This window comes from Phyllobates terribilis, unplaced genomic scaffold (genome assembly GCF_046119375.1).
Source record: "Phyllobates terribilis strain yellow unplaced genomic scaffold, ASM4611937v1 Scaffold_11__3_contigs__length_659146591, whole genome shotgun sequence".
NCBI classification, from domain to species: Eukaryota; Metazoa; Chordata; class Amphibia; order Anura; family Dendrobatidae; genus Phyllobates; species Phyllobates terribilis.
Window position 1 is genome coordinate 162,784,611 of NW_027362771.1, and position 144,179 is coordinate 162,928,789.

A 144,179-nucleotide genomic window follows, 5' to 3' on the forward strand; every position below is an offset into this window, starting at 1 on the left:
TGACAGGTAGATCCCGATTCACTCCCTCCCGAATCTCACCGTGTGGCCAAACAGTACTGTACAGTCACATATGGAGTATTGCCTTGTTCACGAGAAATTGTGTAACAAATTATGTGGTCATTTTTACCTATTTCTCCTTGTGAAAATGTAAAATCTGAGGCAAAAACAACATAATAGAGGTAAAGATGTATTTTTTTTTCTTCACCGCTCAATGGTATAAAATTTAGTGAAATACATGTGGTGTTAATATGATCACTGTAAACAAAAGAGAAAATCAGGCAACATTCAAACTTGCATACCTCTGTGTCGAGAATGGAACTTTTTGCAGCTTGCCAGCACCGGGATCGACGGGCTCTACACCCAGAAGAGTAATCTTCACAGAATTACAGGAAGGTTGAAAAGGTGGCACTCTCTGTCCTGAAAAAAACGTCTTTATTTAAGCAGATTTAAACATGGATGCAGGAGAGCGGGTCACATGAAGGATGACGGCCGATTCGCATCTGACGCTTCAATAGGTCTAGGTATCTGTTTGTAACGTTTACAGCAATAGCGAATCTCATGCAGTATGCAGTTGAATCGTGTACGTATATTGGCTACACAGCGTATTTGTGTACCTCTACATTAATTTAATACTAGAGGTGTGTGGGCCCTATTTTTTTCTATTATACAGTACAGACCAAAAGTTTGGACACACCTTCTCATTTAAAGACTTTTCTGTACTTTCATGACTATTGTGAGGCAGTGACCGGGATCGTATATGAGGGACGTTATATATCCCCCAGAATGTGTACAGAGACCTATTAAATCCATTGGAGTGCATTGCAGTCACACACACAGCTGCGGCTGCAATGCAGGAATGAAGGTGAGCAATGACCTGGTCAGACTACCTGGCTAAGTCAGATTAAGTAAAACCCGGCAGGGCCTTCATTTCTTGGAGGAGGTCACAGGAGGCAGTGGGGCGGCCTCCTCCCTCCAACCCGGGTTTTCCAGTGGCTCTTGCCACAGGTCCTTTAAAACTCCTGCACTAACTATTAGTGTTGTTCTATGTTGCAACCTGCTAGGAGCACAGCAGGTTAGCTCAGCAGGATTGAGTGTGGCTGAACCACCGCCTAGGAAGGCTCTGCACCTGTCAGGCTCTGAGAGGCCCGGCGTGGCCGTTGTCCCCGGCAACCATTGTGTATGGACTTTCTGGTAACCCGGCTGCGTACCGGAGGACTTTCTGTTAACCCGTGAGTTGCTGAAATAAAAGCTGTTTATGTTGGACTTGCTTGGGTCACTGCCTCAGTTACTGCATGGTGTGAACACCGCCGCCTTACAGCTTGGTGGAGAATGCGGGCATAGTGACTGAGGCATACCCCACCGGCCGCTGCATGACCACAATCCGGCCTGCCACCTTTCAGTTCCACTCCATGGACAAAATGGAGGAGCTATTAAAGCAGCTCGCACTCGCCCAGCAGCAGCTGCTGCAGTCTCAGCGGCAACAGCAGGAGCAGCACCTGCAGTCTCAGTGGGAACAGCAGCACAATCAGCAGCAGCAACTACTGTACCAGCAGCAGCAAAAAAACAAATGAACTGATGATGCAACAGATTGCTGCCCTGCGGGAGACGCCGACGGCATCAGCCCCGGAACGTCGAGACGCCCGGGACAAGGTTCGCTCAGCGTTGAGGAAGATGGGACCGGAGGACGACATGGAAGCCTTCCTTACCATCTACGAACGCACAGCAGAGCGGGAAAACCTGCCAGCCGACCAGTGGGCGGAAGTGGTGGCTCTGTTTTTGGTTGGCGATGCCCAGAAGGCCTGTTTCGACCTCAGTCAGGAGGACGCCCGGGACTACCAGAGGCTCAAAGGTGAGATCCTTGCCCGGCTGGGGGTCAATACATACGTGAGGGCTCAGCGTGTGTTTCGTGGGCCTATGTGGAGACCCGACCTGCCCGGTCTCAGGCTTATGACCTCCTGCAGCTGGTAAAGAGGTGGCTCCAACCTGAGACTTTGTCCCCAGCCCAGATAGTGGAGAGGGTGGTGGTTGACCGGCTGGTGAGGACTCTGCCAGTTGCTATCCAACGTTGGGTGGGGCAAGGGGACCCCGGCACCCTCGACCAGGTGGTTAGTTTGGTCGAGCGCTACTCGGCTACTCAGGACTTCATTCGAGACTCCGCCCACTCTCGGCTGTCACGCCGATCCCTGCCAACCCAGGAGTCGGGAAAGGGGTCACGTCCCTCTGCTGGGGACAGTCAGCACCGTACCCGTGCTGAAGGGGAACCCCGGAGTGAGAGTGGCAGGAGACCGGTTCCCTCCCAAACTGTCATAAGACCTAACAGTACCACCACCCTTAGATGCTGGCGGTGTCAGGGGCTGGGACATGTGATTGCTAATTGTCCCCTGACTAAAGAACCCATGGACTGCGGATATAGCCGCCGGGTCTCAATGTACGCCCAGACCGTCTGCACAGCGAGCGCCGAATCCCGGGACAGTGAACTCCAACTATGCCAGGTACTGGTTAATGGGTACCCCACGGAGGCCCTCCTGGACTCAGGGAGCCTTGTGACTTTGGTACATGGGTCGTTGGTGGCAGGAGACAACCCCGGTGAACGGCCCGTTGGGGTTGTGTGTATCCATGGGGACCTCCGAGAGTACCCAACTGAGGAGGTAGTCCTGTCCACGCCGTGTGGAGAAATAAAACATGTGGTAGGGGTGGTAAAAACTCTTCCCTATGGGACTGTGTTGGGAAGAGACTTGCCCCTGTTCTGGACTCTGTGGAAAAACAAAATCCACTCTCCCCCGGTAAAATGTATTACAGGCATTGTACCCGACGAAACAGAGTCAGGGGAACCTGCCGTAGGGGTGTCCAACCTAGGGACAGAGTGTGACCCCGATAGGTTTCCCTTAGAGGTGCTGGCAGGAGAGGTTGAGGAGATCCCATCGATCTCCGTGCTGGAAGTGTCCCGGGCCATGTTTGGGACGGCTCAGCTACAGGATCCCACCCTGGCTCAGGCGCGGGAAAGGGTGTTAGAGGTAAATGGCGTAGCTCAACAGCCCGGTGCCGATACTGTATTTCCACGCATGGTAATCAACAGTGAGTTGCTCTATAGGATAGATAAGATCAGGGACGAGGTTGTGGATCAGTTAGTGGCACCTCAGTCGTACCAACGGGCTAGTAGAACGGTTCAATAAAACCCTCAAGTCCATGTTAAAAAAGGTGGTTTCTAAGGATGGAAGGGATTGGGACATGTTGTTACCTTATTTGATGTTCGCCGTCCATGAGGTACCCCAGGCTTCCACAGGGTTCTCTCCCTTTGAGTTATTGTACGGCAGACACCCTAGGGGTCTGTTGGACGTAGCCAACGAGACATGAGAACAAGAGCCAACTCTGCATAGGAGTATAATTGAACACGTGGCTAGTATGCAGGACCGGATCGCGGCGGTCATGCCCATCGTGAAAGAGCATCTGTTAGATGCCCAGGCAGCTCAAAGGCGCACATATAATAAAAGAGCCAGAGTCAGAAATTTTAACAAGGGTGATCGGGTGTTAGTACTGGTACCCACAGCCGAGAGTAAGTTCATGGCCAAGTGGCAAGGACCATATGAGATTCGAGAAAAAGTGGGGGAGGTAAATTACCGGGTGCATCAGCCCGGAAGGAGGAAACATGAGCAGCTTTACCATGTAAACCTGCTAAAGCCTTGGAAAGATCGAGAGTGTTTAGTTACAGACGTCACCCCGGGCATAACACCAGAGAATTCTCCACCTTCAGCCAGGGAAGCATCCGAGGGGGAGGTCAGGATAAGTGATGTCCTCACTAAACAGCAGCGACGGTAGGCTCGCTCGCTGGTGCAGCACAATACCGACGTGTTCTCAGAGCTACCAGGTAGGACTACGGTTATCCAACATGACATTGTCACCGAACCTGGGGTACGGGTACGAATAAAACCGTACCGGGTACCCGAGGCCCGGAGGCAAGCCATCACGGCTGAGGTAAAACAAATGCTTCAGTTAGGCGTCATAGAGGAATCACGGAGTGAGTGGGCTAGCCCCATCGTACTGATTCCAAAACCAGACGGATCATTACGCTTCTGTAACGATTTCCGGAAATTGAATGAAGTGTCAAAGTTCGACCTTTATCCAATGCCCCGGGTGGACGAGCTGATTGAGAGACTGGGGCAGGCCCAGTACTTTACCAAGCTCGATCTCACCACGGGTTACTGGCAGGTACCTCTCACAGATTCGGCGAAGGAAAAGACCGCCTTCGTAACTCCAGAGGGTCCATACCACTATGTGGTCTTACCTTTTGGGTTACATGGGGCCCCGGCTACATTTCAGAGGTTGATGGACATAGTGCTCAAGCCTCATCAGGAGTACGCATCCGCGTATCTAGATGATATTATCATCTTTAGTACCAACTGGCATACGCACCTATCACAGGTACAGGCAGTGCTGGATTCTCTCAGAGCCGCAGGGTTAACGGCAAACCCAAAAAAATGTGCGATAGGGCTAGAGGAAGCCCGATATTTGGGGTATGTGATAGGCCGAGGAGCTATCAAGCCCCAAATCAATAAAGTTGAGGCTATAAAAAACTGGCCTAAACCGTCAAGTACAAAACAGGTGAGGGCGTTCCTTGGCATCCTTGGGTATTACCGCCGGTTTATACCTCATTTTGCTGGGCGAACGGCGGCCCTGACCGATCTCTTGAAGGGAAAAAAATCGGTAATGGTTCGGTGGAACCCTCAGGCAGAAGAAGCTTTTCAGTCCATGAAGTTGGCCCTGTGTGGACAGCCGGTCCTCATCAGCCCCAACTTCAAGGAAACCTTCATTGTACAGACAGATGCCTCGGAGGTAGGCCTAGGGGCGGTATTGTCACAAAAAGTGAATGGTGAAGAGCACCCGGTCACCTACTTGAGTAGAAAACTTGTCTCGGCAGAGAAAAACTATAGCGTGGTAGAGAAGGAGTGCTTGGCTATTAAGTGGGTCTTGGAATCACTACGTTATTATTTACTCGGGCGTCAGTTCCGCTTGGTGACGGACCACTCACCCTTGGTATGGATGAGGAATGCCAAGGAGAGGAATGCGTGAGTCACCAGGTGGTTCCTGTCTCTGCAAAATTTCAGTTTCTCTGTAGAACATCGCCCTGGGAAGTTGCAAGCAAACGCGGATGCCCTGTCCCGGGCACCCTGTATGGTGGCAAATGTTCAACCCCACAAGTTTGAACAGAGGGGGGGGATATGTGAGGCAGTGACCGGGATCGTATACGAGGGACGTTATATATCCCCCAGAATGTGTACAGAGACCTATTAAATCCATTGGAGTGCATTGCAGTCACACACACAGCTGCGGCTGCAATGGAGGAATGAAGGTGAGCAATGACCTGGTCAGACTACCTGACTAAGGCAGATTAAGTAAAACCCGGCAGGGCCTTCATTTCTTGGAGGAGGTCACAGGAGGCAGTGGGGCGGCCTCTTCCCTCCAACCCGGGTTTTCCAGTGGCTCTTGCCACAGGTCCTTTAAAACTCCTGCACTAACTATTAGTGTTGTTCTATGTTGCAACCTGCTAGGAGCACAGCAGGTTAGCTCAGCAGGACTGAGTGTGGCTGAACCACCGCCTAGGAAGGCTCTGCACCTGTCAGGCTCTGAGAGGCCCGGCGTGGCCATTGTCCCCGGCAACCATTGTGTATGGACTTTCTGGTAACCCGGCTGCGTACCGGAGGACTTTCTGTTAACCCGTGAGTTGCTGAAATAAAAGCTGTTTATGTTGGACTTGCTTGGGTCACTGCCTCAGTTACTGCATGGTGTGAACACCGCCGCCTTACACTATGAAAATTGTACATTCACACTGAAGGCATCAAAACTATGAATTAACACATGTGGAATTATATACTTAACAAAAAAGTGTGAAACAACTGAAAATATGTCTTATATTATAGGTTCTTCAAAGTAGCCACCTTTTGCTTTGATGACTGCTTTGCACACTCTTGGCATTCTCTTGCGGTCCAGCTCACCCCTAACCATCTCGATTGGGTTCAGGTCTGGTGACTGTGAAGGCCAGGTCATCTGGCGTAGCACCCCATCACTCTCCTTCTTGGTCAAATAGCCCTTACACAGCCTGAAGGTGTGTTTGGGGTCATTGTCCTGTTGAAAAATAAATGATGGTCCAACTAAACGCAAACCGGATGGAATAGCATGCCGCTGCAAGATGCTGTGGTAGCCATGCTGGTTCAGTATGCCTTCAATTTTGAATAAATCCCCAACAGTGTCACCAGCAAAGCACCCCCCACACCATCACACCTCCTCCTCCATGCTTCACGGTGGGAACCAAGCATGTAGAGTCCATCTGTTCACCTTTTCTGCGTCGCACAAAAACACGGTGGTTGGAACCAAAGATCTCAAATTTGGACTCATCAGACCAAAGCACAGATTTCCACTGGTCTAATGTCCATTCCTTGTGTTCTTTAGCCCAAACAAGTCTCTTCTGCTTGTTGCCTGTCCTTAGCAGTGGTTTCCTAGCAGCTATTTTACCATGAAGGCCTACTGCACAAAGTCTCCTCTTAACAGTTGTTGTAGAGATGTGTCTGCTGCTAGAACTCTGTGTGGCATTAACCTGGTCTCTAATCTGAGCTGCTGTTAACCTACGATTTCTGAGGCTGGTGACTCGGATAAACTTATCCTCAGAAGCAGAGGTGACTCTTGGTCTTCCTTTCCTGGGGCAGTCCTCATGTGAGCCAGTTTTTTTGTAGCGCTTGATGGTTTTTGCAACTGCACTTGGGGACACTTTCAAAGTTTTCCCAATTTTTCGGACTGACTGACCTTCATTTCTTAAAGTAATGATGGCCACAAATTCTAACAGTATATTCAGTAGGACTATCAGCTGTGTATCCACCAGACTACTGCACAACACAACTGATGGTCCCAACCCCATTTATAAGGCAAGAAATCCCACTTATTAAACCTGACAGGGCACACCTGTGAAGTGAAAACGATTTCCGGTGACTACCTCTTGAAGCTCATGAAGAGAATGCCATGAGTGTGCAAAGCAGTCATCAAAGCAAAAGGTGACTACTTTGAAGAACCTAGAATATAAGACATATTTTCAGTTGTTTCACACTTTTTTGTTAATTATATAATTCCACATGTGTTAATTCATAGTTTTGATGCCTTCAGTGTGAATGTACAATTTTCATAGTCATGAAAATACAGAAAAATCTTTAAATGAGAAGGTGTGTCCAAACTTTTGATCTGTACTGTATATTAGGTGTTATGGCCCCCTCCAGGGCTCTGCACCCTTATCTACACATTGTTACGCACGCAGCTGGCGCAAGAGGTTTGTGGACCCACTGGGGCTGGGCTTGCCTAGGAGGGGCTTAGCGAAGTGGCTACCTGGTGTTCACTGGAGCTACTGATGGTGGATTCAGGCTTGAGCTGCAGGTAGCCGCCAGGTACTATTCCTAGGCAGTCCTGGGAACTGCAGCTGCTGACCCCAAGTGTCAGGTACACAGACACGGAAAGGACTCGGGCTCAGAATACTATTTTCTGAATCCTCTGCAGAACAGTTACTGACATGGAGTCTCAGAAAGGGCTGATTCGGAGACTGATAGGACAGTCCTGATACACGGAATACTCGAATAGACACAAGTTCAGACACACAGCTCTTGGATACTGATTCAGGTACTGCCAGAGCAGCTTCAGGGTTCTGGCACTGGCCCCGCAAGAATGAGGGACTTCCAGTTCAGGACTGACCGTGCAAGGACCAGCGATTTCAGGTTCAGGACTGGCCACGCAAGGACCAGGGTACCTAACAACTCACTAGTTGCACCACTAACACACTAATGAAACATGTTGCTTCAGCACCTCACTATTGGGGAGGGTGCCTTTTAAACAAGATGCCTCCCATCTATTGGCTGGGAGCCATCTTGCAGGTGCGCTTGCTGGCCCTTTAAGAACAGGGCAGCGTGTGTACACTAGGCGCGCCGTCAAGAACCAGGAAGCAGGTAGAACTCTGAGGGACACACCACGAGGCCGGGACGGTGAGTATTTCAGAGTCCCTGCATATAGGGGGAAGGGAAGCCAGGCGGGGATGCCGATAGCGGCGTTACAGTACTCCCCTCCTTTACGCCCCCTCTTCAAGCTCAAGAGGACTCTCTGCAGAGAAGTTGGAGACGGACTCCCATGACTTCTCTTCAGTCCACTAGAACTTCTCCTGTCTACTAGAAGAAAATTGACAGCTATCACATATTGATGATTAGGATGCTTCTCTCTTTCAAGCAATCCTCAGAATATGATGAAGTGGGCGTAGTACCAGTAACTGGGCATTGGGAAGTCTCTCTCCATCCAGTGAGATCAGCTACCACTCTGGAGGATTCAAGGACCAACTGGACTTCCTCTGCCTGATTGGTGGATAGCAGAGATTTGGAAGATGCTACCACCTTGACATTCTCTTCAACCGACTACCTACATACTGAAGATACCTTCTCTGGATCCACTTCAGTCTGGTCTACAAGATGACACCTCTACGAGGAGGGGCAGTTCCTGGGGGCAGATCATTGGAACAATTGTCGGTACTGTGTGGGGATGCCACCCCCGATTCCCTTACTTTGGAAACATCAGCACACAGGGAGTCGGCGACTAGCAGACCTGGTGGAGAAGATGGTGACACTGGTGACTGAACTGGATGTACAGGGACAAGACATCTCTTGTGACTCGACTCGAAGCACTTCTCGGTAACTCCATACTAGAAAGGGCACTCGAGTTCTCAGCTCCGGATGACCAAGCAGAAGTGGATGAAATGAACTAGACAGCACTTGGAAGGCGATCTTCTCCATATGTAATGCTTCTATCTGGAGCTCAAGTTATTCAGAAATTACTTGACAGTTTTTTGGTAAGGCTCGTCCTTCACCTGACAACACCCTCACCGGATTCTGAAGCTTGTGGATGGGAATCTGACACTGAATCTTCACGGCCTGCAGCAACAACTTTGCCACTGAACCAAAACCTCCACTTGCCACTGATACAGTCACAGTCATCGGTGGAGAGGGAATACTCCTGCCAAGGACAGCCTCTCCTACTGGCCCAAGGCTTTGGAATTTTTTAGACTTCCCAGAACAAAGACCGTCAAGATGTTCCACACAACTGCAGCGATACCGCAATCCCTTCTCAACTCTGAGTTCTGACTTCTGCTTAGCCAAACACTGTCGACTTCATGGATTCTGAACAGGTAGCTGTCTCAACAGGCTGGGGAACGGGTGGTCTTTGAAAGAACAGTGCCAGACGTGACGGACTCCACACAAGCGTCACCTCTCTGGGCTGTTCCTGGAAGTTGGGAAGGGAAGATGTCACAGAAGATACAAAACTTGGCTCATCGAAGACCTTCCTTTAAGAAAAGGGCAGAACATGCGCGCGCACTAGTTGCGCCGCCAAGAGCCAGGAAGCAGGGAGAATGCCAAGGGACACGCAGCACGGCTGTGGCGGTATGTCAGCGTCCCTGCATGGGTGGGGAAGAGGAGCCATGCGGGGACATTGTGAGCGGCGTTACACACATCCTTCCCAGAGGGAGGTTTTAATTGTGGCCAATGCCTGGTTTCTTTTCACTACCCCAGTTCAGATGAGACCTGGTTTGGCACATGGAGAAGTATGACATTAGTGACAGCATCCATATTTAGGTACACCTTGGCATGGTTGGATGGCTTTTGCACTTTTTGATCAAAAAATGTTAACTGTAAGGGCCCAGTGCTATCTGATGTTTTATCGGATAGCACTTGGCCCAATGTTCTGACTAATGTTATACTCCATCTTCTCCGTACCTGTGCTGCAATTAACTCATGCCAGAGAGCACAGTAAACTGACACCCTGACAAAGTTTGAGAGGAGTGTCATTAGTATAATTAGCCCGATTCTCTTGCATGACCACAGCCTTACACAGATTATATTGATATCTTTGGTGAAGAAATCAGCTTTGTGGTTCTTCTTTAATCACCATTTGAAGTTTTCTGCTAATTTGATTTCGGTGCACAGGAGCCAGACTGTGCATTGGGTCTTCTCCCCTCTGTCTGTGATTCCACTGCCCCTCTGCTGTCTCCGGTCTATGAATGATCGGCCTCCTCTGTTTGAAATCTCAGCAATGACCTGTCATTCACAGACCGGAGGCAGCAGAGGGGTCGGGGAATCACAGACAGGGAGAAGAAGACCTAATTAGTAGAAAACTTCAAATGCTGATTGCAGAAGAACAACAAAATGGATTTCTTCACCAAAGGTATCAATGTAATCAGTATTACAGCACCATTACTGCCATCTCTTTAATGCACAGTACAAAATCGTTCTGACAGGTTCTCTTTAATCCCTTTCTGATGTGGGATGTAATAATACATACCTGCGCCCTGGGCCGTAATAATACATACCTGCGCCCTGGGCCTTATTGACCAGGTACGTATTATAACGCCTGTTATAATGTGGTATGAAGAATGAGGGTATGCGTGCGCAATCACAGCCAGGTGTCAGCTGATTTTGACAGCTAATACTCGGTACTATGTGCCAGGAACGGTCCCACACTGCCCCCGGCACATTAACCCCCGAAATGCTGCTATTGAAGTCGATTGCAGCATTGCGGGAGCAGGCAGAGGTAAGAGCGCCCCTCTTACCTTGGATCGGAGACCCTGTGCTGTGTGCGTGGGTTCCCGATCGTTGCCATGGTGACCCGATGTCTTTATGACGACATCCGGGTCACCAGGCATCATCAAGTTAGATAGATCATGCGCAGTGCACGATCTATCTAACTTGTGCCAGTGCAGACCTGACAGCCTGCATAGCATAAGGATTCTGCTGCATCCCTATGCTATACAAGCGATCAGCTTGCAAAAAATAAAAGTCCCATAGTGGGACAAAGTATAAAAGTGAAAGAAAGTGTCAGAAAATAAACTAAAAATAAAAAAAATTGTAAAAATATTTTTTGAAAAAATAAGACAAAAAAAATAAAACTATATTGTACCCATAAATAAATATTATTATGAAAAAACTATAAAAGTACATATTTTTAGTATTGCCGCGTCCGGAACGACTTGACCTATAAAACTGTCACACTAGTTAACCCCTTTAGTGAATACGGTAAAAAATAAAATAAAAAACAAAGCAAAAAACGATGTGTTATTGTTACGGGTCCGGGGGGGTGGAACCTCTGTGCTACGGTGCAAGGAGGGACCCAGAGGGGCGTAACTAAGTATCAACCCGGACCGACCCTGGTCGTACGGCGGCTAACGACTCTGTGACCAGGGAGGGACCGAGCCGAGGGACCAGGTGCTACTCTGGGGACGACCTTGTAAGGGAGCAGGTGACTCCCACGGTACAGATGGCAGGGACTGACCGGAATAGCAGGTAGGCACAGCAGGCAGGCTGGCGAGCGGAAGCCTCCAGGTAGGCTATCAGGTAGACACGGCAAATGACGGCAGGAGTCTCTAGGTGGGCTGGCAGGTGGTCACGGCAAGTGACGGCAGGAGTCTCTAGGTGGTCACGGCAAGTGCTCCCAGGTGAGCGGGCTGGCAGGCACGGCAGGTAACAGGCAAGTGCTCCCAGGTGAGCGAACTGGCAGGCACGGCAGGTAACAGGCAAGTGCTCCCAGGTGAGCGGGCTGGCAGGCACGGCAGGTAACAGGCAGGTAACAGGCAGGTAACAGGCTGGCGGGCAAGACTGGTAGTCAGGCTAGCAGCGGGACCTGAGGGCTGAAGCAGAGGTCAGAAACACTGTGCAACAACTTTTGCTCGGGCACCTCCATTTTGGAGGAGGTGCCATATATATGGGAGGACCCTCGGCTATTGGCCGGGGACTCCTTAGGACGGCGCGCGCGGCCCCTTTAAGAGGGAGGTAGCGTGCGCGCCCTAAGCACAGTGCCCGGGGAGCTGCGCGTGCCGGCAGCAGGAAAAGGAGCGCTGGTGAACGCAGAGCGGGGAGCGCGGGGAGCGAGGAGGTGAGTGGGATGGCGTCTCTGCCTGGCAGGGGGCAGAGACGCCGATGCTACAGTTATCATCATACCGCCAAACAAAAAAATGGAATAAAACGCGATCAAAAACACGAATGTAAATAAAAATGGTACCGCTGAAAACGACATCTTACAGCTCTATCAGACAAAAAATAAAAAAGTTATAGCTCTCAGAATTTTTTCTATAAAATAGTTTTTATTGTGTAAAAGCGCCAAAACATAAAAAACTATATAAATGTAGTATCGCTGTAAATGTACTGACCCGAAGAATAAAGCTGCCTTATCAATTTTACCACATGCGGAACGTGGTTTTTGTTTATTCTGTCTCCCAAAAATCGGAATAGAAAGCGATCAAAAAATTTAAATTTGCCTGTATTTGGTACCAATAAAAACATCAACTGGTCCCGCAAAAAACAAGCCTTTACATGACTCTGTCAGCCGAAATATGGAAAAATTATTGCAAAAACTAGTCTTTGCAAAAAAAAAAAAAGCGTCTTTTAGTGTGTGACAGCTGCCAAACATAAGAACCCGATATGAATCTGGTATCTCTGTAATCACACCGACCCGAAGAATAAAGTTGTCTAATCACTTATACCGCACGAGGAACGGCGTAAAAAATAAACTCTAGGGTTAGAGTTACGGTTAGGATTAGGGTGTTGCTAGGGTTAGGATTGTGTGAGGGTTGTGCTAGGCAGGGCTACCACCAGGAATTTCAGGGCCCCATACTGACAACATTTTTGGACCCCCTTGAGACTCCGCCTCCACCCCAGCTCTGCCTCCATCCCTCAAACCTTCCACAGTCACACTGCCCACTCTTGGAAAAACTCCACTTCTGCACCACGTCCTCACCAATCACACAATAACAGTTCCTATCGAACACCATATATAGCCAGCAGCTTTTGTTTTGGCCAAAAGATTTTTTAAGCCACCACCACGACAAGGTAGACACTTCTGATCGGGCCTTGATCTACTCTAACCTATTAAACATTTCTTATAATACCCAATACTCTTTTTAGGTATATTTTTATTTATTTTTCTTTAAGGAATTGTGTCACATAAATGTTTTAAAATGACCAATAATATCACATTCAATAGACAAATACCATCACACAAATGACCAGACCACATATTACCATCATATAGTGACCGAATAAAAACACATACAAGGAATACCGCCAAACCATGACTAGACCACATATTACCACCACATAGTGAGCAAACAATACCACATACAAGGAACAAATACCGCCACACCATGGCCAGACCACCTATTGCCACCACATAGTGACCGAATAATACCACATACAAGGAACAAATACCGCCACACCATGACCAGACCACATATTACCACCACAGTGACAGAATACTACAATACTGATCATTAATGAAAAAAACACAATACTAATATTACCATACAGTAAGTGCCATTATACACGGGAGCTCTGTATATAGTATACAGTGTCAATGAACAGATAACACGCTGACTTACCAGTGACGTCTCTAGTTGAAGTCCTTCATCTTCGCTTTTCTCCTTCACCAAACAGTGGTTTTCCCCCACATATGGGGTACCGGCTTACTCAGGAGAAATAGCACAGCAAATGGTATGGTGCAATTTCTCCTGTTATCCTTATGAAAATGCAAAATTGGGGACAGAAAAACATTTTTGTGGGAAAAATTTGAAAATTTTATTTTTACTGCTCAATGTTATAAACTTCTGTGAAGCACCTGTGGGTTAAAGGTGCTCACCGCATCTAGATAAGTTCCCTCAGGGGTCTAGTTTCCAAAATGGTGTCACTTGTGGGGGATTTCCACTGTTTAGACGCATCAGGTGCTCTCCAAACGCAACATGGCGTCTGCTAATTATTCAAGAAAATTTTACAATCAAAAAGTCAAATGGCGCTCCTTCCCTTCCGAGCCCTGCCGTGTGCCCAAACAGTGGTTTTCTCCACATATGGGTTATCGATGTGCTCAGGAGAAATTGCACAACAAATATTGTGGTCCATTTTCTCCTGTTACCCTTGCGCAAATAAAAAAATTTGGGACTAAAGAAACATTTTTGTGAATAAAAAAGTTAAATGTTCTTCCACATTCCAAAAATTCCTGTGAAGCACCTGAAGGGTTAATAAACTTATTGAATGTGGTTTTGAGCACCTTGGGGGGTTCAGTTTTTAGAATGGTGTCACTTTTCGGTATTTTCTGTCATAAAGGCCCCTCAAAGTCACTTCAAATGTGACGTGGTCCCTAAAAAAAATGGTTTTGTAAATTTTGTTGGAAAAATGAGAAATCGCTGGTCAAATATTAACCCTTAAAAATTTTGGTTACAAAATTGTGCTGATGTAAAGTAGACATGTGGGAAATATTATTTATTAACTACACTGCTCAAAAAAATAAAGGGAACACTCAAATAACACATCCTAGATCTGAATGCATGAAATATTCTCATTGAATACTTTGTTCTGTACAAAGTTGAATGTGCTGACAACAAAATCACACAAAAATCATCAATGGAAATCAAATTTATTAACCAATGGAGGCCTGGATTTGGAGTCACCCCCAAAATTAAAGTGGAAAAACACACTACAGGCTGATCCAACTTTGATGTAATGTCCTTAAAACAAGTCAAAATGAGGCTCAGTATTGTGTGTGACCTCCACGTGCCTGTATGATCTCCCTACAACACCTGGGCATGCTCCTGATGAGGTTGCGGATGGTCTCCTGTGGGATCTCCTTCCAGACCTGGACTAAAGCATCCGCCAACTCCTGGACAGTCTGTGGTGCAACGTGACGTTGGTGGATGGAGCGAGACATGATGTTCCAGATGTGCTCAATCAGATTCAGGTCTGGGGAACGGGCGGGCCAGTCCATAGCTTTAATGCCTTCATCTTGCAGGAACTGCTGACACACTCCAGCCACATGTTGTCTGGCATTGTCCTGCATTAGGAGGAACCCAGGGCCAACCGCACCAGCATATGGTCTCACAAGGGGTCTGAGGATCTCATCTCGGTACCTAATGGCAGTCAGGGTACCTCTGGCGAGCACATGGAGGGCTGTGCAGCCCTCCAAAGAAATGCCACCCCGCACCATTACTTACCCACTGCCAAACCGGTCATGCTGAAGGATGTTGCAGGCAGCAGATGGCTCTCCACGGCGTTTCCAGACTCTGTCCTGTCTGTCACATGTGCTCAGTGTGAACCTGCTTTCATCTGTGAAGAGCACAGGGCGCCAGTGGCGACTTTGCCAGTCCTGGTGTTCTGTGGCAAATACCAAGCGTCCTGCATGGTGTTGGGCTGTGAGCACAACCCCCATCTGTGGGCGTCGGGCCCTCAAACCACCCTCATGGAATCGGTTTCAAACCGTTTTGTGGCCTGCTGGAGGTCATTTTGCAGGACTCTGGCAGTGCTCCTCCTGTTCCTCCTTGCACAAAGGAGGAGGTAACGGTCCTGCTGCTGGGTTGTTGCCCTCCTATGGCTCCCTCCACATGTCCTGGTATCTGCTCCATGCTCTGGACACTGTGCTGACAGACACAGCTACCCTTCTTGCCACAGCTTGCACTGATGTGCCATCCTGGATGAACTGCACTACCTGAGCAACTTCTGTGGGTTGTACTGTAGACACCGCCTCATGCTACTGTACCTCTAGGGGTTAGAGCAATGGCAAAATGAAAAAGTGACCAAAACAACAGCCAAAAAGGATGAGAAGATAGAAATGGTCTGTGGTCACCACCTGCAGAACCACTCCTTTTTAGGGGGTATCTTGCTAATTGCCTATCATTTCTACCAGTTGTCTGTTCCATTTGCACAACAGCAGGAGAAATTGATTCACAATCAGTGTTGCTTCATAACTGAACAGGTAGATTTCACAGAAGTGTTATTGACTTGGAGTTACATTGTGTTGTTTAAGTGTTCCCTTTATTCTTTTGAGCAGTGTATTTGGTGTGACATATCTCTCAGATTTGAGCGACGACTGTAACCACACGCTGGCACTGACTGCAACACGCCTTAGGAGTGCATTAGTACAGAGGCGGCAGTCAGTCAGGCTGTGTGCCCACTATGCGTTTTTTAAGCGTTTCCGCAGCGGCAATTCTGCTGCAGAAACGCTTAAAAAATGCTTGGTAGAAGGTCTGCCATGTTCCCCAATGATAATCCGCATGTGCTGTGCACATGCTGCGGAAATTTCTGCTGCGGATTATCATTGCGGAATAAGACGCAGCACTACCAATTATTTTGCGTAAACGTGGCGTTTTCGTCACCATTGACTTGCTTTGGAACGGATGTAATCCCAATCACTGGATCTGTACATGCGGATTCCATGCGTTTCAATGTGCAGAGATGGTACCCGGGTTTGGAGAAGAGAAGACTCTCCTCCTGACCCGGGTACCATAGTACCAGTAAAAAAAAGAATAAAATAAAAAATAAATATTATATTTACCTTGTGATGGCCCCCGGTGTCTTTGTCTTGGCTTGCCGGCGGCTCGCGGTGGACTCCACGACCTGCGGTGACGTCATTTAGTCATGTGACGGGTCACGCGACCGCTGACATCGGCAGGTCCTTAAATCTACCGCGAGCTGCTGGCAAGCCGAGACAAGGACTCCGGGGGCCATCAGAAGGTAAGTATATATTTATTTTTTACCATTCTTTAAGGTCACAGTATATAAATCCATACCGTTTGCATGGATTTATATGGTGTGACCAAGTTGTCAAGCACTTTCCAAGTGATGCTAAAATCACTTGGAAAGCGCTTGACAACCCGCATGCGGAAATGCATGTGAAGAACGCTTCACATCCGCACGTCCCTGGCAGGAAAAACGCATGTACAATCCGCATGTACAATCTGCATGTACAATCCGCATGTACAATCTGCTGCGTTTTTTCTGCCAGGGAGCTGCAGAAACGCTCAGGAAAAATCCGGAGCATTTCTACATCGTGGGCACATAGCCTCAGTGCGGGGGTATAATTACAGCCGGTGCTCACTATGTATTGAGACGTGATTGAAGCCGCGCTGGCTGTGCCTCTATGACAAAAAGCCGGAGGCTGCCAGGAGAAATAAAGTGCATGTCCTCCCAGCAGCAGGGCTTTCAGTGAAGCAGCCGGGCAACTTTGGAAAGCTATTAACCTGCCGATTAACCTCATATCTGCAGGTTAATAGCATTTTGGACTATGACAGGTTCCCTTTAAAGGATTATTTTGTCGTTATGTACTTCGTCATAGTTGCCACTCACCTCCCGATGCAGAAGTGACTGGCCCCAGAATAAGCCTTTATGGTGGTTGCACGTCTGAACACCAGACGGAGGAAGCGTCATGTGATAGATTTTGCTAGGACGTCAAGAAGCGAAGATGCCCTGGCATCGCAGGCTGGTCCCTAAGTAAACTAGTGATACAGCTTTGTCAGGCACTAATGGATGCACATCTGTTAAAAGGTGATGTCCAACACTGGACATCCCATTCTAAAATTCTAAAGTACCTCAGATAAAGTAAAATGACTCCTACTCGGCTCCTGAATCGGAATCGGTCCAGTAACATTGTAATATCAGATGAGCGGTGCAGCCCAACAGCGGCCGCCGATAGGCTGCAGCCTTCACATTTCTGTCAGATGGAACAGTTCCACTTAAGGACTTGCACACACAATTCCCCAGTATTTCCAGTGTGAGAGGGCTGTCACATGGCCGCACAGATGTGATTTACACGCTTGCACTCACATGCCAGTAAGGCCACGTGCACACATTGAGTATTTGGTGAGTGAAACTAGAAGTGGGTGATAAATGCAGAAGTGGTGACGTGTTTCTATTATACTTTTCCTCTGATTGTTCCACTCCTGGTTTTGGCTTACACATTCTGATGTAAAATACTGAACGTATGAACGTGGCCTTAGAAACATTCGGCTTCTCTCCATAAAAGTGAATTGAGAGAAGCTGAACTGTGTAGTCAGCAAGTAACCGCAAGTACACAAATTGCATACACATAGCTCCCAACTGTCCCGTGTTCGGTGAGACTGTCCCGCTTTGAGGGCTCAGTCCCGTGTCCCGGCTCAGCTGTTCTCCCAGCTGTGGAGGGTGGTGGGGATGCAGCGGTGGAGCAACGGGCACAGGTAGAAGCTGGCAGCTGCAGCTACCACGTGTGCCCGCTGCTAAAGAAAATTAATATTCACTCTTCTCCACGCCCATGGGAGTGGAGAGGAGTGAATATTCATTCTCCTTAAAACACTGTCAATAGCAGTCACCGGCTTCCTGCTGCGGTTCCGCGATCCTGTGTGCCCGCTAATAGAGAGAATGAATATTCACTCTTCTCCACTCCCATGGGTGTCGAGAAGAGTGAATATTCATTCTCTTTAGCAGCTAGCATAGAGTATAGCTGAGCCTCAGCGGGAGCTGTGGCCATGCTGACAGCGCGCGCTATTAAGGGGAATTACTATTCACTCCTCCCCACGCCCATAGTCCCGGCGTGTAGAGGAGTAATATACTCGCAGCTCACCTTGGTGCCTGAGGGCGCAAGGCAGTGATGTCATGCGCTGTTCATATGCTGAGATCAACTACTGACAGACAGGACGCAGCACTGGAGCAGGGGGTAGGAAGGAAGGTGAGGAGAAGTGTTTATTTTTTTCATGTGTGCAGTGATGGGGGGCCTTCTATACCAGGATAGGGGGCCATGCATATCAGGATTGGGGATGAGGGGGCCATGCATATCAGGATTGAGGATGAGGAGGAAATGCATACCAGGATTGGGGATGAGGAGGAAATGCATACCAGGATTGGGGATGAGGGGGCCATGCATAGCAGGATTGGGACTGAGGGGGCCATGCATACCAGGAATGGGGATGAGGGGGCCATGCATACCAGGAATGGGGATGAGGGGGCCATGCATACCAGGAATGGGGATGAGGGGGCCATACATACCAGGAATGGGGATGAGGGGGCCATGCATACCAGGATTGGGGATGAGGGGGCCATGCATACCAGGATTGGGACTGAAGGGGCCATGCATACCAGGATTGGGTCTGAGGGGGCCATGCATACCAGGATTGGGGATGAGGAGGCCATGCATACCAGGATTGGGTCTGAGGGGGCCATGCATACTAGGATTGGGGATGAGGGAGCCATGCATACCAGGATTGGGGATGATGGGAGCCATGCATACCTGGATTGGGGATGAGGGGGCCATGCATACCAGGAATGGGAATAAGGGCCATCTGCTGAATGCCCTTCATTACCAGCGCCCCTCTGACAACTCCTCCTGTCAGGGGAGAAAGCAATGGTAAATGGGCGTGGATTAGAGTGTGGCATGGCCAAAATTTGCCACGCGCATAATCTGTCCCTTTTCCTCTTCTTCAAAAGTTGGGAGGCATGCATACAAGGTGGCATGACTACCCGCTCATACTGGGAAACTGTGAGTGTGCGCATCGCGTGCTGTCGCCATTCAGGAGTCTACATAGTGACTGCAGACTATTGCCCCCAGCCTTGACAACACATTTAAACAGAAATGTCCGTGGTTGAGGCCATTATTGGTGTTTATACAGCAGGCTCACAGTTACAAAACAACATGGTGCAAATGCTCTCATTTTCACTATTGGTGATGAAGGGGGGGGGGGTGGCACATATATTCCAGTCTTTTATGTAGATACACAGCTCCGGAACATTACATGCGCTGTGGTAATGTACACATGGATTATGCCCTTGATACAGCTGACAGACAGACACAGCCTCTGCAGCTGCTGACAGACATACAGACACAGCCTCTGCAGCTGCTGACGGACAGACACAGCCTCTGCAGCTGCTGCCGGACAGACAGACACAGCCTCTGCAGCTGCTGCCGGACAGACAGACACAGCCTCTGCAGCCGGACAGACAGACACAGCCTCTGCAGCCGGACAGACAGACACAGCCTCTGCAGCTGCTGCCGGACAGACAGACACAGCCTCTGCAGCTGCTGCCGGACAGACAGACACAGCCTCTGCAGCTGCTCACAGACAGACAGACAGATACAGCCTCTGCAGCTGCTCACAGACAGACAGACACAGCCTTTGCAGCTGCTGATAGACAGACACAGCCTCTGCAGCTGGTCACAGACAGACACATCCTCTGCAGCTGCTCACAGACAGAGAGACACATCCTCTGCAGCTGCTCACAGACAGACAGACACAGCCTCTGCAGCTGCTGACGGACAGACAGATACAGCCTCTGCGGGCTGCACAGTCCTGGCACGCTCCCTTCACAAACATGGCTTCTAGTGTCGTCAGCCCGGATGTTGGGCGCATGGCTGGTGACATTTTCCGGAGGTCTGCGCTTCTCACTGGTTGTTAGTGAGGAGGTTGTCAGCAGCTGCCGAGCGGGAAGTCTGCGCTTGTGTGTGGACATCATGGAAAGGTAAAACAGGGCGCGGGCGGCCAATACAGCGATACTATGGAGCAGACATGGCAGGGGCACATGGTGTGAATGCGGGCGGGCGCCTGTGCGGCTGTCATGTCAGTGGCTGGGATGTGCGGTGACCTAATGCTATACGGAGAATTATCATGTAGTCATGGTTGTATCTATCCTGAAATCGTGTGGGGAAACCTCAGGTGACACATTAGTCCTCTGGACATGGCTACCATGTCACCATCACTAGTGGCCATCTCACTCTGCGACATTGCGATTGCCATAAAGTCGGACTGGCCACCAATCACTGGCCTTCACTCACCTTGTCTAAGCTTAGGAACCATTTACTCACTACAAATGCAGCATAAACAGGTTTTCTGAGGTTGTCAGGATGTTTTTTTTTTATCCAAAAAGCAACATATATATGAACACATTGGAAATCATCAGGAGCCATAATGCTGTTGCTCAGTATACAGGTATTTTATCACTGAAGCATCATTTCTTTCTTTTTATGGAAAGTGGGGAAAAAATACAAAAGCCCTATTTCTATGGACTATGAAGGTATTTCTGGACAATGGCAGCTGTGATCAGACTACCTGTAGTACAAGGCGCTCATAAGGACCAGCCGTTCTGCCTAGGTGAACCAGAAAGGGCACACGGTGCTGGTTCTGGAAAGAGATTTCCAACTCATATGTTGATCATGCCTCGGTTGTCAATTTCGATGTATGCTCAGTAGGTTATGCACAGTGACAGTGCGCTCCCTCGGTGGCTCTGATGAGTGACAAGCCAGCAAGAGAATGCACTGTCTGCGCATTGTAAGGAGACAGCCCAGGGAGCAGAGACCAATCCTGCCCCCACAAATGATGTCACTTTCGGGGGCAGGGCAGGTCTCTGTTTGCTGGGTAATACCAATTATGTTGTTTGTTTATTTTTTAACTTCATAAGGGGAGGGAATGGTCACTCCGGCACCCCAGAAATGATATACCTCTATTTTGCATTAAATGGTTAAATATGATGTGTCAGCAGATCAAAAGTGGCAGTTTCTCGCTGCTCCCGTGAGGATTTAATTTATTTATTTTTTACCCCCGTCCCCTATATGGTCCCAGAGATATGGGGCTTTTTACTTGGTACTGAATTGTATAGCCTTTACAAAGGGGGCGATTCACAGGATACTTTGGGAACATGTCTTCAGGCCAGGGCTGTGGAGTCGGTGTCCATTTTGCTGTAGTCGGAGTCGGTATAAAATGGACCGACTTCTAAAATATATAATAAATTGGGTGCAGTATTTGAATGCAGTTTGTGGGGAATATTTTTTCATAAGAATTTGGGAAAGTTCTGAAATGTCCTATAAATGTCTGTCCTATTCCTGATCTAAGGGTCTAGACTTTTAGCTGAGATGAATCTGTGCTACAGTAAACTTATCACTTAAACATGAGCCATGTATGAGGGAGTCGTGGAGTTGGAGGTTTGGCTTACCGACTCCACAGCCCTGCTTCAGGCAGCCCTGCATTATTACCCTGTAAGCCATGCCTCCTTGGTAAAGACCCCCGCTCCTGCTGATTCTGGTGGTTTACCGCAATCTAATGTGCTGTACCCAGACCTCATCACTACAGCTAATCACTGGATGCTTGCCGTGCATGCTGAAATGACTTGCATAAAGTTTTTTTCTCGTAGATTACCCATGGTTCAATTTCCGGCTTCTTCAAGAGTTTTGCTTGACTTTTGTACTTTTCTTAATTATATACTGAAACGACCATTGATAACTAAATGTTATCTAACTCTTCTTTTACAGGAGGTCACATGGGGATGTGTCCCCAGTTATTCGGGAGGCTGAAATCTCCAGGACAGCTCGACGCCAAGGTTCTCATCCAAGATTACCCTGTATCCCTTTATTAGTGTATTTATAGAAATGTTTTTTCTTCTAGGTTGTTCTCCCACTCTTTTTGCTTGTTTGAATTTTCTTTTTTAAGTTCAAAGTAGGAAAGCGTTTCATAAGGAATGATCTCCTTGTTTCAGGACTTTTTCCTACCTTAAGGGGTATTCTGTTAAAATTCAATATTATATATCCACTGGATATCTGGAAACTGCTAGATAGATGCAGCTCAAACCTATGGGACATCACCTATCTATAGATTGGGGGTCCTGTGCGCCCCTCTTGTATGGAGTGGCAGTTGCACTTCTTCTCTATTCTAAGTGTTCTATCGAGTGCTTCTCTGTGCTTTGTCAGTCCAGTAGAAGGAGAATGCACCTTCCGCTCCGGTGATATAGAGGACATGTGGAATCCTTGTTTTGGTAATTGTGTAGGTGCTTCATATTGAATATCATGTGTTTAATTATTGCATCATTTAAAGGGGTTTCCAGTTTTAACATTTCATCATCCCTAGTCTAGAAGAGGGTTAAAACAATAAGCTGAGACGATAGTCGCTTAACTACATGTATGGCTCGTGCAACATTTTCTCTCATACCAATTTTTATTTCTGTAAAGGCTGATGATGCCATTCATTATACTGTGGTATGTTTGTGACTGTTCGAGCCAAAGTCAAAAGTTTGGCTTGCTGACTCCACAACCCTTATTCTCGGTTCTTAGCAAAACGCCTGCATTAGTTGAACCTACTTTGTTGTTGTTGACCCTAAGGGAAAGGGACAGAGAGCGGAAAGACAAAAACTGCACCAACATGCTTTTTGACATGGTTATTAATAGTTAAATGGGTTATTCCTACCCCTCTCAGGTTGGGTTCAAACAGTGGCTCAGTCGGGGCTTCCACCTGAAATACATGAGTTATGCATAACCGCCAATGGGGTTAGTGTCTTTAAGCAAACAATCACTTTGTACTCTCTCTGACCTCTTTTTCGGTAGTGACTCCATCTGCTTCATTAAACTCAATGGCCATGTCGGCTGATACACCTAAATTTCATTTTTCAGAGTTTCGGACAGAAACCCTGACAGAGCCACTGACGTGTGGGTAAACCCGACCTCTCTACTGCATCAAGTTATGAGCGGCCCTGATAACGTCACACTTACAGATATCTGCTGGGACGCATGTGTAAGTGCCATTCACCTGTCCTATTCCCATGCACGATACCTGCTAACTGAACGTGGCCGGTACTATATAAACTAGAATGCCATTGGCGCTGCTCACCTACCAATGCAGAAGTGAACACTGCTGTTTGAATAATTTTTCATTTAATCATTATGGGTCTGTTAATGGGTTCACAATAGTAGAATTGAACATGGATGGCCATAAACAATACATTTCCAAACTGTGCTACAGTCCATATGGTCCAACCCTTAGGAGTGAAGCCACTTCCCCCAAGTGCTAAGTGTCAGTTAAGTATTTTTCCTTGACGGCTAGACACAGCTAATGACAACTGGAGTGTATCTATACCAGCAAGAACCTCCATTGCTTCTAGGACTCCTGTGTCTCTTCTCCGACAAAGCAGTAAGTTACTATATCTATCTATCATATATATTGATCATCATATAGAACTATATAGTCTATTAATGGTCATACAAATGTCACAGTTTTCTCATCATTCTCAATGTTTTTGTAAGTGCTGACATATAGAATTACTGTACTCATTTGACTACTATAGAAACGCTTGTTCGTCTTTAGTATGTAATGTATGGATACTATAATGGTTAAGGATGTCTCGCCTTAGACATAATTACTGCAGAGTCTTACCCATTAGTTAGCTTATCTCACAGAAATCTGGCATTTGAATTTTCAGGAAATTGCCTTTAACATTTTGGTATCCAACTTTTATCTGCTTCCTTCCAAAATTGAACATTTTCAATGAGGCCGCCACATTCATGAAACATAAGTTCACAATTTTCTGCCTTATTTCACGCTAAGGATTTCTCATTTACAGTGACTCCACAATCCTGGAGTACAGCAAGGCCACCAGACGTATCTGCAATTATGGGTTCAGCCGGCAGATCCCCACGTTTAGTCCAAACACCCGGGCACTTACTAGACATTTCTGCGGTGGGTGAACTTGTTCCCATTTTATGTTTGCATCTGAAAATATAGAATGGACAATTACCTGTTAGTTTCACTTCTCCCCCTTTTGTGACATGTTTTATTTCCCTTTCATTTTAGCTGCCTAATCTGGATGATAGTGCATACACATCCTCATTTTCCCCTCAGCGAACTGGTGTTTTTCCATCATTTGAGGGTCCGAGCTTTAATGAAGACATCACACTCAGTGCCATCATGATGCGAGAAGAAGATCCAGGAGAAGCTGGTAAGAGGCAAAACTTTTCTAGGCCACAGATACAGTGAGTATTTAGCATCTGTAGTTTTATGGCAAACTTAAATGTGAACTAAAGAAAAAGATATATATCCTTCAATAAAGATTTAAGTTTAAGGTCTATTGCATCAGTGCTCCAGTTGAAACGTATGAAAATTAATCTTTAATTTTAAAAAATATATCTGTAATGCATGTGAAAATGAATGAAACTGACTCTGCTCACCTTTGACGTTTTTTTTTTATTTTTGTTTAATTAGCAACAATGAGTCTGTATCAGGAATTCCTGAAGTCATTTCAGAAGCTTCCTTCCAGTGCAGTTTTTGACCTCGTGGAAGAGTATGAAAATATGTGCAGTGACCAAGTAGGTATAGATTAGTACTTTTGTGTCTTGTTCTGATGTATGGCCTATTTAGTGCCATTTCAGATGCTTATGTACAGCCTCATACTCAGTAGTTATAAAATGTGACTTTAACTACCACTATATATAAATTGAATTAGCTGCCTGGTATAAGTAAGCAGTACCAACGTCTGATCCATATTTCATGTTTAACACCTTAGCTCTGTATGTTGTATATATCTGTCGTGAGTAAATGTCGCTGTGTTCACCATGACACATATGTACCATGTTTATCAGACTATAAGATGCACTTTTAATTGAGAGAAATTTTTCTAAAAAGTGTCTGCGACTTTTAGTCCAGAGGCAGCTGCCTGTGATGGAGGAGAATGGCAGACGCCACATCCTTCCCGATAACTGAGAGAACTGCTTTCTCCTCCTGCCCCACACTGATCTATATGATCAGTGCACAGCAGTCGATGAAGCTTACCGGGACCTGAACAGAGGCTGCACAAGATGAGCAGCTGGGGGACCTTACACTCGATTAACTCAAGGACCTTTCAGGTTATGGGACTGATCACATTAATCGGGTGCAAGTTCCTTCAGCTACCCTGCTTGTGCAGCCTCTGTCCAGGTCCCGGTCAAGAACTGCAAGAAGTGGTAATATATTGTGTAAGTAAATGTGCATGTAGCAGATGTGTGTATGTGTCTGTGTGCCTATAAGAGAGAGAGCGCTCCATATCAAGGTCTACAATAAAAATCGTGGCTAGGGGAGTTGGCCGCACTCGCCTCTGGGAGTTGTGCAGATTAGACACAACACTGACCCCCTCAACATGGTTCTCCTGAATCATTGCTGCACATTCCGCCGGCCCCAGTCTCCTAGTGCTAGAACCGTAACATGAAAGAAATGAAGCGAGGTAAAAGGGCGGATACCGTCAGGGCGCTGCGAGATAGGATACCAGCCAAATCGGATGAAGTCAAGCTATTTAATCAACACTGCGCGTTTCAGGGACGATCCGTCCGCTTCATCAGGTACTCGCCTGATGAAGGGGACTGACCATCCCTGAAAATCGTAGTGTTGATTAAATAGTTTTTCATCTGGTTTGGCTGGTCTCCTATCTCACAGCGTCCTGATGGTATCCGCCCTTTTACCTCGCTTCACGTCTCTATGTGCGTGTAGCAGAGCTGTGTGTTTCTATATGTGCATACAGTACAGACCAAAAGTTTGGACACTTCTTCTCATTTAAAGATTTTTCTGTATTTTAATGACTTTGAAAATAGTGAATTCACACTGAAGGCATCAAAACTATGAATTAACACATGTGGAATTATATACTTGACAAAAAAGTGTGAAACAACTGAAAATATGTCTTATATTCTAGGTTCTTCAAAGTAGCCACCTTTTGCTTTGATGACTGCTTTGCAGACTCTTGGCATTCTCTTGATGAGCTTCAAGAGGTAGTCACCGGAAATGGTTTTCACTTCACAGGTGTGCCCTGTCAGGTTTAATAAGTGGGATTTCTTGCCTTATAAATGGGGTTGGGACCATCAGTTGTGTTGTGCAGAAGTCTGGTGGATACACAGCTGATAGTCCTACTGAATAGACTGTTTGCTGCTTTTTTCTTACCATAATACAAATTCTAAGTAAAGAAAAACGAGTGGCCATCATTACTTTAAGAAATGAAGGTCAGTCAGTCTGAAAAATTGGGCAAACTTTGAATGTGTCCCCAAGTGCAGTTGCAAAAACCATCAAGTGCTACAAAGAAACTGGCTCGCATGAGGACCGCCCCAGGAAAGGAAGACCAAGAGTTACCTCTGCTTCTGAGGATAAGTTTATCCGAGTCACCAGCCTCAGAAATCGCAGGTTAACAGCAGCTCAGATTAGAGACCAGGTCAATGCCACACAGAGTTCTAAGCAGCAGACACATCTCTTCAATTGTTAAGGGGAGACTTTGTGCAGCAGGCCTTCATGATAAAATAGCTGCTAGGAAACCACTGCTAAGGACAGGCAACAAGCAGAAGAGACTTGTTTGGGCTAAAGAACACAAGGAATGGACATTAGACCAGTGGAAATCTGTGCTTTGGTCTGATGAGTCCAAATTTGAGATCTTTGGTTCCAACCACCGTGTCTTTGTGCGACACAGAAAAGGTGAACGGATGGACTCTACATGCCTGGTTCCCACCGTGAAGCATGGAGGAGGAGGTGTGATGGTGTGTGGGTGCTTTGCTTGTGACACTGTTGGGGAGTTATTCAAAATTGAAGGCATACTGAACCAGCATGGCTACCACAGCATCTTGCAGCGGCATGCTATTCCATCCGGTTTGTGTTTAGTTGGGCCATCATTTATTTTTCAACAGGACAATGACCCCAAACACACCTCCAGGCTGTGTAAGGGCTATTTGACCAAGAGGGAGAGTGATGGGGTGCTACGCCAGATGACCTGGCCTCCACAGTCACCAGACCTGAACCCAATCGAGATGGTTTGGGGTGAGCTGGACCGCAGAGTGAAGGCAAAAGGGCCAACAAGTGCTAAGCATCTCTGGGAACTCCTTCAAGATTGTTGGAAGACCATTTCCGGTGACTACCTCTTGAAGCTCATCAAGAGAATGCCAAGAGTGTGCAAAGCAGTCATCAAAGCAAAAGGTGGCTACTTTGAAGAACCTAGAATATAAGACATATTTTCAGTTGTTTCACACTTTTTTGTTAACTCTATAATTCCACATGTGTTAATTCATAGTTTTGATGCCTTCAGTGTGAATGTACAATTTTCAAAGTCATGAAAATACAGAATAATCTTTAAATGAGAAGGTGTGTCCAAACTTTTAGTCTGTACTGTATGTAGCAGAGCTGTATGTGTATAATACACACTGCAGAGAAACACTAACAATAGATTTATTACTTCCCTATTGTACCCTAGTGCATAATGACCCCTTCCCTATACATCACCAGGGATTTAATTAAGAGAAAAAATGTTTTTCCTACTTTCTGCTATCTAAACCTGGTGTGTGTCTTATGGTAATATGCGTCTTATGGTCCAAAAAATACGGTAGATCATGCTGATAATACGGTAAAGCTATTGTACCAGTGTGGTATACATATAGATACATAGCTGGGCTCATGGTGTTACAGTAATGACAGAGGAACATGATGAGTTTGACACAGGCTTCCAGTTCCCAGAGCACTTTCCCTAACAGTGACCTCTGTGTCTGTCATATACCTCAGACCTATCAGGGTCTGATAGTTTTTGACTGACAGGTAGCCTGACAGAAAAATGAAAAAGTTACAGATATCATAAAATGGCGGTATAAACAATTTTTTTTTCTGACTCACAATATTTTTTCACCACTAAAATCAAAAAAATTGACCAGTTTGACATCGTCATAATCAAACAGACCTGGATGCAAAACAAAATACACAAGTCATCATATGGGTTTTGTGGATGGAAAAAAATATATATATTATTGCTTTTGTACGAAGGTGAGGGAAAACCAAAAATGCAAAAATGAAAATTGGCTGCAGAGGAAAGGGGTTAAATATGTTTAAAAAAAGTTTATAATATTTATAATGTTGCAATTTTCACAATGGCCAGAATGCTTAATTTTAGATTGCCTTTCTGACTGACCAAAATTTTTTCAGCCGTTTCTTTATCATCACAGACAGGATTACAATGACCATATCAGTAGGGTCAAAGTCTGTTTATTGATGCTAATTTCCTTGTGCGCAACAGTAAGTAGGAGGATTAGGCTTACTGGCAAGTGTGAAAATTGCAACATATTTATTTATTTTGTATAGTGGTTAGTGTTGAGCATTCCGATACTGAAATATCGGGTATCGGCCGATATTCGTGGTATCGGAATTCCGATACTTAATTCCGATACTTTTACAATATCGAATACCGGAATCGGAAGTTCCCATAATGCCTGCGCTCTGCAGTGTCTCTGAAGGATGACAAGCTGGATGGCGCTGACATGAACCCCAACCCTATTACCCCCTGCCACCGCACCAGGGCAGCGTGGAAGAGCGAGGCTAAGTGCCAGAATTGGCGCATCCTTTTCTGGGGCGGCTGACGGCTGGTGTTTCTAGCCTGGGAGGGGGCTAATATTCATGGCTCCCTTCCTGGGCTATTAATATCAGCCCCCAGCTGTCTGCCTAGCCTTTGCTAGCTATTAAAATAGGGGGGACCCCACGTCATTTTTTTTGGGGAGTCCCCCATTTTAATAGCTAGTAAAGGCTAGGTATTCAGCTGGGGGCTGATATTAGTAGTCTGGGAAGCTCCGTGGGTATTACCCCCTTCCCAGGCTTCAAACATCTGCCCCAGCCGTCTGCTTAACCTCCGCTAGAGACTAAAATTAGGGGGAACCCCACGCCAATTTTTTTTTTAATAAATCCTTTATTTTAGCACTAAACGACAAGTACAGTAATCAACACTATCACTGTACTTCTTATATATGTGACTGACATGTTTCTATCTATCTAATCTATGTGTGAAGCTCTATTCTTTCTGTTATAAATTGTCGGGTACCGGTGTATGCCGCTGCTGAATTGCCGGCTTTTCATGTTTCACTGTGAGCACTGTTCCCATCGATTTGGGCAACCACCTCCCCCAATACATTCTACATTATTGTTAGTTGTTTTCCTTCATGTAGAATTAACCTACAAGGAAAGAAAGGGTTTATTTTCATTCCGATATTTCTGTCCCATTGACTTGCATTGGTTTCCGGTTTCGGAATCGGCGATATTCGATACTTTTTGAGTATCGGCCCGATCCAATCCGATCCGATATTTCCTGATATCTGAAGGTATCGCTCAACACTAATAGTGGTATAAAAAAATGTAAACAAATTATATTTAAAATAAAAACTTTAATTTAACAGTCATTTTCTCATGACACGTGCTTTTTGATGGGATTTGAAAAAGACAGTTGCAACATGGAAACCCCAATTTACAATGCAATGGGGGTTGAATAATTTTATTTGCAACTGTAGTCCTGCTAAGGCCACGGCCCCGCTATCAGTATTCGATAAGTATTTTTTCTCAGGAGTGGGTGATAAATACAGAATTGGTGACTTGTTTCTATTAGACCTTTTCTCTGATTGTTCCTCGCCTGGTTTTGGCTCCCACGCCTGAGAAAAAATACTGACCAAATGCTGATAGTGGGGCCGTAGCCTAAGTGTCTGTCGTTGCTGTTATGTGCTGCTGTAGGTAAAATATGAAATATGATATTTATTGGTAAAATAAAAAATATATATTTATTTTATTAACTTTTAGGTTATTTTACTGAAAAAGATTGCCAATCGTGTCACTCCAGGGCAGCAGAAGTTTTCTAAAACTGCCAGTATCTTATGGCTACTTCAGCAAGAAATGGTAACTTGGAGGTTAATTGCATCTCTATACAGGTTTGTCATCTCTCTCCTCTTTTGTGAAGATTTGCTGATATATCACACATTCTGTATTGCTGATTTAGAGAACTTAAATGCACTTTTCTTTACAGCATCAATCTTACCACAGGGCAGATATGATATACACACTTCTTGTTTCTGGCTCACTGTCAGTGTTACAGATCCTTTCAAAGTTATTTTATGCGATTCAGATCAGGGCTATATATGAAATGGTTTTACTGAATTTGTTTGTTTTTTTTACCTCTGTTCAAAGCATCTTTTAAGTATATTCTGCTACTGTCATCTAGAGTGGTATGTCAACTGCAAATTGGCTTATAAACATTTGAAGTGCAGCTGCAACTTTTAAGTTCTTATAAACCATATGTATATAAAATAGTCCATTGTATGTGACGTGTTGTTCAGCAATCCTACAGTGGTTTATTTTCATCTGGAGAAGTGTTCTCCTTTTGTTTCTACAGTAGCGCAATGCTCCTTTGCATCCCAGCATCTTGGCTGTACGGGGTCGCGCGCTGCTGAGGATTAACAGTTTTGACCAGCAGCATGGTAGCACCACTGGTCCCACCTGAGCACTTTCCCAGGCAGATAATAGGCTGCTTTTCCTCTACAAAAATGAAAAATGCGCAGAGGCTGAATCCCGAAATCTTCAGAGCAGTGCTTGCAGGTTCTAAAGTATAGTCTATTAGCGGCTCTTACTCCTTACCTTAGTAACTGGTCACTCTGAGACTCCATTGTGGCCGGTAATCTAGGTAACGAGTTGTAAGCTATAGAATTGACCCCTTCCTGACATTGAAAGTACTGGCTCATCCAATGTTGGGTACCTGCTTTGGTATTCAGCCTGCATCATTCCCAGCAGTTGGTGTCTATGTTACACAGCCAGCCTCTGCTTCTAACAGCAGGGAATGTCTTCTACTGTTAACCCCTTATATGCCACTGTCAATCTGATTGCGGGGTTCCAAATGTAGACATGGCAGTTGGGGGCCTGTTGTGGGCCCCTATACCTGCAATGTCAATACTATTGTGAATTATTATTTATCTATTTTTTTTTTTTTTTTACTATATACTGCAATATTATAAGATTTCAGTATATAGTGTGAGGATGTAAAAGAAAGAAAATTCTAATATAAAAATATATATATTCAAAATTATTCACTTTCTCCCTCCATAAATACCCATGGTTCAGTGAACACATATGGATTTACCTGCGTTCAATTGAACGCAGCGTTTTGGACGCAGCAAAAATATGCGTCCAAAGCGCTGCTAAGTCTGAATCATGGGCACAGAGCCTAACATTTTTAAAAAATATGACGTGGGCTCCCGCGTCATTTTTATAACCAGCAGAGGGAAAGCCGACCGCTGGGGGCTGATATTAGTAGCCAGGTAAGGGGCCATTAGCCAAAAATGTTCCCTGGCTATTAATATCAGCCCACAGCTGTTTGTTTAGCCTTTACTGGCTAGATTACAGGGGGACCCAAGAAAAAAATTGATGTGTGGTCCCCCTATAAAATCTAACCAGAACAGGCTCAACTAGACAACTGCAGGCTGATATTAATAGCCAGGGAAGGGGCCATGAATACTAGCACCCTCCGTGGCTATTAATAGCACCCCTCAGCAGTCCCAGAAATGGCGCATCCATAAGATGCGCCAAATCTGGCGCTTAGCCTCCGCTCTTCCCTCTGCCCTGTAGCGGTGGCGAGTGGGGCAATGGGGTTGGGGTTCACGTCAGCCTTGTATTGTTGGCTGACGTGAAGCCCAGGTTAGTAATGGAGGGCGTCTATAAGACACCCCCATTACTAACCGCGTAGTAAAGTTATTGCCGCTTTTTCAATAAATACACGGCCAGAATAGTATTTTAATGAAATAAAAAATCTGTTTTTAAAATTTTTTTATTGTAATGGGTCTACGAAGCCCTCGATCTTCTGAAAAAAAAAAGTAAACAACCAACCATATCCCTCACCTGTCCGCTGTCAACGACACAGTCCACTTACCGCCAGGTACTGTCCCATGGCGATCCGGGTCACTTCTACAGCAGTGACATCAGCAATCACTGATGTCACTGTTGTAGAAGACAGCAATGTAGACTGACAGGTGTATGAAATCACTCCTATCAGTATACATTGCTGCAGGAGGTCACTGGGGTTCATCAGCTGATCAGCCCCGGTGAGCTCTCACCACCATCACCCTGGGAACATTCTGTTCCCAGGGTGAGGTCACGTGAGCAATCAGCTTGATCGCTCACTTGACCGCAGGTCCTGGAAGCACAGTATACCGCCGGGGAGAGCATCGCCGGGGGGCGCAAGACAGGTGAGTATAAGGTTTTTTTGTTTTGTTTTTTTACTTTATTTTTTACACTGCGTGGTAGCCGACTTGGCTGGGAAGACTACTGATCCTCCCAGCTGCGCCGCTCTCGCTGTTATCAGCAGAAGCGGCAGTCGGATGAGAGGAGTAGTACTCCTCTCCCGACCCGGGTACCACCCGCAGCGTGTTTCCACTGCAAATTCGCGGCCATTGGCTTTGATTGAAACACATCAAATCTGAAGGTATAAATATTATACCTGCGAATTCACAGCGGAAACACCCGCACAATGGTCATGCTGCGGTTTTGACCGCAATGGTAATCCTGAGTGGAAACTTCCGCATCATGTGCACAGCACATAAGGATCACCATTGCAATACCTGGCAGATCTATTAACAAGCATTTTTGCAGCATTTCCACGGCGGAAAAACCACAGCGAAAACGCATCAAAATCGATTTGTGTGCACATAGCCTTAAAGCCCATATATTCTTAAGAATAGAGGATTTGTGATGCAGAGTAAATTACAATGTTGCATGTTTTACAAGCACTTTGCAATTTTAAATATTAAAAACATCAGACAACCCCTTTTTCTTCCCTATCCTTTAGAGACCGGATACAGTCTGCATTAGAAGATGAAAATATGTTTGATGTTGTGGTAAGCTTTCTTTTTATGGAGCATTGTCTTGCTAACAAAAGTTTCTCTAATTTCTTTATAAGAATCACAGTTGCATTCTCTGCATAACCTTTTCTTGCTTTCCTAAAGCCATAGGGTTGAATAATAAAATGATTTGCCTTCAGCTTCTACCATGTAATCCATGAGCAGTAAGAATTCTAGCATTTTTAACCTGTTAGTGATCAGACCTGACTGGGCCTTCATGACCGGCTACATTTTTTTTTTGCCTTTCCTCTGTTAAGTAGCCATAATTTTTAATTGTTTTTCATTGATATGGCTATATGAAACTTTATTTTATGCAGAACATATTGTAATTATTTTTTTAGTACTGTTTTGGTTTGCATATAAATAACTTTGTAATGTTCTATATCTTTTTACTGTTTGTGTGATACAAACAGAAGCAGTAATACACCACTTCAGTCGTCTTCCGCAGTTGTCTGACAGCCGTAGACCTGGTCTGCTCCTGCTAGGTTGCAAGTGCTTTAAAGCGAACCTGTCACCAGGTCAAGTCCTTGCTATTATATTATTCCTGTTGCTCCCATGAGTATTGCGGGTTTTGGCACCCGATTCATCAAGACAGGTGTGAAAAATTGTCATGAAAACGCCCAAAGTTGCAAAAAATTTTTGCACAACTCCAAGTTATGGCAAAATGTTGTGAAGTATGAATTTAACCACTTATTGGCTGCTGGCTAGCTATTGTTTTCTGGTTTATTTTGAAGAATTTGGCTTTAAAAAAGTCAACAAATACCACAAGACAAAAAAAGGACTGTAAAAAAAAAATAAAAAAATGCAAGTGATGAACTGGGGCTTTTACATAAAGCTGTAGATAGAATTGCAGTTACAATATGCCTGACAAAATATTTAATAATTTTTTGGCGTTTCACAGGGAAGCCAACCTACAGAGTACTCAACAGCAGGCAGAATATTATGTGAATGCTCGCTTGGAAGAGGCGAGATAGTCTGATGACAGATCTGCTTTAATTTGTTGTAATAAGTGTATTTTTTATAAATTTCTCTTCGTCAGGCACCAAATGCCAGTGAAAAAAATATTATGGACAAATTATTTGAGCGGGATTCACTTGTAAGACAGAGCCAGGTATGTTGTTGTCCTCCAAGGGAACAATTGAGATGGCCAGTAAAATGCTGATATTTATGAAGTAAATAATTTTGTCCCTCCAGTAGTATACCTGTTAAATGGTAAGTAAAGTAGACTTTTAGGAATTTTTTTTACATGTTTGAGGCCCTATAATTTTGATCAGATAGGTGAGGGTCGGGTCAAAGCCATAGACTTTCTACTGCATCTCTACATCTGAGAGCACATCTACTGTTGTGTGTGTGCTCTCGGCAGGAGCTGTGCGCTCTTGAGCAGCGCACTTGTAAGAAATCTTTTGAACGATCGGTGGGGATCTCAGGACCCAGACACTCACTGATCTGCTCAGAATTAAAGGGCCAAAAAAATGTCCCCAAACTTTACTTACTGTTTAAAACGTTGTACCCACAATTGTGGATTTAGTATGAGGTTTATCAAGGGGGTTTATGATGTGTAATAAACTTAGTAATTAATGTGAAGTTGGGTACAAGATTATAATCACATGGCCACACAGAAATTTTGGGTGTGTTCCCATGTTGCAGTCCTAAATGAAAATCACAACAAGCGCCATAATTGTGGTTTTATTACTATTTTCCAAAAAACAGAGGCAAAGACTAAATATCTATTTATTATATAGTATTTCCCGTTGTGCTATAAATTAAATGGACCACTATTTATATGAACTAACCGCAAATTAATCATGAAGTTATAGGGTCAGCATAGCCCGATAGAAATCATGTAAATATTTGGAGAATTCTCCAAAATATGTATTTTCTACAAACATAGTCATTAAACCCACATATGTAAGTAAAAAATATTTTATTTAATATGGTAAATCCAAAAGTACATAGAGTAAAAAATAAGGTCCACAGTGTCGACTCAAAAGACAATGAGGAAAAGCTGCAGATGTCTATAATGACTCCATATGTTTATAAATGAGATGGGTTGGACTTCACTATTACACTTCAGACTATGGGTTGGATTTCTCTCTAGATTCTAGTTAGCAAACTTAATAATATACATTTATGCTCTTCCCTTTTTAGCTGGTAGTAGATTGGCTTGAAAGTATTGCCAAGGATGATGTCGGTGATTTCTCTGAGAATATTGAGTTTTATGCTAAAGCAGTATACTGGTATGTAAACTATAAAAATGGACGACATCACTGTGTTATTAACCCCTACTTACTGAGTCCATTTTGACCTTTGTGACCAAGCTCCAGTTTTCAATTCTGACATGTCACTTTGTGATAATCACCGGAATGCTTCTATATAGCCCAGTAATTCTGAGTCTCTTTTCGTGACACATTTTACTTTGTCTGTGGCAAATTTAGGTCGTGTTTTGTTTTTCTATTTTTTTCCATGAAAATTTAGAAAAAAAAATAGCAGTTTTCAATCTTTTAATATTTTGAACCTTAAGTTGGTTATGACACACAGAAAAGTTATAAAAGGTCTACTTTAGGGCAGCATCATTTTTCAAATGCTCTTTTATTTTGCTAGAATGTTAGCAATTTTTTTTCCCCTTTCTAACATTTTTCCAAGTAAATTTACAAAATCTGTTTTATAATTCAGTTAAATAGCAGAAATAACATTCACAACTGCCCCCCTCAGATTATTCAAAGCTGCTGTTGGGATGTTTAATTCTTCAGGGTGCATCATAAAAATTTGCTCAAAGTGGAATGAAATTTTTTTTTCACTAAAATATTAATTTACCATAATTTTTTTATGTTCACAAGGGGTAGGTAATAGAAGAAAATTAACCCCACAATATATTATTCAATTTCCCCCATGTGTGGCAATATTCCATGTATGGTTGAAAACTTCTGTTTGGGCACACAGCACAGCTCAGAAGTGAAGATGCGCTATTTGATTTCTTTCTTAGCGCAATTTTGGCTGGAATAGATTGCACACACCATGTTGCATTTGCAGAGTCCCATAAAAGCAGAACCCCTCTCCTCCACAATTAACCTTATTTTGGAAACTAAACCCCTCAAGAAATTCATATGAGGGTAACATTATTTTTTTCTAAATCACATTTCTTAGCAAAAGTTGACTTTTACTAATGAATTTTACTTACACCTCATTCAGATATGTGTTTGCTCGTGTATGCATAAAAATGGAACCAGTGTCATCAGTTTTTTGCATCAAAGTTTCATCAGTGTTTGGTCAGCTTTTACCATCAGTGTGTCATCAGTGATTTTCACATATGGATAAATAAATTACAAATCTTCTCCTATCCATTGCAGTGTTGATCACGGACAGCACACAGAAAGGCACACCGCCATCCTTGTATTGGTGCTTTTAATCTGTGATGCCGGTAAAAAATTGACATGTCTATGTGATCTTTGTTCAGACACATGGTCTGCAAAAAAAAAGTGGACATATGAACAGCCCAGACGACTATAATATGTTTGTGTTCTATCTGTGAAAGTCACTGATGGAACACGTATGTGAAAAACAGACGTCTGAATGAGACTTTAGAAAAGTGCGATACTGCTTACACCTTAAATGGAAAGGGCAACCCCTAACTAGTGTTGGGTACTTTTTAAAGAGAACCTGTCGCTGGGTCAAAAATAGTCCTGCGTATTCAACTTTTTTCCTTTTTTAAACCCACCGTAAGGTTCCAGAAATATGGGCCTTTTTATTCAGTGCTAATTTTTATGGTCTTGACGAAGGGGCGTTACTTGCAGAGCAGCCTAGACACATGCCCCCAAAGAATATTAGCCACGCCCCCTTGTTAAAGTTTATAAAAATCAGCTGTAAATAAAAAGTCCCACATCTATGGAATGCTATGGCAGATTTTATTATAGAAAAAAGCTGAATATGCCATGAATGGAGTAATGTCAGCTCCTGAGCCCACTCCCTACACTTCCAATGTCTGCTGTATATAAAAGGGGTTACTAAATCCTTTTGAGGCTGTAATCGTCTATTGACGTTTGTGCGACTGTTGAGATCTTTTAGAGCTGCCATACAGCGCACCCATCCTGCATCGCTGGCCATACAGACAAGAGTGCACGGGCACTGCTATGGTTGGGGATACGCTTTAGTCACTTTTGCCATTTATAACCCACTTTTCCTGATAAATATGATGTTTAACCACCGGTATCCCCGCTTTGGAATTTCATTTGTTTTGTCTATAGGGAAAATACGCTACACACACTAAAACAGAAAAGCTTTTCAGTACTGGGGAGCAAGCGACCATTGGTCACAGAACTGGTACGTATAAACCAAACGACAAGTTTTAACATATGGAATATGTGACTTAACTTGTTTTAGAGATCATTTTTATTGGGGGACAAGCGCGTATGCAGTCATACCACTATTACAAATGTAAAAATGTTCTGACAGGTTAACCTTAAAACATTAATGCATAAATGAAATGTGAGTAACTTTCTAATGTGTTGTTCTAATTCTTCATCCTTTTCAAGATGATATTTTGCTGTGAACAAGTAACTTTTTTTCTCACACTCAGGGACTGGAAACTTGCACATAAGTGGTACTGCTCTCAACTGAAAAGTGGATATTGTATCCAGTCTAGGCAATGCACTGCAGTGTTAGATGTAGCTCTTCGCATGTTTCATTTTGCAGTACAGACTATTTTGCATCCAGTCTAGGTAACCTGTGAGCCATTGTATTCACTTCTCAGCAGAGAGCTAACAGCCATCTGTTCCCATTCAAGCACAGCAAACAAGTGTCTTGAAAATTACAAACTTTGTAGATGAAAAACTCTTGAAACTTGTACAATTTTGAAACTCTTTTTCATATACTCTATGGTTTCCTTTAAACTTGCCATAGGATCCTGACGCTCCCATAAGGCAAAAACTTCCCTTGGATGATCTTGATCGTGAGGATGACATCAGGCTTCTGAAGTATCTATTCACCTTGATCAGAGCTGGCATGACTGATGAGGTAAATCTGTAAAATTGAGTTGCATAAACTAATCCCATAATGTTAGACTTGGGGTAGAGCAACATGTTTCTCACAAGTCAGCTTGGCTTTCAGATTAACCCCTTCATGACCGGAGCAGTTTCCGTTTTTGCCTTTTCGTTTTTTGCTTTCCTCTCTTACTAGAGCCAGAACTTTTTAATTTTTCATTCAATATGGCCATGTGAGGGCTTATTTTTTTGCAGGACGAGTTGTACGTTTAAACTCCATCACTGGTTTTACCATATCGTGTACTGGAAAACGGGAAAAAAAATTCCAAGTGTGGTGAAATTGCAAAAAAAATGCAATTCCACAGTTGTTTTGTTTTTTAACACGTTCACTGAATTCTAAAACTGACCTGTCATTCTTATTATCCAGGTCATTACGAGTTCGTAGACACTAAATATGTATAGGTCCTTTTTTATTTAAGTGGTGAAAAAAAATCCAAAGTTTGCTTTAAAAAATGGCGCCATTTTTCGTGATCTGGGGCCAGGTGAGGGCTTATTTTTTGCTCGCCAAGCTGATGTTTTTATTGATACCATTTTGGGATAAATCTGATGTTTTGATCACCCGTTATTGCATTTTACTGCAATGTTGCAGCGACCAAAAAAACTTAATTCTGGCGTTTGGATTTTTGTTATCGCTACGCCGTTTACCGACCGGATTAATTCTTTTTCTATGTAGATAAATCGGTCGATTCTGAATGCGGCGATACCAAATATGTGTATGTGGGTTGTTTTTTTTTATTATTTTATTTTGAATGGGGCAAAAGGGGGGTGATTTAAACTTTTTTTATATTTTTTTTTTACATTTTCTGCATGCTTCAATGCTTCAATAGTCTCCAATAGGCGACTAGAAGCAGCAGCAGTCCGATCGCCTATGCTACATACAGGCGATGATGCAGCAGAAATGCTCGTGCTATGAGCGCCGACCACTCGGTGGCGCTCATAGCAATCTTTACATGACAACCACAGGGGTCTGCTGCAGACCCCGGGTTGCCATGCCCCACCCATGAGTGACCTGCGATCACATGACGGGGTCACCGATGGGCGGGGTAAGTGACGCGCTTCCGGCGCGGCGCTGTTAAATGCCGTTGTCAGTTAACTGGTTAACAGCCGTGGATGGATCGCGATTCCACCCGCGGCTGTTGCGGGCACATATCAGCTGACGTGCCCAGTTCAGTGCGGACTCAGCGCAGAAGCCCCCCGCTGAACCGGCCTATTACTGACCACGTCGGAAAGCGGTAAATATTGGTGCAGTTCTACAGGTGAATCTGCTGTTTACACGCAGAATCTTACCATCATTATTAGTCAGTTTGGTAAACCTTGTTGATTTTGTGGTAAACGTGTAATCAGGTTGCTGCCTATAAATTGAATGGAAATATACTAAGGTTTACAGAACAGAAGGACTTGGGTATTGCTATTCTGGTTACAAGTAAGCTGAGCAGCAGTACTCAATGTCAAGCTGCAGCTGCAAAAGCAAACAAGATTTTAGGGTGTATGAAAAGAGATGAAAGTCCTGCTGTGTGTAGCACAGGTGATCGAATGATCGCAATTTCAAGTTTCTTATGGAGACTATTGAAGTATGTGTAAAGTGAAAAAGTGTTTTTAAAGCGCACCTGTCAGCAGGATTGTGCTCAGTAAATTACAGGCATTGTCAGGTGGGCGACATTACACTGATTAAAATGATACCTTTGTTGATGAAATCCGTCCTGTGATTCTTGTGTAATCTTTACTTTCAGTTTGGAGATAATGATATGCTCGTGCTTAGAGCGCACCCCACAGTCCCGCCTCGATCTGGTGCTCTGCTTACATTTTCATCTGTATGCTCTTATGACAGCTCACTGATCCTTCACTGACCTGCCTCCTATTTTACATAATGCATCTAGTAGTGCAGGGCTAGGTAAAACAGGAGGCAGGTCAGTGAAGGATCAGTGAGCTGTCATAAGAGCATACAGATGAACATGTAAGCAGAGCACCAGATAGAGCGCACCCCACAGTCCCGCCTCGAAGCACGAGCATATCATCTCCAAACTGAAAGTAAAGATTGCACAAGAACCACAGGACGGTTTTCATCAACCAAGGTATCATATTAATCAGTGTAACGGCACCCACCTGACAGTGTATGTAGTTTACTGAGCACAATCCTGCTGACAGGTGCGCTTTAAAAATATTTAAACTAATTAAAAATATAAAAGTTTAAATCATCCCCCTTTCGCCCCATTCAAAATAAAATAATAAAAAAAAAATCAAATATACACATAATCGGTATCGACGCGCTCAGAATCGCATGATCTATCAATATAAGAATAAATCCGATCGGTAAACGGCGTAACGAAAAAAAAAATCAAAACGCCAGAATTACGTTTTTTCGGTCGCCTCAACATTGCAATAAAATGCAGTAACAGGCGATCAAAACATCAGATCTACCCCAAAATGGTATCAATAAAAACATCAGCTCGGCGCAAAAAGTAAGCTCTCACCCGGCCGCAGATAACAAAAAACACCACTTAAATAAAAAAGAACGTAGTGACCAGGAGAATCATAATGGCAGGTCAGTTTAGCATTTAGTAAATATGGGGGGGGGGGGGATTTGTGGAATTGCACTTTTTTTGCAATTTCACCGCACTTGAAATTTTTTTCCCTTTTTCGAATGCATGATATGGTAAAACCTATGGTGTCGTTCAAAAGTACAACTCGTCCCACAAAAAATAAACCCTCACACGGTCATATTGATGTAAAAATAAAGAAGTTATGGCTCTGGAAAGAAGGGGAGCAAATAGTGAAAATGCAAAAGCTTAAAAACCCAAGGTCGTGAAGGGGTTAAAGGAAACCCGTCACCAGTTTTGTCATATAACAACTATAACTATGACCTTATTCAGCGCCTGTTCTGCATTCCATAAATGCTTATATAACCCCCTGCATAGCCCCAAAAAAAGCCTTTTTAAGTTCTCCCGCGCTGTATGGAAATCGGGTTAGTCCGGTCCGATAGGCGTGCTTTCGGGCCTTTCCATCAGACCGGACTAACCTGATTTCCATACAGCGCGGGAGAACTTAAAAATTTTTTTTGGGGCTATGCAGGGGGTTATATAAGCATTTATGGAGTGCAGAACAGGCGCTGAATAAGGTCATAGTTTTAGTTGTTATGACAAAACTGGTGACAGGTTCCCCTTAAGTCCATCATCTCCTGTTTGGGACAGCATTGGGGGTAGGATCCTGCTGCAGCCAGTTATTTTGTACTTTATGGGATTTTCAGTTTGAAAAAAATGTGTCATATTGTGGCTGTATTAGCTGAATGTGCGTGAATTTCTGAAAACCGCATTCATGTGTATGGAAAAGCCTTAGCTGTCTTAGAAATCTCTGCAACAAAGGCGGATCACCCGCGGACATCCCATGTCCACTATGCGTCTCTGTGCACCTGCGGATCACCTGCAGACATCCCATGTCCACTGAGTCTCTGTGCACCTGCGGATCACCCGCGGACATCCCATGTCCACTATACGTCTCTGTGCACCTGCGGATCACCCGTGGACATCCCATGTCCACTATACGTCTCTGTGCACCTGCGGATCACCAGCGGACACAGACGTGCGGCGCGAGTTTCCAGACCGCAGCGTGTCAATTTCTCTTGTGGAGTCGTAGTCTCTGCAAAAGAAATCTGATCAGTACAATGTATTGAATTGCGGTGAATCCGCATGATTCAGTGAAGCTGTATCCAAAGCACTGCCTGTACGGATCTTGTGCACATATCCTTCGTGATCCCACAAACATGGACACAGGATGTAATAGGGGCTGCAGAGAGCAATATATATTTTTTTATTTCTTTGTTGCGTTATCAGATAGCTATTCATTCAAGAAGTACACACACCCAGTGAAACACCCACTTGGCGTAACTAATGTTAACTCATTAGGTGCCAATTACTTTGATTGCTAGTATCTCCGCAACAGAGGCAAAATTAAATACCGTTTTATTTCTCCTCTGCAGCCATTATTACGTGGTGTAAATTTTACATGTAAAATTTGGTGAAAGCTCCACTCAGTTGATTTATGACCACAGACCATATCAAAGTTGAATGTGCATGGAAATAAAAAAATAATGTAGCAGTGTTTGGCTTTTATGAGCTCTTTATGAAACCCAACTGCGCAAAATGATTTTTAAACCCTTAATGCATGCATTTAAGTGTAAAAGAAAAATAAATGGTTCGCAAAGTTGATCAGCCCATCTAATGAATGCTGTCCAGGAATGTACTTCTTTCATTTGCTCAATGAATAAAGGAAAACATTCTTTCTCTGGTGAAGATATGTAGTTATAGTCTACATAAAGGCCCCGTCGCACATAACGACATCGCTAGCGAGATCGTTAGTGCGTCACGGTTTTGGGATCGCTGGAGAGTCGTTTCGTGATCGCTGGGGAGCTGTCAAACATGCAGAACTTTCCAACTATTTCGGACTCCCAGCGATCTAACTAACGATCTCGGCGGTCGTTGGGACGCTTTCACACAGCAGCTATTTCAACGATCCACACCTTGATAGGGACTGTACTGTGTCACAAAGGCGTGCATAAAATCACTTTTCCGCGCCACCTCATCTCCGATTGGTGGACGCTACTGCGTTCTGATTGGGCGGCCTTGGTTTAACATCGCTACTGCGTCTCTGGTCAGACGGGGACACTGGTGTGTGCATTGTTCTTGTACAGATATATGGATGTCCATATATTTATATGAATATATATAGAGATGTAAATGGCCATTTATGTGTATGCATATCTGTATGTTTGAGAGTATGTATGTGTATATATAGTTATCTGTATACGTATGTACATGGATGAATCTGTTTACATACTAGTACACGAACTTATATGCGTGTATGTATGTGTATACGCATGTGTATGTGTGTGTATATGTATGTATATATATGTATATGTATATGTATATATATATATATATATATATATATATATATATATATATATATATATGGACTGCTTACTGCGGTGACTACTGCTACTACTGAAAGAATGAGAAACAAAGCTTTTGCATAGTAGAACACACAGTTTATTAGACACATCAGTACAGAAATGTCAGTAGTGTAGAAACATGAGTAGTTGCCCACTATAGGTTCTGATGCTGCCAAGGAACAGCACCAGGACCGTTAAAATACTGGCAGTAGTTGTCGCGGCAGGTCTTCGCATCATGGGTGTTTCTGCCATGTCCCACTGGTTGAAGGCCTGCAATTGCAGGATCGTTTGCACGCCATTCACCCAGCTCCACTTCCCCATTGGCTAGGTCCACAGAGTCCACGAAGCCAGGCGGACAGTACGTAATTGCATCACGTCGACGAAGAAAGTTGTGAAGCGTGCAACAGGCCAAAACAACAGAGTCTATTGATTTAAGCTTCATGTTAATTGGCGTGTGAAAAACTCTGAAGTGGTTGGCCAGGACAGCATGTCAGAAAACGTGCTGTGTGGGTGTGTGTGCACGAGACCCCTAAAATATCTGCCCATGCAAAAGCATATATATATACAGATTGAAGCCAAGCCCTCCCTCCCTGAAGAGCAATGATAGCAGATAATTAGTAGATGTTCTATAAATGAATTAAAAATGGAAACTCATTTGAGACCCCAAACAATACCTACCTCACTAAAGATGTCTGATTTCTTCAAAGTGGAGTCACAGCCGGAGAACGCTGGTGGGATCCGAAAAACAAGGACGCAGTAGCGACCACCAATCGGGGACGAGGGGCGCGGAAAAGTCCAATTTATGCATGCCTACGTGTCTCAGTTCTGAATTGCTAATGAGGTTGTTGATAAGGTGTCAAATACAGCGATGCACACTGCCCAGCGGGAGCACAACGACCCAGGAATGGTCCAGGAAGCTTTGTAACGATCAGCGATCTCACAGCAGGGGCCTGATCGTTGCTACCTTTCAGACATAACGAGATCGCTAGCAAGATCGCTATTGCGTCACGAAAACCGTGACGCATCAACGATCTCGCTAGCGATCTCGTTATGTGTGACGGGGCCTTTACACTTGTGTTGTGTAATTACACAACCTGAAGGAACTGGTTTGAAAAATTCTGCCTCCACCTATCTCTGTCAGTACTGGAAGACTAGATAACAAAGTGCGCATAGAGCTATACCAATCTGGAGTTTGCTTAAAGGGTTTGTCTGACCGTTAAATAATATTTTTTTTTAGGTATGGATTGATTAAAAAAATAAACTGAGATATTCTGTTCCAGCGCAGGCCGCCCCGTAGGTTTTTACTTGCTCTGAAGGCCGTGTCGCCCCGTCCAGAAGTCACAGCACCCCTGCTGCCATTTATGAGTGCTGTGACTTCCGAAAGCAGCAGACACCACTTCCGAAGCCAGTGCTGAACTCCAGAGCATCTTCGCTGGATTCGGAGTATGCCTTAGTTATTTAAAAAAAATTTACAGCTAGACGATCCCCTTTAATTGGTTTCCTATATGGCTGAATTGAGCTTGCTTAGGATGGCTGCTTTTAACCAATCAATATTATCTTTCTCCTTTCTTCAGGCACAGCGCTTGTGTAAAAGATGTGGTCAAGCCTGGAGAGCAGCAACATTGGAGGGGTGGAAACTTTATCACGACCCCAACATAACTAAAGGTAGTGTTCACTGTGTACCATTACAGTTGTGAAATTTACATTTTCTGGGTATTTGTTTCCATGCCACCAGTACAAACGATCTACGCTTTCTAATATTGTATTGGGCTGCATGATCAGTCTGGAAGATGGCGTGGGTGAGCAGGAAGATTGGAAAGGACTGAAAGACTATTGCTTTATTTTTGTGCATTTCATGTAGGTGGAGAATTGCAGCAAGTGGAAGGCAATCCATATCGCTGTGTATGGAAAGCTTGTTGTTGGCGGATGGCCGATGATGTAAGTAGTTGCAATATATCATTTATCAGTGTTGAGCAGGAGACTCTACTTTAAATTTCTTATTTGTGATCTAGAACACGCAAACAAAAGCTGTTACTTTGCTGGATTTGGCCCATTTAATCCATTTTTCCTATCACCCATGACTGCACCACAACGAGAGAGGGGATCCGCCCTTCCAGGACAGGAAACCTACAGAATAAAAGGGTGGCACCTCTCCACCACCTCAGTTGGTTTCCTGTCCTTGAGGGGGAATTTTGTTAAAACGGCAGCAGAAGAGAGAATAGAAGATTATTCCCAGACCTGGGCCGGCCGGTTTCCAACAGGGCACAGTATCTGCTGCGGCCGGCGCCAGGGACCTGGAAGCGCCATGGTGGGTCCAAGGGGGCCTCTTCTTTCGGACAGGCGCGAGCAGCAGCTGCACAATTACCTTATGGTGGCCTGGCAGCCGCGCACCCTGTTGGCGCAGGCCGCTATCCAGGTAATCGTGCCCTAAGACGCACGCCGGTGAAAAAAAAAAGTAGCGGAGACCCATGTCTTCTAACATGTTTCTGGCTACTGTTTTGTACCAGCCTGCGGCCCTGATGACGAGTGTATCGGAGGGTCCTTGGTGGGATAACCTGACACAGGCTTACCTATTGAAGATCCGGATATGACTGAGCGGCGCCCTTGCCTGGGGTCGGCAGCTCCAGCTTCTGCACGTCAGTGAGAGAGCAGCTGTGGAACTGCGCCTCTGTCTTGGGTCGGCTGCTCCAGCTCTGCACATCAACGGAAGCACCTGTGGAACTGCGCCCATGCCTGGGGTCAGCTGCTCCAGCTTTGATCGGCACACTATTGGAGGCGCCCCTGCCTGGGGTTGGCCACCCCAGTATTGCTCAGGCACAGCTGGATGGAGAGGAACAGGCCTGTGATTTGATCCAGCCTCCGAATCCGTACAGCTGGTGGTGAGTGATCTTTGTGAATGTTTACCTTGTTTATGGGGCCCTTTCCTTGTTATGGTTACTAGGAAAGGCTGAAGGATGTTTGCGCAAAACTCAAAAATGTGTGTGTGTGTGCACTCTGTAAAGACCCCATCTGGGCCAAAGGCCTCATGCTTTAAATTTGGCTTCAGAACGGAAGCTGGACCTTAGACCTCTAGGCTAAAGTTAGCCACATGTGTGGACCGCACAGAGCCTCATGATTGGGCTTCAGAATTTACCACAAAAATGAGCCTCAATTTGCTCAGTAAATGTTAAATGAACACTCAGAGGTTTTTACTGTTGTCCTCCAGTCTGTTTACTCCATCCATAGGGACGGCACATGGTGTTAATAGAGCACATGGTCTCTGTGAAAGTCTGCTGTCCAGCTGCGTCTCATCAGTTGGCTCCTTCGGGTGGGGCTTGTCTGACAATTGAGATTTACCACCCAAAGGAACGGTTTATCCTTCATTCAAATGGATTACTCTTTTAAATATCTGAGCGCAGTGCCTCATGAAGCCTCTTTGCGCTTCACAAAGAGCACATCATAGTGCTTTATAGCACATCATAGTGCCTCATGGCACATCATAGTGCCTCATGGCACATCATAGTGCTTCATAGCATAGCGCTTTATAGCACATCATAGTGCCTCATGGCTCATCATAGTGCGTCATAGCATAGCGCTTCATAGCACACCATAGTTCCTCATAGCACAGCATAGCGCCTCGTGGCACAGCATAGCATAGCGCCTCGTGGCACAGCATAGCATAGCGCCTCGTGGCACAGCATAGCATAGCGCCTCGTGGCACAGCATAGCATAGCGCCTCGTGGCTCTTCATAGCGCCTCATGGCATAACATATCATGGTGCCTTATGCTGCATTCATAGTGCCGTATAGCGCCTGTTAGTACCTCATAGTGCCTCATAGCGCTTCACAGTGCCTGTTAGTACCTCATGGGGCCTCAGTGTCTCTCGGTCAGGGTGGCTCTGTGCCTTGTAGTGCTTTATAGGGTGTCTGTGCCTTGTAACCCCCGCAGTGCCTCATAGTCCCTCTTTGTAAAGGTACTGGTTGCACAACTAAGTTTATGTCTGACAAAACCAAGTTCAGCGACTGTAAACTGTGCATGGCAAGCTTACCGAATTCAGGGGGAAAAATATCCTAGCCTCTATTTTGAGACAGAGGATGGCAGTATTCCTGACTGGTGCTCAGCTGGCTTGGTGGAATGCCGGTTGGAGGCAGGTGACAATAAGAGCGCTTCCTTAGTTTTGCTGGTTAATAATAAACCTTGTAGAGTTTCACTCTTAAAGGTAGGAGGCATCATGTAGTGCTCATACAGCCATTGTGGGTTTGGTCCAATGAAGCGCAGTTTTATTGCTTCTTTCTGCTTGTACAGAAGTCATAAACATTAATATTTCTGGTCTTGTCCAAGCGCTGACTAAATAGGACAGGTTGAGGCATAAAAAACATTATTTTATTCAATAAAGGTTACATAACAAAGTATACAAAAGATCACATCACAAGATGGGGGATATAAAGTGCAAGGTGTCAGGCATAATAGGGACACACGGGTAATGGGCCAAGATATGAGTAAATGTATAGCTCCGTATGAATATTACTGGTGGGTGTGGGAACATGTATCGTGGGAATCACCAATTCATAATAGGCTGCTTAATGCTAGTGGAGCCCTAATGGGCCAAGGTATATAGGTAATCCCATCTCACATGCCACAAATCCCTCTAACCTGATTACATCACAGGCAACACTCACCCGGAGATTCAAGATATGAGGCCCTCAGACCACTGTGACCATTATGCAATCGTGGTGATGAAAACAACGCGCCCCAACCCGCGTTCCCCCTATCTTTCTAAAGAGGCGCATGTCATTAAGCGCCAGAAGGACCTGCTATATATACGCCCATGGATGGTCATGTGACCATAGAATAAGGGACAACCTATTGGAGGCAAGCGGCGCGTGCGCCCGGAGCCCAGGCCGTCATGCCCCAGGCGCGCGCCCGCGAGCGTGTCATATGACGCGCCCCCAAGAGCGCGCCAGGGACATTGAGACGTCCGGGCACAGGGGAGCGGAGGACCGCAGCGCATGCGCACAACCCCAAGGTGGGCGGCATTGGCAGCAGCCACCGCACATCCCAGCACCACAAGGGGAGGAGAGGGATCGCACAAAAGGGGGGGCAGGGCCGCCCCCACAATGGTATATAAGGGCACTTATAAATAAAAAGTGCCTGATGCTGATGGGCGTGTGCACGTGCACTGGAACACGAGCACACGCGCATCAGCACCATATCCAATGAGTGGTGAAAACAATAAGAGGCCCCCACAAAAAATTAAAGACATGCACAAATTCGACACAAGAACACAGTAAAGATGAATCCATAACGCTGAGGTCAGCAGTATCCAGTAATAGTCAGGCGTGTCAGAGAGGAGGCATCTCCAGATCATCCTCCAACGCAGTCAGGTCGTATCCCCAATTCAATCTCAAGACTGAGGTCAGATACTATAGAGCTTGTTGGAAGAGTAGCATTAATTATGAAAAGTAAGAGAACAAGATCCGTCTCCTCCCCTTGTGGTGCTGGGATGTGCGGTGGCTGCTGCCAATGCCGCCCACCTTGGGGGTGTGCGCATGCGCCGCAGTCCTCCGCTCGCCTGGGCCCGGCCGTCTCAATGTTCCTGGCATGCTCCTGGGGGCGCGCGCCTGGGGCATGACAGCCTGGGGGCGGGGTTCCGGGCGCACACGCCGCTTGCCTCCAATAGGTCATCCCTTATTCTATGTTCACATGACCATCCATGGGCGTATATATAGCAGGTCCTTCTGGCGCTTAATGACATGCGCCTCTTGAGAAAGATAGGCGAAACGCGCGTTATCATCACCACAGTGGACTGAGGGCATCATATCTTGAATCTCTGGGTGAGTGTTGCCTGTGATGTAATCAGGTTATGGGGATTTGTGGCATGTGAGATGGGATTACCTATATACCTTGGCCCATTAGGGCTCCACTAGCATTAAGCAGCCTATTATGAATTGGTGATTCCCACGATACATGTTCCCACACTCACCAGTAATATTCATACGGAGCTATACATTTACTCATACCTTGGCCCATTACCCGTGTGTCCCTATTATGCCTGGCACCTTGCACTTTATATCCCCCATCTTGTGATGTGATCTTTTGTATACTTTATTATGGAACCTTTATTGAATAAAATAATGTTTTTTTATGCCTTTTATACTCATGTTTTCTCCTTTTTCAACATGTTTATTATTTGAGTAGGCAACAACCGGTCCATGGTCTGGCACTTGCGACCAGGTACCATGGTCTGTTTAGCAAATATAAGGTGGGCCATTGTTTGTTGACTACTCATATACAGCTGGCTAACCCAGCTTGATCAAACAAAACAATATTTATCCAGGGCAACCACTGATACTTGCAGACTCAGCTCAGGTGGAGTCTGGCCTGTGTCTCTGATTAGCTCCAAGACACATACCGTCTGCTCTGCTTTCCAGCAGTCTGACTAAGGTGAATGCCTAGCCTGCTCTGGTGCTTAGCTCTCCAGGTGCCCTAATTAAGACCTGTAAAACTATTATTTAACCCAGGCCGACCTGGGTTTGCTTCAGCCCGAAGGGGCTGTAAAGATTCCTTATAGTTAGATCATTGGAAATGGACTATATAAGATCTGCTAGTAAATCTGCAGTTCCAGATTGCTATATAGCAGTATAGGTGTTTAAGGAGGTATACAATCAGGTTCCAATTCACATGAAACATCAAATTTCCTGAGAATAGTTCTTGGCATAAAATGAGGATTTAGGCTTTCAGTTTGTGTCATTCCCTTCAGATGTTAATGAGCCTTAAGGCTTTATGGAGAAAAATAGTAGTTAGGACAACTCTCATATCGAAGGAAGAGGCATTGACAATAGTTTACCTCAACTATTTCGGGATTATGGGCAGATCCATCGAGCGCTGCAGAACTCACTGGGCAGTGAGTAAGAGTTGTGGTCTCCCAAGGTAGAATAAGGAGTCCTGCTATATGTCAAAATTAATAAGCAGTCTGGGCACAACTCTGAACAAGGCAATATTGCTGTTAATAACTCTACTCTCCTACATTCCAGTAGTAGCATGGTCACAGGTACACACCCGTGGGCTGCCTCTAAAGATCTAGTTCCTCTAACCTAAAGAAGCTTTAGGCAGTATATAAGAAAGCTCCATTCAGCTATACATGGTCACCATATAAAGGTCTTGTCATACAACAGAGTAGCTTTAGCTTACGTGAACCATTATGGAGGAACTCGGCCAGGATCCCTAATGACACTTATGTCTAATCAGTTCAGATGGCGAAGTCTCACCTTTTTTCTTTAACAGCACCTCATATATAGAGGAAGAGAATTGCAAGTGGACCTTTTTAGCCGACTACTGGAACAGTGTCCGACCTGCATTGAATAAGCAAGGAATGTGAAAGTGAGCTTTGGATCTAGGCCCATTTCCAGTCCAAAGATTGCACCCTGGGAATCCAGTGCTTACGTCTCTAACAAGCCTTCGCTTGAACCCATTGATTCAGGGTCCTCACATTAAAGACTGGCCCTGACTTGAGCATGGTAAGTTAGTGACATTCAAGCTTTGTCGGTTAATCCTTTTTTTATACAGATCCTAGAAGATGGGCCGGTTTCGGAGCTACCCTATCTTCCGAAGATGGCTTCCAATTTCCATAGATGTCAGGAAATTGTGCACCCTACTTTCTGTACTAATCCGGGGAATCCATGGCAGAACAATAAGAAAGCGGATGTCCCCATCAAGCATTTTGTAAGGTTGCGATTCATTCTTCACCTTGCACTTTCTATAGACACTATAGGCTTGATCTGGGATCTTCTGCTGTCCTTTCCTTTAGGAAAACTGTTCTACAGGCTGTGGTCCCACCCTAACTTTAAAGTTTTCTCTGTAAATCTCTCGTGGTGCTGTCATGGGTGATAGGAAAACACTAAATTACTTACCGGTAATGTGTTTTTCCTGAGCCCATGACAGCACCCTTATATTCCTTCCCGTCACTGGTAGAAGTTGATCACTTCATGTCCTTCGTGGTGTTTGATTCACGTGGTGTGTAGAAGGAAAAATCATGGGATATATAACTATTAAGTAGTGTCCTCTCATGCTCTGTAAACAACTGAGGTGGTGGAGAGGCGCCGCCCTTTTATTCTCTAGGTTTCCTGTCCTGGAAGGGCGGATCCCCTCTCTCATTGTGGTGCTGTCATGGGCTCAGGAAAATCACATTACTGGTAAGTAATTTAGTGTATTTCAATGGCTGCCTTGTCAAGCTAAAATTTATTTGCAGTGGACAAGACCAGAACAAATGAACATCAGGGATTTGTGAAGTTGAATCCATGGTATGAATCTGTTGATCATCCAACTGGTTTTGATTTGAGTCTGTCCACTTTAGCCATCCCCCCTTTTTTTAAAAAACACTATTGTGTTTAATAGTTTGTGAATTAAATGTCTATGGCCTGTGTAAAAAAAAAAAAAAAAAAAAAAAAATGATTCCATTTTCTAATTGATTTGATACTGTACATGGAGAGATGCAGGGTGCATTCTAGACTGTACATTAATATGACCTATGGATGAGATTCTTCAGACATCACAAGTAGAAATGAGCGAACCCGAACTTTAAAGTTCAAGGTTCATACCGGTGCTGAGCGCTGAACACAGACTTCTCCTGAAAGTCCGTTTTAATGTTCTGGGGAAAGTTCAGGAGGAGAGTAAAGGGTAAAGTTCTGGTACCCGTACCGAACTTTGGACATAAATTTCGGTCGGGTACCAGAACCTGAGCTTCCACCGGTCCACTCATCCCTAATCACAAGGTTGCCCTGCATCTCTAGACATCCAATGTGAGATCAGGCAGGAATGTAACTGCAGTTACTTTTAAATCCTTCTTGGATTATTCAGTCTCTGCATCTTTTCTGCAGTAGTGCATTCATGTAAACTAAGAATTTCATTACACTGATTGTCTTCAGTTGATAGCACTATATTGATGGATAAATCGGAACAAAACGGAGAGTCCATCAGTCCCCAGCCTTCTCAAAGACCGAATGGCACAGTGTGTTACACTTTTATAACTATTCAGGAGCATGATCAGTGACACAAATTGCCATGAAGTGCAGCCACAAAGCCTTGCTTTATTAATCTGTATTATTTTCTGTATATGCTGACGGAAAGGTTTTTATCTTTTTTGTGTTTCAGGAGCAGTTCAGTAGATATGAAAGAGCGATTTATGCCACACTAAGTGGAAACCTAAAGCAGGTATGATTTTTACTGTGGATACAAGCATACATACATGCTGTTATGTTATACTGCTAATGATGATACAATCATTTATATACAGTGCTGTTAGGTTGTTTCCCAGTAGTATATTAAACATTTCTTTTAAAATGTAATTTTGCTACTATTGTAATATTACTGGAATAGAAACATACCATTAGCTGTAGTTATACAACATTTGTAATTGCATAATCAATTTTCATTTCCAATTATGTGTAATATCCAATCTGTACCTAAACACTATTGAATTTCTACAAGATGATTTTACTTTGATATGCAGCTCCTTCCGGTTTGTGAAACCTGGGAAGACACCGTTTGGGCACATTTCCGAGTAATGGTGGACAGTCTAGTTGAGCAAGAGATTCGAGCATCTTTTATCTCCTCCACAGAAGAAGATGAATTGCCCAGAGAGTACTTGGAAGCAAAGTAAGGGGCGTTCTATTGCCAACACCTCCAAGCTATACAGTGTGCCTATGCTTCTCATGCTGACATGACTTTGTTTTGTAGCTGGACATTAGAGAGGGTTTTTGAGGAACTACAAGCTACTGATAAAAAGGTAAGCCATTTAGTTTAATTGGGGTATTTCTTATGGTACATTAAGTTGGCCATGCGCATGCACTACTTCTAGCCATATGGTTGTTCGGCTGTCAGCTGTGTCAATGGACTCCACCCTTAATAGTCCATTTTCCCCATTTCCTGACCAGACACATTTTTGGTGTTTTATTACACATTTAACAGCTCTAAAAAAAATATTTTTCTATTGGATTTTCCAATAATTTTAGCCTGTTTCTTCTATGGGGACTTGATTCTTGTGTGTGAGAGTATGTTATTTTTTTGTGGCTATCGGGGGGAGGGAGGGAGGGGGGGGGGGGATGGAAAGAAAATTAGAAAATACATGTGTTTTTTTTTTTCATGTTTAAAATGTTTTTTTCCGGCCACAAAGGATCGCTCAAAAGCATCTTAAATTATGCTCCCCTTTCCATAGATTTTTTTTACTTTACAGGGACAGGACTATAAACTGCAATTTGAATTCCCCATTTTTATATTTTTTTCTGATCTTCTTTTACATACTGTCCCAACAATACAGTCCTAAAAGACCCTTTGAGGTGCATTTAAACATATTAATATGTTATTTTTCTTGCTGATTTCCCCTGTAACTGGTATATTAGCGCCAGTTACAGGGGAAATTCATTTATACCTTTATCAAGGCTACCATACTCCATAATCAGAAATCTACTCCACTTTCAGGCTTAAATTATAACTAATCTGTTGGGCTGCACTTGACTGCGCCAACTTTCTAAAAAACTAGGGAGGCTGATGCAAAAAGAGCCAAGCCACAAACTTTGCGTACAATTGCTCGTTGTGCAAAAAATGTAATTTTTTTTTTTATGCACCACAAAGCTGACTTAAAATACATGATGCAGTCCTCATTTATGGTGTAAAGCAAGAAGATCAAACTGTTTTGTTTTCTTTCCAGAGGGTGTTAGAAGAAAATAAAGAGCATTACCATATCATTCAGAAGTATGTAATTCTGGGAGATGTGGATGGTAAGTGCCATAAATATTTCTTTATTTGTGTGGAATTTTAATATAACTGTATGCTATATATTACTCCACAGTAAAATTAAATACAAGTTTATTACGTGTACCTATTTAAAGGAAACCTGTCACCAGAAAAAAAAACGCTATTAACCTGCAGATTTGGGGTTAATCTGCAGGCTAATAGCATTATTAACATGCCCGGCGCCTGCACTTAGCCAAATGCTGCGTGGAGAAAATAAACTTTATTCTCCCTGGCAGCATTCGGTTTTGGTCACTGCTCTGAGTTGTGTTGTAACCGCTCCCCCGGCCCTGACTGACAGCAAGTCCTAATCAGGGCCGGTGGCGTGGTTACAGCAGCTGAGCAGTGACTGAACTGGTGCTGCCCCCGTAACTGAAACCACAGTTAATTTTCTCCAATAACCCCACGACAGCACCAAAGAAGGAGGATGTCACCCCAGGAAACACAAAGAGGTTAAATAGCCCCTCCCACATCCTCCCTCCAGTGTTTTTTCCTGTCCCTATTGGGATGAAGAGGTCATCCAGGGTGCTCTGTGCCGGCGGCAGACACCTGACATACCTGTTTAAGTCGGGCACCTGGGACCGGGCAGTTTTCTCCCCCTTCCCTGATGCTGCTCTCGTCTCCTCTGGACTCGGGACTTCTGTCCCCACCGTGTCCGCACCTGCGGGTAAGGTCCGGTGGGTGTCTTGCTGGAGGCCTCCTCGAGCTCTCCAGCCCTGCTCCCCTCCCCCCTCTAAGCGGCCTCCGGCGGTCTCCGTAGCGGAGCGCCACGTGTGGGATCCCGGAAGTGACACGGACCGCCGGGAGACGTCACTTCCGGTATGCGTTCCACCCTGGAACGCAAAAAACAGGAAGCGGCCGGAAAGTTGCGTGGGACACTGGAAATGGGTCCCTGACGTCACTTCCGGTCTGTACAAAAAAAAAAAAAAAAGAGGTGAATAACCCCGCAGGTGTTCCTGCTTTACCAAATTGGACCCAGGGGGATGAGCTACACCACCCCCCTCCCCAGGGAAGGGGAGGAGCACTGAGTCCAGTCGCCTATGTAACAGCCCTGGACTGAAGACAGCTAAGGTAGGACCTAATCCATTTGTTTGATACATTGGATGTCAAAAGTCTATCTTTGCCATGTCTGCTGAGCCCAGCGCGATTCCAGTCCCAGTAAGTCTGGCACTGGGGGTCCTTTCCTAGGTGCAGGTTAGAATTAATATTTAATTACCCTTCTCCCTCTTTTTTTAGGGGGACAAGAATCCTGCACCAGGAAATAAATCTAGCCGGAAGTGTGCGATATGTTCAAAAAAACTGTCTTCTTCCAGCAAAAAATATTTATGCCAGAAATGCACAGAAAAGATTATGAGGGAAGAGCAGCCGTCCCTTATGGACGAAATCAAAGGAATAGTCCGGCAGGAGATTCAATCTTCATTGGCCTCCTTTTCCCGATCCACTTCTGATTCGCCTCCAAAGGCAAAAAAGAGGAAAATTTCCCTGGAAGAAAGAGGAGACTCGGACTCCCAGGATGAGACATTCCTTCCAGAAGACCCTACAGAGGAAGGTGAACTTAGTTCAGCAGAGGAAGGTCCGGAAAATAAAAAATATTATTTTTCAATGGAATTTATGGAAGACCTCCTCTCAGCAGTAAGAAGAACGATGGAAGTGGAAGAAGAGAAGCCCACTAGATCAGTCCAGGAAGAGATGTTCGGTGGTCTCCGTTCAAAGAAAAGGATGGTGTTCCCGATACATAAAAACATTCAGGATCTAATCCTGGACGAATGGGGAAACCCTGAAAGACGGCTGAATACACCAGCGGAAATGAAAAATAGGTTTCCCGTAGATGAAGAAACCGCAAAATGTTGGACCGAGATACCTAAGGTCGACATTCAAGTGGCAAGAGTAGCTAAAAAACAGTATTGCCATTCGAAGATTCCTCCCAACTAAAAGATCCTCTGGACCGTAAGATGGACAGCCTTCTCAAGAAATCCTGGGAGACATCAGCAGTCCTTATGAACACAAATATAGTCTCCACATGCGTTGCACGGTCCATGTCAAGATGGCTCAACCAGCTTGAAGAACACCTGGCTATGGGCACATCCAGAGAGGAGATACAAGCTTCCCTACTTTTACTGCAGAAAGCCACCGACTTCCTGGCGGATGCTTCAGCAGAATCCGTGAGGGTAACCGCCAGGGCAGCAGCCCTGTCAAACTCCACAAGGCGAGCACTATGGCTGAAATCGTGGAGCGGTGATGTGGCCTCTAAAATAAAACTTTGTTCTATTCCCTTCAAGGGAGAATATATGTTTGGCCAGGCCCTTGACGACCTTCTGGAAAAGGCGGCTGACAAAAATAAATCCTTGCCTGAACTCAGACACTATAAGAAGACCCCCTTTCGCCCCCCTCGGGAACAGACTCCCCAATACAGGGGGAAGGGCAAATCCGGTCGATGGAGCTACCCCAAAGGGGGTAAAGATAGGAATATTTTTTCCCCAAAAGGACAACGACAACAGAAGCGGTGACGCCAGTGCGGTGGGGGGACGAATCATGAAATACTTTCCCCAATGGCAAAAGATCTGCTCCAGTCAATGGGTCTTAAATGTAATTCAAGAAGGGGTAAAGATCGAATTCTCCTCATATCCTCCCAAAAGAGTAAGGATAACTCATCTAACCTCTCCAAGATTAAAAACCGTTCTGATGTCCGGCCTAAAAGACCTACTATCCTTGGGGGCTATTTCACCAGTTCCAAAAACAGAAAGATACACAGGCCACTATTCACGCCTGTTTTTGATAAAGAAACCAAACGGCACATACAGAATAATAATAAATCTAAAACCCTTAAACCAGTACATGGTCTACCGAAGATTCAAGATGGAGTCCATCAAATCAGCAGTTCCCTTAATAGGGCAGGGGTATATGATGGCAACCATAGACTTACAGGACGCATACTATCACGTCCCTATACATCCAACATACCGGAAATTTCTAAGGTTTGCAGTGGTTCAAGAGGATCAGACGTTACACTTCCAATTCAACGTATTGCCGTTCGGGATATCTTCAGCACCAAGAATATTCACCAAAATTATGTCAGAAGTAGTGGCTTCAATCAGGAAAGAGAAAATCTACATCATTCCCTACCTCGACGACTTCTTACTAGTAGGTCCCTCGGTAGAATGACTCCAGGAAGATCTGCAAAGAACAATCCAGATCCTGACCACCCTAGGGTGGTTGATAAATCATCAAAAGTCAGACCTGGTCCCTGCCACACAAAAAAAACGTTCCTGGGGGTTCTACTAGATTCCGCCAGACAAACCTCCTTCCTACCAAAGGACAAACAGATACTCTTGAGGTCCAAGATATCGAATCTAAAGACCCTGAACAGAGTGTCCCTAAGGTCTGCCATGTCGACCCTCGGCTCCATGACAGCCGGCATTCAATCTGTAGCCTGGGCTCAGGCTCACACCAGAGTTTTGCAGACTCACATTCTTGTACAGTGGGACGGATCCCCAAACTCACTAGACGGGAAGATCAGGATCCCTCATTATGTGAATACATCCCTATCATGGTGGCTCAACCCAAGGAACCTAAGAATAGGGGTTCCATGGTCTCAATTCCCTCTGGTAACAGTCACGGTAGATGCCAGCAAAGCAGGATGGGGAGCCGTTGTTGCTCAAACCCCCTTCCAGGGGGTCTGGACAAAAGAAACCAGCAAGAAATCCTCCAACTTCCGCGAATTAAAGGCAGTGGAGGAAGCACTCAAGATATCGGCTCCAATCATTACGGGCAAACACGTAAAAGTCTACTCTGACAACATGACTACCGTAGCTCATCTATCTCATCAAGGGAGCACAAGGTGCGAGAATCTAAAGAGTATCTCGGCAAGAATATTCTTCTGGGCAGAAGGACATCTTCGTTCCTTATCAGGGTTGCACATAAAAGGCTCAGACAACACCCAAGCCGACTTTCTGAGCAGAAGGAATATCCATCCGGGAGAATGGGAGCTGGACTCAGACATTTTCCACATGCTGACCAAACGATGGGGTCGTCCGGAGGTGGACCTCTTTGCAAAACGCCAGAACACCAAGGCAGAAAAATACTTCTCCCTAGATCCAGACAACGCATGCCTGGGGATAGATGCATTCGCTCACCCATGGCGTTTCCATCTGGCTTACGCCTTTCCCCCAATTCCATTGCTACCCAGAACCTTACAGAAAGTAAGGACCGAGGAGGTCAAGATAATCTTGATAGCCCCGCTTTGGCCCAAAAGAAGTTGGTTCTGTGCACTAAACAATTTAAGCATAGAGGGACCCCTCATTCTACCAGCAATCAGAAACCTTCTCCATCAGAGTCCAATACTCCATCCAGATCCAGAGAACCTCCATCTAGCAGCCTGGCTTCTGAATTCACAATCCTGAAGGCTAGAGGGCTCTCAGACCGAGTAATTCATACCCTACAAAAAAGTAGGAAACAAATCACAAACTCTATATACAGCAAGATATGGAAGACCTTCCTAGCATGGTATAAACCAAATGTACCAGATCTTCGGCATCCTGACATGACCCAGATCTTGGATTTTCTACAAGAAGGGCTGGAGAAGGGTCTTAGACCCAGCACCCTCAAAGTTCAGATTGCGGCACTGAGTATCTACTTCGACCAGAGCCTTGCTGAACACCGATGGGTAAAAAGGTTCATGACAGCAGCTACTCGTCTGCGTCCCAGAATAATTAACCACGTTCCCTCCTGGGATCTTAATATTGTCCTTAAAGGTCTAACACTACCACCATTTGAACCTTTGGCCTCAATAGAGCTGGATAAATTAGCTTGGAAAACAACATTTCTAATAGCAATTACCACTGCTAGAAGAGTAGGAGAAATCCAAGCCTTCTCAGAGAATCCTGGATGATAGGATTATTCTACAATTGGACCCATCTTTCTTACCAAAGGTAGTCTCAGACTTTCATAGGTCTCAGGAGATAATTCTGCCTTCCTTCTGTCAAGACTCAAAAAATAAAAGAGAGTCCTGGAGAAAAGATCAGAACCTCTTTATTCAGCCATTTGGTCAGAACAGGGGGAAAAAGGTCTCAAAAGTTACCATCGCTACTTGGATCAAGAAAGCAATCGTGGAATCATATCAGATCCAAAATCTCTCACCACCAGAGAAACTGAAAGCACACTCTACTAGAGCCATGTCCGTCTCCTGGGCAGAAAAGGCTAGTGCTTCCCTCGAGCAGATATGCAAAGCAGCTACATGGTCTTCGGTCCATACCTTCACCAAGCATTACAAACTAAACTTAATGTCCATTAAAGACTTGGCCTTTGGGCAGAAAGTGCTTCAGGCCATTGTCCCTCCTTAAACATGAGTCTTTGGTACTCCTCCTTTGGTGCTGTCGTGGGGTTATTGGAGAAAATAGAATTAGACTTACCGGTAATTCGATTTCTAATAACCACCACGACAGCACTGGTAATTCCCTCCCAGGCTTGGTTAGCCAATCATTTAATTTGAATAAATATAATTTGAAGCATCCATACTTGTGTGGTCCTTTATAAAACACTGGAAGGAGGATGTGGGAGGGGCTATTTAACCTCTTTGTGTTTCCTGTCCCTATTAGGGTGGGGTGACATCCTCCTTCTTTGGTGCTGTCGTGGTGGTTATTAGAAATCGAATTACCGGTAAGTCTAATTCTATTTTCTCCCCGCAGAGTTCGGATAAGTGCTGGAGCCGGGCAGGTTAATAACTCTGCATATCTGCAGGTTAATAGCGTTTTTCTGGTGACAGGTTCCCTTTAATGTCTTACAGGTCCATACTGAGAGGGAATCTGTCACCCCCTGGGACCTATCAGACCTCCACTATGGGCATACAGGTGATAGAAATGTAAATCTATACTTACCTGTATGGCCCATGTTAGAGGTCTGCTTGCTTTGAAATATCTTTTTATAAAATCCGTTTTCCTACGCTTGGCATCCGGTGGACGCAAAGAAATCCCCACCTACCTACTTAATTTAAATATTCCCCACTCCCCTGCGCATCACAGGGCCCTGTGACGTGCAGTCTAGGTCCGCATATCCCGCGCTTGCGCAATGCGCCTATAATGTAAGGCTCGTTTTTCTTTCTCTCTGCACTATTTTACACTGCTGAGCTCTAGTGCACAGGTGCTGGAAGTCGCTGTGACTTCCAATCCAGTGACCTCCGGCGTGCGCAACAATAAGGTTTGGTCCCCACTTCCTCCCTGAGGAACTATATTGTATATATGTATACACGTGTACACTGACATGTATACATATGTGTATACATATGTGTATACATATATATAATATAGTTCCTAACTATCAGGATGCCAGGAGGAAGTGGGGACCAAGCATAGGAAAACAGATTTTATAAAAAGATATTTCAAAGCAAGCAGACCTCTAATATGGGCCATACAGGTAGGTATAGATTTACATTTCTATCGCCTGTATGCCCATATTGGAGGTCTGATAGGTCCCAGGGGTGACAGATTCCCTTCAACCAATACTTGGTATTGTACATTGAGATTTTTCTTCAATAGTACAAATTGTAATTGCCACATCTGTATGCCTGTACAAGCCCAACATCGCTTAGCTCAGCATCAGCTGCAAGTAGTCATATTACAGATTATGATGAGTATGAATATATATCACATTTGTAAACTATTTCATTTTTGGATAATATTTACATTTAAATTGTAGGGTTAATGGACGAGTTCAGTGAATGGCTGTCAAAAGGAAAAAATCAGCTCCTTGGTCACCTTCTGCGTTTTATGACACATCTCATATTATTCTTCCGAACACTCGGGTTGCAAACTAAGGTAGTATTTAGGGTCGAAATATGTTCTAGAAGAACTAGATTCAGCAATTTGTAATAGTCCTGTGCATTGTTTAGCATAGAGATGTTAGAGGATGTTTCACCAGTTATAAGCATGTTAAACTGGCTACATCATGGAATAGTTTCTGCAGAGTTGAGTAAACCCTCTTTTTAATATCTATCTATCTATCCCATTGTGGCAATTCTAGCTTGTAAAGTTTAGATTCTATTTTATGATCAGCCATTAGCAGAGATTTGTACTGATGGCTTTTATTTTTTCCCCTGCATGACGTTGACAAATCATAAGCAGAATATGTCATGTAGGGAGAAAAAAATGCCCCAGGAAAGCTTAGAATCCACTTTTTCTCTGTGAGACAAGTGGGCCATTTATATGGATACACCTAAATTAAATGGGAATGGTTGATGATATCAACTTCCTGTTTGTGGCACATTAGTATTTGGGAGGGGGAAAACTTTTCCAGATGGGTGGTGACCATGGCGGCCATTTTGAAGTCGGCCATTTTGGATCCAACTTTATTTTTTCAATATGAAGAGGGTCATGTGACACATCAAGCTTATTGAGAATTTCATAAGAAAAATAATGGTGTGCTTGGTTTTAACATAACTTTATTCTTTCAGGAGTTATTTACAAGTTTATGACCACTTATAAAATGTGTTCAAAGTGCTGCCCATTGTGTTGGATTGTCAATGCAACCCTCCTCTCCCACTCTTGACACACTGACAGCAACACCGCAGAAGAAATGCTAGCACAGGCTTCTAGTATCCGTTGTTTCAGATGCTGCACATCTCGTATCTTCACAGCATAGACAATTGCCTTCAGATGATCCCAAAGATAAGTGTAAGGGGGTCAGATCGGGAGACCTTGGTGGCTATTCAACTGGCCCACGACGAGCAATCCACTTTCCAAGAAACTTTTCTTGTAGGAATGCTCGGACCTGACACCTGTTAGGATCATTCAGCCATGGAGGGTCCTTGTTGGAGTCGGGGTATCCCCGTAACAAGAAATACACAGACACGTAGTGTATAATCAAGTACTGGGAAGCCCCTGAGCGCGTCTGCCTCTATAGGTGCAGTCCCTTTATTTATATTAATAATCATTTCATTTTTTTTTTTTTTTTTTTTGTCAGACATGCGCAGTAAAATGCCTTTGTTTCACAAGCAGTGAAGTGATGATTCATAACAGTGGAATGTTGATAAGAAAGTTTCATAAACAGAAAAGTGATAATTAGTAGAAGGTTGCTGAGACAGCTAAAAACAAGTTACAATCTAGTTTCTGGGCGTCAGTCCAAATGTCCAGATAAGGGAAGAATAACTTCATCTGTGTCTTACATCGTAGTCTTGCGTGAAGTACAACTCCCATCATCCTCTCAGTCCCCCCTTTGATTCTTCCTTATGGACTTTTGGTAGAAGACCTGGTCCGGGAGTTCTTTTCTTTCATATTCTTGAGTCCATATTACAAAGCTTATTTATGCATATTAAAATAATTTTTAATCCTATTTTAAACACTACATATATGACTACTATAACTAGCACAATCTGTAATATACCTTGCAGAATTCCAGCCACCCAACCTCCAATACCCTTAAACCAGTTCTTTGGGTTGAGAAAGGAGAAGGTGTCTGACCACCAGCTATCTTTATTTTGGTCATTGTGTCTGTCATATTCATCCCACATCTGCATCAACATTGGATACACAAAGAAAGTGCTGAATATTTTATTAGGAATTCCCATTTGGACCACATGTGGCCTACCTGAAGGTCTAGGCGAGTTGTCGGCTGCTCTTTTGTATAGTGTGTGTTTAGGTACTGCTTGCATATCTACCTGCTGATTCTGAACTATAAATGTGGCCGGTGTTAAGCGTCCTAGAGTACATGCACCTTTTATTCCTACTGGGAGCCATTTGTATGCTCCATTTCCACAAATCCAGAAGGTTCCTTCAGGCAGATCCCATATTGCAGAGTGTTGGAGCACCAACCTATGTACCAAATCTAAAAATTTAGATACATTCTGAAGTATACACCAAGGGGGTTTTTGACCTAATGGACTACAGTATCCTGCATCTGGATTTTCACAAGTCGGTGTACCTGGGTCATATGCACTTGACTCATTACATAATATATTACCTGGTATCTTTGAACATGTATCATTGTTTCCATCGGGGAATAATTGTGAATATTTCCAACCATTATTGTGTATGTATTTTTCTACTATATCAGGTTTAAAAGGTTGAGAAGAAGATACTGTGCTACTAAAACTGAGTTGTATATTTTCTGTAGGAATTAACCCTAAGTCTGTTAGTCCCGTCTTATTTCTAGGAACCCATACACCTCCTTTAAACGCTAAATATTGTAAGTTGTTTATTTTTCCGGTCATATTACCTTGCCACCAGGGAAATCCCACCCACCCCACAACTGGGATGGCAACAGTGGTGTTCCATAATCTAGAATTAACGGTTTGGTTATTTGCTAATTTGTCTGAGCAATTAGTCCATGTAAACACTTCCAATTTTACTGCAGTTGGAGTTGTCAATAACACCTGATATGGACCCTCAAATCTGGGTTCTAGCGTTCTTCTGTTATGTCTTTTTACGTAAACTTCGTCTCCTGGTTGCAGCTTGTGCGTTCCCTCAATGGAATCAGGATCTGGAATGGAAGAGAACACTAAAGAGTGTATTTTAGACACATGCTTACATAAATTTTGTACATAAGCAGTTAAGCTTTCAGTTTCTAACATTAAAGTCTGTGGGAAATACAATCCTGTATTGGCAACTCTACCAAACAATATTTCATGGGGGGTGAGTTTGCTCTTTCCCTGGGGGGTGTTTCTGACTGAATACAATGCTATTGGGAGACACTCAGTCCATGGTTTCTGTGTTTCTGCCATGGCTTTCTGTATTTTTAACTTAAGTGTTCCATTCATTCTCTCAACCTTACCAGAACTCTGTGGGTGGTAAGGGGTGTGTAGTTCACTTTTTATACACAACATTTTCATTACATTCTGAAAGATCTCTCCAGTAAAATGTGTACCTCTATCTGACTCGATCACTTCTGGGATACCATAACGGGGTACCAGTTCATGTGCTATTTTTACTGCAGTGACTTTAGCCGTGGCTGTATGAACTGGATAAGCCTCTGGCCACCCCGAAAACATGTCCACACATACCAGTACATACTCATAGTGTCCATGCTTAGGCATCTGGATGTAATCGATCTGAAGTCTCTGGAACGGATATAGTGGTCTTACATGGTGCTTCTGGGGGGTCTTAACAGTCTGTCCTGGATTGTGGGCTAAACAGATTTCACAAGAACCACATTTTGCTCGAGCTACCTGGCCGAACCCTGGGGCTAACCACTTCTGTCTGACCCTCTGTATCATACCGTTTGCAGACACATGTGTAGGTCCGTGGGCTTCACTGACCACAACAGGGTACCACGCTCGGGGGAGACAAAGCTCATCTCCTTTTCTCCATAGTCCTTCTTTTTCTTCTGCCCCCTGTTTCTGCCACTCTTCTTTTTCTTCTCTACTCACCTGCTGGTGGGCTTCTTTGAGCCGTGTAATTAAGTCAAATTCTGATACTGCACTAATAGTGTGGTCAGTTGTCAGAGGTTTTACTGCAGCTCGCTTAGCAGCCTTGTCGGCTCGGTCATTACCCCTAGCTATCTCGGTGTCGAGTCTTACATGTGCAGGTACTTTTATTACTGCTACTTGTTTGGTTGAGGCAGCTGATTCTAGGATTTGTCTAATCATTTGTCCATGTTTTACTGGTTGACCTGAAGCTGTCATGTAACCTCTAGCTCTCCATATACATCCAAAATCATGTACAATACCATATGCATATCAGTAAAAAATATTAGCGTTTTTTTCTTTTGCTAACTGTAATGCTCGTATTAGAGCTAATAGTTCAGCTTCCTGGGCTGAACAGCTGGCCTGCATTGGCTCAGCTTCAATAACATCATGATCTGATACAATGGCATAACCTGTGTGAAAGTTACCAGTTTCATCTGCATACCTACTACCATCTATATACATATGTAGGTCTAGATTGTCAAGAGGGGTGTCCTGTACATTAGGTAGCCCTTGTGTTTCTTGTTCTATACACTGTAAGCAATCATGTATTATATTGTCTTGTTCGTGGTATTGTAAAAAATTTTCATCTTCGTCTTCCTGACCTCCTTCCACTCCCCCCTTTGTCTCTAGTGGTAACAGAGTGGCTAAATTTAGAGACAATATGCGGCGAAAAGTGAGGTTTGGTGGCATTAGTAAGGAGCATTGTAATCTAAGATGTCTAGCCATTGAAATGTGTTTTGGCAATACCTGATTCAGTATGCCATGTACATCATGTGTAGTTTGTACTATTAGGGCATGGTCTAGTACTATTTCTGAGGCTTTTTCTACCAAAAAAGAGACAGCTGCTACTACTCTGACACATGATGGTGCAGCTTTGGTAACATTATCTAATTGAGCAGAATAGTATGCGACAGGTCTTTGTTTATTTTCATGTTTCTGTGTTAGTACTCCTGTAGCATGATTAGACATTTCCGCAGCCATTAATTGGAATGGTTTGGCGTAGTCTGGGATTCCCAAGGCCGGGGCTGACATGAGACCTTTCTTGAGGTCTTGAAAGGCTATGAGCGCTGATTCAGTTAACTGAAAAGGCTCGATTTTTAAACAATCATATAGAGGTTGCATAAGCTGACTAGCATGTATAACCCATTGTCTGCAGTGTGATACTATTCCCAAAAATGCTCTTAATGTTTTGTAGTTCTTGGGAGGAACAAGATCTCTAATGATTTTTAGTCTGTCGGCGGTGAGGTGCCGAATACCTTGTGAAATGCAGTGTCCTAGAAATACTACCGTAGTCATACAAAGTTGTACTTTTTTCTTGTTAACTTTACAGCCCATGTCTACTAGAAATATTAACAACCTTATTGTGTTGCTGTTTGCGGACTCTTGAGCAGGGGCACATAACAATAGGTCATCAACATATTGGAGAATTACAACCTCATCCGTAGGTTTGAAATTTTGAAGAACTGATCTCATAGCTTCTGAGTACAAGGTAGGTGAATGTATCATACCCTGTGGTAATCTTGTCCATGCTAATTGTCTATTCTTAAATGTAAATGCAAACAGTTTGTAACAGTCTGGGTGTAATGGTACTGAAAAAAAAAATGCATTTGATAAGTCTATGACAGAAAATACTCGTGCTGTTGCTGGGATCTGTGATAGCAACGTGTGTGGATTTGGCACAACAGGAGTAATAGGTTCCAAAATGTTATTTATCTCTCTTAAATCATGTACCATCCGGTATCTAGCAGCTGACCCCTCAGTAGATTTCTTTTTTACGGGGTACAACGGTGTATTGGCTGGTGACTTTACTTCTATCAGTACTCCAGTTTTTAGATAATCTTTTATCTGTTCTCCTATGGCGTGTTCTTGTTGGGCACTAATAGGATACTGTCTCAATTGGGGTAGTGTCACACCTGGAACAGGAGTGACTTTTACAGGAGCTATTGGCATTAGTCCTACATCGGTGTCATGTTGTGCCCATAATTTTTCTGGTACCTCAGAAAGATCTAAAATAATTTGGGTAGGGGCAGGATCTTTCTCATCCTCTAAGGCTTGGACTTTTACAATGTTTTCTAGAGACTCTTGGTCATCAGGCACCAAAATTTGGACTCTACCATCCTTTGTCTCTTACCACTCCTGCTTTTCTAGCCCGAATGTCCTCCCATAGTTTCCTGTTAAACCTGTCATGCCTTGCTACCTGAAAAGTTTTGCAAACTTTCCCTAAATTCTTAGTTGCTTCTACACCACACCTTTCTTTCACGATTGTATAGACATCTTGTTCATCATTTGTGGTCTTAGTCTGTTTGTTGCCCATTTTTCCTGACTATTCTTACCTTAGGAGGCTTTTTGGGTTAGATAAAATATATTCTATATTTTACCTTTCCTCGTTACCTATTCTGTCCTAAGGAGCCAGTATCTTGTTGCCCATTTTTCCTGACTATTCCTACCTTAGGAGGCTTTTTGGGTTAGATAAAATATATTCTATATTCTACCTTTCCTCGTTACCTATTCTGTCCTAAGGAGCCAGTATCTGAAACGGTTTCTCTGGACCGTTTTGTCTGAAGTGTAGAGTAATTCTAACACACATATATATGGCAACAAGGGCAAGACCAACAATACATAAAATGAACCATACAGTCTCCATTATATATCGTGTCCCTGGAGTATTATCATTACTTCCATGGGCTCATTCTGTCAATCTCTTATCCGTCAAAAAGGAGGACAAAGGTTCGGGAGTTAAGCGTGAGCGAAGGTTTCCCCGAAAGGACACAACCTTATGACTCAGTTAGGCAATCTCCGTAATACTTATGTCATCTACCTTAGTGCGGCTTATGAGGCTATTCCCGACATCCACATCTCTTTCATACCATCCGTTCCATAACCTTCTCTGACCTCTCCTTCGGCAGATCCTACAGTATATACATGAATGACCCGAGCTATAGGTATCCTTCTCTACTAGTTCCTCAATCCCAACACAAGATATGCATGAAATTTACGGACTATCGCAGAGCAGATGTAAGAGAACTAACAGTGTCTCTTACCTGGCCAGGTTTGTCATCTGCTGTTCCGATGTCCCAATCTCAGCGGTTACTCGTGCCGGTCGATGAACTTGAAGGAATACGCAGACCTCGGGTCCCTGTTTCGGGCGCCAGGAATTGTTAGGATCATTCAGCCATGGAGGGTCCTTGTTGGAGTCGGGGTATCCCCGTAACAAGAAATACACAGACACGTAGTGTATAATCAAGTACTGGGAAGCCCCTGAGCGCGTCTGCCTCTATAGGTGCAGTCCCTTTATTTATATTAATAATCATTTCATTTTTTTTTTTTTTTTTTTTGTCAGACATGCGCAGTAAAATGCCTTTGTTTCACAAGCAGTGAAGTGATGATTCATAACAGTGGAATGTTGATAAGAAAGTTTCATAAACAGAAAAGTGATAATTAGTAGAAGGTTGCTGAGACAGCTAAAAACAAGTTACAATCTAGTTTCTGGGCGTCAGTCCAAATGTCCAGATAAGGGAAGAATAACTTCATCTGTGTCTTACATCGTAGTCTTGCGTGAAGTACAACTCCCATCATCCTCTCACACCCATAATGTGGTGGTGCAACATCTTGTTGGAAAAACTCAGGGAACGTGCCATCTTCAGTGCATAAAGAGGGCAACACATCATCATGTAGCAATTTCAGATATACAGTGTCATTGAGGTTTCCATTAATGAAGAATGGCCCCCACTATCTTTGTACCCCATATACCACACCATACCATCAATTTTTGTGTTCCAACAGTCTTGGAGGGATCTATCCACTGTGGGCTAGTGTCAGACCAATAGCGGTGGTTTTGTTTGTTAACTTCACCATTCACAAAAAAGTTTGCCTCAACACTGAACATAATGTTCTGTGTAAACTGAGGGTCCTGTTCCAATTTTTGTTTTGCCCATTCTGCAAATTCAGTGCGCCGATCTGGGTCATCCCCGTTGAGATGCTGCAGCAGCTGGATTTTGTAAGGGTGCCATTTGTGAGTAGCTAATATCCGCCGAAAGGATGTTTGACTGATGCCACTCTCCAGTGACATGCGGTGAGTGCTACGCTGTGGGCTCTTGCTGAATGAAGCTAGGACAGCCACTGATGTTTCTTCATTAGTGACCGTTTTCTTGCGTCCACATTTTGGCAAATCCAACACTGAACCTGTTTCACGAAATTTGGTAAGCAGTTTGCTAACTGTAGCATGGGAGATGGGTGGTCTCGTAGGGTGTCTTGCATTGAAATCTGCTGCAATGACCCGGGTACTGCGGTCACCAGACATCAACACAATTTCTGTCCGCTCCTCACGTGTTAACCTCTGCGACATGTCAATGGCTGTAAACAAAGAGAAACTTGTAAAAAACTCATGAAAGAATAAAGTTATGTTAAAACCAAGCACACCATTGTTTTTCTTATGAAATTCTCAATAAGTTTGATGTGTTACATGACCCTCTTCCCATTGAAAAAAATAAATTTGGATCCAAAATGGCCGCCATGGTCACCATCCATCTATAAAAGTTTTCCCCCTCCCATATACTAATGTGGCACAAACAGGAAGTTGATATCACCAACCATTCCCATTTTATTTAGGTGTATCCATATAAATTGCCCACCCTGTAGTGATCTCAGCATCACCTGTGTAGAGTCCTGTGCTATTACTAACACCTCTAGCAGCTTCCATCTTAGGGCAGTCAGTTTGGAGGAGTGGCATAGAGCAGACAGTGCCCTGAGATGGAAGCTGCAGGAGGTGTTAGTAATAGCACAGGACTCTACACAGGTGATGCAGACATCAAGGAGGAAAGCCAGGTCTGACATTCTCTGGGGGAGGGTTTTCTTCTGCATGATTCCTCCTGATTATGCTTTGTCAGCTATGTAGCCAATTTAAAGAAAAAACACACATGAAACACTTTCTTATTAAATTCAGTGTATTCTCAAATTCTTAATTTCCATTAAATAAATGCATAAATCACATCAAGTCCATGAGCAACATATTCACCGTTCTGTAAAAAAACATTAGTCCTTCACCTGCTTTGAATTCCTATTATTTTTAATCCATGAAGACCTGCTGAGACCCTTCATGTTGGAGGTGGAAGGAGAGGGAAGTGTTCTGCACACCAGTGCGACGTTTCAGGGGCGTTCCCGCCTTGGTATTAGAATAAATTGGCATATTAACTTCTTAAGCTAAAATCTCCACAACGGAAAATGTTTTATTCCGCACTGCAGCCACTATTCTAAGATGTGGCAACTTGCTAAAACTGGTGAAAGGTCCCCTTTAAATGTGATTTAAGATATTGGCTTGGACGACACGCAATAAAAACAATCATGTGCTTCATTCTTCAAGTGCCTTTTAATAAGAACTGCATTGTGGTAGCTCTCCTTTTCTAGTACACATTCTGGACTTTTACGTGTACTTTTTAATTATTCTAAATGTTATGCCATGCTTCCCATTTGAACATATTTTTCCGTATTCAATTTTGACTCAGTTCAGTTGTGTGTATTACTAATCCCGTTAAATTACTTTGTTTTTTAGTTCTACAATTTCAGTAATGTATTTGCCAACTTATTTTTAGGAGGAAGTTTCAGTGGAGGTGCTGAAGACTTACATACAGGTACTAATTATTATTGTTAGTATTTAAAAATGACCTGTCACCAAGTTAAGAGTGACTTTTTTTATTTTATTCATCCCTGCTGCTCCTCTGAGTATTTATTTTTTTACTCTGTTCCAGAGGTATGGGCCTTTTTTATTTAGCCCTGATTTTTGATATTTACAAGGGGGCATGGCTGACAGAATTCTCAGGGGACGTGTCTTTAGGCTTCTCTGCATTGTTACCCTGTGAGCAACACCCCCTTGGTATAGACCATAAAACTTAGTACTGGATTAAAAAAAATCTGTCTGGAGCCATATGGTTGATTTAAACAAACTACAACTGAATAGAACGGGAATAAAATAAAAGCAAAAACTGGTCAGTTTTGACTTAGAGACAGGTCCTAAGTGTTTTTGTTTATTTGCATATGTCTACCTACAGATATTTTGTCAAATATGTATGTTCTCATTTAACTAACGCAGACGTATTTTTGCACTAGTAGAATACAGTGAATATTATAAAAGAAATAGTCTATGCAGTTGAAGGTGGACATTTAATATTCCAAAAAAGATCTTCTAGTTTGTCCTAAACCAGAACAGTATAACAAACTGCACAGTGAAAACAGGAGAAGTATGTTCTCTTTTCTGCATTTGCCTGTCAAATGACATCTTTACTGCCACCGTAAGCAATGCATTTGGTCGCCTAATGAATCTAAAGGTAGCCATACACATTCGATGGTTGTTGGCCAAATGATGTTCGTCCAAGTGCTTATGTTCTCAACGAGAGCCATTATTAGACATGTCTGGCGGCTGCTTTTCTCCGAGAGACAATATGAGCAGCAGTCCAAAATTGGACATGCTGGACCGATATTTTCACCAATATTAAACTGTCCGTGGCTCCCATACACATTAGACTGTCGACCAAAATCATCGTTATCCGTGGGCTCGGCCAACATTAGTTTAATGTATATGGTCTGCATTAATTCTGTATATCTAGTGTGTATGGGACAATAATTTACATAGCAGCCTAAGCCCAAGACAGTGAAGATCCACTCTAGAAGGCAGAAGTCATTACAGGAGATGATTCCAAGTTTTGGACTAAGTTAGAAGGGGACATGCTTTACTGGAGAAAGCCAACAGTCCGTACTTTACACAGCGTTCCAAATTATTATGCAAATTATGCTATTTTACTCTAATTTTCCCAAATGGTAGATGCAAATGAGTCAGTATAATATTCAAATCCTGAACTGTTAGCATATAAATCACATTTTATTGGACAAACCTCCCAATGATAACAGTATTTACTCTGTCGCCTCATTGGGGGACACAGGACCTCGGGTGTTATGCTGCTGTCCACTAGGAGGCGACACTATGCTTATCTGAGAAAGATTATGTGGCTCCTCCCCTGCAGTATACACCCCTAGACGGCGTCAGCCATCTTCAGTTTTTGCTTAGTGTCGCAAGGAGGCACACCTCAGACCTTCACTCGTCCCTCGCTTCAGCACGGGATTACAGATGAAGAAAAGAGGGTCTCTTAAGAGACCCCCGGCATGGATCCTTCCTCTGCCCCCTACTATGGGGTGCACAGTTGAAGTTGAGATGGCATAGCCACCATGCTGCTCCTTCTCCGGCCCCTCGGGTCAGGCTCGAAGTTGAGAACTCCCCTCGGTCTTGGTCCGAAGTTGAGGCGAGGACAAAGCCCCCTGACTGTGACCGCGGCACCCTCCCTAATTCCCCCTGGGGGTATTAGGTTGAGACTCCATCAGGTAGGACCTGGACGGCAGCATCTGCAGCTCTCACCAGCCAGCACACTGCAGCCGAGGACCAGCAGCAATACAGGAGCCCCAGTCTTCTGTGGGATCCTGTAGGAGCCGGGGGGAGTGCAGGCAGCCATGGCACATACAGGCACAGGCCTTCACAGGCTCTGCACCTGCGGCAGCTTTCTCCCTAAAAGCGCCTAAGGGGAGCTCTCTTCAGAGCCCCCTTCCATTTATGCACCCACCGCCATTCTGCCTTTCAATCCGGGGGGTTCCGGTTCTGATCCGGCCCCCCCCGGACTACCGCGCCGGCCTGGAGCCCTTTTGGGCATAGAAAATAAATTTAGACCGCGGCTTCGGCCTAGCCGAAGCTACCGCCCATTCTCCACCCCCCCCCCCGGCCCGCCCCCCAGATGACGATTTTGACACTCTGTGGTGTCACACAGGGGGCAGATCTAGGCTGCAGGGCGCGCATCTCCATAGAAACTGCCACCCTTGCAGCGCTCCACCCCCCTTCTCCTTCATCTCAGGATACAGGAGAAGAGTTACGGCGGCCATTACTGCTGCAGGACATTCACAGGCCAGCCAGGTCTCCGGGGAGGCACAGGACCAGGCTTTTTCAGCGCTGCTCACAGGGGCACATTGGTGGGGTAAGTTCTCAGCTTGAGTTACCCCTCAGCTGTGAATTTTCTAATACTCTGTACCCTCCTCTGCACAGTTAGCCCCCCTGCATAGCCACTCCTGGTGCACTAATGCCGGGCTCAAAGTCTAAGAAAGCCAGGCAGAACTGCTTTTCCAGAGTGGTGAGAAGCCTGCAGTAATGCTCTTCCCAGCGGCATATCCGCATTGCGAGGATTGTACGCAGACTACTGTGCCAGAGTCCCAAGCAGCCCCTACTACCCTTCAGTGGAATGGGCCACTCAAATGTCACAATCTATGACACAGTTCATAGATAACATGACCGACAATTGATTCAGGCTCTGCAAAGCCATACCTCCGCTAGACTACCCAGCAAAGGGAAAGTCTGACTCAGCCACATACTGACCCAGGCACATCCAGGTCAGGGTCAGGACGCAAGCGCACCCATAGGTCACGCTCATCTGCGTCATCACACAGCACACAGTCATCCCTGTCTACGGACAGCTACCGTAGTCCCAGGTCATCTAGACAGTCCCCTACCAGGGACAGGGATTATATTTCTCCGCACCATTCCCCGTCCAGAGAAATAGTCCATTCTGATTCACCTAGGAGACACCTTTGTGACACACAGGAGTCAGAAGATTCCGACTCAGACAAAGAAACTGATGGATCCCTAACTCTAAGCCCACCTAGCAATACAGCGCTAGTTGAGGACATAATCTCGTCCATACATCGGGTGCTGGATATCTCTGATCCGACCCCGGACGCACCACAAGATAACATTTCATTTGAAGGAGCCCTGAAGCCGCCTAAGTTTTTCTTGAATCATTCAGAATTTAAAATCTATCCTCCAAAGAATGGACAGACCCACCAGCAGTGGACCCCCCAGTCTCCAGGCTGGCAGCACAGACACTTCTTTCACTGCCAGATAGCTCAACCCTCAGGGATGCAGCAGACCGGCAGGTAGAAAGTATGGCTCGTTCAGTTTGCGAAATCACAGGAGGCCTCCCTAGCTCCCGCGCTCGCTTCAGTCTGGGCAGCCAAGACCATACTGGCTTGGGCAAAAATTTACAAACTGGCCTTCAAGCTTCTGCCCCTGAACAGTCGGAACAAGCAGTTCAAATACCAGTTGTGGCAGACTACTTACTTCATGCAGCTCTGGATTCTGCAAGAGGTGCAGCGGGGGCAATATCACACGCCATCACTATTCGGCGTATCCTTTGGCTGCGTGAATGGAAAGCAGACGCAGCCTCTAAGAAGTCCCTCACGCAGCTTCCATACCTCAGCGGTCGGCTTTTCGGTGAAAGGTTGGACACCATGAAATCCAACGCCACCGGGGGTAAGAGAAGCTCTCTTCCCCAACCGAAACCCAAACGCAATTAGAACAAGCGTAACCAAGCTAGATTCCGATCCTTTCGGAACTCTTCCGGCTGGTCCGTCTCTCGGCCAGCACAAAATAACAGCCGCTTCACATGCAGGGAAGACTCGAGATTGACACAAAAGTCGGACAAGACCTGGCAGTCAAATGCAGGCCAATCAAAAAGAGGGAAATCCAAAAAATTTCTTCTCATCCTGACTCACGGACTCAAAAAGACACTCCACCTGTAAGTAGCCGACTTTTACTCTTTCATCAAGTCTGGCTACCTATTACAGAAGACAGGTGGGTCAGGGAACTAGTATCTTCAGGATACAAAATAAAATTTACTTCCAACCCACCAAACAGATTCCTTATATCTGTTCCCCCAAAACCGCCAGAAAAAGCTTTTCACCAAGCAGTCTCCTCGCTCCTTCAAGCACGTGTCATAATACGTGTCCCAACAGCCGAGTTCTTCCAGGGTTCTGCTCCAATCTATTCGTAGTCCCCAAGAAAGGAGGTTGGGCACGGCCCATACTAGATCTAAAACAGCTCAACAAATATGTAAGAGTACGTCACTTCAGTATGGAGTCTCTTCGTTCCACCATCGCATCCATGGAAAAATGAGAATAAAGACATACAAGATGCATACCTGCATATACCGATTGCACCTGCCCATCAGAGATTTCTCAGGTTCGCAATCGACCAGGACCACTACCAGTTCGTGGCTCTCCCGTTCGGACTCTCCACGACCCCCAGAGTGTTTACCAAAGTCATGGCAGCCACCATGTACGTCCTACACTCTAGAGGCATAGTGGTCATTCCATATCTAGACGATCTCCTCGTCAAGGCTCCCACTTTCAAGGACTGCGAGCTCCGTGTCTCAATCACGATCGACACTCTGAGTCGCCTGGGCTGGTTAGTCAACCTACAAAAGTCGTCACCAGCCCCAAACCAGTCTCTGACATTCCTGGGAATGCTAAATACCTCCAGGGGTCTAATACTCCTTCCCAAGGACAAGGCACTGCCTCTCCGTTTAGGAGTTCGCACCCTTCTCAGCAAACCCCCTCGATCTCTCCGGTTTGCCATGAGAGTCCTTGGCAGGATGGTGGCGGCAATAGAAGCAATTCCATTTGCCCACAAGTCATGGGACAGGAACCCTTCTTCCCTCGACAGGAAGTTCCAGCTGACGTTGTCAACCAGGAAGTCCCTTCACTGGTGGCTCAACCGGACCTCTCTAACAAAAGGGAAATGCTTTCTCCCAGGTCAATGGAAGGTCCTGACCACAGACGCAAGCCTGACTGGTTGGGGTGCAGTACACCTACACCACAGAGCACCGGGCAAGTGGTCCCCAGCGGAAGCAACCTTGCCCATCAACATCCTGGAGATTCGTGCCATCCTCCTGGCGTTGAGAGCCTTCCATCACTTACTGGCAGCCTCTCACATCAGAGTACAATCGGACAATGCCACGGTCGTGGCATATGTCAATCACCAAGGGGGAACCCGCAGTGCCAGAGCGATGCAAGAAGTGACACGCATCCTTCACTGGGCGGAGAAAACGAGCTCCATTATCTCTGCGGTCCACATTCCGGGTGTAGACAACTGGGAAGCAGACTTCCTCAGCCGGCAAGGAATAAACTCGGGAGAGTGGGCTCTCCATCCCGAAATCTTTCAACAGATCTGCCATCGTTGGGGTACTTCGGACGTGGACCTAATGGCGTCTCAGCTCAATGCCAAAGTCTCCAACTTCATGGCCAGATCACGCGACCCGCGAGCGCTAGCGTAGGACGCCCTGGTTCAGGACTGGACTCAGTTCCAGCTCCTGTACATTTTTCCACCTCTCCCCATGATTTCCAGAGTGGTGAGAAAGATCAAACAGGAAGGAGTACCAACCATCCTAATTGCACCGGACTGGCCCAGGCGTACATGGTACGCCGACATCGTACGACTCACAGCAGATGTACCCTGGCGTCTCCCCGACCGCCCGGATCTTCTATCACAAGGCCCGTTCTACCACCAGAACTTAGAGGCCCTCAATTTGACGGTGTGGCCATTGAGACCTGGATTCTAACCCAGGCAGGTTTTTCGCCAGATATCAATGGAACCATGATCAGAGCATGAAAACCAACCTCTGCCAAGATTTACTACCGTACCTGGAAAGCCTTCTTTACCTGGTGCGAATCTCGTAACCAAACCCCACTAAACTATTCCCTACCTAGGGTACTCGGTTTTCTCCAATCGGGCCTGGAAGCCAGACTATCCCTGGCCTCCCTTAAGAGCCAGGTGTCAGCCCTTTCAGTGCTTTTTTCAAAAGTGCATTGCTTACAAACCGCAAGAGTAAGAACATTCTTCAGGGGGTTTCCCGATTGGTTCCCCCCTACAGACGACCACTAGAAACGTGGGACCTCAACCTGGTGCTGACTGCATTGCAGGAATCACCCTTTGAATCCCTTAGGGAAGTCCCACTCCGTCTTCTATCACAGAAGGTGTTTTTTTTCCTCGTGGCAATCACCTCGCTACGCAGGGTGTCTGAACTCACAGCACTCTTCTGCACACAGCCCTTCCTGAATTTTTTCCAGGACAAGGTAGTCCTCCGTACGGTTCAATCCTTCCTTCTGAAGGTTGTGTCCAACTTCCATCTCAATGAAGAAATTTCGCTACCATCTCTCTGTCCGGTTCCGGTTCATAGAGTGGAAAAGGCTTTCCATACGCTTGACCTTGTCAGGGCATTGCGTATCTATGCGCCCTTCCGGAAATCTGATTCTCTTTTTCTCCTTCTGGAAGGTGGCCTCAAGGGTCTGCCAGCTTCTAAGTTACCCTTGCCAGGTGGATCAGATCCACCATACAAGAGGCCTACCGCCTCAAAAATTCTCCTCTTCCAGTAGGTATTACGGCACATTCGACACGTGCGGTAGGGGCCTCCTGGGCCATTCGGCACCAGGCTTCGGCACAACAAGTGGGTAAGGCAGCCACCTGGACCAGCTTACACACGTCTACCAATCACTATAGCGTTCATACCCAGTCCTCAGTAGATGCGAGCCTGGGCAGACGTGTTCTGCAGGCGGCAGTACCCTAATTATAGGGACCCCTCTACACAATATTCGTCCATTGCTTCCCACCCAGGGACTGCTTTGGGACGTCCCAAGGTCCTGTGTCCCCCAATGAGGCGACAGAGTAAAGGAGATTTTTGTGTAGTCACCGTAAAATCTCTTTCTCTTAGCCTCTAATTGGGGGACACAGCTCCCACCCTGTTGCCCTTCCGGGCCGTTAAGTTGAGTTCTCATATTGGTTTTCCTATGAGTTCTTATATAGTTGCCTTTTTCATAGGCATGACTATGTTATCTATGTTATTTTCCTCCTACTGCTTTTGCACAAAACTGAAGATGGCTGACGCCGTCTAGGGGTGTATACTGCAGGGGAGGAGCCACAGTTAATCTTTTTCAGATTATGCATAGTGTCGCCTCCTAGTGGACAGCAGCATAACACCCGAGGTCCTGTGTCCCCCAATTAGAGGCTAAGAGAAAGAGATTTTACGGTGAGTACACAAAAATCTCCTTTTTTCAAAACTAAAAAAAACTCAATGCACAAATTATGCACAACAGAGTTTCCAAACATTTTATAAGTTGTAAAGAACTGAATATTGTGATTTGTTTACTTTTCAACATTAAGAGGTCACATTTACTGAAACAAAAGTTTATTTAATCAAAAACCTCTTAACAGGCCAAGTTACATGTTAACATAGGACCCTTCCTTGCATCCAATGAGCTTGTGAGTTTTTGGATAGTTTCTGCTTGAATTTCTTTGCAGGATGTCAGAATAGCCTCCCAGAGCTGCTATTTTGATGTGAACTACCTCCCTTCCTCATAGATCTTTTGCCTTAAGAAACTCCATGGGTTCTCAGTAGGGTTGAGGTCAGGGGAGAATGGTGGCCACATCATGAGTTTCTCTCCTATTTTATGCCCATAGTAGCCGATGACTCAGAAGTATTCTTTGTAGCATGAGATGTTGCATTGTCATGCATGAAGATGATTTTGCTACAGATGGCATAATTCTTTTTTCTTGTACCGTGGAAGAAAGTGGTCAGTCAGAAACTCTATATACTTTCCAAAGGTTATTTTCACACTTTCATGGACCCTAAAGGGGCCTACCAGCTCTTTCCCCATGATTCCGGCCCAAAACATTACACTGCCACCCCCTTGCTGACGTCGCAGTTTTGTTCGGACATGGTGACTATCCACCAACCATCCACTACTCCATCCCTCTGGACCATCCAGAGTTGCATGGTACTCATCAGTAAACGACTGTTTTAAAATTAGTTTTCATGGATGCTTGGGCCCACTGTAACAGTTTCTGCTTGTGAGCACTGTTTTTGGGTGGCCGAATAGTAGGTTTATGCACAACTGCAAGCATCTGGAGGATCCTACACCATGAGGTTCGCAGGACTCCAAAGCCACAGAAGCTTGTCTTGCAGAAACCTTCTTCATTATGCCTTTATCTGCACTTATCCATCTGTGCTCCGTTTCAGCCACAAATCTCTTCACATTATGATGATCTAATGTTTTCACGCCTAGTGCAATGCCTTGGACAATTTAATACTTTTCGGCAGCAGAGATATCTTTTTTTCTTTCCCATAGTGCTTGGAACCTTAATGTGGAAGATCCTTATCAAGTGTTTTTTCTTTAATTTGGATCACCGGGCATCACGGGTGTTTGAGATTGATTTCAGTGGCTAAAGAGGCCCAAGACATAGTACAATCCATGAGTTTATTTGAATAACGAAAAATTATATCGCTATGACACTTAAATCCAATTTGCATAATAATTTGGAACACGGTCTGAAGAGTTAGCAACAGGCCGGATAAAATCTGCATTTGATCATCATATTCCTAAAAGGCAATAGCATTGCTTCTGTGGATCTGATTACTAACCAAACATTTAGGCACACCTTCTTGGCCACATACATGTAATAAACTGCACTCACATATTAGATCAGGAAGGAGATTGTATGTATTTTATGTTGAGGTTGCGACTTTTTCCTTTTGCACATTTTGACAACATATTGTTTTCAAGGCAGTGTACATTGTACTGTAGACAAATATATCCCAAAACTACCGGTATTTCTTTAGTGTTATTTTGTTGAGAAACTTTGGTTTATTAAATATGAATTAAGATTTACTCTCGCTCCTTGATTTTATTCATTTTGGTTTTGTTTTTTATACTTTAGAAACTTGTGAATGAGAAACAAGTTAGTTTAATTGCCTTTTACGTCAGCCACCTTCCACAAGACCTGGGCATCTGTCAATATGCAGCATTTCTGGAAAATGTGACCGAGCTGGAACAGCGCCATCAGTGTCTGGAGCTTGCAAAGGAAGCAGGTTATTGTACAAATATTTAATGTTTCCCCTAAAAAATCTGGGGAATTGGGGACAAGTGGGAATCGCAAATTGTGCAGAAAACTTGAATTTGTTCTCTTTTGTGGCCAATATGTCACTTGTTCATTTACAGGTTTGGATGTTGCAACAATTACAAAGAGAGTGGTCGAAAACATACGAAGAAAAAATGGAGGTGAATTTGCTCATCATGATTTTACACCAGCTCTGGATACAGGCACAAGCGAGGTAAAATTATAATCCAATCTACTATGATGATCTTGAAGAAACTGCCACTTAAGCCAGGGGCGGGGATCCTTTTTTTTTCTGTCACCCATGACTGCACAACGAGAGAGGGGATCCGCCCTTCAAGGACCGGAAACCTTCAAGATAAAAAGGGCGGTGCCTCTCTCCGCATCAGTGGTTTCCTGTCCTTGATGGGGGGACCTTCCTTCTCGTCGGCGGCGACAGCAGCAAGTAATCTTACCAGGGCCGGTCGGTGGTGGCCGGGCACAGTCTCTGCTGCGGCTGGTCCCGTGGTTCCTGGAAGCACCGCGGGGGGCGCCGACATGTGGTCTCCCCGCGTGCGGGCGGGGGTTTGCGGCACCTACACATCATGGTAGCCGGCAAACCCCGCGTCCCGGATGTGATGTCACGGGGCGCGCCCGGAAGTGACAAAACCGGAAGCGGGACCTCTGACCCCCTGATGTAATTTTCGGGGGAGGTACCAGAAGCTGCGGGGACGCCGGCCGGTGATCTCCCTGGCACAATAAGGGTAGATCACCGGCCAGGCAGGGGCGCAGTGAAAATGGCTTCACAACAGCCCTCCCCACCACATCAGCAGCAAGAGCAGCAGTCCATGCTGCTGCAGCCTGAGGAGATGGAGCAGGCTCGGCGCCAGAAGCGCACCCAGGAGCAGCGTCCACCACAGAGCAAGAGCAGTGGGTGTTCTGGGACTCGCAGCACCAGGAATTCAAGATCCAGTCGGCATAGCTCCTGCAGGATTGATGATTCCGCGGTCTCCCGAGGAGAAGTATTGGATACTGTTCTGCCTCCCGTTCCGGTACCCTGTTTTTATCTACTGGGTGGTGAGTGAGCGACATGAAAGTCGACAAATTAATGTAGACTTTTTTCTGTTTGTCTCTCTCTCTCCCTCTCCTTCCTCCCTTATATGGTCAGGATGTCCCTAAAAAATGTACGGAGAAATCCAAGTACAGAGTATGTGCCCTGTGTGAACGGGGTCTGACTAAAGACTGGCCCAAAAGATTATGCCAGCCATGTATTGAAGAAACCATTTCGGAGGGAAACCCGGATTTTTCTTCAAATCTAAAAGCCCTTATTAGGTCTGAGGTAGAAAAATCATTTAAGTCATTTTCCCAAGCATCCCAGGCCCATAGGGCAAAAACCCCACCCACCCTTTCAGACTCTGAATCCGACGAGGGAATGCTGGATGACTCCACTGACTCTTCCTCTTCGGATAGTGAGGCAGGCACAGGTCATTGTTTTCCCCTGGAAAGTGTGGATAGCTTAGTAAAAGCCGTCAGGTCCACAATGGGGTTAGTTGACCAGAAGTCAAAAAAATCGGTACAGGATATTATGTTCGGCACCTTGGATCGGAAAAAACATAGTTTTCCCGATTAATGATAAGGTGCAGGGACTTATCAAGAAGGAGTGGGTGGGATAGGCCGGAGAAAAAGGGTCCCCTTCCATCCTCCTTCAAAAGGAAATATCTCTTTAGTGAGGAAGATACCGCATCCTGGATAAAAGCCCTGAAGCTGGATGCTGCGGTATCCAAAGCTTCTAGAAAATTTTCTCTCTTTTGAAGATACAGGCATGCTGAAGGACCCACTGGACCGAAAGGTAGATACCTTCCTTAAGGGTACTTGGGAGTCATCGGCAGGGGCATGGAAACCAGCCATAGCAGCAACCTGTACCGCAAGATCCCTTATGTTTGTTAGACAGGTTAGAAGACCAGGTTAAGAACAACGAGTCACAGGACTCCATTCTGGCGAAATTTGGCCGCAGAAGGACATCCACAGAACAATCTAGATGGGAGGATCGTTCCAGGAAAGGAAAAGGGTTTTTGTTCGGCGGGCCCTCCCAGGATATTCGCAAACTGCCAAAATGACACTATATCCCAGGTGGCAGAGAGGCTCTCTCTCTTCCTCCCAGCCTGGGAAAGGATCTCTTCCAGCAAGTGGATCCTCAATTTAGTAAAATCAGGCTTAAAACTGGAATTTCTGAGGAACCCACCAGAGAAATTGATCCCGACTGCCTTAAGATCCTTTCTACCAGAACAGCGGGCACTGGAGGAAGAGATTTCAGGTCTCCTGCAAAAGAACATCTTGCTGGAGGTATCACCACAAGAAGAATGAATAGGGTTCTATTCCCCCTTGTTCCTTATAAAGAAGCTGGACAATTCATACAGAGTCATCCTCAACTTGAAAGGCCTAGACAAATTCCTGAACATTCCATCATTCAAGATGGAAACGATAAAATCAACGATAAGCCTTCTGTTCCCCGGCTGCTACATGGCAGTGTTGGACCTAAAGGATGCTTATTACCATGTGCCAATCCATCACGACTTTCAAAAATACCTCAGAGTAGCTGTAACTGTACAGGGACTCGTCAAGCACTTCCAGTACAGAGCTCTTCCCTTCGGCCTAGCAGTAGCGCCCCGCATATTCACAAAACTTATAGCGGAGGTTACGGCTCATCTCAGGGAGGAGAACAGATTGATCATTCCGTACCTGGACGACTTCCTAATAGTGGGCAAAACTTACGATCACTGCCTGGCCCAAGTGGATCAGGTGTGCACCATCTTAAGAAACTTAGGATGGTGTTTAAACCTAGAAAAATCAAAACTGATCCCGCATACAACTCAAATCTTTTTAGGCCTTACTCTGGATTCGGTTTGACAGGAATGCCGCCTGCCCGAGCAGAAAAGAGAAAAAATAAAAAATTTAGTCTCGACAGCCATAACAGACCCAGTAATGACTCTCAGGGGGGCCATGTCTCTGTTGGGACCCCTCACCTCCTGCATCCCAGTGGTATGCTGGGCCCAATTTCATTCAAGAGAGTTGCAGTGGGACGTCCCAAAGAACTAAATCATCCTCAGGGGACATCTGGAGGGCAGGTTAACACTCCCAGAAAATGTAATTCAGTCTCTGTACTGGTGGTTAGAGACAAACACATTCCAGACAGGCGTCCCCTGGGTTCCCCAATTTACCAGAGTGATTACTACGGACGCCAGTCCCAGGGGGTGGGGGGCGCACCTAGACAACCACCCGATACAGGGACTTGGTCAGAGGAGGAGAGTCTGGAGTCTTCCAACATGTGGGAATTACGAGCAGTAGAGAAGGCACTAATCCGCTTCTTACCCCTTCTACGAGGACATCACATAAAAATTCTGTCCGACAACCAGGTCACGGTGGCATATGTGAATCACCAGGAGGGAACTCACTCAAAATCACTAATGCAGATTGCGGGGAGGATATTTTCTCTAGTGGACGGAAAAGTACTCTCTTTAAAGGCCCTTCATACCAAAGGAGAGGACAACACGAAGGCAGACTTTCTAAGTCGCAGGCCATTATTGCAGGGAGAATGGACTCTAAATCACTCAGTCTTCCGTCAGCTAGTTTCCATGTGGGGGGTCTCCAGAGGTCGACCTGTTTGCGACCCGTCAGAACAGCAAGTTAAAAAAGTTCTGCTCCCTGAATCCCACGGAAAACCCTTTGGTAGTAGACGTCTTCCAGTGCAGATGGGATTTCAGTCAGTCCTATGCCTTTCCCCCAACGTGCCTAATTCCAGCAGTGTTGAGGAAGATCCGGGAGGATCAGGCTCGAGTGGTCCTCATAGCCCCCTTCTGGCCCAAGAGACCATGGTTCTTTTGGCTAAGGAGCATGTCAGTCATGAACCCCTGGATTCTTCCAGAGATTCCCGACCTTCTTGCTCAAGGTCCTATATTCCATCCTCAGGTGAAAGGATTGCAGTTAGCGGCCTGGAACTTGAGAGGTCGTTGCTAGAGGCTAGTTACTACTCTTCTAGGTAGTAGGAAACCAATCACTACTAAAATCTACAGTAGAGTCTGGAAGAAAGAAGCTCTTTTCATCTCAGGGATTCTCCCTGAGGGGGGGGTAGGTTGCCCATAATGGCCATTTTGAAATTTCTTCAAAAAGGACTGGAGAAAGGCCTAGCGGTTAGCACCTTAAAAGTCCAAATCTCTGCCTTAGGGGCCTTGTATAATTATAATCTGGCCGGTAACAAATGGATTTCCAGATTCGTGAGGGCATGCAGTAGAGCCAATCCAGCCCCTATAACAAGGGTCCCTTCTTGGGATTTAAACTTAGTGCTAAACGCGTTAACAGGTTCTCCCTTTGAGCCCCTTAGCTCAGGGTCCATAAAATCACTCACCCTAAAAACAATACTTCTGGTGGCCTTAACATCAGCACGGAGGGTTAGTGAGTTACAGGCTTTGTCTGCAGATCCACCTTTTACCTTAGTGCTAGACGATAGGGTAGTTTTGAGACCACACCCTGCTTTCCTTCCTAAAATTGTTTTTAAATTTCATATGTCCCAGGAGATAGCCTTACCTTCCTTCTGTCTTGAACCAAAAAATAGCAAGGAGGAAAGATTTCATACCTTGGATGTCAGGAGATGCCTTATACATTATTTAGCATCCACAAGCTCATGTAGGAAGGATAGGGCTTTTTGTCTCCTTTCAGGGCTCCCGAAAGGGATCAAAGGTCTCAAAAGGCACTCTTATCAAGGTGGATCCGGGAAGCCATCACGATGGCCTATACGGGATCAGGCAGAGATCCTCCTAACAATCTGAAGGCCCACTCTACGCGGGGCATGGCTGCTTCCTGGGCAGAAAGAGCGGACATGCCCATTGAGCAAATATGTAAGGCAGCCACGTGGTAATCTCCGTCCACTTTCTATAATCACTATAGGCTTGACCTTTCTGCCTCCTCTGATCTCACATTCGGGAGAAGGGTTCTGCCGGCCAAGGTCCCTCCCTTACATACTTAGTTCTCTGGAATTCTCTCGTTGTGCTGTCATGGGTGACAGAAAAACACGTATATTACTTACCGGTAATGTGTTTTTTCGGAACCCATGACGGCACCTTTACATTCCCTCCCTATCACTATGGTGTTCACCTTCCGGTTGGTGGGTGTTTAGTATTCACATGGGTGAAGTTCATTTATGGTTAATAAAATTATGTGCTCTAACCGGAGAGTCCTCTCATGCTCTGTAATCCACTGAGGCGGAGAGAGGTGCCGCCCTTTTTATCTTGAAGGTTTCCTGTCCTTGAAGGGCGGATCTCCTCTCTCGTTGTGCCGTCATGGGTTCCGAAAAAACACATTACTGGTAAGTAATATACGTGTTTCTGACAAGGGCCATTTTGATATTTATACCATCCTTCGGGGGCCGTACAAATCGTGCGCTAACTCTGCCCACAAAGTAGGTCCTGACGCTGGCACTGGTATCAGGACGTAATCTTCCATTGCACGCGCCTCAGCTTTCAGTAGTGAATGCTGTGTGTGTGCTCACAAAAGAAGAAGAAATTAATGGTCTGGTGGCTGTCAAAATGCAACTGCCGGTCCAAGCACTGCGGTCCCCTTGAATCTGCCCTGGGGCCGGATAAAAGGTCATCACGGGCCTTAAACGGCCCCAGGGCCTGAGGTTTCCCACCCTTGACTTAAGCCCTTCATTCCCGTGCGATTTTTCGTTTTTATGTTTTTAATTTTTCCTCCCCTTCTTCCAAGAGCCATAACTGTTTTCATTTTTCTGTCAATATGGCCGTATGAGGGCTTACTTTTTGCGGGACAAGTTGTACTTTTGAATGACACCATTGATTCTACCACATAGTGTATTGGAAAAGGGGAAAAAAATCTAAGTGTGGTGACATTGCAAAAAAAGTGCACTTCCACAATTTTTGTTTTTTATTTACCATGCTCACTATATGGTTAACCTGTTCTGGCAATATGATTCTCCAGGTCAGTACGAGTTCACAGATGCAAAACATAAATAGTTTGTTTTGTTTGTTTGTTTGTTTTTTTTACTTGAGTAGTGGGAAAAAAATCATAAATTTGTAAGAAAAATTTTTTGTATTCGTCATTTTCAAAGACCTGTAACATTTTCATTTTTCAGGATCTGGGGCTGTGTGAAGGCTTATATTTTGCACACTGAGCTGACTCTTTTATTGATACCATTTTGGGGTACATATGATGTTTTGATCGCTTCTTATTGCATTTTATTGTAATGTGGCGGCCAAAAATATGTAATTCTGGCACTATTTTTTTTTTTTTTTTTATTACGTCATTTACAGATTGGATCAATTTATTTAATATTTTGATTGGACATTTCTGAACGCATCAGTATTTTTTACCGTATTTAATAGTCCCCTTAGAGGAGGGACTGTGATCAGGGCTTCAGCTCTATGTTTAGCGAAAAGCACGATCTCCTATGAACGGCATCTACAGGCCTCGCGCTGATGGGAGCGAGGAGTGATGTGCTTCCTGACGCTGCGTGTTAGATCCCGCTGTCAGCTTGACATGTAGTTTTCTTTTTTTTTTTTTTAAACCAATTATTTTTATTTAGGTTTCAAAAATTTTAACAGCAAACAGTTATCAATATACATATAACAATTCACATAACGTGTAATAATACAGTCAAAACCCTCTCCCCCCTCCCCCCTCCCGCCAATACTCCTTATGCCGGGCATATCTGGGAACATTGACAATCATATTACCGCCATCCATGCGGACCATATTTTCCCAAAAGTTCTCTCTCCATGCCTCCGCCTATAAATGCTTTCCTCTAAATGCATCACCGTACGTGTCTGAGCAATAAATTCCCTCCTAGTGGGGGGTTCCGAATCTGTCCATTTTCATGCTATTCGTTTGCGTGCCACATATAGCAATCGCGCTATCGCCACTTTGTAATGTTCTGAGACAGGTATTCCATCCACCTCCCCCAAAACACACAGCACCGGGTTTCTGTCAATTGTACATGTATAAGCCCTCTCAATTTTGCTGACAACGAACAACCAATAAGCCACCAACCGTGGGCATGACCATAGCATGTGTAGCAGTCCGGCCTGGTCCGTGCCACATCTAGGGCAATTGGAATCTCCCCTCAAGCCCGCCTTGTACAAGCGCAGCGGTGTTTTGTATGTCCTATGTATTATGTATAATTGGGAAATCCGTGCCTGCTCGCTTAAAGAGATCTTCGGGACATATTCTAGAATCGCCTCCCATTGTTCTGTTGTGAGGGTACCCACCTCCCTTTCCCATTTACTCTTTGCAATGAGGTGATTCCCCCCCAGATAGGAGTGCAGTAGGTCATGATATAAGCTCGATATGACTCCCCTCGTCCCTCCCTTCATACACACAAAGTCTAGTACAGTGTCACCCTGAACCGTCATGTCTCCCAATCCACACTGTGCCCTCCAAGCATGTCGAAGCCTATAGTATTGAAATCCCCATACCAAAGGCAAATCAAATTCTTCTCTCAATTTCTCAAAGGTCTTCAGGTCCGTTCCACTCTGCAGCTGGCACACATATCTCACTCCTTGCGCCTTCCAATTGCCCATTTGACACAGCTTATTAAGTTCCGGCAGATGTTCATTGCCCAACACCGGTGAGTACTTAGTCAGCCCGTCCACCCCCCTGATCTTTTTAATAGTGTCCCATACCTTCTGAGTCAAGCCTAAGGTAGGATATATTGCTCCCAATTTCTTAAAGGTACCATCCTCTAACGCCTGGACCAGTGGGCGTCTCCCCGACACATGTACCAGCACCCAGCAAGCTGCCCCTCCACAATCGGGCTCTCTCCATCCCCTGACATGCTGGCCTTGTACTGCCAAGAAATAGACCCAGGGATTGGGAGCGGCCAATCCTCCCTCCTCCTTCCCATTTTGCAGCGTTCCCAATTTAATCCTTGCCTGCCTCTTGCCCCATATCAAGGATCTGAAGATAGAATCAATACCCTGAAACCGTTTTTTTGGTAGCCATATCGGTGAGTTGTGCAAAACGTACATTAGTTGTGGCATAAGGACCATCTTAATCAGGTTAGTTCTACCCGTCACCGTCAAAGCCAATTGGCACCATGCGCCTATTTTCTTTTTAAATTTCTCTAGCAGAGGAACTAAATTCAGATCCGTGAATCGTGTCAATGGAAGCGCCACCCATATCCCAAGGTATTTAAATTGTGAAACCAGCTGGAGCTGCTTCCCCCTCTCATCTATCTCCTCCACTTTTATTGGTCTATCTACAGCCATGACATAAGACTTGTGCCAGTTTATCTCCAGTCCCGAAATGCTCCCAAATTGTTTAATTACATCCATCGTGCACCCCAATGTCTCTCCTGCATTTTCCAGAAATAACAGGATGTCATCGGCATACAGTGATATTTTTTCTTCCAGCCTCCCAAATTTAAATCCGACCACTCCTCTCTCAGCTCTTATTTTGGCCGCCAGGGGCTCCACAGCCACCGCAAACAATAGCGGGGACAGCGGGCACCCCTGCCTTGTGCCCCTATGTAAGTCAAACATCCCGGACCGTTCACCATTCACCTTAACTACCGCCCTTGGGGATGAGTACAATAACTTCACCCAGGCCATGAATGCGGGGCCAAATCCCATTATTTCCATGATTTTCCATAAATATTCCCATTCCACGCTATCGAATGCTTTCCTAGCGTCCAACGACATCACTATTCTCCCGCCACCATTATCAGCAGGCAGCTGCATATTAAGAAATAATCTTCTCAAGTTAACAGCCGTGGAGCGGTTGGGCATAAAGCCCGACTGGTCCTCGTGAATAACAGTATGCGCAACCCCGGTGAGCCGGGTGGCCAGGATCTTAGCGAGTATTTTGACATCCGTTGTCAACAACGATATGGGCCTATACGACTCCGCATCCATGGGGTCTTTCCCCTCCTTTGGCAGAACCACTATCACCGCTTCCTCCATTGATCTCGGTAACGCCCCCTTCTCCAAAGCCTCTTCAAACACAGATTTCAATTTTGGGGCTAGCAGTTCCACCAGCTCCCTGTACACCTCCCCAGGTAGACCATCAGCACCCGGTGATTTGTTATTGGGCATAGACAGAATTGCACATTCCACCTCCTCCACACTCACAGGTTCATCCAACCTTAACCTATCTTCCTCAGACAATTTAGACAGTGAGATGCCCTCCAAGAATTCCTCTACGGCCCCCTCTGTGTCCCGTACTCTTGAATTGTACAGTGCCATGTAATATTCCTTAAAGACCTCCAATATGTCCTTTGTGTCTGTCAGAGTCGTCCCCGCTTGGTCTCTCAACCTGTACACCCTGGAAGACTCCCTCTGTGCCGCAGATATCACCGCCAACAAGCGACCCACTCTCTCTCCTTCCTCAAAGAATTGGGCTTGCTGAAATGCCCTTTTCCTCTCGGCTTGCATCATGTGCAGTTTATTAACTGCCTCCTGTGCTAATTTTAGTCTATTGTGAGCTACACTCGTTGGCGCCAAAATCATGTCTGCCTCTGCCCTTGTCAAGTCATCCTTTATTTGTTGATCTGCCAATTTAGTTTTGGTCTTACACCGTGAGATCTCACTTATAAAGAGTCCCCTCGTAAATGCCTTCATAGCCTCCCACACCACTGTAGCCTCAGCACTCCCTTCATTAACTTGGAAGAAGTGCTCTAGTTCTTTGGTTATGCCAACCATATCCACCACTTTAAGCCACGTCGGGTGAAGACGCCAACCTCCCCTCTGACCCTGAGCAGATCCCACTAGAAGCAGGACAACCATAGGACTATGATCCGATAGAGTCCTCTGTAGGTATTCCACCTCCCCCACCATCCCATCCATAGCAGTATCCCCAAAAGCCAGGTCTATCCTTGACAGTGTTCCGTGTGTAGCCGAGTGACACGAGAAGGTCCTCTTACCCTCATTTCGTACTCTCCACAGATCCACCAGCCCCAGCTCCCCCACGTAGGTGCCAAATGCAGTCATTCCGTCCCGTCCAGCTTCCATACCTGCCGGACGTACTTTATCCCAGTGATCATTCATGGTGTTGTTAACATCTCCCATAATCAACATCGGAGCCTCCCCCCATCTGGCCGTCAAGTCCATTACTGCTTGAAGTTCCTTTTTAGAATAAGGTGGAGGGATATATAAAGCCACTAAAATCATTTTGTGTCCATACAATCTGCACGCAATCCATACATACTGCCCTTCACTGTCTACTTGCACTGCCAGCTCTTCATAATGAGCGTTTTTGTGTATTAGGACTGACACCCCCCTGGAGTACGAGGAATAAGTAGAATGATATGTCTTTAACATCCACCCTCTCGATAGCCAGTGCCTAGTATCTCTAGTGAGATGGGTCTCCTGTAAGCACGCAATCATAGGATCACAAGATCTGATGTGATTCAGAACTGCTGCCCTCTTAATCCTGTCAGATATACCACGTACATTCCAACTTAAAATCCGAACCGTACGGTTACTCATTGTGCATTAGAAAAAACAATCCACCATCATCAAGTAACATCTTTCCATTTTGTTCCCCAGCATACCAGGTCAAACAGCATAAGCAACCCCATTTTCCCGCAAATCCAACCCATCCACCTCCCCCCCTCCCCCCACCCTTCTCTTGTCACTCTCTTCCCAACGTGAGAGTGGGAGCTCAAAGAACCTGAGCAACATCATAGTATACCGCATATCAACATGCGCCGTGTCCTCCTCCAGCATTGGCAGTCTCTGCACCACATAATCAATAGTATGCATAGTCCCGAACCATTGACATGTAGTTTTCTTACATGTGGAATAAATGAACTGATCGAATACACCTTCTTGTTGTATATATTATTTGTCTAAGATCAAAATGCCTGAGTCAACCCTTTCTTAAACAGGAGGATAGAGAAAAAATTGATGTGATTGACTGGCTGGTTTTCGATCCTGCCCAAAGGGCTGAAGCTCTAAAGCAAAGCAATGCCATCATGCGGACATTTCTGGGTAAGCTTTTTCTTCCACAGATAGTGTGATTTTTGCTTCCAGCTGTTACAAAAATATACGTTTACAATGGCACAACAAATATGTAAAGGTTTTGGTAAAATAAATTGTAATGTACTTCAATTTTCCTGGTACTCCTAGTTTATTAAGAATTATCATGTTCACTAGAAGTATTTGACTAGGGCGGGATGTATTCTTTCTTGTATGATATTAAGAATGAAATTAGGAAAAAGGTAAAGAAAGCAAGTAGAACAGGAATGATTTATTTCTGAAAGCCAATCAAGTGACCAGAGCTTCTAGGGATGCACAAAAATCATCCCTGGCAACCAGAGTTTTCTCCCAATTTGGTCATTGATGGCTTTCACCTTGTGTCAAATGCAGAAGCAATGAACCCTGCAGAAGCAATGAATGCGTGCTCATAATAACATTGATTTGTGCTCCTTTTCTCTTGGTTTCTGGTTTAAAAGACTGATGCCGGAAGCTATACATTGACAGCCTATTATAGGGCCATCTCTGCAGTATGTTGATGCTTGGTTCTAAGTTTTGGGGCTGACTCGTATAGGTTTCACCCTTTCAACTTTCTTCAGCCCACAGGACTGCAGATGTGGAAAATTACAAGTACAGCAATACTCACCCTCCCCTCCTCTAGCAATGCCTCTCTGCTGGTATTGACAGGCTGCAGAGGTGACATTGCGACTACAGTACACAGACCACTGCAGCCAATCACTGAGCTCAGCAGCTTATATTAATTACATATTTATGCTTTTTCAGCATGAATGTTTTCAATGGAGAGCGGAAAATAAGACCTTGCATTTGGGAAAGATTGCTTATCTCCCTTGAGAACAATTGAGAAGGCATCGGTAATTTTTCTTTTTGTCTCTTGGCACCTGTCGAGCTAACACCAGCCAACATCTGATACACATTAGATGGTCTGCTGGTCCCCTTGAAATGGGTTTTCACTGACATCCAAATGGGTATGGCCCCATTGACTAAACCAATAAGGAGTCCTGCACTACCCAGAAATAGTGTATATGGTGTAGAAGAGTAACTACTTTTTTTGTGAATAAGAAAACCATTCTTAATGTAGAGAATGAAAACCTGATATACATTTTTTTAATAATTTTTAGGTGTCAACTACAGTTTGGTAAGATATTGTTTTTAGTTTCTGAATTAGTCCCGGTTTCAGAGCTACATGTTTTTTTCTCCCAACATATTTTAGCTTCCAAGAAGCATGAAGCTGCAAAAGCGGTATTTGGTAAAATTTCCCAGGATTCAATAGCAGAGATTTACTCTCAGTGGGAGGAGCAGGGGATGGACAGTGCGCTGCCAGCAGAGGATGACAATGCTATCCGGGAGCATTTGTGTATAAGAGCCTACTTGGTGAGACAATGACTTTTCTTATGATTGGGTATTATTTGTGTACTAATAAAGTTGGTTTACTTTTATGTTATCCAAGATATCGCCCAATCCCTCAACTCTGTGTCAGCCAGTAGCTGCAAAACTAAATTTGGATGCTCCAAGTGTGTTCATACATTGCTCCTTAAATTAGTTTTTGCTGCCATTCTTGTAAAACTGAATAATTTTTTCCACAATTTCATCAAAACTGAAGCAGTAACCATGATTTAACTGCAATGTGTGAATACACCCTAAAGCCGTAGTTTGACTGTGATTGTTTAGGCATTGGTGGGGTTTTGTTTTTTAAAGCTTCAAGTGAAAAAAGCTGATGGGTAATCTTAACTTGTAGAAATATGTACAATATCCGTACAATGAATCATGTGTGTTTGATATTTTAAATTGCATTTTGTTCTGACATAGGAAATGTTATTCCTGCGTTAATGCTAGCAGCTAATTCTGAGCGATTAGACGTGATGGGGGTGTAATACAAGTAAAGCTACGTAAAAACTGCGTTCAGCAGTTGTTTAATGGCTTCTGTCTGAATCCCATAAAGGGAATCTGTTACCAGGTTGCTACCTCATCTGAGAGCAGCATAATATAGGGACAGAGACCCTGATTCCAGTGATGTATCACTTACTGTACTGGATGCTGCAGATTTGATTAAAAGCTGTTTCATCTGTTGCAGATCTATCAGTTCTCCAAATGCTGAGTTCTGTATAACTCCACCTACACCGCTGATTGCAGCTTTCTGTGTACACTGTGCATAGGCAGAAAGCTGCCAATCTGTTGGGTTGTGGTTATACAGAGCTCATGAATATGGAAGACTGCATGATAGCAGGTTTACTAGTCTTCTAGTTATAATCAAACAGTGATTTTATCAAAACTATTATTATTATAATAATAACTATAGGCGGCAGCCTAGTAAGTGATACATTTCTGGAATCAGGGTCTCTGCCCCTCCATTATGCTACTCTCAGATTGGGTTGCAGAAACCTGGTGACAGATTCCTTTTAAAAACAGGATTCAGAAGAATTTCTAACTTACTTATTCATTACAATGAGAAACTGAGTTCAATGGATTCCATTTGTGCTCCTTTGTGGCAGTGTCCAACCTGTCAGACGCTCAAAATTGTAGTCAACCTATGTTCTTGTGCCCCATTGAAAAAGACTTGACACTACCATTTGAGCAACATTTGTCTCCTGATGATAATTGACCATCAGAGGCACATCTTAATCCCTTTTATCAGGGAATCAGACAGACGCCATCAAATCACTGCTGAGCGCAGTAGGTACGTGGTCTAACTGTTTATTTTCTACAGGAGGCACATGAAGCATTTAATGAGTGGTTCAAGCATATGAATTGTCCGCCTCAGAAACCAGGACTAGCTGAACATGCTTCCTTCACAGAGAAAGTGGCTTATGAGCACAAGGAAAAGAAGTATGAGGCAAGTATTTAGGTGAAATGTGTCATGTAGGGGACACATAGGATGGATGCGGAGAATGCATATTCACAATACAGATTGAACATCCTTATCAGTCATATTAGCAATAATCTATAGCGACCTTTTATATTTCTTTCTAGATGGAGTATAGTACTTGGAAGAATTATATAGATGTCTTAACACTGGATGTTAAAGAAAAAATGTACAATGTTTTGCTGTTTGTCGATGGAGGCTGGATGGTGGATGTAAGAGATGTGAGTCAACTTTCTTGGACAAAATATGAGCACATCTAATATTTAGGAATAAAGTAGCATATGAAAATTAGTTGTTGAAAAAAAACAGAGTAATAAAATAGCTTTGTGTTCCTGGGATTCGTCTTGTGGGGGGGGTATTTTCTCCTGATTGACTTTGCACAGAGGCACTGAAGCTGGACAGATCTATAGCAAAAACCTTGTAAGAACTTTTAATAAGTAGAATTCAAATTTATATAATTTTTTACAAGCACATTGCAATTTAACCCACTTATCATTAAAATAATTATGTAAGAATAATTAGAATAACCCTTTAAGAAAGAAATAAAATCATTAGAATAACCCTGTAGGAAATAAAAGCTCAGCTTCATTGGGTGCTATGTACAGAAAAGATAAATATTACCTAGTTAATCCTGGAAAAGTCTGATAAATGATCAGTGCTTTGACCACAGAATTGGTGATTTAAAGAATAGATACACTATATATCAAAGTGTATAGATATTTAATACACAGTAGGGAGTATGAGCATTAATTTAAAAAAATCTGATTGCGTTTAATAAAATGTTCTAATCCAACCTAGGATGCAGAAGAAGATCCTGAGCGTAAGCAACAGATGCATCTGCTACGGAGTCTTTGTTTGCCCATGATGTGTTTCTTGCTGCACACAGTGCTACATAATACTGAACAATACCAGGAATGCCTCCGCCTGGCTGATGTCATCTCATCAGAAACTCAGAAGCTGTATAAGGTAAGTTGTCCATCATGAACTATGTGTTAATATGTGCAAAACTTCTAGAGTCCGTCGGTTACAGACTTATTTAGAAAATATTTATATGGATGCCTGTATATATCTTTTCTATGTGTCTACAGGTGTTCTCCAAGCCAGAACTTAAGAAACTCCTGCAGAAGTTAAGAGAATCATCTCTAATGTTGTTGGACTTACAGCTTGATCCTTTGGGTTATGAAAATCAACCCTAAAGTTACTAGATAAACTGGTTATCTGGGTCTCGTAAACGTCTGTATTTTTTGTATTAAATAATAAAGATAATTTGGTATTTGTATTTGGTAGCACTATTTATTACTCCATACAGATTTCTCAATAGTTGTGGTCTACCGGTACGTACCTAAAGAGAACCTGGCAGCATGTATCAGGTACTGGCTGTATGTTTTCAGCCATGTATGTTAGTCTCGGAAATGATAAAAACATACTTTAATAGCTGGCCGAGGATCGAGCCACATGGGAGACTAGTCAGACAGGTGGGTCCCCAGTGGCTTCTCACAGCTCTCTGCCCTGGAGTGACAGGTCTCTCGCTGATTGCAGAAGGAGATGTTGCCAGGGGCCTGCCTGTGCAACTAGTCTCTCGTGCGGCTTGGTCCTCGGCAGCTATTAAAAAATGTTTCTCTCTGAAATGCTGCAGCGTTTCAGAGTCCAGCATACCTGGATGAAATCATGCAGTCAGTGCTTGAAGTATGCTGTACCTGTATTGGGCATCATGTGTCAGCTGTCAGGTTCCCTTTAAAGGTTCTTTCCTGCTCTGAGAATAGATTTCATTCCTTGCTTGCAAACTTTCCCCTCCATCAGAACAGATATCCACATCAGATAAAACGAATATAAAAACTTTACAAATATGTGATATATCAGCAGTCTGTGTAAACCAGTATGCCTACATCCACCAGATCCACAATGCGGATTGTGGTGTTAGGAGAAAAAAAACAGAAAAGTTACAGCTATAAGATTGGCCAAAATAGAATATATCTATGTGAGCTAGGTGTATGGACCATATACGCACACACAAAAATGCATATACACTGCCCATGTACAGGTATTGGAAATAAGAAAAACATCTTGTCCAGCATACCTCTTCTTTGAGTAGGTAGTTTCACATGCAGGGATTGCCTAACAAACAGGCAATCCCTGCATGTGCCACAGCTGTCTAACAGCTGCAACACATGCAGCCGTGGCACCTCAAACAGAGATGCCGAGCATACTGAAACTACTCGAAGAGTACCCAACTGCTCGTTTAAAGGGTTAAACGAGCACGCTTGCTCAACACTACTGCTTGCTCTTCACATAAATGTCAGCAGCACTGAGCACAACCAGGATCAGTCAGTGTCTGGGCACAGACCAACAGACAGCTGCGTACTTTCCTCGATGCTATGCATCATGGGAGAGTGATGTCAGCAGAGCAGGGGAAAGTGGGGATTACCCTGGTGGCGAATTCAGCTTAAATCCGCTCATCTGACTGAGAGGCGTGCCAAGAGGAGGAGTATTTAATGCCTTATTTATAATTTTTTTGTCAAATCATTAATATTATTACCTCTGCTTTTAAGTTAAATCATAAAAAATGTAGTGATAGGTCCTTTTAAGGAGAAATGTTACCCATTGGAATCCCGGTCAGACGCCTCTTACCCAGCCAAACCAGATCTCACACCTTGCACTGACGATGGGCAATACCCCGAAACAGTGTCCGCAAATTTAGATTTTGGTTTGGCTTTTATCCTAAGTCATGTGGCAAAGGCTTGTTAAAGGATCGATAATGACTTTTAGGATTGTTACTTCCAATAGGTGGCTCTAGAGTTCAAGTCCTCTTCCTCTCTGAAGAGACAATTTGCAAATTAAATTCTGAGGTAAAATCCGTGTTCAGTGAAGACAGACTTTCCCATTACTGAGATAGGAAATGCGTTGCTACAACAAGTACTTCTCACTAAATTAAAATATCATCAAAAAGTAAATTTATTTCAGTTTTTCAATACAAAAAGTGAAACTCGTATATTATGTAGAGTCATTACAAACAGTGATCTATTTCAAGTGTTTATTTCTGTTAATGTTGATGATTATGGCTTACAGCCAATGAAAACACAAAAGTCATTATCTCAGTAAATTAGAATAATTAAAAACCACCTGCAAAGGCTTCCTAAACGTTTAAAAAGTTATTTTAGTCTGTTTCAGTAGGCTCCACAATCATGGGGAAGACTGCTGACTTGACAGATGTCCAGAAGGCAGTCATTGACACACTCCACAAGGAGGGTAAGCCACAAAAGGTCATTGCTAAAGAAGCTGGCTGTTCACAGAATAATTTATCGAAGCATATTAATGGAAAGTTGAGTGGAAGGAAAAAGTGTGATAGAAAAAGGTGCAAAAGCAACCGGGATAACCGTAGCCTTGAAAGGATTGTTAAAAAAAAAAAAAAAGGCCATTCAAAAATTTGGGGGAGATTCACAAGGAGTGGACTGCTGCTGGAGTCATTGCTTCAAGAGCCGCCACACACAGACATATCCAGGACATGGGCTACAAGTGTCGCATTCCATGTGTCAAGCCAATCATGACCAATAGACAACGCCAGAAGCGTCTTACCTGGACCAAGGAGAAAAAGACCTGGTCTGTTGCTCAGTGCTCCAAGGTGTTTTCAGATGAAAGTAAATTTTGCATTTCATTTGGAAATCAAGGTCCCAGAGTCTGGAGGAAGAGTGGAGAGGCCACAATCCAAGCTGCTTGAGGTCTAGTGTGAAGTTTCCACAATCAGTGATGGTTTGGGGAGCCATGTCATCTGCTGGTGTAGGTCCTCTGTGTTTTATCAAGACCAAAGTCAGCGCAGCCATCTACCAGGAAATTTTACAGCACTTCATGCTTCCCTCTGCCGACAAGCTTTTTGGAGATGGACATTTCATTCTCCAGCAGGACTTGGCACCTGTCCACACTGCCAAAAGTACCAATACCTAGTTTACACACAACAGTATTACTGTGCTTGATTGGCCAGCAAACTCGCCTGACCTTAATCCCATAGAGAATCTATGGGGTATTGTCAAGAGGAAGATGAGAGACACCAGACCCAACAATGCAGACGAGCTGAAGGCTGCTATCAAAGCAACCTGGGCTTCCATAACACCTCAGCAGTGCCACAGGCTGATCGCCTCCATGCCGCGCCGCATTGATGCAGTAATTCATGCAGAAGGAGCCCCAACCAAGTATTGAGTACATTTACTGAACATACTTTTCAGTAGGCCAATATTTCGGATTTTAAAAACATTTTTCAAGCTGTTATTATATAGTATTCTAATTTACTGAGATAATAACTTTTGTGCTTTCATTGGCTATAAACTATAATCATCAACATTAACAGAAATAAACACTTGAAATAGATCACTCTGTTTGTAATGACTCTATATAATAGATGAGTTTCACTTTTTGTATTGAAAAACTGAAATAAATTAACTGTTTGATATTCTAATTTAGTGAGAAGCACTTGTAATACAATTCTATGTAGATGGGGAGGAGCTATATGCAGAGCTCCTCACTCCTCAACTCTATCTTGATAGAATCTTATCATTAGCAGCTGCCATCTCCTATCCCAATGGGAAAGTCTGTCTTCACGGATTACAGATTTTACCTCAGAATTAAGAACTTTATAAATGAATGAAAAGTTCTGCCAGAGAAACAAGCAGATTTCTATGCTAAGATATATTACAAAGTTGCTGATTTTGAAGTGTACAATTGATTTATTAAATTAATCATAATTTTATGTTCTAACCGCTTACTGACACTGTCAGTAATAGTACGTCCCTTTGCCCTGGGCCTCGTGGATCAGGGATGTACTATTACGCACAATGTAATCGCGCCCGCACAGAAGCTGAGCGGGGCGATTGCCGCCACGTGTCAGCTGATTCTCACAGCCGACACCCTGTACTATGTGCCAGGAGCGGTCCCGCACAGCTCCCAGCACATTAACCCCCGAAATGCTGCGATCGAAGTTGATCGCAGCATTTCCGGGGCAGGCAGCGGTAAGAGCACCCCTGTTACCTTGTATCTGGGGTCCTGCGCTGGGTCACCAGCATCCGGGTCACCAGGCATCAGCAAGTTAGGTAGATCGTGCTCAGTGCACGAGTATCGCGGGTGCTCAAGTGACATGCTCGAGTCTCCGCACCATATGTTTCGCGGCTGTTTATACACACAAAAAAAACTCGTAGGGATTGCCTGCTATGCATGAGCGATCCCCGCATGTTTTTCTTTGGGTGTCTAACAACCATGAAACATGCAGGGCGGGGACTCGAGCATGTCACTCAAGCATTCGGAATACATGGTGCATACCCGAGTACCCGATGCAAACTGAAGTAGCGAGCACTTGCGCTCAAGACTAATAACATTAGGTCATCATATTGAATAAGTTATCAAATTCTGTGTCGTACGTCTGGATTCAAAATGTTCACTATACCCCTTGATAAAATCCTTGAGGAGTCTAGTTTCCAAAATGGGGTCACTTGTGGGGGATTTCCACTGTTTAGGTGCATCAGGGGCTCTCCAAACGCAACATGGCGTCCGCTCTCTATTCCAGCCAATTTTGCATTCAAAAAGTCACACAGTGCTCCTTCCCTTCTGAACCCTGCCGTGCGCCCAAACTGTGTATTTTCCCCAAATATAGGGTATCGGCGTACTCAGGAGAAATTACACAACAGTTTTTGGGGTCCATTTTCTCCTCTTACCCTTGTGAAAATAAAAAATTTGGGGCTAATTTTTGTTGACAAAGTTTGATTTTGTTTTCACGGCTCTACGTTATAAACTTCTGTGAAGCACCTGGGGGTCCAGCATGCTCACCACACATCTAGAGAAGTTTCTTGAGGGGTCTAGTTTCCAAAATGGGGTCAGTTGTGGGGGGTTTCAACTGTTTAGACACATCAGGGGCTCCCCAAACGCGACATGGCGTCCGCTCATTATTCAAACAAATTTTACATTCAAAAAGTCAAATGGCGCTCCTTCCCTTCCGAATCCTGCTGTGTGCCCAAACAGTGGTCTTCCCACATATGGGGTATTTGCGTACTCAGGAGAAATTGCACAACAAATTTTGGGGTCCATTTTTTCCTGTTACCATTGCGAAAATAAAAAAATTTAGGTCTAAAGTAACATTTTTGTGAAAAAAGTTAAATTGTTCATTTTTCTTTCCCCACATTCCAAAAATTCCTGCGAAGCACCTGAAGGGTTAATAAACTTCTTGAATGTGGTTTTGAGCACCTTGAGGGGGGTGCAGGTTTTAGAATGGTGCCACTTTTGGGTATTTTCATTCATAAAGGCCCCGCGAAGTCACTTCAAATGTGATGTCCCTAAAAAAAAATGGTTTTGTAAATTTTGTTGAAAAATTGAGGCATCGCTGGTCAATTTTTAACCCTTATAACGTCCTAACAAAAACAATGTTGGTTCCAAAATTGTGCTGATGTAAAGTAGACATGTGGGAAATGTTATTTATTAACTATTTTGTGTGACATATCTCTCTGATTTAAGGGCAAAATTGCTAAATTTTCGCCAAAGTTCCGTTTTGTTTTTTTCACAAATAAACGTAAGTCATATCGAAAAAATGTTACCACTGTCATGAAGTACAATGTCACAGAAAAACAATCTCAGAATCAGTGGGATCCGTTGAAGCGTTCTAGAGGTATTACCTCATAAAGTGACAGTGGTCAGAATTGTAAAAATTGGCCTGGTCATTAACGTGCAAACCACCTTCAGGGGTAGAGAGGTTAAGGTTTTGGAAATTTGGAGCATACAGTGAAAATGAATTGGCAAGGTGAAGACTAAACAAATGTCATATATTGAAACCAGTTCAATATTTTGCTTAGGGCTCATTCAGATGTCAGTTTTTCACGTACAAGTTCTACCTCTGTTTCTCTTAGATGGAACTCGTACCCATTATACAATTATAGTCTGAGGCTGTTCACATGTCCATGTATTTTTTGCAGACCGGGTGGTCCAAGGAATCACGGAGACATGTCTGATTTAGATTAATCATGCTAATGCAGGTCTACCTAGACCATTTCACCACCTGGCTATTTCACTTCCTTTCTGCTGACATCCCCACTGTCATCATGGGCGACTTAAGCCCCCGTCTCACATAGCGATATCGCTAGCGATATCGCTGCTGAGTCACGGTTTTGGTGACTCACCAGCGACCTCACCAGCGATGTCGCTGTGTGACACTTTGCAACGATCAGGCCCCTGCTGTGAGGTCGCTGATCGTTGCAAAGTGTCCTGGACCATTTTTTGGTCGTTGGCCTCCCGCTGGCCAGCACACATTGCTGTGTGTGACCAGCGGGACCAACGATCTGGCTGGTAACTATGGTAAACATCGGGTTACTAGGGGCACGCGCGCACTTAGTAACCCGCTGTTTACCATGGATACCACTCTGCTACGGTGCGCGGAGGCTCCCGTGCACCGTAGCAGAGTGGTATCCATGGTAAACAGCGGGTTACTAGGGGCACACGCGCACTTAGTAACCCGATGTTTACCATAGTTACCAGCCTGCTCCTGCTTGCAGCAGGCTGGTAACGGGAGCAGGACATCGTGGAACGATTCTTTCCATGATATCGCTGCTCCCCTGATCGCTGGTGAGCCTGCCTGTTTGACAGCTCACCAGCGATGTATTAGCGATGCAGCAACGATCCCTGACAGGTCGTATCGTTGTCGGGATTGCTGCTGCATCGCTTAGTGTGACGGGGCCCTTAAACATCCCCATTGATACTTCTCTCTCAGCTGCCTCTAAGCTTCTGTCCCTCACTTCCTCCATCGGCCTTACTCAATGGTCTTTCGTAGCCACTCACAAAGATGGCCACACTCTGGACCTCATCTTCACCCGCCTCTGTTGCCTGTCTAACCTCTAACTCACCCCTCCCTCTTTCTGACCACAACCTACTTACATTCTCTACCCTCTCCTCTCCAGGGCAACAATCCCCACTCCACAAATTAGCATACCCTTACAGAAACCTCAAACACCTTGACCTAAACTCACTCTCTGAATCCCTCCCTCTTACAGACATCAGTTCCTTACATGATGCAGATGTTGTGCCGCATAATATACCACAACAACTGTAGCTCTCAATTCGGTCGCCCTCCTCACACATACCAAATCTCGCACAATGAACAGGCAACCCTGGCACACCAGCCTAACCAAGGAACTGCGACGGGCCTCCAGGGTTGCTGAGTGTAGATAGAAAAGGTCCCAATCCAATGAGCAATTCATTGCATTCAAACAGTCCCTCACTACCTTCAAGTCCACACTCACTACAGCAAAATAAACATACTTCGCATCTCTCATATCCTCCGTCTCACAACCCCAAACTACTATTCAACACCTTCAATTCTCTCCTCCGCCCCCCAGCGCCTCCTCCCTCTCCTCTCAGCCAAAGACTTTGCCTCATTCTTCAAGCAGAAGATTGACACCATAAGACAAAGTTTTTGCCTAAAGTCCCCCCAGACCCTACTCAATCTTCCTCCTCCATAACCAGCTTCTCCACCATTACGGAAGATCAACTTTCCTCTTTACTCTCCAAATCACACCTCACCACCTGTGAATTTGACCCAATCCCGTCCCACCTCATCCCCAACCTTACCACTATTTTCATCCCAACCCTAACACACCTTTTCAACTTGTCACTAACTGGTGTCTTCCCCTCATGCTTCAAACATGCCTCGATCACACCCATCCTCAAAAAGCCCTCCCTTAACCCATCCACTCTGACTAGCTATCGCCCCATATCACTTCTCCCCTATGCCTCAAAACTACTGGAACAACATGTCCACTTTGAACTGTCCTCCCACCTCTCCTCCTGCTCTCTCTTTGACCGCCTACAATCTGGCTTCCGACTGCACCATTCTACTGAAACTGCCCTGACTAAAGTCACCAACGACCTACTACCTGCCAAATCCAAGCGACACTACTCTCTCCTCCTCCTCCTAGACATGTCATCTGCCTTCAACACAATGGACCATTCCCTCTTACTACAGACTCTCTCATCTCTCGTCATCACAGACTTGGCCCTATCTTGGATCTCTTCATACCTAACAGACAGGACATTCAGTATCTCCCACTCACACACCACCTCCTCATCTCGCCCCCTATCTCTCGGTGTCCCACAAGGTTCAGTCCTAGGACCCCTCCTCTTCTCCATCTACACCTTTGGCTTGGGACAGATCATAAGAGGCTCACGGCTTTCAGTATCACCTCTATGCTGGTGACACACAGATCTACCTCTCCCGACCAGACATCTCCTCCCTACTAACCAAAATCCCACAATGTCTGTCTGCTATTTCATCCTCCTTCTCTGCTAGATTTCTAAAACTTAACACAGACAAAACAGAACTCATTCATCCCCCCCCCCCACCCGACCTATCTATCAACGTCAATGACTGTTCACTCTCCCCAATCCTGCAAGCTCGCTGCCTTGGGGTAACCCTGAACTCTGATCTCAAACCACATATCCAAGCCCTTTCCACGTCCCGCCGACTCCAACTCAAAAATATCTCCTGGATACGCACATTCCTCAACCACGAATCTGCAAAAACACTAGTGCACGCACTCATCATCTCCCGCCTCAACTACTGCAACCTCCTGCTCTGTAGGCTCCCTTCCAACACTCTTGCACCCCTCCAATCAATCCTAAACTCTGCTGCCCGACTAATGCAGCTGTCCCCCCGCTATTCCCCGGCCTCTCCTGTCAATCCCTTCACTGATTCCCCATTGCCCAGAGACTCCAGAACAAAACCCTAACCATGGCATACAAAGCCATCCACAACCTGTCTCCTCCATACATCTGTGACCTAGTCTCCAGCTACATAACTGCATGCAACCTTCGATCCTCACAAGATCTCCTGCTCTATTCCAATCGCATACAAGATTTCTCCCGTGCGTCCCCCATACTCTGGAACTCTCTACCCCAACATATCAGACTCTCGCCTACCGTGGAAACCTTCAAAAGGAGCCTGAAGACCCACATCTTCCGGCAAGTGTAGAACCTGCAGTAACCCTCGCTCCACCATACTGCTGCACAACCAGCTCTACCCTCACCTATTGTATCCTCACCCATTCCTTGTAGACTGAGCCCTCGCGGGCAGGGTCCTCGCTCCTCCTGTACCTGTCGCTGTCACGTTTTGTTTAAGATTATTGTAATTGTTCTTGTATATACCCCTTTTTCACATGTAAAGCGTCATGGAATAAATGGCGCTATAATAATTAATAACAATGGTACATGAAAAAAATTGGACATCACTCAGACTTTAGTAATAGTGTAACCTAGCATATCACAATTAAGACCAAAGTTTGGTGTTATGACCGGATTACAAGGTTGCATGATGCAGCTATTGTAGAACAAGGCTGAAGCTTAGTAGGTCTTCAGAAAGCATGGGCTCAATCAAGGGATGGACCACACAGCATTACCAAGGATAGTGGGCTGGCCAAAACAAATGCCCACAAAATGAGGACAGTATAATAAACCCATGAACAGTGGCTCAGAAAAAAGGGTGGGGGCAGAGATGCCAAGAGAATCTAGCTCTGCAGAGTAAGAGATCCATTTCATACAGAAACTGCACTGCAAGCTAGTCCAATGTTGCAGTCTATTATCAATGTGTTTTAGCCATCCTACTTCATCAGGAAAAAAAAAAAAAAACTCAAAATTGTTTTTCTCATGAAAAATGTTAATGACTTTGAAACGCGTTGATAAACTGCATCACTACCTGTTCTGTTTCCTGGAATCTGCTTTTTGGAGCAGCGCAGAGGATCCACTTAATCCTTTTTGGGCATCTACTGTGTGATTGCGGTGTCTGACCATGCAGGAACATGATCTGATCATACCGCATCTCATGGCGAGGGCAGGAAGCAAAAGAGAATACAGACATTACACCATGGGATCACAGCTGATTCTTTCTGAAGTAAAAAATTTTCATGCCTGTTTTTAAATAATTGTTATTGCTATAGCGCCAACATATTCTGCAGCACTTTACATTTCCGAGGGTAAAGAAGTCAATTGTGATTCCCTGCTGTAATGTCTGTCGAGTTTGCGCTTCTGGCATGTCAGACTGTCCATTTGACCCTTGTATGTTAATTTGTGGATTGCCTGCTGATTATGCCTTGCATTATCCCCTACGGTGTATAGTCTGCACAACTTGGAGAGCAAGTATTCAGTCTAATTAAAGAATGAGGGATTACCTTCTCCCAATCCTGTGGGAGAATTCCCTGAATGAGAGCTGTGTGATATAAAAGGGTCCTGCTTTTGTCTCCAGACTGACTCTTCAGGACATTAGCCCAGGAACCATGGCTCCAGCTGGTGGAATACAGATTTGCTCCACTGCCCATCACTGAACTCACAAAGACGTTTGGAGAACCCAGGTTGGGACAATTGGGTCACCTGGACACAACTCCCTGTGCTTGGTCAGCTTCCTAAGCTTGCCGCTACCTTCTCTCTGTGGGTGCCTGCCAAAAGCAGGGTGCTACTGGTTGGGGTAGTTGGCCCAGGATGTCACGGAGGTTTTAATCCCCAGCAAGACAGACAAATGGTGAGAGTGTCATTTGCACCATCTTGTGTACATGCTGGGAGGAATGTACTATGTTAACTGTTGGTGATACAATAAAGTATTACCGCAGTGTGTTACTGTCGCTCTGTGTTGTCTGAATAGTATTCTGCCCACAGGAAAGGAGTACAGGCATTCAGTGGGATGAGCCATAGCCGGTGTGGTCTGTCTAAAGCCAGCCAGGTCGGTGGATGAGAGCACCCACTGACCCTCGTGTCTCCACAAACTCCTTTAAGGCTGTTGCCACATGGCAACAGTACTTCTCTGACAAGGCATATGATCAAGAACATGTGTGACTTGCAGTCTCAACCATTTTATAGCTCCGATTTTGGGGCCTGGGCTACATTGCAAATTCTTGAAGCACTACTGATTGATTATAGCCATATAACGTCTGTCCAAAACAATAGAATAGTTTAAATCAATCAAGTGTCAACTACAGTCCACCAATTTGCATACAATTCATTCAGTAGCACTACAAAAAGTCACAGTGCAGCCCAGCCAAGTTTGCCGACAAGTCGCTTGTATTTAAAACTTTTGGCAATTATGTCACTTGTGAACAGCGATAGAAAATTCAAAACATTTAGAAACATATGATTAAATATTGCAGTAAGAATTTCCCAATTTTACAAATGTTTTGAAAAGTACTGCCTGCTCCAGGGAACCTACAGTAGGCATTCTTGGTTAGATCTGCCATTGGGAGAGGCATGAAAAATGTCTGCTCAAAAAATACTTTGGGACTTATAACATCTCTGTGGCTGGATGCTACTTCCCAATGCTTGGTGACTCATCTAAGAGGAGTAATTAATAGTGTTGAGCGAACGTGCTCAGATAACGTGCTATCCGAGAATGCTCTGGTGTTATTAGCAGAGCACGCCAAAGATACTCTGATAACACCAGAGCATGTTCGGACAGCACGTTATCCGAGCACATTCGCTCAACAGTCACTACTAGCGATGATCGAGCGTGTTCTATTAACCCCTTCGGCAAGCACGCTCGGGTGCTCTGAGTATTTTGGCATGCTCGGCGTTTCTTTCAATGGCGCCACGCCTGCAAGTGTCATGGCTGTTTGCCTGTCAATCTCTGCCTGTGTCACAGCTGTCAAACAGCCATGACCACTGCAGGCGCAGCAACATTAAAAAGAAATGCCGAGCACGCCAAAATACTTGGCAAGCACCAAAGCGTGCTCGCCGAAGGGGTTAATAGAACATGCTCGATCATCACTAGTCATTACCTATCATGGGGATAGGTGATAGATTAATGGTGGTTGAGTATTGTACGAGACTGTCTATACCAGTCCCATAGTCTTTGAATGGAGCAATAGATATGCACAACCAATGCTCAATTTCAGCTAAGAATAGTTTAAGAGGCAATGGTCTTTTTAGCTAGCAGGATGGGGCTGACATTTTCTGATCTTATAGATTTAATTTGACCTACCTGCTTTTATTATTAATTTAATACATAGATGTACATTTTCCTCTGCAATTGAGGATGTATTCTTGGCAGTTGCTGGATTGCACGCATAATATATTACTTCATATAAAGACTTCACTTTAGGAGAGGAGTGCTTCCCTTTCTGGTGCTGTTCTATGAAATAAGAGAAGCGGAGGAGCAGGGAGAAGAAGTACCAGTGGTGCAAAGGGGAACCATCGAATGGAAGTCTCCCAAGTCCAATATACTCCACAAATAAGTAGAGAAGGTGCAAGAATGACCATGCAGAAGTGTGGCTGTTGGAATAGTGAAACATTAGAGAGCGACAAACATGCTATCTAGATAGTTTGTAATACTGGAAATGAATGTATTTTATAAATGAGCTGCATCCAATAAGTCAAAAAGGTCTCCATAGGCAATCACTAAGATTTCTTGAAGGTACTGGGACTGCTTTAGACAAGTTTGTGAATACCTAACTGAGCTGAATTTGTACCGTTTTTGCTAACATTTTAAAAATAGTTATCCAATTTAAAAATATACACTTAAAATTTATTTACAATGAGTTGCTGGCAAAAAAAATACCACCAAAAACTGTACAATAGTTTCTCTACATATCCTTAGACTGATCATCTTCTTCCAGTTTCTTGATCTCACTTTTCAAACAGTTAATAGTTTCTCGGCTGGCTTTTAATCTCTCCTTCAACTCAGATATTTCAAAACTTGTCTTCTTCTTGGCAGTTTCTAATTTTTCTCTGGTTTTAGATTCCAGTTCTGTGACTAAAAATAGCAACAATGAATTAATTTAAATTATCACCAAAAGTAAGTAAATTCATATTTATATAATAATCTCAGAGGGTTGTCATTAAAGGGGCTTTCCACTACTATTTGAATCTCTTTTATAGGTCCTAAATAGTCTTAAAAATATTTTAGAGAAGCAATTGTTATTACCTATGTAGCCACTATGAGCGCATCTCTGAGGGTCACATAACCCTTTCTTGTTATACAGGCACTTCTTCATGTCTATTACTTCTGATCTGGGCACCAGAATTGGATGAAATTAAAATGGCACATCACTGATGAGTGGAGTGGGGTAGGGGCCTTTCATTGATTGACATGGTGTCCGAGCACGCATGCTCAGATGTCAAATTTCACTCTCCTCTAAACTGGCCCCTTCAGCTGACAAGCATTGATCAGTACTGGGATTGGCTTTGTAATGAGAAGGGGCTGACGCTCCAAAGCATCATCAGGTTCAGTGCAAAGGACAGTGAAGTCTGACACCTGAGCTTGCAGATATGTGGTACAGACTGACTGCCGATGCTCTGGAGAGCCAGCCACTTCAATTAACAAGCACTGCGATATGCTTTCTATATGCTAAACAGAGCTCGTCAGCTAAAGGGGACAGCAAGATCAGGTAGAGGAGACAAGATTGAGCGCATATGCTCAGATCAGACACCTTGTCAATGATTGAAATTCAGCTTCACCCCCAGTGACTCCCCAGAGAAATTCATACATGCAGCGCAGATAATAGTATATTAGAAGAGAGACTATTAAGACTTATGAGAGGGGTGGAAAACCAATTTAATGTACTTTTATAACAAAGTAAAACTTACATTCTGTTTCATGTTTATATGCTCCAAGGGTTAACTGGCGGGATGTAGTTAAAAGCTGCTGCATCATAGCTGTAGGATCTTGGAAAATCTATAATAATAAAACAAGTTATTTTTTTGGGTACTAGATTGAAAATAGACAAAATATAGTTAAAAGGAGAGGTCCAGGACCATTTTATTTTTTTTACTATGAGCCTAAAATTTAGTTGCTAAGAGGCAATTACCTGCCTGATCAACCCATCACCGGCTCAGAGCAGTCACTGCTTTATCCTAATGGCGATTCACCAGCTCAAGGTCAACTGAGCTGCTCTTCTTTCGGACTGCTCTGCCGACGGGGCGTGACTGCATACATCATGTGTATTGACAGCCAGCTTTCCCGCAGTTAGGCAGCGGGGAGCAGGCTGTCAATCAGTATGACGTGGGCAGTCAAGACCAGTCAACAGATCATAGTGGTTAAGAAACCGCTGCTCTGTCAACAGAATCCGCTGAACGGCCCGCGGGAGCGGTCTCTGACCACTCTGTGCTGGCGGAGATCAACGCCGTGCACAAAAAGCAGGCAGTTAACAACTAGCTGCCTGTTAGTTCTTCAGCCTACAGTGAAAAAGATCCTAGTTACTTACCGGTAACGGGATTTTACAGAGCCCATGACAGCACCACCTGAGAGAGGGTATCCGCCCACCAAGGACAGGAACCTACTGAATAAAAAGGCGGTACCTCTCTTCCGCATCAGTTTTTGTTTCAGAGCATGAGAGGGCCTACGAAAACAGGTTAATACATAACCGCCACCTCAACATTAGTAATAAATACCTTAAAAAGTGCACACCATAGTGATAAAGGGGAGGGAATTAATAGGGTGCTGTCATGGGCTCTGTAAAATCCCATTACCAGTAAGTAACTAGGATCTTTTCCCCTTCTCCCATGACAGCACTACCTGAGAGATTTATAGAGATCAGACAGCAGAGGGAGGGATCACCGCTTGCAACACCTTCCTACCAAAGGACAGATCAGTAGAAGAGGAAAGGTCAAGACGGTAATGTTTGTAAAATGTAGCGGGGGATGACCAAGTTGCCGCCTTACATATGATGTCGATGGGCACATCCGCCTTCTCAGCCCAGGAAGCAGCTACCGCTCTGGTGGAGTGGGCCTTCAGGTTCTCTGGAACCGGCTGATTGCTAGAAGAGTAGGCTAAGGTAATAGTATCCCTGACCCATCTAGCTATGGTCCCTCTTGTAACCTTAAGTCCTTTCCTAGCCCCCTGAAAGGATATAAATAAGGCATCACTCTTCCTCCAGGCTTTTGTCACCAAATACTGGACTAACACCCTACTAACATCTAAGGTGTGAAGCTTATGTTACTCAGAATCCCTAGGATTAGGATAGAAGGAAGGGAGAGTGATTACTTGCGTCCTATGGAATTTGGAGGCTACCTTCGGAAGATAGGCTGGGTCTGGTCTTAAGATTACTCTATCCGTACATACTTGAGTGAATGGATGGTTAACCGTGCGTGTAAGTCACTGACTCTACGAGCTGATGTCAGGGCTACCAGTAGGGCAGTCTTTAAAGTTAGAACTTTTTCTGAAACTTCCTCTAAGGGCTCGAAGGGAGGTTTGGTTAGTGCCTCCAGAACCAAATTAAGGTCCCAAGGAGGCATCCTTGGAGTAGGAATAGGTCTGGACCTATCACAAGCTTTATTAAATCTAATGATCCACCTATCCGCCGCCAAGTCATAATTATATAATGCCCCCAGAGCTGATACTTGTGTACCTTAAGAGTACTGGTGGCTAGTCCCATGCTTAACCCCTTCTGGAGGAATTCTAGTATGGCCTCAATAGGAATCCTCCCTTTGGCGGACTGCCCCGAGGTAGACAGGAACTTAGCCCAGGTTCTACCATAGATCCTAGTTGTTACCGGCTTTCTACTTGTCAGTAGGGTAGTAACCAGATCCGGAGAAAACCCCCTTTGCGTCAATAGCGACCTTTCAAAATCCAGGCCGTCAAATGCAGGCCCAATCTTTGGGGATGACAGACTGGGCCCTGCCTGAGGAGATCTGGGATGTCCGGAAGAACCCATGGATCTGCTTGGGACATTCTCTTCATCCAAGTGAACCATGGTCTCTTGGGTCAGAACGGGGCGATCAATATAACCCTCGCCCTTTTCCTCTCGGATCTTCCTCAGGATAGTAGGGATCAGTATTAAAGGGGGAAAGGCATAGGCTAGAGTAAAATTCCAAGGAATTTTCAGAGCGTCCACCGCAAATGCCCCCTCTTTTGGATTCAGGGAGCAAAAGATTTCGGTCTTCCAATTGTGTCTGTTTGCAAACAGATCTATTTGGGGCTGTCCCCATCGGCCCACAATCTGCTGAAATACGGCTGGATTCAATTCCCCCTTGTTTTAAGATGTGACGACTCAGGAAATTGGCCTTTACGTTCTCTTCTCCTTTTATATGCAGCGCCGAGAGCGTGAGCAGCTGACTCTCGGCAAACCTGAAGATCTGATCCGCTACTAACATCAGAGGGAGAGACCTGGTACCCCCCCTGATGATTGATGTAGGCGACTGTCGATCTGTTGTCTGACATTATCCGGATGTGATGACCCCGAAGAACAGGACTGAACTTTATTAGAGCATTTTTGGCTGCCAACAGCTCCTTCATGTTGGAAGAGAGACTTGTGTCGCTGTCCGACCAGAGGCCTTGTACAGAACGATCTCTTAGGTGAGCTCCCCAGCCTTCTGCACTTGCGTCCGTTGTAATTGTATCCGACACCTGGAAGGTCCAAGGAACCCCCAAAGATAGATTGACTGGAGATCTCCACCAGTCCAGGGAGTTTATTACAACCTCTGGAAGAGATATTTTCCCATTCAGGCGAACTTTGAGCCGCCTGTCTGCCGCCAGGATCTCCTGTTGAAGACATCTGGAATGGTACTGGGCCCACTGAACCGCCGGGATGCAAGATGTCATTGTACCCAACAGAGACATTGCATTCCTCAGGGTCATGGTCGGATTGCTGATAACCCGAGATATTAGGGATCCGATCTTCAGCTTCTTTTCCTCTGGTAGAAGACAGGTTTGGTTTTCTGAGTTCAGAATGAGACCCAGGAAAGACTGGACCCGCTTTGGTTCCAGCCTTGACTTCTCTAAATTTAACAGCCAACCCAGGCGTTTTAGACTGGCCATGACGTCCGCCAGGGCTAGAGCACAGAGTTGTCTTGATCTGCCCACTACTAAGAAGTCGTCCAGATAAGGGATGACCAGAATATCTCTTTCCCTCAAATGTGCTGTGACCTCCAGGATAATTTTTGTGAAGACTCTCGGCGCCATGGAAATGCCAAAGGGAAGAGCTGCGAACTGAAAATGTCTTACGTGCTTGCCGAACTGTACAGCCACCCTCAGAAACTGTTGATGATCTGCCAAGATCGGGACGTGGTAGTAGGCGTCCTTCAGATCAAGGACGCACATATAACAGTCCGGAAATAGCATCCTTATGGCCGACTTTATTGTTTCCATTTTGAAAGGCTTGTAGATTAAATGGTTGTTCAGCTTCTTCAAGTTGGCAATGGTCCTGAAGGAGCCGTCCGGCTTCTTTATTAGGAAGAGAGTTGAATAGAATCCCCTTCCTTGCTCGGGTGCAGGTGTTTCCACCAGAACCCCCTTCACGAGCTGAGAGAACTTCCTGCTGTAAGGCTATCTGCTACGCTAGACCCCTGGGGGCTGAAATTTTGACGGTGTTCCTGGGCCTGCTCTTGAACTCCAATGTGAGCCCCCTCCTGATTATCCCTAAGATCCAAGAATTGGATGAAATTTTCTCCCAGGCAGGCAGGAAGTGGTACAACCTTCCTCCCACCTGGGCGGGGAACTGTCACTTAGGGGCCTTCTTATTCTCGGAGGAGGGACCCCCGAACATGAAGCCTCTGTTATAAGGCTTCCTGTCTTTCCAGCTACCTTGGTCTCTGGGAGCTTTACTGCGACTGTACTTCCTCTTCCGAAAGGAGCTTTTAAACTGGGAACCAGACACAGTGGAAAACCCATGTATTTTGTCTGCGGCCTTATCCAGGATGTCATCTAGACCTTTGCCGAACAGGAAGTCCCCCTCACAAGGGATTGAGCATAGTTTAGTCTTTGATTTCACATCCCCTGGCCAGCTCTTGAGCCATAAATGCCCTACGAGCTGCATTAGAGAGATTTGCAGACAGGGCAGCCAGCCTCACTGAATCTGCTGATGCGTCTGCCAGGAATGCAGCCGCCCCCTGCACAAGAGGAAGGTCCGACAAAATCTTCTTCGAGACATTCCCCCTAATCTGGTCTTCCAACTGTTGAAGCCAGATCATCATAGATCTAGCGGTGCAGGTGGCTGCCACTGCCGGTTTAAGGGCCCCTGCTGACGACTCCCAGGCTTGTTTAAGGAAAGACTCCACTTTTTTATCAAGCGGGTCTTTCAAGGCCCCTAAATCCTCAAAGGGCAGAGTGGATCTTTTTGAGGACTTTGCAATGGCCACATCAATCTTAGGGGTTTTGTCCCATTTAGCCGCATCCTCTTCCTCAAAGGGATATCTCCGCTTAGAGGAGGAAGGCAGCTGACCCTTCTTCGTTTTTTTCCATTCCCTTTCTATAAGCGATCTGATCCGCTCATTACCCGGGAATGTGCGTCTCTTCCTCTGGTCCAAGCCCCCGAACATAACATCCTGGACTGTTCTGGGAACTTTGGTATCAGTAATACCCATAGTCACTCTGACGGCCTTAACTAGTCTCTCAGTATTATCTACCGAAAAACAAGGCCTGCCCCCCCCATCATCATCCGAAGATTCCGATGATGAGGAGAGATTAGAGGAGGAAGGCAGTTCTCTTGTAAAACGGGACTCTACCGATTCCTTTGATTCTGAGGAAACTAGTTTTTGCTTATTCTTCCTGCGTGAGGTTAAGCTTTTTAAAGAATCCCTGACTTCTGTCTGGATCAGATTCTTTAATTCCATAGAAAACCTGGGGGACTCTTCCGCTATGGTTTTCTGAATACAGTCCGCACACAGGTTTTTGACGTAGGAGGTGGGAAGACTGATTTTACATAAAGCACACTCCTTGTTTTTACTCTTAGAACTACACTTCTTTGGCTCCTAACACCCCAAGAATTGAAAGGAGAAAAAGAGAGGAAAACAGAGAAGAGCACATTACTCAAGGTGAGACTTTCACGAAGATCACTCACCACACTGCCGTTCAGACTAGGGTACCAGAGGTGGTGGTTGCCGTTCACATGAGGGCTCCCATCTGGCGGAGGTGGACTGAAGAGGTCTTTTCTGACCGGTTCTGCCGGAACTCGTACGCCCTCCACTGCTGTGGCTTTGGTGATGGGAAGATTCTCGATGTTCCAGTGGCTTAAGCTGCTTGCGCTGCTTTGGCGGCTGTGGCTGCTGCTGTACCTCCTGTGGTGGTGACAGCTGCTGCCCAGGTGACTGCGGCTTCTCATTCATTATGGCGGGGATGCAGACACCGCCATCCTGATTGCTCCCCATCCTTAAAAAGCAGTAGGGCTCCACCTCCTTTAGGCTGCTCATTCTCTTTCCTTAATTATTCCTATTCCTTTTTTTTTTCTTCTTAAAACTTGGGCAGCTGGCGCGCTACACCGCAGATCCTCCTCCTTCTGCGCGTGCGCAGCCCAGCGGCACCCGGCGCGCCTGCAGCGGGATGTCGGAATCCCACCCGCGCATGCGCAGACCCGGCTTCCGGCGCACTCAGTGATAGGGCGCATCACCATCCCGCGCGTGCGCAGCCCGGGCTTCCGGCGTGCTAAGTCACAGGGTGCGACGCGACCCCCACGTGCGCAGACCCGGAAGACCTGCCGGTCGGCGCGCTCAGTCTAGTCCATTGTGAGGCGCAGATCCGGCCGCGGGACTCGGCGCACGTGGGGAGGACTCCGGAAGGCAGCCCCCCACACACGCAGACCCGGGCAGCAGCCAGATGGGCTGAGAACAGGGGCCATCTGCTGCTTCCACGGCCTCCAGGCCGCACCGACCCCGGAATCCACGGTCCAGGTACGTGAGGTACCACCTGGCGAGGCTCCCATCAAGGACAGGAACCAAAACTGATGCGGAAGAGAGGTACCGCCTTTTTATTCAGTAGGTTCCTGTCCTAGGTGGGCGGATACCCTCGCTCAGGTGGTGCTGTCATGGGAGAAGGGGAAAAAATTAATAGTCCTGGATAACCTTTTTAACTCCTATGCACTGCTTACATCACAGGCTGAGCACAAATTGCATATAATAATCACTGGGATTGTGAATCCGAGAAAATTCGTAACAGTGATTCAGCTTGGTACAATCCCTGGTGAAGCTTTTTATGTGCGTATTAAAAGGTTTGTCCAGGATAGAGTAGTGGAAGAAAAAGCTAAAATGAAAGCCAACTACTACACAGAATGGGACAATGTGAAAGCAACAGGAGACAAGCTACTTATTACTAGAAGAGAAGTCTCAGACGGTTCAATCCCTGAGAACAGCATGAGAAGTTGAAACCCATACAAACATCCTGGCCTGGACCCCTGTTTGGCTTTGTAGCTGCCATAAAATGCTCTATTAGATTCCTTATGAATTCCTGAAAAGCAATGCTTCTAATGGAGAATACCTCCTTATATATTTGGCATCCAGCGTACCTTTGTGAGTGACAGCTGTGCCCATAGTGTTGCTGCTAGACAAATAACTGCATACTGTAAGTGATTATCACTAGTGCACAGGTTTTCTCCCATATAGACAGAGAAGGTTTCTTACCATTTCATCATAAAACTCTGAAACAACTGTCTTTTTCCCCAGCATGGCATTTGTGTCCGACTGAAATAACTTTAGCAAATGATACAAAGTGACCTAAACAGACAAAAATATATAAAAAAAAGTTAGCAAAAAAAGTGTACCTACAGTTGTAGTCAACATGACTGGCACCCGATCGCTTTTTATCAAGTCAATATTTTCAGAAATAGGTGGATACGGACCATCTATGTTCTATTAGAATATTTTAACATGCTCAGGTACAGTCAACAAGAAGTTGTCCCGTCTTCATACATGCATTTATAAAAAAAAAAAAAGAAATGAAAAAGAGTAAATGACATGGAATAAAAGACTCCCTTCCCTAATACTTGGCTACACAACTTTTTGTAACAATGACAGCTTCTAAATGTTGCCAGTATTCATCTGTGAGCTTTTTGTGCCTGTCTGTGGGTAGTGTCTTCCACTACAACTCTCAAGCTCCTGAATGTTTGCAGAGTTTCTTGTCCCAATAGCAGATTTTGGATTGAGATAAGGCAGAGGTCCCCAACCGCCGGTCCGCGGACCAGGACCGGGCCGTTGGGGTTTTTCAGCCGGTCCGCGGCACCGCCACAGACAATCACTAAACATTGACAGTGTGCTCTGGTCTGCGGTGGCTCAGAGCACACTGTGTGGGGTGGATGCTGCCCGCTGTTCTAGACTCCCGCAGGGTAGACCTGTAGAGGACCTGTGATGACATCAAGGTACATAACTGTGATGTCACCACAGGTCCTGAAGCAGGATGAAGCAGGGGCGGAACTACCGCCCGTGCAGCCGGTTCATTGAACGGGGGCCCCGAGGGAGAGGGGGCCCCTCCAGCCTCCAGCAGGGCCGCCATCAGGGCATGACTGCCCTGACTCCAGTATGGGGCCCGGCCGGTAGGAGCCCCCTCGGAGCCCCCCTCTTGTGCGTCTCTCTCCTCATGGGGCCCCCGGCCCCATGCAAAGCGCCGGGTCCAGGACATCTCATAATTCCTCTGACTTCCGGTCATGTGACGGCGCCGTCACATGACCGGAAGGCAGGAGAACCTGGTGTCAGCAATTTGGACGAGCGCCAGGATTCTGCAGGGATCGCATGGGGGTAAGTATAACAAGTTTTATTTTTTTTTAAATACAATTAACTAGGGGTGGATGAGAGATGCGCGCGGGGGGGTGGATGAGAGATGCGCACGGGGGGGGGTAGATGAGAGAAGCGCACGGGGGGGGGTAGATGAGAGATGCGCACGGGGGGGTTGGATGAGAGATGCACGGGGGGGTGGATGAGAGATATGCACAGGGGGGGGTGGATGAGAGATATGCACGGGGGGGGGTGGATGAGAGATATGCACGGGGGGGTGGATGAGAGATATGCACGGGGGGGGGGTGGATGAGAGATATGCACGGGGGGGGGGTGGATGAGAGATATGCACGGGGGGGGTGGATGAGAGATATGCACGGGGGGGGTGGATGAGAGATATGCACGGGGGGGGTGGATGAGAGATATGCACGGGGGGGGTGGATGAGAGATATGCACGGGGGGGGGTGGATGAGAGATATGCACGGGGGGGGGTGGATGAGAGATATGCACGGGGGGGTGGATGAGAGATATGCACGGGGGGGGTGGATGAGAGGTGCACGGGGGGGGTGGATGAGAGGTGCACGGGGGGGGTGGATGAGAGGTGCACGGGGGGGGTGGATGAGAGGTGCACGGGGGGGGTGGATGAGAGGTGCACGGGGGGGGTGGATGAGAGGTGCACGGGGGGGGTGGATGAGAGGTGCACGGGGGGGGTGGATGAGAGGTGCACGGGGGGGGTGGATGAGAGGTGCACGGGGGGGGGGTGGATGAGAGATGCACGGGGGGGGTGGATGAGAGATGCACGGGGGGGGTGGATGAGAGATGCACGGGGGGGGTGGATGAGAGATGCACGGGGGGGTGGATGAGAGATGCACGGGGGGGGTGGATGAGAGATGCACGGGGGGGGTGGATGAGAGATGCACGGGGGGGGTGGATGAGAGATGCACGGGGGGGGTGGATGAGAGATGCACGGGGGGGGTGGATGAGAGATGCACGGGGGGGGTGGATGAGAGATGCACGGGGGGGGTGGATGAGAGATGCACGGGGGGGGTGGATGAGAGATGCACGGGGGGGGTGGATGAGAGATGCACGGGGGGGTGGATGAGAGATGCACGGGGGGGGTGGATGAGAGATGCACGGGGGGGGTGGATGAGAGATACACGGGGGGGGTGGATGAGAGATGCACGGGGGGGTGGATGAGAGATGCACGGGGGGGGTGGATGAGAGATGCACGGGGGGGTGGATGAGAGATGCACGGGGGGGGTGGATGAGAGATGCACGGGGGGTGGATGAGAGATGCACGGGGGGTGGATGAGAGATGCACGGGGGGTGGATGAGAGATGCACGGGGGGTGGATGAGAGATGCACGGGGGGTGAGAGATGCACATGGGGGGGTTATGTTTACATAACTTTGTTGCCTTATGAAGGGCGGGGGGGGCCCCAAAAATTTCTTGCACAGGGGCCCACTACAGTCTGTGTCCGCCCCTGGGATGAAGTAAATGCAGCTGAACAGCAGCTGTCAGGACAGCTGCCCTGTCCTGCTGCAGGGCGTGATGGGGCCTCAGTGATGCGGCTCCTGGCACAGCACATTATGTGGGGCTCCTGGCGGGGACCTGGTCTACACTATATGATAAGTATGCACTAAACTCCAAATCCCTCCATTACCCCGCCCCCATATGACCAAAGCCCCGCCCACCCCACCCCCTCCTTGCTGGGCCATGGAAAAATGATCTTGCTTCAAGCCGGTCCCTGGTGCAAAAAAGGTTGGGGACCACTGAGATAAGGTATTAATGATGGTCAGTTTAAAGGGACACTCAGCACAGAATGATCGTTCAAACCATGCACACTCGGTGCATCATGGCAAGGCCAATCATTTAGCTAGACTTTCGCACCATTTCCAACCCCCCTCTTAGATTGACGGCATTAGCTTCATAAAGCAAGAGAAGGGCAGAGATATATGGAAACCAAGCAAGTGGGAAGGTGTAGCTAGATGTTTGGCCACAGTATGATGCACTGAGCGCCTGTACTTTGTTTGAACAGTCATTCTGTGCACCTTCACACCTACGTGTTCTCCCTCTATCTCCATCCCTTCCCAATCTTCTTTGATTGACAGCTCTGGCTTCATAAAGAAGAAAAAAAAAAAAAAACGTCACCTCCTAGTGCTTGCCATCTTTCATTAACTTTTTGCCAAGCAAAACTTGGAAAGTCTTATTTTTGTGGGGGTTTTTTCACGGCTGTGGAGTCAGTAAGCCAAACCTCTGACTCCTCAATTTCCCTGACTCCCGGCTCCATGACTCCTACACCACAGCGCTACCTCACTACTCAGCATGTACATAAAGTGCAGCACAGATTCATCTCCACTAAAAGCCGAGATCCTTACATCAGTAACAGAACAGACATTTATAGGACGTTTCATAACTTTCCCAAATTCTAATGAAAACATTTACAGGACATACTGCATTGTACTAATAAACCTAATTTATTGTATATTTTAGGAGTCGGTCCATTTTATACAGACTCCGATTCCACAGCACTGTTTCTTGCGCATAAAAGAAAAACAGATGAGATACAAATGGTAAAAATGGCAACTCAGACTTTAACTTTATGAAAAACAGTCAAGACAAGAGTACTTACAGGTCGTTCATTTGGATCAATAAAAAATATTTTTATGATTATCTCAAATTCACCCCATCCAGTCTCAGTAATTTCATAAGGTGGCTTAGTAACAACTAAAAAATAAAGAACATAAAAGGAATTACAAATAAAATACCTTTTTTAGTGAAAAACAGTATTGCCCAAGTTGTGACTTGAACTTCCCCCCACAGGTCACTTCACAGATGCTGGCAGCTGCATATTTTACTGTGCCCTAGTAGCACCAAATCATTTGCAGCATTAGAACATACTAGGGATATAGTCACATATTACTGGTGCTGACGTCAGGGATAGACTGGGGCTGAAATTTAGCCCTTGCATCTGAAAGCACACAGACCCATACCGTCACCGAGCCACAGATGGGGGTCTCTATTGCTAATATTACCCTGCCTGGAGGTAATCAAGGTTTACTACAAGACAAATATTTCTAATAATAGGGGTCTTAGAAATATTGGTCTTGTAGTAAATTTTGATTACCTCCGGCCCTGGCTGACTTCAACCTTTTTCTTTTTTCAAAGGCAACTTTTCAGTTTTTGCATCTCCACCTACAAAGAGCCATCATTTTTTTTTTCTATTGGCATAGCAGTATCAGGGCTTGTATTTTACAGGGACTGTGAAATCAGCATTTGAGTGTGGATGCTCTTCTGAAGTCTGTCACTCCAGGTCTATTCCCCGCCCAGCGCTGCCTATCCCTGACAGCCTCTATGCAGGGTGACTTCATGCAAAGGAGCAGGAGGACGCATCACTAGGTGAGGAATAGAGCTGGGGTGACAGAGGCTTGGGAATAGCTTCAATGCACAGAAGCACTTCAGCCTCATTTGCTTACAATTCAATTACCCATTTCTCTGTAACGGAGGAGAGGACTGGCCATGTAAGATATTGCTGGGCTAGTCTTTGAAAGAGCTACATGTGAAAATAAATAGTTTGGGGGGAATCCCTCTGACAGATTTCCTTAACCAGATGTTTTCCTTTTTAAAATACAACAGATGTTTAGTCATGCTGAGATATAAAGTAACTTGCAACCTACAAGACATTGGGATTTAACAATATACCTCTTAAAGGATTTCCATAACTTTCATGCAATTTAAACTGAATTTTCTTCACATAGGCAGACATGTCCTGAAAGTATAAAGAAATGCAACATCAGTCTCTGTCCAACTTGCGATTGGGTGGGGTTAGCATTGTAAAATATATGAAGGATGCAAACCTTTATCAACTTTTTTATTTTATGTCACTATTGTAGATATAGAAAACATCTCACAAAAACAAAGAATTGTCTTACTGGTACCTCATTACGGTAGGGTTTGACATAAACCGTCCACTGGTGAGTATGCCCATCTTCTTCTCTCTTCTTCCCAAAGTAACGTGCAACATTTCCGTAGACGATAGGTTTTACAATTGTAACTCCCTAAATTGGGAAAACAGAATTAAAGAAGCACTCCTCCTTCCCCCATCAAAGTTTTTATATTGCAGTCATCATATTATATAGCATTGTGTACTTACAATTGCTCATTTTGCTTTTCTACCCAACTAATTCTCTTTTCCATTAGGTCTATGACATCAGGTGATTAAAAACTGACCAAGCGGAATCCTTCTAAGCTGTATGTAGAAACAGGAAGTCAATTCTCTGCATGAGTCACTGCAAAAGTCCCTAGGGTGGGGGGCAGCTGGGACAGGAGTTGAGGGGAATGATAAATGCAGGGAAAAGAGACCTCCTGTTTCTACCTAGAGCAGAGAAAAGAGAAGAATTAGCTGGGTACAAAGGCAAAATGAGAAATTGTAAGTACACAGTGCTATATAATATGATTGCAATATATTAGGAGATATATTAAAAACCTTGATAGGAAAAGTGCTTCTTTAAACAAAATACCAACATAGCATCCTATTAATGGAGACACGTTACCCAATAATGATAAAACAGGTTTTTGGAACACTATTCACATTGATGGTACATAACCGTTGTGGATTTTCATTCCAAAATCCACCAGTAGGAAATCAGACATGTCTGAACTTGGCTTTGGAGTCAGACAACTCAGCAGTTTGGAAATGTTCTTAGTGGATTCAGACAACCCAGAATTATAACAGACTCTCCTGGATGTTTATTTCACCTAGAAACTATGTTCCATATTTATTACAAACTAAGTGGGCCATAAAATGGCTTTACAAAACTGTTGCAAATGGATGCTGCGCTGTCAGCTCTGCGCAACAAGATATATGGAGAAAAAAAATCTAATTATAGTCACCATTAAAATTCCGTGGAAAAAAAAACCCTTAAAATATAATAAATTCCCCTAGGGTGTACTTATGATTGGCAAATTAGAATGCAAATCAGGCAGATCTACTGGTTTCAGCTCACAGCTCGGGCATATGGTCACCTTCACATGCAGCTAACACAAGGAAACACCCCAATAGAATGGTGGGAACGGGCGAACTCGCTTATAGACAGGGCTGTGGAGTCGGTATAAAAAGGACCAACTCCGACTCCTAAAATATACACTGCTCAAAAAAATAAAGGGAACACTCAAATAACACATCCTAGATCTGAATGAATGAAATATTCTCATTGAATACTTTGTTCTGTACAAAGTTGAATGTGCTGACAAAATCACACAAAAATCATCAATGGAAATCAAATTTATTAACCAATGGAGGCCTGGATTTGGAGTCACCCCCAAAATTAAAGTGGAAAAACACACTACAGGCTGATCCAACTTTGATGTAATGTCCTTAAAACAAGTCAAAATGAGGCTCAGTTTGGGGGGGGGCCTCCACGTGCCTGTATGACCTCCCTACAACGCCTGGGCATGCTCCTGATGAGGTTGTGGATGGTCTCCTGTGGGATCTCCTCCCAGACCTGGACTAAAGCATCCACCAACTCCTGGACAATCTGTGGTGCAACGTGACGTTGGTGGATGGAGCGAGACATGATGTCCCAGATGTGCTCAATCGGATTCAGGTCTGGGGAACGGGCGGGCCAGTCCTTAGCTTCAATGCCTTCATCTTGCAGGAACTGCTGACACACTCCAGCCACGTGAGGTCTGGCATTGTCCTGCATTAGGAGGAACCCAGGGCCAACCGCACCAGCATATGGTCTCACAAGGGGTTTGAGGATCTCATCTAGGTACCTAATGGCAGTCAGGCTACCTCTGGCGAGAAGCACATGGAGGGCTGTGCGTCCCTCCAAAGAAATTCCACCCCACACCATTACTGACCCACTGCCAAACCGGTCATGCTGAAGGATGTTGCAGGCAGCAGATCGCTCTCCACAGCGTCTCCCGACTCTGTCAGGTCTGTCACATGTGCTCAGTGTCAACCAGATTTCATCTGTAAAGAGCACAGGGCGCCAGTGACGACTTTGCCAATCCTGGTGTTCTGTGGCAAATGCCAAGCATCCTGCATGGTGCTGGGCTGTGAGCACAACCCCCATCTGTGGACATCAGGCCCTCATACCACCCTGATGGAGTCGGTTTCTAACCGTTTCTGCAGACACATGCACATTTGTGGACTGCTGGAGGTCATTTTGCATGGCTCTAGCAGTGCTCCTTCTGTTCCTCCTTGCACAAAGGCAGAGGTAGCGGTCCTGCTGCTGGGTTGTTGCCCTCCTACGGCCCCTCCATGTCTCCTGGTGTACTGGCCTGTCTCCTGGTAGCGCCTCCAGCCCCTGGACACTACGCTGACAGACACAGCAAACCTTCTTGCCACAGCTCACATTGATGTGCCATCCTGGATGAGCTGCACTACCTGAGCAACTTCTGTGGGTTGTAGAGTCCGTCTCATGCTACCACGAGAGTGAAAGCACAACCAACATTCAAAAGTGACCAAGACATTAGCCAGAAAGCACTGGTACTGAGATGTGGTCTGTGGTCCCCACCTGCAGAACCACTCCTTTATTGAGGGAGTCTTGATAATTGCCAATAATTTCCATCTATTGTGTATTCCATTTGCACAACAGCATGTGAAATTGATTGTCAATCAGTGTTGCTTTCTAAGTGGACAGTTTGATTTCACAGAAGTTTGATTTACTTGTATTTATATTCTGTTATTTAAGTGTTCCCTTTATTTTTTTGAGCAGTGTATAATAAATATGGTACAGTAGTTCAATGCAGTTTGTGGGGAATATTTTTTCATAAGAATTTGGGAAAGTTATGAAATGTCCTATAAAGGTCTGTCCTATTCCTGATCTAAGGGTCTAGACCAGGGGTCTCAAACACGCGGCCCGCGGGCCGCATGCGGCCCCTGAGGCTGCTTTATGCGGCCCGCAGGCACAGACCCCTTGATGATCCCGACCTGGTCCAGGAGGAGCCGCCGACAGCAGCGCTGAATTGCCACACAGAGACTGTTTCCCAGCACTGCATTTCCAATGCCAGCCGCTGGCCAATCAGAGGCCAGCAGCTGATATCTGCGTGTCGGCGCAGCGAGTATGACGTCATTGCCATATGCAGATGTCAGCTGCTGGCCTCTGATTGGCCGGCGGCTGGCATTGGAAATGCAGTGCTGGGAGACCGTCTCTGTGCGGCAATGCAGCGCTGCTGTCGGCGGCTCCTCCTGGACCAGGTCGGGATCGTCAAGGGGTCGGACTCTGTGGTGCCTGCGGGCCACATCTGCAGGAAGGCCGCCGAGGGAACGGAGGACAGGTGAGAATCATCTTTTTTTTTTTCTATTTTATGTGTGTGAAGAACAGCACAGGGGGCACAGAGCCACAACATGGGGACCGGGATGGGGCACAGAGCCACAAGAGGGGACCTGGATGGGGCACAGAGCCACAGGATGGGGACCTGGATGGGGCACAGAGCCTCAAGATGTGGACCTGGATGGGGCACAGAGCCACAAGAGGGGACCTGGATGGGGCACAGAGCCACAAGATGGGGCACATAGCCACAAGATGGGGACCTGGATGGGGCACATAGCCACAAGATGGGGACCTGGATGGGGCACATAGCCACAAGATGGGGACCTGGATGGGGCACATAGCCACAAGATGGGGACCTGGATGGGGCACATAGCCACAAGATGGGGACCTGGATGGGGCACATTAGTACAAGATGGGCGCCAGGATGGGGAACGTTGATACAGGATGGGGACCTGGATGGGGCACATAGCCACAAGATGGGGACCTGGATGGGGCACAGAGCCACAAGATGGGGACCTGGATGGGGCACAGAGCCACAAGATGGGGACCTGGATGGGGCACAGAGCCACAAGATGGGGACCTGGATGGGGCACAGAGCCACAAGATGGGGACCAGAGCCACAAGATGGGGACCTGGATGGGGAACATTGCCACAGGATGGGGACCTGGATGGGGCACATAGCCCCAAGATGGGGACCTGGATGAGGCAGATTAGTACAAGATGGGCGCCAGGATGTGGAACGTTGCCACAGGATGGGGACCTGGATGGGGCACATAGCCACAGGATGGGGACCTGGATGGGGCACATTAGTACAAGATGGGGACTTGGATGGGGAACATTACTACAAGATGTTTTCCATTATTACTATATGATGCTAATTCTAAGACAATATTACTGTATGTGGCCAATTGGGGGAAATAAAATTGTAAAAAAAATAAAATAAATCATGAAAAAATATTGGGCACTAAAAATGCTGTTTTATATGTAAACTAAAGTAAACACAAAAAAGTGCACGTTTATTATCGCCACATCCATAACGACCCAAGCCATAAAAAAATAAACACGGCAAAAATGTTCAAAAGGTGTATACAAAAAAAATGGTATCACTAAAAATGTCACATTGAACAAAGAATGCGGCCCCCCAAATTCAAATTTTTTCCATGTGCGGCCCATATACCCAGCCGAGTTTGAGACCCCTGGTCTAGACATTTAGCTGAGATGAATCTGTGCTACAGTAAATTTCTCACTTAAACATGAGCCATGTATGAGGGAGTCGGAGGTCTGGCTTACCGACTCCACAACCTTGCTTAGAGACATCTTCTTGCTTTCATATTAGTACTGCATAAACACCTATATTCACAATCTATATGTAATCAGGCTCAAATGCATGCAAATAGAGGGGTCCCTGGACGGAGTAGTTTGTTGCGGAACGAGCATCGGGTGTGATAGGACATCACCTCCACCTTGGCATGGTCACCCATATTGGAACTATGTGGGAATACTAAGGACTTGTTTATTATCTAAGACCACTGTGATTCTTTTGGCATAGAATGGAGGTCTGTTTACTTTATTTTCCAATATATTTTTTGGCTATTAGGTTAATCTATATAATCTACCATTGCTGTAAATTGACTGATCAATTGGTATATAATATTGTATTTATTTATTACCTACCAATGCCTTATGTTCAGCAGTCTGAGGGGGTGCAACCGATGCATTCACTTTGCTTACCCCCATTTATTTCATTCATTTATGCTACAAAGTCAGTGATTTACTTATGTGTGTACCCCATAGATATAGATATTATTCATAGAGATATAGATAGATAGATAATAAATAAATATATATTTATTATCTATCTATGAGCCAACTATCTATAATATAACCGGCCAAGCGTCCCTCTGTCTGAAGCCTCTATAGACTGCGCATGCAAGATGGGCAGTCTGGCTCCAGACAGAAGAACGCATCCAGCCGTTACATGTAAGAGGAGTGTATGGTGTCAGAGATTGCGGTATGCGTAGACACTGAACGCATACCGCGATCTCCAGCGCCATACTCACCTGACCGGGAGGAGCGTTGCCGCGGCACCTCTCTTCTGGCCGGAGACCGGGGGCGGAGTGAAGGCTTCGGAATCAGCACATGCTCATAGCACTGTATGGGCACGCACGTACTCCGGCGTCGCACTCCTCCCCCGGCCTCTGGCAGAACAGGACGCCGCAGCGCTGGAGCACAGGGAAGAAAGGCGAGTATAAGTGTTTATTTTTTTTGTATGTGTGTAGAGGAGTACAATGCATACCAGGACTGGGGGGTGAGGGGTGCCATGCATACCAGGATGGGAGACCATATACCAATGAAAATGCTCGCCACCCGGGCGTAGAACGGGCTCAATGGCTAGTGTATTTATATTTCCAATGGCTTTTTATTACCGGCATCTTCCATTCTTATATCTTTTGTTGTACTGTGTGTTTCTATTGATTTTATTGGCCTCTTACATATTAGTAGTGCAGCACCGCTGCTGCCTCTTACTGAAAATCTGTAATATTTGGCAACGGAGGTCCACAGGTAACAGATCTCACACACCTGGTTAATTGGGATTACTGGACCATTGAATGTGAAGCTCCACCATGTATCTTACACACTTCTATAGCGCTTTACAGAGGTCAGCATCGCTGTCCCCATTGGGACTTTACCTTACAAGTACAGAAAGCCGCTGATCATTTCTTTCCATTCATACCATGGGAAAGGTGGTGGTCTCTGATGACCTCATATACATAAGGTACAAGTGCCGGATGGAGGTTGTAGTCCAGGCTGCACTCAGCCCGTGTGTGGAGCTGTAGTGCTCTGTGTGCAGAGCACACGCCTCTCTTTGTTCCTATGCCGGCTGCACACATGCCGACCGCCAGCAGCACAAAGTCGTTTAACCCCATTGTAAGCAGGTGCCGAGCGCCCAGTGCCCGCTGCCGGGCAGACGACACCCAGACACAGCCTCCTGAGGGGTCTGGGACCCCTGCAGGGCCGGCTACATAGGAGGGTCCTGGCCCCCTCACCTTAACTCTCCCTCCGGAGTCCGGGCCGAATTCAGCCATCCTCTTGAACATATTGGAGCGGGAGGCGGCCGGGGAGGGGCAGGAGCAGCTCACGGACGAGCCAGCGCCACTCACCGCAGGAGACGACCGGACAGCGGCCAGAAGAAAGCGCACACCGTACAAAGAGCTGCGGGAATGTCAGTGTCAGACTCCGTGATCCGAGCGCTGATACAAACCTTCTGCGGCACTCGAAACCCTCCTATTTCATTATGACAATGGTACAGTCCAGACGCTAACGCGCCCGCCCAGTGCCTGAGGAGGGGGAGGAGCGACGTCGTGACGTACGAGGCAATGCATTGGACTGTTCCGGCTCTGCCTACGGGAATAACAGAGACGGGTTAATAAAAACGGCTAGCATCTGCCCATTGTACCCAGGCTGCACCGCTGTCATGTTATTATTATTATTATAGCGCCATTTATTCCATGGCGCTTTACATGTGTTGCATGAGCCTTTGAGGATTGGGGGTGAATTCTGAATGGGTGCCATGAGCAACTACTCTTTTTCTTTGCAGGGGTTTTGAGCTCTTTTCAGCTTCGCCGTATGGCTTCGTTCACACTAGTACTGTAGCGTCAATTTATAATGCGGTGCTGGATGTGTATGGGAATCAATTAATCTGTAAGGCTCTGCTCATATGACCAGTTGTCATCCTTTTACAACAGAACGAAAAGGTTTATAAATTAAATAAAAAATCAATTTATAAATAGACACTTTCTAGTTTTGCTTTGTTTGTGACCGCTGCTTTCAGTAGAGGTCTCTGATCACTTCTCTTCTTCTGGGCAGGTGCAGCTCAAAATCACGGTGGCTCATTCGTTAGCATTTTTGCTTTGCATCACTGGGGTCCTGGGTTCAAATCCCACCAAGGAATAAATCTACAAGGAGTTTGTATGTTCTCCCATGTTTGTGTGGGTTTCCTCCGGGTTTTCTGGTTTCCTCCCACACACCAAGGACATACTAGGGAATCTAGACTGTGAGCCCCAATGGGGACAGTGATGATGTCTGTAAAGCGCTGTGGAATAAATGGTGATATATAAGCAAAGCATAATAAATAAATGATGGATGAAAATCTGTTACCATCTGTTTCCCATAGACTTCAATTTAAAAAACAAAAGCAGATCAACCTGCTGTTTTTTTTCCAGGCAAAAAACGTAGTTCAGAGTAGCAGCTGGAAAGGAGAGAAACAGAAGACAATTATAGCACTTCCGTTCTTATTCCAATGAATGGATCCTGTACTGGACGGAATGTTTTATTTCCGTTTTTATGATCTGAAAATTAAAATTACTACTGGATATCTTAACAGTTCCTACTGGGGTTCTCCTGGTTCTGTCATTGTGTTCATCATTTCATATGGTTAGTCTTTCCATCACAGATGCCAAGACTGTCTACAGGGCTTCTAACAGCAGTGTAACAGGATAAGGGCTCGTTCACACTGGAATATAAATCAGATGAGTGCTAGCCAATTACAAAAAAGGCGATCACATTCAGACCAATGTTACAGATCTGCTTATTTTTTCTCAGCTGCATTCAGCGCAAGGAAAAAAATCGCAGCATGCTGTGATTTCACTCCGAAATCAGATGGCATACGGATCATCAGAGTGGCATATTGTGAAGACAGGGGGTCTTCCGTGGGCATAATACTACTCAGACAGCACAGGGTGAGGGTAAAACAGTGTGACAATACTTTTTTGAGCCACCAAAGAGACAATAACATATAGAACAGTTCCAGCCAATACCCAAGATGGTGGAAAATTACAGTCTCACCCTCTCGCTGGCCCGCTGGGAATAGATCAGCTGCGACTTTGGGACTTCCAGGGCCAACTACCTCAACCAGTGGCACCCCGCTTTGGGTGGACACTCACAGAGAGAAGGTAGCAGCGAGCTTAGGAAGCTGACAGTCCATCGAGGTACAAGGCCAGGAGACCCGAGGGTCCCACCCTCTCCGAACAACTCCATGGGTTCCAGGTGACCTCATTGTCCCAACCCAGCTTTCTCCGAATGTCTCCATGGGTTCCAGGTGACCAGATGGTCCCAACCTGGCAACCCCAAACATATCCATGGGGCCAGGTGAGCTCATTGTCCCAAACTGGTGTCCCCAAATGTATCCATGGGTTCTCTGATGGTCAATGGAGCAGATCTGTATCCTTCCAACCAGGACAGTGTACCCTTAGCCTGGCATCCTGTAGAATTCAAATCTGGATGAAGCCATGCTACCAAACTACTGTCCTGAAGAGTCTCTCTCTGATTCTTTGAAACTCCTTACAGCACAATACAAATCCCTTTTTATGTTTTTCTGTGGCTCAGGTCATCATTCAGAGGTCAAGGAGAAAGGTGCAGGGCCCAGGTCTCATTGTTTGAGCATTTAATCAATTTACATAGTTTGTATCCCCTTGCTCTGTAAATCAACAACTTACTAGCTTAGTGCAATTTGTAATTAACATATTCGCAAACACTGTTGTTCAGCCCTAACCAGCCAAAGAAACACATACATTCAAAAGTCAGCACAAACACAATAGTGTATTTCTCTTGGCCTAACAAATCTAGATGTCTGGCTACTTAAGATTAAAAACTGTGTTGTCACACATATGATTTTTACAGATACATTACAATTCTGTAGCAAAGGAAACCGTAAATGGTCCTGTAAAAGATTAATATCTGCTGAATTAAAAAAACAGATTGTACACGGATGACAAGTGAGAAAAAATTTGGGAAGCCTATTAAAAAAAAATCCCATTAACCCCTTTACCCCCGAGGGTGGTTTGCACGTTAATGACCAGGCCAATTTTTACAATTCTGACCACTGTCACTTTATGAGGTAATTACTCTGGAACGCTTCAACGGATCCCCCTGATTCTGAGATTGTTTTTTCGTGACATATTGTACTTCATGATTGTGGTAAAATTTCTTCGATATCACTTGCGTTTATCTGTGAAAAAAATGGAAATTTGGTGAAAATTTTGAAAATTTTGCAATTTTCAAAATTTGAATTTTTATGCCCTTAAATCAGAGAGATATGCCACACAAAATACTTAATAAATAACATTTCCCACATGTCTACTTTACATCAGCACAATTTTGGAACCAACATATTTTTTTGTTAGGGAGCTATAAGGGTTAAAAGTTGACCAGCGATTTCTCATTTTTCCAACAAAATTTACAAAACCATTTTTTTAGGGACCACATCACATTTGAAGTCACTTTGAGAGGTCTTAATGACAGAAAATACCCAAAAGTGACACCATTCTAAAAACTGCACCCCTCAAGGTGCTCAAAACCACATTCAAGAACTTTATTAACCCTTCAGGTGCTTCACAGGAATTTTTGGACTGTGGAAGAAAAAAATGAACATTTAACTTTTTTCACAAAAATGTTACTTTAGACCCAATTTTTTTTATTTTCGCAGGGGTAACAGGAAAAAATGGACCCCAAAATTTGTTGTGCAATTTCCCCTGGGCACGCAGATACCCCATATGTGGGGAAAAAACACAGTTTGGGCGCACGGCAGGGCTCGGAAGGGAAGGAGCGCCATTTGACTTTTTGATTGTAAAATTTGCTTGAATAATTAGCGGACGCCATGTTGCGTTTGGAGAGCCCCTGATGTGCCTAAACAGTGGAAACCCCCCACAAGTGACCCCATTTTGGAAACTAGACCCCCCAAGGCACCTATCTAGATGCATAGTGAGAACTTGGAACCCCTAGGTGCTTCACAAAGTGATTCGTAAAAATGAAAAAGTATTTTTTTTTCCACTTTTTCATTTTTATGAATCAATTTGTGAAGCTCCTGAGGGTTCCAAGTGCTCACTATGCATCTAGATTGGTGCCTTGGGGGGTCTAGTTTCCAAAATGGGGTCATTTGTGGGGGAGCTCCACTGTTTAGGCACATCAGGGGCTCTCCAAACGCGACATGGTGTCCGCTAACAAATTGAATGGAAAATCGGCTCAAATTGTTAGCGGACACCATGTTGCGTTTGGAGAGCCCCTGATGTGCATAAACAGTGGAAACCCCCCACAAGTGACCCCATTTTGGAAACTAGACCCCCCAAGGCACCTATCTAGATGCATAGTGAGAACTTGGATCCCCCAGGTGCTTCACAACAGTTTCCAAAATGGGGTCACTTGTGGGGGAGCCCATTTTGGAAGCTATACCCCTCAAGGATTTTATTAAGGGGTATAGTGAACATTTTGAACCCAGAGGTACGACACAGAATTTGATAACATTAGGTCATCATATTGAATAAGTTGTCATTAGTCTTGAGTGCAAGTGCTCGCTACTTGAGTTTGCATCGGGTACTCAGGTATGCACCATGTATCACGGGTGCTCAAGTGAAATGCTCGAGTCCCCGCCCGCATGTTTCACGGTTATTAGACACCCCCAAAAAAACATGCGGGGATCGCTCGTGCATGGCAGGCAATCCCCATGAGTTTTTTTTGGCCGCGAAGAATATGGGGCGGAGTCTCGAGCACCTGATGCAAACTCAAGTAGCGAGCACTTGCGCTCAACACTAGTCGCCATATCGTCATCTTTTTTTTTTTTTTTTACTTTTCAAAAAAAAAAAAACAACCCTAACATTAGCACAACCCCAACCCCAGCCCTAGCGTTTATTTTTTACGCTGTTCCTCGTGCGGCATAAGTGATGAGATTACTTTATTCTTCGGGTCGGTGCGATTACAGCGATACCAGAATCATATCGGGTTTTTATGATTGACAGCTGTCACACACTAAAAGACACATATTTTGTAAAATCTAGTTTTTGCATCGCCATATTTTGGCCGACAGAGTCATGTGACGGCTTGTTTTTTGCGGGATGAGTTGACGTTTTTATTGGTGCCATTTTCAGGCACGTGACATTTTTTGATCGCTTTCTATTCCTATTTTTGGGAGGCAGAATAAACAAAAACCAACAATTCAGGAATTGTGTTTTTTTACATTTTTTATTCTGCTCCGGGTGTGGTAAAATTGATAAGGCAGCTTTATTCTTCGGGTCAGTACGTTTACAGCGGTACCACATTTATATAGTTTTTTATGTTTTGGCGCTTTTACACAATAAAAGCTATTTTATAGAAAAAATTATTCTTTTGCATTGCTTTATTCTGAGAGCTGTAACTTTTTGATTTTTCGGATGATGGAGCTGTATGGTGGCTTGTTTTTTGCGGGACGAGATGACGCTTTCAGCGATACAATTTTTATTTATATTCGTCTTTTTGATCGCGTGTTATTCCATTTTTTTTGTTTGGCGGTATGATGATAAAGCATTGTTTTTTGCTTTGTTTTTTATTTATTTTTTTTACAGTATTCACTGAAGGGGTTAACTAGTGGAACAGTTTTATAGGCCAGGTCGTTACGGACGCGGCGATACCAAATATGTGTACTTTTATTGTTTGTTTGTTTGTTTTTTCATAATAATATTTATTGATGGGTACATTATATTTTTATTTTTTGTGGATTATTTTTTTTATTTTTTTTTAAATATTTTTACAATTATTTTTTTTTTTTTTCACTTTTTGGGAGTTTTTTTACTTTTTTACTTTGTCCCACTATGGGACTTTCACTTTTTTTGTTCTGATCGCCTGCACAGCATAGGGATGGAGCACCATCCCTGTGCCATGCAGGCAGTCAGCGCTGGACAGGGAGAAGATAGTTTGGAGATGCAGCATTGCGGGGGTTAATGTGCTGGTAGCGGTGAGGGACCGCTCCCTGCACATAGTACCGGGTGTCAGCTGTGACAATCAGCTGACACCCGGCGGCGATCGCGCCCGCACAGCCTGTGTGCGCGCGCGATCGCGATGACGTACTAATACGGGTCAGGCTCTTAAAGCCCAGGGCACTGACGCGTATTAGTACGTCATGGGCTTTAAAGGGGTTAATATCGGAACACTCCCCCATGACTTAATTCTATTTAACCCTAAATTGCCTGATGGGTTGAAAACTCATAATAATTTCTTGGCTTATTGCCATTACATATACAGTTGAAACCAGAAGTTTACATACACTATATAAAAAGACACATATGCATGTTTTTCTCAATATCTAAAATGAAATCAGAATAAACCTTTCCCGTTTTAGGTTAATTAGGATTACGATCATTTTTAATATTTGCCAAATGCCAGAATAATGAGAGAGAGAGAATGTTTTAAGGCATTTTTATTACTGCAAAGTCAAAAGTTTACATACATTTCATTAGTATTTGGTACCATTGCCCTTAAACTGAATGACTTGGGTCAAACGTTTGGGATATTCTTCCACAAGCTTCTCACAATAGTTGGTAGGAATTTGGGCCCATTCCTCCTGACAAAACTGGTGTAACTGATCCAGGTTTGTAGGTCGCCTTTCTTGCACCTGCCTTTTCAGCTTTCCCATAAATTTTTAATAGGATTGAGATCAGGGCTTTGTGATGGGCCACTCGAAAACATTGACTTTGTTATCCTTAAAGGGATTTTCCCGCGAATGAATTCATTTTAAAAATTGGCTGTGTCTTTTAACCGTGTACGGAACATACCACATCTCCTGGGCAGGGAAGGAAGCAAAAGACAATACAGACATTACAGCAGGGGATCACAGAGGATTAATTTTGTGAGGTTAAATATTTCACTGCCTGTTTTTAAACAATATTACCTCACAAAATGAATCCTCTGCGATCCCCTGCAGTAATATCAGTACACTTTTCGCTTCCTCCCCTGCCCAGGAGATGTAGTATGATCAGACCGTGTTCCGTACATGATCAGACACAGCCAATTTTTAAAATAAAGTTTTGTTTATGGGAAAACCCCTTTAAGCCATTTTGTTACCATTTTGGCAGTATGCTTCGGGCCATTGTCCATTTGGAAGACCCTTTTCCGCCCAAGCTTTATCTTCCTGGCTGATGTCTTGAGATGTTGCTTCAGGATTGCCACATAATCTTCTTTTCTCATGATGCCATCTATTTTGTGAAGTGCACTAGTTCCTCATGCAGCAAAACAACCCCACAACATGATGCTGCCACCCCTGTGTTTCACAGTTGGGATGGTGTTTTTAGTATTTTTAGGCTTCCAAGCTTCTCTCTTTTTCCTCCAAACTTAACGCAGGTCATTTTGCACAAAAAGTTAAATTTTAGTTTCATCCTACCACAGGACATGTCTCCAAAGATTAAAGTCTTTGTTCCTGTGTGCATTTGCAAACATTAATCTGGCTTTTTATGTTTCTTTTGGAGTAATGGCTTCTTACTAGTAGAGTGGTCTTTCAGCCCATGTGGATATAGTACTCGTTTCACTGTGGTTATTGACACAATCTTACCAGCTTCTGCCATCATCTTCACAAGGTCTTTTGCTTTTGTCCTTGGGTTCATATGCACATGTCAGACCAAAGCACGTTCATCTCTGGGACACAGAACCCGTCTCCTTCCTGAGTGGTATGATGGCTGGACATTCCCATATTGCTTGTACTTGCACATAATTGTTTGTACAGATTAATGAGACACCTTCAGGTATCCTGAAATTGTACCCAAGGATGATCCAGACTTGTGCAAGTCCACAGTTCTCTTCATGATATATTGGCTGATTTCTTTAGACTTTCCGATGCTGCTACAGAAAGAAGCAGTGTGTTTCAGGTGTGCATTAAAATACATCCACAGGTGTGTCTCTAATTAACTCAGATGTTTCCAAAAAACCTATCAGAAGTTTCCAAACACATGACATCATCATATGGTCAGTCCAGAATTATTTAAAGACATAGTAATCTTAGTGTATGTAAACTTTTGACTTTGCAATAAGTAATAAAAATGACTTAAAACATTCTCTCTCTCTCATTATTCTGGCATTTGGCAAAAATGAAACATAATGGTAATCCTAATTGACCTAAAACGGGAAAGGTTTATTCTGATTTCATGTCAGATATTGAGAAAAACATGCATATGTGTCTTTTTATATTCTGTTTTCAGAAAATAAAGGAGAGCTTCAGATGAGCACGCGGAGCCTTGAATAACAGAATCACGTAAAGAATTTAATTTCCCCAAACGCTCCGCTCTGTGTTGAGTCATTACCTTGTGCTTATGACAATCTATTCTCAAGCACAAGGAAGAGGGATAACCACCTAGTAAATTACGAAGAGTTTTGATGTCAAGTTCACTCCTTGATTAATTCTATATTGTAACCAAATCGTCAGATCTCATTAGACAATATTCACATACCACCAAAAAGTCATCAAGTGATTGGGAAAAGGGAAAAAGAAGGGGAAAAGGATGTGAATAAAAATGAACTTTGAGGGGGGGCTGCTGAAGGAGAAGGACATCAAGCTGGGAGCTCCCTGAGTCTAACTCTCAATTTCAGCAATTAAAACAAGTTTCTCTGGTCCATCCACCGTTCTAACATCTCAGGTGACAACCCAGGATCGGAAGGTATCCCGTGGAGAGCCTCCAAGAGCAGCGGTACCGATATCTGAGGTCGGGCCTACCTGGATCCCTGAAGCCGCGGTCTTTCCAGCTGGGCAGTCCTGGAGCGTGCCCAGGAGGGTGCCGGCTTTCCTGACTGGGGTGGTCATGCGGAGGCTCTGAGGATTGCTTGGGGCTCGGCTCCCTCCTGCCGCAAAGGACAAGAGACGGTGACCGGAGAGAAGCGCCTCAACTGCTGAGTCGCTATCCGGTAAGCGGAGGTAGGGGAAGACTCTGAGCCGCATCTGCCACCTGAGGGGGTTTCTCGCCACAGAAGCGCCCGCCATCTTGGGGAGAGTGAGACCCGAGGAGAAGCTGGTTATTAACAGCACAGACTCTGACAGAGGCCACAATAAATCCACACTGGGCAATCCATTAGAACCGGGTCCTATACAGTACAGACCAAAAGTTTGGACACACCTTCTCATTTAAAGATTTTTCTGTATTTTCATGACTTTGAAAATTGTACATTTACACTGAAGGCATCAAAACTATGAATTAACACATGTGGAATTATAAACTTAACAAAAAAGTGTGAAACAACTGAAAATGTGTCTTATATTCTAGGTTCTTCAAAGTAGCCACCTTTTGCTTTGATGACTGCTTTGCATACTCTTGGCATTCTCTTGATGAGCTTCAAGAGGTAGTCACCGGAAATGGTCTTCCAGCAATCTTGAAGGAGTTCCCAGAGATGCTTAGCACTTGTTGGCCATTTTGCCTTCACTCTGTGGTCCAGCTCACCCCAAACCATCTCGATTGGGTTCAGGTCTGGTGACTGTGGAGGCCAGGTCATCTGGCGTAGCACCCCATCACTCTCCTTCTTGGTCAAATAGCCCTTACACAGCCTGGAGGTGTGTTTGGGGTCATTGTCCTGTTGAAAAATAAATGATGGTCCAACTAAACGCAAACCGGATGGAATAGCATGCCGCTGCAAGATGCTGTGGTAGCCATGCTGGTTCAGTATGCCTTCAATTTTGAATAAATCCCTAACAGTGTAACCAGTAAAGCACCCCCACACCATCACACCTCCTCCTCCATGCTTCACAGTGGGAACTAGGCATGTAGAGTCCATCCGTTCACCTTTTCTGCGTCGCACAAAGAAACGGTGGTTGGAACCAAAGATCTCAATTTGGACTCATCAGACCAAAGCACAGATTTCCACTGGTCTAATGTCCATTCCTTGTGTTCTTTAGCCCAAACAAGTCTCTTCTGCTTGTTGCCTGTCCTTAGCAGTGGTTTCCTACCAGCTATTTTACCATGAAGGCCTGCTGCACAAAGTCTCCTCTTAACAGTTGTTGTAGAGATGTGTCTGCTGCTAGAACTCTGTGTGGCATTGACCTGGTCTCTAATCTGAGCTGCTGTTAACCAGCGATTTCTGAGGCTGGTGACTCGGATAAACTTATCCTCAGAAGCAGAGGTAACTCTTGGTCTTCCTTTCCTGGGGCGGTCCTCATGTGAGCCAGTTTCTTTGTAGCGCTTGATGGTTTTTGCAACTGCACTTGGGGACACATTCAAAGTTTGCCCAATTTTTCGGACTGACTGACCTTCATTTCTTAAAGTAATGATGGCCACTCGTTTTTCTTTACTTAGCTGCTTTTTTCTTACAAATTCTAACAGTCTATTCAGTAGGACTATCAGCTGTGTATCCACCTGAATTCTGCACAACACAACTGATAGTCCCAACCCCATTTATAAGGCAAGAAATCCCACTTATTAAACCTGACAGGGCACACCTGTGAAGTGAAAACCATTTCCGGTGACTACCTCTTGAAGCTCATCAAGAGAATGCCAAGAATGTGCAAAGCAGTCATCAAAGCAAAAGGTGGCTACTTTGAAGAACCTAGAATATAAGACATATTTTCAGTTGTTTCACACTTTTTTGTTAAGTATATAATTCCACATGTGTTAATTCATAGTTTTGATGCCTTCAGTGTGAATGTACAATTTTCAAAGTCATGAAAATACAGAAAAATCTTTAAATGAGGTGTCTCCAAACTTTTGGTCTGTACTGTATGTGGCATCACCTATCCACTATAAAACCTTTATAGACGCATAGATACTGCTCTATAGGTGAAAAAAAAAAAGCCTGTGCACATGAAAATCCTGCAGTGGGCTCCTTTTCTCCATTTCCTAATATACTGAAGCTCTCTAATATCACCATCGCAGAGTCTCTGGCGGCATCTTGTGGATATATGCAAAATAACACCATAACCAGTCTTAACTCGGTACTGCATCCAAGATTTATTACTGCTACCTTCTAATACCCAGCCACGGTGTGGCATAAAATCTATGAAATTTATAAATGGACAATAGGCAGTTTGCTCTGATGACCATGAAATAAGAACAACCTGCACAATATGAATCTGTAAGTCTTCTGGTTCAGGCGCCGAGCATGTGAATTCTAATTAACCGCTTATGTTCTCCCCTATGGTTTCCCAATTAACCATCTGATCCCCACATTCAGAACCCTCAAGGTCTTTGTTATCATCACCTAGCTGAAGGCTATCTTTAAATACCAACTTTTGTGTTTATGGACCGCTACCTACTTCGTAGTGGGCAAAAGCAGCCCTCCTCTTCTCGCCATATTGACATTTCTAATCATACCAAGATGGCCTCAATTCTTGATCAAGAGAAACAACTCTCCCAAATAGATGGTGACGAGGAGGCATGCCACTCCCTTAGACCACCCCGCACCTCTTCGGTAAGGAAAGGGGACACACAAATGGACCCATCGGAACTGGCAGCTGAGGTCACGGCTAAATTGCAACCGGAAATTAAATCTATTGTTCAATCTACACTTAATTTTGCCCTGATGGACTTACAGGTTAGGCAAGATGAACAAGCCGAATGTAATGCACGCGCCCGGACTGACTGGCGTGTGCGTGTATATGTAGTGATTCCACTGGACCGTACCGGAGAGTGAATGCCTGGAGGGGCGTAACTAAGTATCCACCCGATCCGACCAAGGTCGCACGACGGCATACGACGCCAGTGCACCAAGGAGGAACCGAGCATAGGGATCAGGTGCTACTCCAGGTCCGACCCCGGACACGGCTGTTGACCCACACCGGGGAATACAGGAACAGGCAGGTTAGGCTGGCACACCGACTGGTGGGTATAGGCAGACACGGCTGGTATGCAGACGGGTGGATGCCGGCAAGCACGACTGGTATGCAAACAGGGAGGTACTGGCAGGTATGGCCGGTATGCAGGCAGGTGGATGCTGGTAAGCACGACTGGTATGCAGGCAGGGAGGTACTGGCAGGTACGACAGGTTGGAGCACAGAGTGGATAGGACCCAGTACAGACTGGGACTCAGGAACAGAACCGCAGATGCGGTGGACTAACACAGCAGAGTGAGGCGGGCAAGAGCAGAGCAAGACGAGGCCGCCTGGAGCGGTGAGCGAGAGTAGAGCAGGACGAGGCCGCCTGGAGCGGTGAGCAAGAGTGGAGCAGGACGAGACTGCCGGAGCAGTGGGCAAAGGTTCAGAGCAGAGCGAGACTGCTGGAGCAGTGAGCAAAGGGTCAGAGCAGAGCGAGACTGCCGGAGCAGTGAGCAAAGGGTCAGAGCTGAGCGAGACTGCCGGAGCAGTGAGCAAAGGGTCAGGACAGAGCGAGACTGCCGGAGCAGTGAGCAAAGGGTCAGAGCAGAGCAAGACTGCCGGAGCAGTGAGCAAAGGGTCAGAGTTGAGCGAGACTGCCGGAGCAGTGAGCAAAGGGTCAGAGCAGAGCGAGACTGCCGGAGCAGTGAGCAAAGGGTCAGAGCAGAGCGAGACTGCCGGAGCAGTGAGAAAAGGCAGAGCAGGCAGAAACCGCCGGAACGGTGAGCAAGGCAGAGCAGGCAAGAACCGCCGGAGCGGCGAACAAGCAGAAACCGCCGGAGCGGCGAACAAGGCAGAGCGGGCAGAAACCGCCGGAGCGGCGAACAAGGCAGAGCGGGCAGAAACCGCCGGAGCGGCGAACAAGGCAGAGCGGGCAGAAACCGCCGGAGCGACGAGCAAGGCAGAGCGGGCAGAAACAGCCGGAGCGGCGAGCAAGGCAGAGCAGAGGGGACAGGGCTCTGTTCACACGGAACAGACTGGAAGGGAAAGGCAGAACCAGATACCCACAGGGTACTTGCAGTGAAGTAGCGAGTGGACCACAAACTCACAAACGGAAGTGCAGTGACAACAAGCAGGAGTTAGGTATGAGTTCAGACTCTGCAGAAAAAGGGAAGATATGGGCGTAGAGAGAAACGGGAAACAGGCTGGAAGATAGTTAGGGCAGGAACAGACACTGGGAAAAGACACAGACAACAGATCTAGGTATGCGGCCCCTAGAGGGCAGAAGGAACAGGCTAAGAGCGTGTTCACACGGGCCTGGAATTACAGCCTCCAGGAAAGGCAGAAAGACAGCTGGCTAGAGTGCACAGACAGGACACAGTTCAGACACGGGAACTGATACCTCAAGGCAGGAAACATAGACAAGACCTGGCACATCAGTGACTAGAAGCCAACTGACAGAACAAGATGCTCAGGCAAGGATTCCAAGGAGGAGCTGGTTTAAATACCAGGAGACAGACATCAATAGGCTGAGGACGCATTAGGGGTGTGTCTGCAGCAGATACAAGAAACAGGAAGTTTGGCGGGTGTCGCCCTAAGCAGCCAGAGCAGAGCAAAGCAGACAGTATGGAAAGAAGCCAGAGTGGCAGTCTGGACTGGAAATCATGTGCGCGCTCTTGCACAGTGGGAGATGAACCACTATGCAAGGGGCCGCCAGGTATGTTACAGTACCACCCCCCCCCCTTACGTCCCCTCTTCTTCAGGCCTGCCAGAATCTTCCGCAGGGAATTTGAGGGCCAATCCTTCTCTTCAAGGAGATTACTTCTACTGTCCACAGGAAGAGACAAAACTGGTCTCATATGGGTAGCTAGGATGCTACCTCCGATCCAGCCATCCTCAGCAACAGATGAAACGGGTGGAGTACCAGGAACAGCACACAAGGAAGTCTCTCTCCACTTATTATCAGGTAGCACCCCAGAGGGTTCAGGAGACAACTGGAAGTCCTCCTCCAGGTTGGAGGTGTGCAGAGACTCGGGGGTAACCTCTGCTTCGGGGTACATCTTGTCAAGCTCACAGGACGAAATGGGCGAGGTATCAGGTACAAGGTGTAGAAAAATCACTGTCCCTTTGTTATCTGGTGGTACCCCGGAGGATTCAGGAAACAACTGGAGGTCCTCCGCCAGGTCGGAAGAGTGCAGAGACTCAGGGGTAACCTCTGCTTCGGGGTACACTAGGTCGGACTCACTGAACAAAGCGTGCGAGGTATCAGGTACAGAGTATAGGAAAGTCTCTGTCCATTCGCTACCAGGTAGCACCCCAAAGGGTTCAGGAGACAACTGGAGGTCCTCCGCCTGGTCAGAGGGGTGTAGAGACTCGGGGGTAACCTCTGCTTCGGAGTACACTAGGTCGGACTCACTGGACGAAGCGGGCGAGGTATCATGTGCAGAGTATAGGAAAGTCTCTGTCCATTCGCTACCAGGTAGCACCCCGAAGGGTTCAGGAGACAACTGGAGGTCCTCTGCCTGGTCGGAGGGGTGTAGAGACTCGGGGGTAACTACCGCTTTGAGGTACCCTTTGTCAAGCTCACAGGACGGAGCGGACGAAGTATCGGGTACCGGGTGTAGGGAAGTCTCTCTCCATTTGTCATCAAGTGGTATCCCGGAGGATTCAGGAGGCAACAGGGGGTCCTCCGCCTGGTTGTAGAGGTGCACAGACTCGGAGGTAATCACTGCTTCTGAGTACCCTTGGACAGGCTCACCGGGTAAAGTTGGTGAAGTATCAGATACCTGGTGCAGGAAGTCCTCCTGTGTGGATTCTGGGTGGGCAGCAGTCTCTTCGGGCAGGAGAACTGGTGCGCTACCCATGCACATTACCCGTCGGGGCTGCTCCGGGATACTGGGAAGTGAAGCTTCAGCAGGGACTTCAAGGTTGGGGTCAGGAGGTCTTAGGGAGGACAGACCCTGGCATGACGGCTTGCCTCTACGCCTAGCACGTCTGGACTGCCTCTTGAGGTTGGGAAAAGTATTCCGGAGAGCGTAGTCATCCTGTGTGGATTCTGGGTGGGCATTAGTCTCTTCGGGCAGGAGGACTAGTGCGCTACCCACACACATTATCCATCGGGGCTGCTCCGGGATATTGGGAAGTGAAGCTTCAGCAGGGGCTTCTGGGATAGGGTCATCGAAGACCATTAGAAAGGCCACCAGGAAGGCCTGCAGGTCCAGGACGATAGGATCCTGTGCTTCCCATAGGGGGGTGATCCATTTCAAGGCCTCACTCGCTAGGTAAGACATCATGAATCCCACCTTAACCCGATCGGTGGGAAAATAAAGAGGGTAGAACTTGAAGTGTAGCATGCATTGCTCCACAAATGCGCGACTCTGTCTTGGATCCCCATAGTACCGTGGCGGATCCGCAGGAACGGGTGCAGAAAGCTCCATCTGGTCGGGTGCGTAATTCGCCTGAAACTCAGCTTGTAGCAAAAAAATACATTTCTTCTAGATGCACGTATTCGCTGGAAAACGTCTCAGAGAGCGAAGGCCGTGGGGCTCAACGGGAACCATGGCCTGAACATGCTGTAATGCACGCGCCCGGACTAATTGGCGTGTGCGTGTATATGTAGTGATTCCACTGGACCGTACCGGAGAGTGAATGCCTGGAGGGGCGTAACTAAGTATCTACCCGATCCGACCAAGGTCGCACGACGGCATACGACGCCAGTGCACCAAGGAGGAACCGAGCAGAGGGACCAGGTGCTACTCCAGGTCCGACCCCGGACACGGCTGTTGACCCACACCGGGGAATACAGGAACAGGCAGGTTAGGCTGGCACACCGACTGGTGGGTATAGGCAGACACGGCTGGTATGCAGACGGGTGGATGCCGGCAAGCACGACTGGTATGCAAACAGGGAGGTACTGGCAGGTACTGCCGGTATGCAGGCAGGTGGATGCTGGTAAGCACGACTGGTATGCAGGCAGGGAGGTACTGGCAGGTACGACAGGTTGGAGCACAGAGTGGATAGGACCCAGTACAGACTGGGACTCAGGAACAGAACCGCAGATGCGGTGGACAAACACAGCAGAGTGAGGCCGCCCGGAGCGGCGAGCAAGAGCAGAGCAAGACGAGGCCGCCTGGAGCGGTGAGCGAGAGTAGAGCAGGACGAGGCCGCCTGGAGCGGTGAGCAAGAGTGGAGCAGGACGAGACTGCCGGAGCAGTGGGCAAAGGTTCAGAGCAGAGCGAGACTGCCGGAGCAGTGAGCAAAGGGTCAGAGCAGAGCGAGACTGCCGGAGCAGTGAGCAAAGGGTCAGAGCAGAGCGAGACTGCCGGAGCAGTGAGCAAAGGGTCAGAGAAAAGCGAGACTGCCGGAGCAGTGAGCAAAGGGTCAGAGCAGAGCGAGACTGCCGGAGCAGTGAGCAAAGGGTCAGAGCAGAGCGAGACTGCCGGAGCAGTGAGCAAAGGGTCAGAGCAGAGCGAGACTGCCAGAGCAGTGAGAAAAGGCAGAGCAGGCAGAAACCGCCGGAACGGTGAGCAAGGCAGAGCAGGCAAGAACCACTGGAGCGGTGAGCAAAGGCAGAGCAGGCAAGAACCGACGGAGCGGCGAACAAGCAGAAAGGGCAGAAACCGCCGGAGCGGCGAACAAGGCAGAGCGGGCAAGAACCGCCGGAGCGGCGAACAAGCAGAAACCGCCGGAGCGGCAAACAAGGCAGAGCGGGCAGAAACCGCCGGAGCGGCGAACAAGGCAGAGCGGGCAGAAACCGCCGGAGCGGCGAGCAAGGCAGAGCGGGCAGAAACCGCCGGAGCGGCGAGCAAGGCAGAGCAGAGGGGACAGGGCTCTGTTCACAGGGAACAGACTGGAAGGGAAAGGCAGAACCAGATACCCACAGAGTACTTGCAGTGAAGTAGCGAGTGGACGACAAACTCACAAACGGAAGTACAGTGACAATGAGCAGGAGTTAGGTACGAGTTCAGACTCTGCAGAAAAAGGGAAGATATGGGCGTAGAGAGAAACGGGAAACAGGCTGGAAGATAGTTAGGGCAGGAACAGACACTGGGAAAAGACACAGACAACAGATCTAGGTATGCGGCCCCTAGAGGGCAGAAGGAACAGGCTAAGAGCGTGTTCACACGGGCCTGGAATTACAGCATCCAGGAAAGGCAGAAAGACAGCTGGCTAGAGTGCACAGACAGGACACAGTTCAGACACAGGAACTGATACCGCAAGGCAGGAAACATAGACAGGACCTGGCACATCAGTGAGTAGAAGCCAACTGACAGAACAAGATGCTCAGGCAAGGATTCCAAGGAGGAGCTGGTTTAAATACCAGGTGACAGACAGCAATAGGCTGAGGACTCATTAGGGGTGTGTCTGCAGCAGCTACAAGAAACAGGAAGTTCGGCGGGCGTCGCCCTAAGCAGCCAGAGCAGAGCAAAGCAGACAGTATGGAAATCAAGTGCGCGCTCTTGCACAGTGGGAGATGAACCACTATGCAAGGACGCCGCCAGGTATGATACACCGAACAGCTGACTGATTTAGAATCGCGGGTATCGACCATTGAGGATGACTCAATGGAGGACCAAGCAAAAGTGACAGCCATTGCTCATGAAAACATGATCCTGAGAGACTGTATTGATGACCTGGAGAATTGCTCCCAGCGGAGCAACTTGCGTCTGGTGGGACTACCGGAATCATATCCCCAAAGTGTACTGAAACCACTATGTGAAAACGATATTCCAAGGGCTCTAAAATTACCTAAGGGCAGAAAGGTGGAAAGAGTACACAGGATTGGCCCCCACCCTCAATCAACATCCACGAACTGGACACATCCAGACCTAGACAGGTCATCATGAAATTCCTGGATTTTAACGATAAAGCAGACATTATACGAGCTTATAAACAACTCAATCACCCGTTGGTCATTCAGGGTCATAAAATTTTGCTCTTTGAGGATTATTCCATTGAGGTGAACAGAAAACGCAAAGCATTTAGCTCCATCTGCACTAGACTCCATAAAGAAAAGGTCCGCTTTCAACTCTGCTACCCAGCTACTCTACGATTGAAAGACTCAAATGGCTCTTTTCGTGAATTCATATCTCCAGACAAAGCCGAAACTTTTAACAATAACCTGCTGTGCCCAGGGGTCAGCCCGGATTGGACCCCTCAAGATAACAACGAGGCTTCATGTCCAAGAACCTCAGAGAGATTCGGAAGTCGAACAGGTAAAGGAGAACGGAGACCTAACAAAAACGTGACAAAGAAAAGTTAATTATTCAGGAAATTATCCTCTCTACACATGGGACGCCTTGATCTGAGTGGCCAATTGGAAATTGCTGCTCCCGCCCTTCCTTCTCTCTTTTTGGACTCCTAATACAGTAAATGACAAGTTTTACTAATTGGGGGAGGAGGGATAGAACTGGGAGCAAATGAGGAGAAAAAGCAAAAAAAATGAAAATAACAAAACAGGGGAGATTTTATTTGAAAATTTTATACACATGGTCGGGCAGAAGTGAAGCCCAGGGGAAAGGTTCTCCTAGCGAGCTGGGACGAAATGCCTCAGCTCATGCTAGGACTAATATGTTCTACTGTTTTGAATGTTTGTTGTTCAATTTTGGTATATAATGTTGAGAATGATCTTTATTCCAGTTGAATGCCATCACTGCCACCATTATTTTACAAATACCCCACCAATTTGATTTAACCATATTACTTCTATTTATGTATATTGTGTCATGGAACGTTAATGGTTTGAGATCTCCCCAAAAACATATGAAAATCCTCAGACATCTAAAACGTCTAAAACCCGACATAGCCCTCCTTCAGGAAACACATCTTTCAGAGACAGATTTCCCTCGGATGAAGAAGTTAGGCTATGTGCCCACGATGCAGAAATGCTCCGGATTTTTTCCTGAGCGTTTCTGCATCTCCCTAGCAGAAAAAACACATGCGGATTGTACATGCGTTTTCCTGCCAGGGACATGCGGAAGTGAAGCGTTCTTCACATGCT

The 144,179-nt window shown here is 45.4% G+C and overlaps 2 protein-coding genes across 3 annotated transcripts; one reads left to right on the plus strand and one right to left on the minus strand.

The window, feature by feature from the left end:
- The first annotated feature begins 20,169 nt into the window (after positions 1-20,169).
- On the plus strand, positions 20,170-94,243 carry NUP107 (nucleoporin 107). Its single transcript, XM_073651765.1, has 28 exons — positions 20,170-20,306; positions 22,090-22,178; positions 23,657-23,737; positions 24,168-24,283; positions 24,398-24,542; positions 24,806-24,909; positions 30,152-30,279; positions 33,183-33,231; positions 34,274-34,345; positions 35,383-35,471; positions 37,476-37,551; positions 38,131-38,244; positions 44,790-44,880; positions 45,077-45,153; positions 52,345-52,404; positions 52,703-52,848; positions 52,930-52,978; positions 53,900-53,969; positions 60,673-60,791; positions 69,964-70,002; positions 78,951-79,101; positions 79,232-79,344; positions 89,998-90,100; positions 91,317-91,477; positions 92,811-92,936; positions 93,074-93,187; positions 93,765-93,932; positions 94,055-94,243. The coding sequence occupies exons 1-28, from the start codon at positions 20,185-20,187 to the stop codon at positions 94,160-94,162; spliced, it is 2,880 nt and encodes a 959-aa protein (XP_073507866.1). The 5' UTR covers positions 20,170-20,184; the 3' UTR covers positions 94,163-94,243.
- Positions 94,244-106,466: 12,223 nt separating this feature from the next.
- YEATS4 (YEATS domain containing 4) lies at positions 106,467-125,833 on the minus strand. 2 transcript variants are annotated; one of them, XM_073651753.1, is made up of 7 exons: positions 125,703-125,833; positions 119,314-119,433; positions 119,078-119,144; positions 118,008-118,102; positions 114,291-114,383; positions 107,550-107,637; positions 106,467-106,716 (listed from the first exon to the last, which is right to left on the minus strand). In XM_073651753.1, the coding sequence occupies exons 1-7, from the start codon at positions 125,751-125,753 to the stop codon at positions 106,547-106,549; spliced, it is 684 nt and encodes a 227-aa protein (XP_073507854.1). In that variant the 5' UTR covers positions 125,754-125,833; the 3' UTR covers positions 106,467-106,546. The 2 variants fall into 2 exon arrangements, with proteins under 2 accessions (XP_073507854.1, XP_073507855.1); XM_073651754.1 differs by lacking the exon at positions 119,314-119,433 and having other exon boundaries at positions 125,703-125,785.
- Positions 125,834-144,179: the final 18,346 nt, after the last annotated feature.

Coding starts and splice junctions, on each gene's coding strand:
- NUP107 (XM_073651765.1), top strand. CDS start 20,185: ATGTTGGGCGCATGGCTGGTGACATTTTCCGGAGGTCTGCGCTTCTCA. Junction 44,881..45,076: donor CGACCCCAACATAACTAAAG/GTAGTGTTCACT, acceptor CATTTCATGTAG/GTGGAGAATTGCAGCAAGTG. Junction 91,478..92,810: donor TGTGTATAAGAGCCTACTTG/GTGAGACAATGA, acceptor TATTTTCTACAG/GAGGCACATGAAGCATTTAA.
- YEATS4 (XM_073651753.1), bottom strand. CDS start 125,753: ATGTTCAAGAGGATGGCTGAATTCGGCCCGGACTCCGGAGGGAGAGTT. Junction 119,145..119,313: donor TCAAACCCTACCGTAATGAG/GTACCAGTAAGA, acceptor TTATACTTTCAG/GACATGTCTGCCTATGTGAA. Junction 118,103..119,077: donor TTATGGAAATCCTTTAAGAG/GTATATTGTTAA, acceptor TTTATTTTTTAG/TTGTTACTAAGCCACCTTAT.